Here is a 116,261-nt window from a genome sequence, read left to right as displayed (position 1 = left end):
TCCTTCCCTTCCGAGAGCCACTGGCGTCCTTTTCCAGGCCTTTCTATTCATTAAGTGACTATAGAGAGACCAGACCCCAAGCTGAGTTTTGATGAGATGGAGAAGTAAAAGATACAGTTCCGACTCCCAAGGAGCTCCCAGCCAAGCAGGGAAGATGGCTGGGATGGTAGTTTTGACACCGCAGGCTGTAGACGTAGGTCTCTAATTCGAAGCGGAATCGTGGGAAGATGTGGCAGAGCAGGGTTTTTTAAAAACTGTGGTTTAAAAATATTTTATTTTATCCAAGTCAGGCCCCCTTACCGTGATCTGAAGAATACTTGACCTCACAATCTCTGGGGAAAATCTGGGCGGTCTGACTAGGATCCGGATTTTCTCTGCTAATACCAGGGCGTGGGTACTGCTGACAGAAGCTCTTGCGCACGATGGCTTGGGGCTGGAAGCAAAAGCGTCTCAAACACTGGTTGTGAAGTTTCCAGGGGAGACTGTCCTCTGCAGGAGGAGCAAGAGCCACCCTGTAGCCTTCCCTGTTCCAGAAAGATCCGCAGTGAATACATAATTAGGCCCTCTGTAATTACCAGTTTGAATCTGCCTAGGACACTAGGGCTCCCACCCCCTAATTTACCTTATAAATTTATTCTGCTAAAAAAGTCGAAAATGTCAGTCTTCTGTGAAAGCTGCATAAATGAATTATCTCCCCGGATGACAGAAGGTGGGAAGGAGGGGGAAGCTTCGAGAGGACATTCTTTATTGTGTGTGTCTAAGAGTACCCCCCAACTTAGCACCAACCCGCGCAGAGCCCAGCCAGGCAGCGGACGCCGATGGGAAGGGGACAACCCCAGCTTCTCAGCATCCCTGGCAGGTGGGGAGAAGCGCTTTTAACACCTGCCCCTTTGGACTTCAGAGAATCCGGCATGCAGCACCAGGCAACAGAGGCCCCCAAACAGAAGGGAAAGAAGCGGGGAAAGGCAGCTTTTTAAAAAGGGTCCCACCAAACCTCTTCCCTCAGTGGCCCCTGCCCCTCGGATGGTACCCTGCCAGGACAGTGTTCACTGCATCTCAAAGCCAGGTGCATCCCTGCCCCCCACACCACAGAGCTCTTCAGAGTCCAGTCACTGCTCCCCTGATTCTTTTAAGAAAAATGTAAGGTAGATCTTCTATGCCATTTTAGAAGGTTTGAAATAATAAGTTCTTATAAAAGCGTTGCTGGTCACTCAGTAGTGTCCAAATCTTTGTGACCCCCATGGACTGTAGCCCACCAGGCTCCTCTGTCCATGGAATTCTCCAGGTAAGAATACTGGAGTGGGTTGCCATTCTTTTCTCCAGGGGATCTTCCCAACCCAGGGAATGAACCCAGCGTCCTGCATTGTAGGCTGATTCCTTACCTTCTGAGCTACTGGAAGTGAAGTGAAGTGAAGTGAAGTCGCTCAGTCATGTCCGACTCTTTGTGACCCCACGGACTGTAGCCTATCAGGCTCCTCTGTCTGTGGGATTTTCTAGACAAGATTACTGGAGTGGGTTGCCATTTCCTTCTCCATCTGAGCTACTAGGGAGCCCTTTTTAAAGCCCTGCTAACCCCATCATCCTAACACAATAGTTGTTGTCATTTCTGTCTCTCTTTCCAGTCTTTTCTTCATAGGTGGTCAGTTTTTCTCCCCTCCTGCTCCCTAACACAAAGTATATAGGAGCCTCAACTTTAAGTTTTTAATTTCTTGTGGCTGATTATAAAAACGTAAATGTCGGCTATGGGGAATTTGGAGATTAACAGAAGAAAATGAACGGTGAGCCCCCATCTCCAAGATGATGCCTGCACATTTCTCAGTCGTAGTTTTGTGCGCTTGGCTTTTTCAAGGCCCCCATGCAGGTGTTTTTAGGTCTTATGCTGAGGTCTTGCTGCCTCGTTCATTCAAACCTACTGTGTCCATCACTGTCCAAGGAGAGAAGGTAGACCCTGCTGTCCGCTTTGAGGAGCTCAGAGCCCAGTGATTTGCTATAGCCTGCGTGCTGATAAAGACAAGGTCTCCAGAACATAGCAGGTGCTTCACCACACATAAATATGTTCAAGAATGAAGTCTAGGGAAAATTACTCTTTTCACTCCTGAAACAAAATACTCAAGTGTATACCACAGGTTGGGTTGAATGTGAATTTCCTCTTGACATCAGCATAAGGCTCCATGATAATAATATCTCTGATGTGCTACATTTCTACTATGGGCCTGGTCCCATGCTCCAGGCTTTCAGACAGATTATCTGATGTAATCCTTGCTGAGAGTCTTGGAGGACTGGGATAGGAGGACCTGGGACGCTGGGAAGGGAAGCAGCTTGCTTGAGGTCTCCCAGCAAACAGCAGGGGCGGTGGGGACCTGACCGCTGTGCCTCTTGGAGGTGTGGATCAAGAAGCTTGTGCATCTCGCAAAGTTGCTAGAAGAATAAACACAGGTCAGGGAAGGGACCAGGCTCTGCACTCTGTAACAATCTGCGCCAGGATTAGTGATTTGTCTGATCTAAACTTTAACCAGCAGACCCCCCGTCCACCCCTGTTCTCTTGTCTTGCGCGTCAAGCCCCTTTCCTCTGCTGAGTCCTTTATGATACTTGGCATCTCCAGACCTTCTTTATTTTTGCTCCTTCATCCCATTTCTAGATGATTTGGTTTCAGAGCCATGGTCATGTTTTCTGAATTTTGCTGTTTCCCCAGGGTGTGTGTGTGTGGGATTCCTCTATTAACCTCATCTTTGGTTCTTTTTATATCTCCTCTTTTTCCCTGGGTCTCGGTCCTGCCTGCACTCACTTTCCTTCGCTGACTTAATTCCATGCCCAGCGGGGCCTCCAGGGGCCGCCTTGCAGGGTGGCTGGGAATCCAATCTGGCCGGAGGCTGGGGGCATGTTTGTACCAGACACCAACTCGGCAGTGATTCTTGCTTTGCCTCTTCGAGACTGGCCTTGACTTCCTGGGGATGAAGGGCCCTCTCTTCCCAGGATCAGATAAGATAAACTTCTTGAGTTTCTGACCTAGCAGGCCTTGAGGGTCTGGGAAGAACTCTGTACTCGGTGTTTAGGATCCCCGCCCCCTTCCCTGGATTACTCCCATGGCACTGGGGAGGCACGGCCATGAGAACCTTCGGTGGTCTGTGACGCGGCCCCTGTGGTCCTATCCTCTGTCTGCTTCACCACACAGTCCTTGGAGCAGGGGTGGAGGGCAAATTCAGGTCTGTCTGGACGAGGAACCATACGGCCGTCTTGGTGCCCCGTACGTGCTTGGCGCGTGGCAAACCCCCCATCCACCCTATCCATGTGTGATGTTGATGTGTGAGTCACAGCGATGCTGTGGGCTGACTGCTGGGTGCTAGCGACCGGGCCTGTGCTCACCTCTGCTCAGGCAGTCAGCCCACAGGTGCCCTGGAGCCCCATCGGACCAGGGAAGTCACTGAGCTGAGAAGGAAGGTCCTCTCCTCTCTCTCTGGACCAACTGGCCAGTGGGTGCCTGGTACACAACCCGAGACCCCAGGTCTGCGCCCCCAGCTGCACGCAGCGGCAGGATCATGCAGGACGGAGGGAGAAACTCGAGTTGGAGGTGGCAAACAGCTCTCCTGGGCACCGACAAGAGTCTGGCCTTCTCTCCTGGCAGGCTGCGTTTAGGGGGCCGGTGACTCATCCAGAACCAGCCTCCATTTTTTGTGTGGAGGAAAGCCTTGATGGGCGCTGGAGGCTAATTGCACTGCGCTGGGAGTAATGCAGCTGCTGTAATCCCTGTCACCTCTAACGACGCAGTGGGAGCTTCCGGGGCATCACGCTGGGCGTTTGGGGGCTGTCTGCATTTTTGGTGAGTGTCACCGTCAGAGGTCGGGCAGGGCACCAGGGACAACCAGGGAAGCGGCCACGTCTTTAATTAAAGGAGGCCCTCTTGTGACCACTGCTCAGCCTAATAAGTTGTCTTCAGTCACAGAGAAAGTTGCTATTAGACCTGATAGGAAGCAGCAACTCAGAACAGCTTAGCTCTCAGGACGAGACCGTGTTTCCTAACAGTTTCCAGGAATGACATCGCCACCTGGCCTGGATATTCCGGCTTTCGGGGGCGGGGGGAGTCTTCCTGTGGCCCTCTCCTGGGAACCTGGGGACTGGCCTGCATTCACCCCTTACTTGGGAAGTGTAACCCTTAGAGATCGGAAGAAACCTGGGAATAAGACAATTCAATAAAGTCACAATAAAACATCCAAAGCCTTTCATACTTTTTCACTTTCTTTAACTCAATTTATTTTTCATTTTGTGGACAGAGATTTAGTCTGGGTATTAGTTTATGATTCTTTTTTTGCTGAAGGAATTACTCAACACACACACATATAAAAAGGAAATATTATTTTTATCATTTATTTTGTGCCATGTATACCATAGGAGAAAAAAAATGGAGCGAAATCACTTCAGTACCGCTGTGTTTTTCATTACAAAGTTATTACATATAGAAATTACTCCAAATTATCTGAAATGAATGGAAATTATGAGGTTTAAATTCCCCAGGTTACTGCAGGCACAGCTCTGGAAATTTATTTTGTCATCTTGCTGAACATAATTGCTACAACAAAATTTCTTCCATTTTACAACTGCAGCATAACTTATTTATACCGGTGTAGCTGTAATTTTACATCAATAAGTTGCATGGGAAGGAATACACAGGTGGTAATTGAAAACAATAATTTGTGCTGAAGTCCAGGTGGGACGGTTGGCTGAGGAAAAGACTTCAGTTACCGTCGGCAACGGCGTGTGTCACTGTGGCCTCCTCCCACCATGGTGTCGGACACCCGTCAAACCGTCCAAACGCCCTCCGGCTTGGCCCCTGTGGCCGTGGCGGGGAGAGCCAGGGCTGGTCTGCCTTTGCACCATGGCCCGTGCATCCTAGTCCTAAAACTGAGGCCACGGGACCCCGGGGGAAGTCAGGGAGGCCCCGGTACCCCCCCACCCCCCCAGCTCCTGCCTTTGTCTCCTCCTGCTGTCTGACGCTTCTGGGTTGGGGGCCTTTAGGTGTGTGCGTGCTAGGTTGCTTCAGGCATGTCCGACTCTTTTTGACCCTATGGACCATAGCCCGCCAGCTTCCTCTGTCCATGGGATTCTGGAATTCCATGGCAAGAGTACTGGAGTGGGTTGCCATTTCCTCCTCAGGGGGATCTTCCCCACCCAGGGATCGAACCCTCATCTCTTCCATCTCCTGCATTAGCAGGCAGGTTCTTTACCACTAGCGCCACTGGAGCTAATTAAGGTGTTTGATAGATATCAGTTGGAGTATGAGTTCTTGCCAGAAACAACGACAATTCGATTCCCCGAACACGACGCAGAGCGTTAAATCCACTAATGCTTTCTACATTACTGTGTTCCTACCCAGCTGGAATGTGTGGCCTGGGTACAATACCGAAACGGTCCCCAAACAGGCGTCCTCACTCCTCAGTTCTCTAATTGTTCCTGTTAAGCAGATACAAATAATGAAACTGCAGATGCCTGTGCTAAATCCTAGCAGCTGATGAATCTATGCGTTGGAATCTGGAGGTTCAAATTCAGATGTGGCAAAAAATCGACCATAAATCTGCCGTGTGTAGATGGTAGACCATCGGAGACAGGTCAGAGATCGGTGTCTTTGCTCCTGTGCAGGGTTCCATTTCAGGACACGTGGGAGGGAGAGAGAGAAAGATGGGCAGAGGGAGAAGCAGAGTGGCTTTGTCGCAAGTTCAAATGGGAAACGTTACTGCCACATCCATATTTTAAAAGCCATTCTTGTTTCAATGATTCCAAAGGCTTAGAATCACACTAAAATCATTTTTTTAAAAAAGGACCCAGTTTAAACTAATACCAGAATGCACAGTAATCCGGAATCTCAGTTTTCCCTGGGCAGCATTAATTACCTTTTGTTGTTGCGAATTGTCTGCCTTGTAAATCGAGCTTTGTAAATTGTGTGTCTTCAAGCAGAGGCAGTGTTTTAGAATGCACACAATTGAAGAACTTTGACAACTTCCACCTTCTGTAGACATATTATTCTATCTCCACTAATGCGCCTGCGGTTCAAACTTTGAGTTGCAGAGGCTTGTTTATTTGTCAGCTTGCAACCTGCACCCTCCTCTAGTGGGTGGAGGGAATGGCCCTTAAATGTTTTCTAGGATACAAGCTACCTTAGTTGAATTCACTCGAAAGTGTACATGGCTGTTTCTAAAACTACGAAACCGCAGATGAGGTCTCCCAGATCCTCCTGTCTTTTTCAGCTCTGGAAGGCAGAGCCGAAGAGAGGTGTTGGCCGGTTTTTAGTTTTATTTTTTGGTAAGCGCCCCCTTGCAGCATCCTCATTAGCGGTGCCTTTGCCTGACTCATGCCTCTCTCCTCTGTTCCTGCCTAAGCGAGTGCTTCCCCCTCACTTCCCTTTTTCACCACTTCCTTTGTAGAGCATCACAGCGCAGACAGGAGTGTTCAGAGCCTGCGTTCAGATTGGGGCGGGGTGGGGGGGGAGCTCACAACTGACTCAGACGCGTCTACAACTCCAGCTTAGCATTTACTGAAACTTCCTCTTTCTCAAACTGCTTAAGGATACAAACTAATTAATCCTCACGGCCTCATAAAACCCTTGTTAAGAAGGTGATCATTATTGCCTCCTTCGCCGCCCCTCCCCATTTCCTATCAGCAGACACCTCACTGTAGCTCCAGTTCCGACGACAGCCTCTGACAGCCAGAGCTGGGTCTGAAAATACTCTTCTGAATCCCAGTTCTTTTCCCAAATGAACCATTTTAATTCTCTTTCTCTTCCTTGTCTGTGCTCTTAAAGAGGGGGGACTGATGGTCACTAAACCACTGACTTCAAGCTGGTGTCTGGGGGGGCGGGTGTGTTTTGCATTTTCAGATATGCAATTTGGAGAGTTGATGACAAGACAGAAAGCAGAGGAGAGATCCTTTCTGTGCAACACACACACACACACACACACACACACACACACTCGCCACAGCCACGCTGATCTCTGGACGTGGTGGGTGGGATCTGGTGAAGTCTGACCATCCTTGTGAACAGTATTCCCACCAAAACGACCAACTGGGTGATGCCAATCCCGACCAAATTTGAATTGATGACTCAACTAAAGAATTAAAATTAGCAAGGCAAGAAAATTCCAAATGAGGTGAGAAAGCTGTAGAAATAGTTCCAGATCCCCTAGTACTGAGCCATTCAATATCATTTCTGATGACAGGGACAGAGCTAGGAACATTCGATGTGGGTGTAAGTCTTTTTCATATACGGAGAGCTGGGTAAGTATTTTTTTTTAAGGAAAATAATACATGAATCAGGAACAGCGACTTTGGTTTAACCCCTCATAGGCTGCAGCTATGAAAACAGCAGGCAGGGAAGCCTCACAGATTTCCAAGAGCTTCCATCCTTTCGGAGTCAGAAATCTACCACTGAATCAAGCCCAGGTATTACTGCAGACATGAAGAAGGTGTGAATGATGTCATGCTTTAAGAAAAGCAATGCTGCTACATTCAGTGCATGGAAAGAATCAAACCAACACTTGTTGGAAGGCAAGTTTTGTGGTTCAGCCTCTGCTATAAGGTGACAATGCAAAAAAACCAAGACAAAACAAAACTCCAAATCTAGCAAAGCTTTCATTGAGAGCTATTGGGTCCTAGAAATTTGCTGTAATATTCAGAAATGACATAAAGTAATTCTAGAAGATATGCCAGGAAGCTTAAGATGCCTTTTTTGTCTTTTGGAATTGAAAGCTCCTAGAGATTCAGAAACAGTGAGGAAGGAGATAAGGACCATCTTGGGAGCCTGATTAATATGTACGTAAATATGATTTGCTTAGGACTTCCATTGCGGTTTCATAAAAAGTTTAAAACAAGTCAATCCACCGATCAGATGGATGCATTTTATTTATCCTCACCATCACAATCAATAGCATTTACAGATGCTGAGGAATAGAAATCACTAGACACAGTTTGCTTCTGAGTTTGCCCAACTGTGAATACGAAACAATTTGCCTTCTCTTTGCCGGGATTTTTTTTTGTTTGTTTGTTTTTAAGCACCAGAAATAAAGCCCAGGATAATTTGATAAGACAGGTTTTTGAGTTTTTATGTTGCTGCAAGTTATCTGACTACATTTTAGAGAGTGGAGCCTTGTGTAAAAAAAACAAATGAAACATCCATTTTCTTTCCGCAGAAATTTTGAGAATTCCCACTTTTACTGACACTACACATCTTGATTGGTTCCAGTTTTTTGGTAAAGACGTAATACAAAATATAACAGCTCAGAAGGCAAAGACAGCATTGCAGAATCTCGAATAGTGCTAAGAGTTAAGTACTGAGAACTGTTCAAAGAATTTTAAAAAAGCCTGGCTTGGGGGGAGGGTGTCCTGTGACAGTTTAATCTGCCCCCACTGCATGGCACACTGGGAACCAGAGCCCCACACAAGGTTAATAAAAATGCACTTTAATTTGACAAAAGGATTTATCAATCTCGAACTATTCCTCAATAAAGAAATTTAAAGAGACTGAAAAATATGAAGGATTATCTGCTGGAATGCACTGCGAAGCTAGAAATATTTGTGAGTTCAAAAAGCTTTCTGACACCTTCTTCTTTTTTTAAAAGATAGTGCAGAAAATGTGGCATTTCTTTCCATCTGATCCCTGTCTGCACAAAGACCCAGCTCTGGGCCCAGCACACAGTAGGTCTGCAGTAGGTTTTGGAGAACACAGCTGGAAGTATTGTGGTATTTAGCGCCATATTTGTACTCGCACTTTCCCCTTTTATATTTTCATATGTTAAGCACCTGCACCCCCCTCCCCTCCATTTTGGGGAAGGGAGTGATTTTTATTCTAAACAAAGCCTTGGTAGATCAGAGTATGGTGTGTGTGTGTATGTGTGTGTATGTGTGTGATCAGAGTATGGGGTGTGTGTGTGTGTGTGCGCGCGCGCGCGCAGTAACCTCAGAAGGGTCTTGATCATCGGCCTGCCAGGGGTCCTGGGGAGAGTAACAGGGCCGGGGCTGGGGCCCGAGCTCCGCCACTCGCTCCGCCTGCCTGTTGTCTGGGCATCAAGCGAGTGGGGAAACATTAGCGCGGGCCAGCTGCCGAAGCCGGGCGGGGTCGAGGGAGAGGTCAAGGTCGGCGGAGAGGCGGCTATTGATCCGGCTTGGAACGCGAGACAGGGAGCCCAGCAAGACTAAAGGGGGAGCTGTGAGACCAGACATTAACAGCTTTCAGCGCTAATGATGCCCGTGCCAGACGGGCAGAGGGAAAAAAAGGAGACTGGAGCGGCAGCTGGGATCGCTCGCTGCTTGCGCCCGGCCGCCTCTCCCGAGAAGAGGAGGAGGAAGGCGAAGGGGCCAGCGCGGGGCCGGGCAGGGGCAGGGCAGCCTCTCCCCGGCCGCCGCGAGGTGGAGCGCGCCGGCGGGCGGCGGCGTGTCCAGCCCTGCGCCGGCCCGCCCGCGCGTCCTTCTTCCCGCCGTCGGGGCAGCGCGGGGCCAATGAGGAAGTGCTCCCCGGGTCAGTCGCGGCCCGCGCCGCCCCTCGCCCGCTACTTCCTGCTGGGGGTGGGGCGGGGTGCCCCCTCCCCAGACGCCGCCGCCCGAGCGCGCGCGACTTGGCAGCTGCCGCTGCGCGCCCCCCTCCCCAACCTCCGACCCCGGATGCCTCGCTTAATCCACAGGGGGCGGGGGGCGCTTTCTTGAAGGGGGGCTACCCAGTTCCACCCCCACTGCCCGCAGACCCGAGTCCCCATCCTTGTAATCAATCCCGGGAGAGCGAGGGTCAGCGTGCTGGGATTTCGGGCGCCGGGGAGCAGGCGGCGTGGAACCGCCGGCGATTTGAGTCCAGACCTGCCTGCGTGCGCTCTGTGACCTTGGGCCACGCGCTCACCCTCTCTGGACTTCACACCGCCCAGTTCTCAGCAACAAAAAAAGCTCTCCCAAGTTTAAGAATGTGGGCGAGTTGGGATGGCCGGTGTATGGTATTCTTGAGAAGTTTATTAAAGGTGCGTGTCGGCATTTTTTTTTTTTTTTTCTTTTTACTTAGGCCACTTTCCTGGAAAGATTTTCGTGGTGGGGCTGGAGGAGAGGGAGGTGCTTCCAGAGTTTGGACCACGTGGAGGTGGGGTGTCGGTGGTGGGTGGTGGGCATGCAGTCCCGGGTGGGGAGGTCGTGCGGACTGGCTCTTCGCCCGCCCCCCTTCACCCCCCTCCGCCCAGTCTCTACCAGCTCTTCCCCCGACCCTGCAGCCCGGTCCACAAAACTGCCTGCTAGAACATATTTTATTATTATTTTTTAGGGGGGGTGGGTGGCTTGGGCAGGGAGCTCTTTCTGTCCTCGCTAATGGACGCTGCGCTCTGGTAAGTTGTTGGTGCCGTCGCCCCACCCAAGACCTTGGGGGTGAACAACGCCCCCACCTCCGCCCCCGCCCCGTACCCCTCCAGGGAAAAGGCCCCGAGGGAGGCGGCGCGCTCGGAGGCGTCACGGCCCAGCCTTGCGCTCCCAGGAGGCCGCCAGAGCCCGGCCTGGGGGCGGGGTGAGGTGGGTGCAGCTGGGCTCGCCCGCGAAGCCCAGCCCCGAGCCAGGCCCGACCCGCCCTGGCTGCCTCCCGGCCCAGACCCGAGAAACCCTGGGAAGGGCGAGGGGGCCGGCCGCGTGGCGCGTCCAGCCGGGAGGTCAAGTCGCGAAACGGATGAAGTTGGCCGCGGCCGGAGGAGGGACGGGGAGGTTGCGGGGGGCGGGGTGTGGATGTCCACGCGAACCGCTCCTGGCCTTGTCCCCGGGCCACGGACAAGCTCCCACACCTCCTCTCAGCCTCGCCGGCTGGAGATCAAACGGCTGACAAGGCAGCTGTGTCCTTCCTTTCCAGACTGACGGGCGATTTCAAGTCCTGCCCTAGGCGGAGGAGCCCTGGGGGTGGGGGGCGTTACTTCCAGGCTGCAGTAATTGTCAAGGAGTGGGAGGGGACTGGGGGACCCGAGGGGGTCACCCACGCGAGTGTGTCCAAAGATCCGGCCACACCTACTTCTGGGTCGGCAAGTATGAGACGCTCTCCCACGTGGAGCACCCCTTCCCCTCACCCCCATGCTTCCGAGAAACCTCGGCATTAGGGGTGGGCTCCGTGTTTGACCCCCAGACTGAATGGGTCACCGCTAGTGACCCCCAGGGAGCGCAAAGATTTCGGGTGGACATGCCTTCGGGAATGGGACTCCAACAAGGTCTCACGTTTCCCCGCCCCCCAGTGTGCCCCGAATTCTCTCCTCTTAGTATCTTTTATTTTGTCCCCGTGGCTCTCCCACAGTTTGAAATATCAGGATTTATATGGAGACACTTTTTGGAAGTTTAACCCCGACCCCTCAATAAAATCAAAGTGAAAACAACCAAGCTACTTTCCAAGGAAGACCGAGCAATTGACCATGTGCCCCCAGTTCCCGTGTCGACCCCAACACTCTTTCATAGCCGCCGCCCCCCCCCCCCCCCCACAAGAGCTTTCGAATGAGTGGGTGGGGACTTGTGTTGCTTCAACTTACTTCCACGCACACCGCACTCCGCCCCCCTTCTCTGGGGGTCCAGCTCCCTAGAGGGGAGGAGGGATGGAGAGGATTTTCTTTTATTTAAAAATATCTTGCCCACGGCCCTCCCTCCCTCCCCCCATTTCGCGCTGCCAGTGCACGGGGAGGAGAGGAGCGCACACACACAAAAAAACGCTGCACGTGTGGCCGGCCTGAACTGCGGGTGTGCGCACGGGCGAGTGTGTGTGTGTGTGCGCGAGCGCGCGCGAGTGTGCCTCTGTGTGTGTGCTTTCTTGTTCTCTTACAGGGTACAATGTTAAAAAGCCACCGCTAGTCGCCCCCAGTGCTCCGACTCTCTGGGTCTTTTTGTCTCTAGTGCAGATTAAACGTCACGTCCGCACTTGAACTTGAATTTTATCCCATTGTACAGAGGCAGCCCCAGCCATAGAGAGACCGAGAGCTCCCAGAGAACCCGGACTCCGCCATCTTCACGTTGCAATCTATAGCTCCCAGTCCGCGCCCGCACCGACCCAGGCGCACTGGGCGAGCCGCCCCGCAGCCCAGCTCCCCCCGGGCCAGCGGCTCCAGGGGAGCGCTGGGGAGCGCTCGCGGGGACCCGGCAGCCTCTCCGGCCGGCGCCAGCCTGCCAGGTGGACTGGGAAGGAGCCGCTCCTGGAGTCCCCCCAGAGCCTCGGAAGGGTCAGTCTCCGAGAAAAAAAACAGGCAGCCCGCAGAAAACCCAGAAACCACCGAACCGGGGCAGTTTTTACATTGCTTTGGGTTTTTTGAGGGGGCGGGGTGAGGGGGTACGAGACAAGTCCTCAAGTTTTCTTGGCTGGTTTTTTTTTTCTTTTCTTTTTCTTCTTTTATTTTTTATTTGTTTGCATTTTCCCCCCTTCCCCCTCCCCCCCTCCTGGTAGAAGTGCGCTTTCCACCTACCAGACCCTGAAAGAAAGTGTCAGGAGCCGGTGCAAAATCCGATTTAAGTTCAAGGAGACATTTGGAAGTCCAGGAGGCCAAGCAGTTTGAAGAAGTGTATGCAATTTTTTTTTCCTTGAAAAGAATATATTTTTGAAGAAGCCAGCCAGTCCGCGGCAAGCAGCAGCAGATTTTTTTTTTTTTTTTTTTTGCCTTTCTCCTATTTTAGATCGAGAGGTTTTGCTTTTTCTTTTTCCTTCTCTTTTTCTTTTTGCAAACAAAAGAAAAAACAGCATAGAAGAAAGCGCAAAATAAAGAAGAAGAAGAGGAGGAAGAGAGGGCAAGAGAGGAAGGAAAAAAAAAAAAAACAACCAAAACACCAACCCGGGCAGAGGAGGAGGCGCGGCGGCGGCAGCGGCGCGGCGGCAGCGGCGGCGGCTCGGACCCCCTCCCCCGGCTCCCCCCATCGGTCCAGCTCTCCGGGCGATGTCAGAATAGATGCCGGGGCAATGTCCCGCCGCAAACAGGGCAACCCGCAGCACTTGTCCCAGAGGGAGATCATCACCCGTAAGTGTCTGCGGCGTGCGCGCGAGGGGCCGGAGCGTGGGGCTCCGGGCGCCCAGGGCTGGGGACACCGAGCCGGGTGCAGCCGGGCCGGGTGCCCGGGCGGCCCGCGGGCTCGCACCGGGGCAACGGCGTCGGCCCAGAGCCTGGTTGCGGGGGGCGGCGGGAGGGCCTTAGGAAAGTTTCTTTGCAGCCCGGGGAGTCCGGGCGCTGCGCAGTCCGATGCGCCCGGGGCTCGGGGGCCTGCGGAGCGGGCTCCGGGGCCGGGGAGGGGGCGCGCAGGCTGGAGGAGGTGTGTGTGTGTGCGCGCGGAGCCCGGCTGGACGCTCGCCCCTCCGAGCGGCGTGTGTGGCGGCGGCGGCGCTGGTGGCGGGGTTTGGAGAGGCGGGGGGAGGGGGCTGGGGGAGCGGAGGGGGAGGGGGGAGCCGGGAAGTGGGGAAAAGTTGGCGAGCGCGTGGGTCCGCGCTGACGGCGCGGGCGGAGGGGAGCGGGGTGCGCTCGGGCCTGGGGGAGACGCGGGGCGAGGGGCGGCCGCCGGCTCCGAGTCCCCCCAGTCGCGGCACCCGGCCGGGCCGGGCGCCGGCCACGCCGGTCCTCAGATTCCGCTGCCGCCTTTCTCTCCCCTCCTCGTGCTATTTGCAAAAGAATCCAGCTGCGCGGCTGTTTGCCGGGCTCCTGCACCCCCACCCCCATTTCCCCACCTCCGTCTGTCTCCTGGGATGTTCTTGTCTTCTTTCCCCCCACTCCAAAAAAAAAAAAAAAGGTGGGGGACATCGGAGGCTGGTGAAAAATCCTCGCCACGCTGGGGGGGGTGGTGGGGGGAAAGGGTTGTCAGCTCGGAGTGGGAAGAGAGGAACGTGCTTGTAAAATAGTGGGGAAAAAAAGAAAGAAAAGAGGAAAAAAAGGGAAAGAGACCTATCCATCTCTTACCCATCTGCCTATCTCAGATCTTTCATCTTCCCCTATCTAAATAAACGAGGCAGGGTCGCAGTGGAAATCCACCGGCTGAAATCGTGTGGATTTCAAGCAAGTGGCGGGGAAGGCAAAGTCAGGCAACGGGGCAGAGACGCAGCCGCTTCCAGCGCCCGGGTCGGGTTTATTTAGCGAAGGGAAGAAGCCTGCGGGAGCGGGCCAGGTACCGGGTTGGCAGGGGAGCTCGCCCGGGTGCCTCCACACTTGCACCGGGAAGGTCGGCTCGCCGCGCTCCCTGCCAGCCGCAGCCCGCGGGGCTGCTGCTCCGCCGTGCGCAAATCTTTCCCCGCGGTCCTTTCTCTTGCGGTGCCGGAGTCGCCGTTGCTTTTTTTTTTTTTTTTAATTTTTCTTTTAAATTGCAATAGAAATAAAACATCCTCTGGGTGCCATCGAAACCGCGGGCAGGTTGTGTTCCTTGCCATCCTCCGATCACCTTGTCAGGCTGGGGCCCGGCTGCCGGCGCGGAGCTGGAGAGGGCTGTGCGCCCATCCGCCGCCGAGGACTGGCTGCGCGGCGGCCGAGAGCCGAATATTTATGTTATATTTTAACAAATTTAAATAAATAAATAAATATATAAAGGGGTTCTCCCCTCCCCTGAAAACCCAGCATAGGAGCCATCTGCTCGGAGCCTTCGCTGCTGCCATCTCTTCTTTGTTACAGCTGATACATTAGTAAGAATTTGTGGATTTATGATTATTTTTGGGGAGGGGAATAGATATGAAAGTGGGCTTGCCTTGAGAGAGGGACGCCTTTCTGGAGGGAGGGAAGAGGGCTTCTCTGATATTTTTCATTATTGTAACACCAAAGAAGACTTGCTGGTTGCATTTAAAACAAAATGTTTTGCAACCAGATTTGAGCCTGGTTTGATCAAGGTCCTTTTCGCCCTTGACATTTAGCCCTTTATCGAGCCTTTAGCAATCTCTTATTCTACACCCCCACTCCCCACTTTAGATGGTGGAGCGGCTGTTAGAATGTCTGTAGTTGCAGACACCTAATTTCTCCAGGAGGCAATTTGCCCCACAGAGGCTCTGTATAATTGCAAGGGTTGCTTTTGAGGAGGGGGAAGTTGGGGGGGGTGCTCCGGGAGGGGGGAGTTATGAGGGGGGCATTGCCAAGCTGGCAGCAGCGAAGGAGCCAGGAGTGTTTGCATTTGTGTGTAAAGGGGGAAAGAAGCAGGTAGGTTCGCTTTGCTTTTGCCCTCTCCCCGTCTGGCATTCCTGGGACCTCGGGAAGAAGCCCTGGCCGCGAGCACGGGTGGCGGCTGGGCGGCGTGGGGGGCCAGGGGTGCCTGGTGCGACATCCTTCCCTCCTTCGTGGCTGTCTCAGCCTTGCTCAGAGCAGAGCTGGGGATAGCCTGGCTGACACTGGGACAGGGGCTGGGAAGGAGAGATGGGGAGAAGGAGACCAGGGGATGGGGGGGCCAAGGATATCCTGCCTGCTCTTCAGGGGCCCATGGAGCCCAGGGCATGTGCAGAGGTTTAAGAAGGGAGAGTGGTCCAACCAGTTCTCAGACAAGGCTATTTATTATCCCCAAAGCAGCTGGCTTTTCTGTCTGTCCTGTGTCACCCTGGAGGTGGGACTGCAGGCAGGGGGAAAGGCAAGAATGGGATGCAGTTTAGGCTTAGGGCCTGTACAAATGTGTCTCTCCTCAACGATGCAGGAGTCGTGGGTCTCAGGTGCTCTGGAGCCCTGGCCAGCCAAGTGGGTGCTGTCACAGCCCTGATCGGGGACCCATGTTTTAGCTTTTAAATGTGAAAGAAACTACCTAAAGCATGGTACGTCTTCAGTTGGGTGGCAGCCCGCTGGCTTCAGGTTCTTTTGAGATGATGCAACTTGGGATAACTGATGGTCTGAGACATAGAAGAGCACACAAACCGCATCGATAATCTTGGGGGTGGGGGTGGGGGGCTGGCAAGGCGGAGAAGGACTCCATAATGAGCTGGTTAAATTTACAGACAGGGCCAGGGAGAAGAGGAGTGCGGGAGGAGAGTGTGGGAGACAGCTGGGGATGAAGACCTAGGCTTCTGGTTTGTTTCAGAATGTTTGACCCAGATGGATGTGGCTTTCAAAGCCGGAGGACAGACACAGCTATTAATAAAAACAAATGCAAAACAGCCCAGTGACAATAGTGAAGAGGGGAGGATGAGGGACAGTGGACTGACCAGGCAGAGAGGGAAGGGCTGTGAGCCGGCTGTGCCAGGCAGGGTGAATGGACAGGCAAAGGAACCCCAGCCTGAGACTTCCCGGAGGAAATAGCAAGCCCGGGGTAGATAACTCAACTCCAGTGCAGGTGATTTTATTTTTCAACAACCCCCCCAACAGGTTTCCTTGGAAGATTAGTAATTTTCCGTACGAATTCACGATTTTGCAAAACAACTAGAGAGACCCAAGATTTGATGCAGAAGTTAGGCTCACCGTGTTAATTCCATGGTTGCCTTTTAAATTAGGTTTTGTTGTAGCTGTATGTTTTGAAGGCCGCTGTGCTTACAATTATCTTAACTCCCCAGGGTAGAGTGTATCTCCAGGTGTCCACGTATCTTTCAAAATTGGGCCTCTGATAAATTTCATCAGATCTGGGCCCCTCTGTTTTTTTGATAATTCTGGGAGGGGGGAGTGAAGTTTGTCCCCCTTCTGCACAGAAGGGAACCCCATATCATTAGAAGTGTGACATAAGTCAGCTGCTCTGATTCTAAGGGAGAGTAAAACTGTGTTCATCCAAGGTGTTATGCCAGGCTGATTTTATTCATTTGTAATTCACACCTGAGAGAAGACAGCCATGAGCATATTTTAACAACCCCTAGTATTTTTAAAGGGTAGTCTTTCTCCCCCTGAAAATTGTGTACAGTGGCATATTTCTTTCTTTCTTTTTTTTTTGAGGGTGGGAGGTGGGGGGGGGGGAGTGCCCTCTGTCTGTTCTTTGGCCTTGGCGATTTTTGTCTGGCCTTCAAAATATGTCGTAACAGAAAAGCGAGTCATTTCTGAAACGCCGGAGTGAAGACAGTTGCTTTGGGGAAGCCGGCCTTAGGAACGTGGAGGGAGGCTGAGGTCAGATTGGGTGGGATGCTTTGATGGGCACTGTGCAGGGCTAACTGGGTCTTAGGGTTCCAAAGGGCAGGCCAGCTGTGGGTGCACTGGGCAGTAATCAGCCTTCTGTCTCAGGGGAACTGGAAGCAGGCAGAGCAGTTGGGTTCCCACATACAGTTCCCCGCTGCAGAACACACCAGTTTCTAGCTCCTTATCAGAATCGAGCTCTTGGCACTTGCCTTTGTGCTCAGAACACGGCTTGCCCTCACCTTCCCTTTTTCCTTTTCATCTCCTTTCTCCGATCGCTTTGCATTCTCTGTTGCTTGTTGTGATAAAAGACTTTCCAAAATAAACTTTCAGTTGAATTGGCTTTTGGTGGATGGCAGGGCTGCAACGCCCAGCGGTGCCTGGCACCACTTGGCAGCTAGGGGGAGCTCGGTGCCCGTGTCATGCGTGGAGCTGGCGCCGCGAGGGGCCGGGACCGGGCTTCCATCAGCCGCGAGAGCCGTTTACGTTGCTGCAAAATGTCTTAAGTGTGAAGTTGTAATATTGATTTTCCTGCAGAGAGTCGAGCAGGACAAAATGAGAATATAAGTTTGAGAAATCTATTTTCAAGCTATCGGCATTGATTTACAAGCCTTCGCTAGGCAGATGGGGGGACAGTTTTTCTTTTTAATTTTTTTTTTTTTAAAACAATTGCAATGCTTAGTTTTGCACGAGTGTGTTTTCCTCTGGTTCGTCTGTGGTCTTGACTTTCTGAATTCCATTGGATCGCTGAGGCACACGGGATGGAGTGTGTGTGGGGGGGTCTGGGAAACGTGAACCTCGTTTTGTCCGTTTCTGTGTTGTATGTCACAGACCCTGGGATCTGCCGCTGCCGTGGGGAGTCATGTGTCTAAAACAGCTTGATGAATGGAAATCCTTTCAGCTCAGATTTTATAACACTCGGATTCTCAATTCCATTTATTAGGTAATGTTCCCACTGTACTAAGGGGAAAAGCATCAGTCCCCAAAGAGATAAAATGCCAATTCAAATAACATGTAAAACTTTGTTTGAGAGGAGTATGTGCTTGCGAGACCCAGCTTTGCTAATGCCTTTCACCCCGAACGGTGCCCTTAATGGACGGCCTTTAATGAGACGATTTCTCCCCTAACCGTGTAATTTTGTGCTGGGGAATATGTGTGCTTTTGATCACAGGATTTCTGGGTCTATAATGTCTTCTTCTCCAAGTTCAAGAAATCTGCAGACAGCAGTTAACCCTGAGTCTCCTGTGTTGAGTTCAGTCCATGGGCAGAAGAGGTTACGTGAAGACAGGAGAGGAGTGCTTTATTCTAACCTGAAAGAGAAATAAATTAGGTCAGACAAAAGCCTAGCGCTGTCATCAGCCGGGGAAAGAGCCTTCACTCTGCAGTACAGAGGGCCAGCAATTTATCTGATGATTTCTCTACTTCATTTAATGTTTGAGTCAAGCCTGTTGTAAGCACAGTGCGGCAGTGAGCTCATTTGACAACTCAGAGATAAAACGCCACTGTTGTCTTGAACCCTTGGGCTGGGGCCGTGGCCTCTGGCCTGTAGAAAACCGTTTAAAAAAAAAGTCATTTCAGAAATCCCCAATCCTTTGCCTTGGAACTTGGGGGAGTTTCACAAGCTGTAACTAAATACAGACTACAGGTTCGACAGCGTGTGAAGAAAATAATTATACGAGCGAGGGTCAGGATGGAGTTCCTGACCTTTGGGGACCATTTCCTGCGTCTCCTGTGGCTTAAGGAAGGACCCTCTGGCTGTCTGGTTAGGTCCTACCTTTAGCTAAAACTCTCCAAGGACTTTGGACTGGGTTTGATGCTGTTGTCACATTTGGGAGAATGAGGGAAAATAAATGCTCTTTGGGGACTGTGGCCACCGTCAAGTTGTTGATGCTGCCCGAGCATCCTTCTCTGAAGGTAGTGTTAGCTTTGGGCCTACTGGCATTTTTTTTTTTTTTAAAGGGAGAGGGCACGGCAGAACACCAGGGATGGATGTCTGTGTCACCCGGGTGCTCTGAGTGTGGCTTTGTCACTTTCCAGCTCTCCGTTTAATCCCACGATGGGGCCTGGGGGCCCATGTGTTCTGTCCCCCACCCCCTGTTCCTCATCCCACAACCCTTCCTTCCCAGACAGCCAAACGTCAGTGAGATCTACCCGCGCTGTCGTCCCCTCCCCAAGAAAAGCTGTTTGCTGACCGGCTCCCTTGAGCAGTGGTTTTCCCCAGGCATGTATAAAAAGTGCCGAGAGCAGGCTATTTGGAGAGACATGAAAGCAGAGGGACACACTTTGAGCGTCTTCCGCACGAGCCGGTGAGGGGAGCGAGGGGAGAAGCATCGTTTTTTTACTGGCAGAAGTGACACCAGATCGCGGTTTGATTAATGGTGCTACATTCAGGGGGACTCTCGTCCGGCATTTTGACATATGCAAGTCTTTTGTGTAGTTGCTGAAATTCAAGAAATTCATTCTTTATTTCTTTTTTTCCGAGGCAGCTGATAATCTGCTTGGGTGTTGAATTAGCCAGCCCGAGCTCTGCTACGATAATGAAATCCCAGACCACACCGAATTAGGTAACTTCAAAGTAAAAAAAAAAAAAAAAAAAAAATCCTGTTTTACACAACTTTTTTATGACCCCCTTCGACTGAACTGCTGAAATGCAAATACACTTGAGAATGTTCTAACGAGTTCTATACTAAAACAGCAAGCAAAAATGACTCAGGGAAGTTGAGTGCCAGCATTATTGTGATGAACGTGAGCCTCAGAAATGGATGCACCGCTGAGAATTAAAAAGCGGGGGGGGGGGGGGTCAAGTTTAAATTTCTACCTTGGAAACGAGATGCTGGAAGCAGTTTCCACTCTTGCTGTTTTGCTGTGAGCCTCAGAGCCTCGCCTCCAGTTAAAGGCTCTCAGTTCAGCATCCTGTGTGGACTGTCCCTTTCTTCTGTTTAGCACCTTTGAAAAGGCGCAGCATTAAATAAAACAAATCTCTTCATTGGGCCTCGAAGAATGCTTTTATATGTTTTATTACGAGCTCTGTCGTGTCTGAAAGTTGAAGGTGTTTGCAGGTTTGTTGAATCTTCTGAATGTGTTTAGAAGGATTTCTATAGCAAAGCATTTTTCTTTAAAGATCTATCTGATTTCTCAAAACGTAGGTCACTGCATGCTTTGGTATCATGGGCTTGACTTTCTTCCCAGTCACCTGTTAGTAGTGGAGGGCTCTGTGAATACACCTGAGTGGTGTTTCCTTGTTCGTGGGGTCTTTTTCCTGCTTTTGGATGTGTGAGACCCGGCCTCTGGAGCTCAGTTTTGGGGGATCTGGAGAGGCAGGTACACTGGGGGAGGTGGGAAGTTTGGACTAAGTCTGTCGAGCAAGTTAGGGGAGTTTTCAGGGAGCCGATTTTAACATGCTTAAGTACCCTGAAACCAGGCTGGGGGCATAGAGGACAGTGTGTGTATGTGGGAGGGGGGTGCTCCTCTTACCCTCAGAACCTCCCCCTTCCTGAAGAGTGCTGGCTGGGTTCTTCCTGCACCCCAAACATCTCGGATCAGGAGTCCCCACTTCTCTGAAATGCAGGTCAAGCCTGGGCCTTCTGGCGATAGGCCCGGTCAGCCAGACCCCGGGTCGTTTTCACGGACAGGGACATCCACATTACAGATAAGGTTGTGCCCCAGCCTCCTTCTTTCTGTCCAGATGTCAGAAATACGGAAGATTTCACTTTGAGGCAGGTGCTGCGTTTGGCACGGAGCAGGCAGGGCCTGGTGGGGTTGGTGGCGGGCCCCGCCCGGCCTGTACCCTTCCCTCCAGTGTGAATGTGGCGCGGGGCCTGGGCCCCCAGTGATGTGACACCTGGAGTGGGCTGGAGTCTTCCTCCTGCGCTCCTCCCGGGAGGACGGGTGGTCCAGGAAGAGAGAGCCCGGACCTGTGGGATCTGCCTGGGACCAGCTCGGCTGCCCCCTCCCCGGGTCCAGCAGCAGCCCCAAGCCTTTCTTGGAGGCCAGACGGGGCTGGGTCCTAACCCTTCCTGGCCCTTTGAGGACGTTCGAAACACGTGCCTGGCTGGGATGAGGCTCATCTCCGACTCCTCTGCCGGCCCCGCGTGATTCCCTCCGAGCGGAGAACTTCATAAACCTCTTGTCGAGCCTTTAGGCGTCCTCTAGTCATAGATTATTTTCTCTGCCAGGAATTGATTCCTTCTCTCTCCTGTCTCCACTGCCCACGCCTCCCCCGCTTCCCCAGCCCCCTTTCCGCAACGGTTGTCATTTTCTCTTGGATCCAATAAATTAAACATTGATGGCAGCTCAGAAAGTGTGCTCCGTCGAGGGGTGCATTTTGGTGGCGCTTAGGGGTCTCGGCCCCTCTCTGGATGTTCACGGGGAGGAGAGTGACAAATCCTTTCGCAGACTGTTGGTTTGGAGTTGGCTGGCGGAGGCTGTCTTCGTAGGAAGCAGGTGTAACGTGTCTTCCCGTCGGATGCGGCGCTCCGGCGCGTGGATGCTCAGCGTCTCTTGTAAACACGCGTACAAATAGGATGGCGGCGGTGACGTTGGTGGCACAGGATTTTGAGAGCCTGGCATCCCTCCCCCACCGCCTTCCCCTACCCACCCCACCCCCATCACCGAAACAGTACTTCTCCGTGGGTTTCTCCTGGTCTGTGGCTTAGCCATTAAGGACAGAGATTTGGATTTGAATCGACGCAGGGTTAAGGGGACGCCGGCCTGTGTGCTGTGTGTGCTCTGGGGACAGCAGGAGGCCGGCCCCTTGGTTGGAATTCCCCGAAGGGCAGGTGCCGGGGCGATTAGAGGAGACCCCAGGGCGGGCAGGGCCCTTGGAGCCCTGGCTCCAAGGAGCGTGTGAGGGGGGTGGGGGTCCCTGGCCAGGTAAGGCCCGCTAAGCCTCTGCAGCTGCTGGAGGGGGGGGCCTGTGGGCCGCTTGGCCCGGTCGGTGTTAATGATGTCTTTCCATTTCTGTCTTCTGCCCAAATTCCTTCCCTGCCAGCCCCGAGGCATGGGGGAACTGGTCTGAGGATCAAGTGTTTCCCCGTCCACTTAACAGGAATGTCCATTAGTATCTGTGAACCCTGATTTCATTGCTTCTAAGTGCATTTATGAGCCGGGAGGAGGCCTCGCCTTGTAAATGGAATGTGGTTTTGTTGTAAAAGAAAATGACAACAAACGTGTAGCTGTGTGTGTGTAAATATATATTTGTCCATGTGCTTTAGGATGTCACGTTTCAGAACCCACCCCAGCCAGTACCTGCTGTTGGAACAAGTCATCAGCTGCCCTCAGTCATCTTTCCTCCTGTTGAGTCAAACGTCTCAGCCATGCGTCGACTTTATTCGGCTCATGACAGTGAGGGCAGCAGGGTTTTCCAGAGCTGCTGACTCTTGGGGGAGCTTTGCATGAAAGCGGAAATCCTCTCACCTGGTAGATGAGGAAAGGACCTCATCTTTGCCTTCTTTATTTTTTTAAAGGCTGGAGTTTGCAGGACAAGGCAGCCAGAGGGGCTGGTTTGTAGGGTCTGGGAGTTTGAAAGGCTGTTTTGTGTATATGTGACTTCTCTTTCCTGGTGCTTTCTCATCCCTGGGTGGCAGTTTGGGCGACTCTGCCTGTCACAGTGGGGGCCCGGTCCTCTGAGCCTGTGTGGGCAGTGGATCTCCATTCCGCCCCCACAGGACTGAGGAAGGAAGGTTTTGGGGGGGGGGTAGGCCCATCTCACTGTGCCCTTCTCTGAGCCCGGGCAAGTGGTTCTTTCTCCTTTTATTTCTTCTGTGAGCGATCGGCTTCTAAGAAGGGACACAGGCGCACACGCACACACATGCACCCCCACGCCCAGCTCGGTATCCGCCTGCCAGAGGAAATGAAACCACAGCCCGCCTTTGGGGGGTGTCTCCGAAGGCCTCAAGCATGAGATTCAGCAAGCTGTCTTGGTCCACCCGCTCTGACCTAAAAGTTTGACAGTTTGGGGGTTCGGGGTGACGTTGCTACCTTCCTGGGAAGTGCCTCCCGCAGCAGCCAGAGCCCAGGGCTCCATGCCCCGGGGGGGTGGGATGGGGTGGGCAGAGGAAACCCCAATCCTTGAAGTTGGGCGAACACCCCCTGTCATCTTCAGGAGTTTTACTTTCAGCACCACACGTGGGAGGGGAAGGAGATGTTTTTGTTTCTTTTCCTCCTGGGTGCCTTTGGAGGAGGCACAGGGCTGGATCCTGGGTCTGGGGACCCGAGTTCAGAGCTGTCTTCGGGCTGGGACTCCAGCGGGGCCTGGCTGACCAGACTGGCTGGCTGCAAGAGGGCTGGAGGTAGAACTCAGACCTGCAGCCCAGTCAACGGCCTCGGATACTTTCAAACTCAATTACTGGGGCTCACGAGGGCTTGCAGCAGGAAGAAAGTGAAAAGGCAAAGACTGCCAAATAAAGGAAGGAATACCAGATGTTACCAAAACAAAACAAAACAAAAAAAAAAAGAGGAAAAGGAAAAAGTGCTGGTACAGAGTCCCTTAGCAAAAGATGGAGAGGAGAAGCGTGAATACCTGTGAACAGGCCTGCGTGACCTTTGCTCAATTTTAAATCAGCCTGTTTCTTTTGCAAGAGAAGAGAAGTTTGAGATTATGTAGCTTAAAATCCCCAGCAGAGAGGAACTATTCAGGCTTCTCAAAATTCCCACCGGGGAGAATGGACTGACGGACTCGGCTGAAAAAGTTTAATGAAAAGCAAAACCAAGACAAGGGAAGTCAAGATGAAATTAGATGACAGAAAACATCTCCCCATCCACAGAAAGGATGATCAGGTTGGGGTTCGGATGGATGAACTATTGTCTTTGTTTGTTTTTTATCAAATGCCCTTATGGATGCTGCCAAGTGCCGGGTCTGCTCAGGAGGGCCCAGTACCTCCACTCTCCCTACCAGAGAATTCACCCCTGTTTGATTTGAATTCTCGATTTCATTTTGTCCTTTTTTTTTGCTTTTTCAGCTCATTTCCTTTGTGCCTCTCTTTCTTTCTCTCTCTCTCTTTTTTTTTTAACAAAACAATATTTTGACATCCTCCTCCCATTTATTAAGAGTTCCTTCTCTAGAAATGGTGCACAATACATCCTTATATTTCTAAAGAACTGTTTTCACAGCCCTCTCCTTTGGCTCTGAAATTATGTATATGTAATTGGTAATTAAAGGTGCGAGCTTTTCAATATAAACAGTATTGCTCAATGTTAGATCATTAAAGGGAAAAGAGGCACCGAATAATTACCTTTAACATTCTGACAAACCGTGAGCCGGGAACCCGGTCCCCCCTAGAAACACTGTTCGGCGTGAGGGTTGTGATTACATTTTAACCATAGCAAAGCATCTTTTCATAAAATAAATTGGTAAATTAATTATGTAGCATTGTCTTCCAACTCCTTTTTAAGTAAACTCTGATTTCTTTTTAAAGTGTAATTAATGGTTTCTGGGGCCGCCTTTGTGCACACTGTTTTCTCTTACCTTCTAGGTTCTTTCCTTTTTCTTTTTTGTTAGAGGTATGCACACAAGAGATTTCGGATTTCTTCGTCTGCGGGGTGTTTTGGGGCGGCCACACTTCCAGTGCATTTCTACATGTAATTCATCGAGGGCTCTGCTTTTCTAGCAACACGGGCGGGATCTCAGATCGTCACTTCCCTTCTCCGCAACACCTGGGCGCCCACCCGCGCGTGCATAGGTCACGCGTGTCCCACGTCCTGTGCTGCCTGCTTGGTCTCACGCACGGACTCTCACAGGCTCTGGAAAAGCGTGTGCTCAGAACACACAGAGCAGTGATTTATAATGTAGGATGGAAGATGCCACAGAATTTTTTCCTTAAATTATCTGTTCTTTGGCTCTGGCCCGTCAATAACTTCACTGCCACGGAATGTGTTTTCCTCCATTCCGTTTCTTCCCTCTCTTCTTCTGTGGTTTTCATTATCCTTTCTTAGATGCCATACAACTTAAAACGTACCTGCCTCCTCGGGTTTCAGACCTCTGGCTGCCCCCTGGCTTCTCGGAAGACCCCACCACTGGTGCTGTCTACACAGCCATTGACATTTGCTCTTGACCAATTCCACCTCGAGTTTGCTCAGACCCTGAGCGTGGATGCAACGTCGCTGTCCAGTTGCCTTATTTATGACCTGTTGGTTGGCTGCGTCTCCCAGGTTTCCCGAGGGGGTTGCTGCTTTTTGAGGCGTTTACTAGCTTCAAAATATTTGGGTCCCTTGCCCCCTACAAAACAAAAATGAAAGGAGGTAGGTAGATCGGCTGCTAAAGAAATATGAAAACATACAGCCCATTGCAAGTGTGGTTTGTCCTCTGCCAAGAAATGCTTTTGGAGTCTGAAGAGTTATTTTTTTTTTTCTTTTCTTTTTACTGGGAATGAAATAAAAACCGACCAACAAAAAAGGACAGTAGGGAGTTGGTGAGAGTCGGCAAAATCTACAAAGCGATGGGAGTCTGACCAGGAGCAGAGTGTTTGGCAGGGAAGCCGGCTGCCTCGTTCAGCTGACTAGCCGCGTCTCTTCCCTGCATTTTTTTTTGTTTGTTTGTTTTTTTCCCTTCTATATTTCTTTCTGAACCAATGCTCACATGTTGCTTTCTGAGCCCGGGTCCTTTCTTTCTCTTGGAAGGACCAGCCCCGGGACGCCTGTCTGGGTTCCTGTTTTCCTCTGTGGTGTGCAGCCAAGTCTCAGGTAGAAGAATGCAGGCAGGGGCGCTCATGAATGGGGAGGACCTGAATGAAGGTGGGAGGGAAGAGGGGTGTGTGACTCCCGCCCGAGCGGGGAGAAGCAGCTCTGGCTCGCTGTTCTAAGCCTTGGCTGCCCGTCGGAATCACCTGAGAGCCTTTAAAAAAAAAAAAAGAAGACAGCCTGAAGTTTGACTCCCAGTGTCATTGGTCTAGGGTACTGCCTGGGAGCCCGGGGTTTTCAAAGCTCCCAGGTGGTTCTGAGATGTTGCAAAGTTTTCGAGATGCCTCTCCATCACACTGCCACCAGATTGGGGATGGTCCAGCCCCCAGTGGAACCAGGATGTGTGTGGATGTGCAGGTGGTCATGTGCGTGTCCGTATGCTGAACTGAGGGGAAACTGGCAGGAAATAAACTAGAAAGCAGTAAGATCTGCACCGCTTAAGGGGCAACCTCTGGGAGCTGCAAGGGCTGCTCCTGGAGCCTCACTTTGCCCATCTGTGGCATGCAGGATGGCGAACCCCTTATCTCCAGGAGTCTTGGTGGGGGGGGAGCGTGGTGAACCCCTCGCATCCCGCAGTAGAGGGGCCTGCTTCTTGGTGGGGAAGGGTTGGAACGAACGATGGGTCTTGTGACTCCTTAAGCCCATCTTGTCTTCTCTGCCCCTCCCCTTGTGCTTTCTCTCTCCAGCAGAGCCTGAGCATGTGGAGGCCGCCATCCTCGAGGAAGACGAGGGTCTGGAGATAGAGGAGCCTGGCAGCCTGGGGCTGATGGTGGGTGGCCCCGACCCTGACCTGCTCACCTGTGGACAGTGTCAGATGAACTTCCCCCTGGGAGACATCCTGGTTTTTATAGAGCACAAGAAGAAGCAGTGTGGCGGCAGCCTGGGGGCCTGCTATGACAAGGGCCTAGACAAGGGCAGCCCTCCACCCTCCTCGCGCTCTGAGCTCAGGAAAGTGTCCGAGCCGGTGGAGATCGGGATCCAGGTGACCCCCGACGAGGATGACCACCTGCTGTCACCCACGAAAGGCGTCTGCCCCAAGCAGGAGAACCTCGCAGGTATGGAACATTGCCCTTGCCCGGCCGCTGCAGAAGCCCACTCACCCGTCGGGTCCCAGGCCCGCCCTCGCCCCTCGCTGTGCCGGGGAGGGGTGGGGCTCGCCCTCTGTCTGAGGGTGTCAGTGCTGGGAGGGCCCGCGGGGCTACCAGGATGGGCTTGCCCTTGCTGAGGGGCCAGCATCCGGGTGACCCTCGGGAGGAGACAGGCCTGGGGCTCAGAGAGGCCCAGCGGGCTGAGGCTTGCTTTGCTTTTGGCAACGGACTCCCGTGGTGGGGGCCTCATCCACAGCTGGCCGGGAGAGCAGGACGGACCTTGGGAAGGCTAGCTGGCTCTGACTTTGCTGGTGTCCTTGGCTTAGTCTCTGGCTTTGGAGCCTGAACGTCTCGGGTTGGAATCTCTTCTGCACAACTTGGATAAAGTCAGTTTCCCCATCTGTGAAATGGAGCGAATGAGACCTATCTGTTGGAGGTCGTTGTGAGGCTTGATGAGATGTTGCGTGTGGGCAGGGCCTGCTGGGGGCCCTCGTTTTTCTCGTCCACTCTCTGGCTTCAGTTTCCCATCTGTCCAGAGGCCCCTTCTGATGTTGCCTGGTCCTCAGAGTGGGCCCGGGGAGCGGCTCGTGGGAACCTGGCTGGAGCCGGTGCTTCTTGGGGGAGGTTGGCCATTGCCTCTGGCATGCCCACCTGGTGGGCCACCTGGACAGCTGGCTTTGATCACCTGAAGGACACGTGCAGGGGCTGGCATCCTTGGGCAGGCCCAGGGAGTTGGCCTCAAGTTCTGTTCGGGTCAAGGCCATGGCACGCCAGGGCCTCTTTTAGGGAGCTCGTGATCCATGCAGCCCAGAGCGGTGGCTTCCGGTTTGTCCTCCTGAGCTCAGGGCCCAGGTTGGCCCGTGTTTCCTAGAAGCAGTGGGACGCTCTCGGAGCACGTGCAGGGCTCGGATCCTGCCAGGAGACTTTGGACGAGCTCCTTCGGGGTCCGAGCCTCAGTTTCTCCCGGTGTCACCAAGAAGGACAGTCCTGGCGGGCCGGGTGGGTAGGTTCAAAGAGCAGGAGCGCCATCAATGCTTTGCCGGTGGAGCTTTTCTCTTGGGGGTACCTTCTGGCACCGCAGCACGCAAGCAAGTGGCTGGCCAGATGACTGTATCCATCTCCACAGCGTCTGGGTCATGGAAGCCAGTGGAGATGCTGGGTGCTACCTGGCCGGGGCGGGGGGTGGTGAACCAGGTGGAACCAGGGCACTCTGCTCCCATGGGTGGGACAGATGAGCATGGCCAGGAGACCCCACCCCCCATCCCACCATCACCCAGGAGGCAGTTAGTCAGGGTGATGCAGCAAGTCCAGCTGCCCTGGGGCAGCCACCGGGCAGCTCTGTGACCCTGAGCCTCCCTTTGCCCGTCTGTACAATGGGGTTAATGAGCTCTGTCTCTGGCCTGCAGTGGAGTGCCGAGTCCTGCAGGCATGGGCTGGGCCCTGGGGAGACCCCGTCCAACCAGACTGGCCTGTGGGGCTGGCCTTCTGGCGGGTGTCCTGGCGTGAAATCTCCCACACTCTTAACTTGCCCAGGGCGTTGAGGAAAGTGTCCGCCGTGTTCAGGCCCAAGTCCCAGCAGCCCTGGTTTCTCAGAGCGCCGAGTGGGTCTGAGCGATCCTGCTTTCCTCAGGGCCGGAGCCCTGGCGCGGAGGAAGGCGTTGGGCCCCTTCTCTCTGTCTGACGCCGAGAGCTGGTTTTTGCCAGCGGCGCAGACACGGGGCGTCAGTGCGCACAGACCTTTCAGGAGTGGCTGCTGCCCACGAGAGGGGCCCCATTCATGGTTCAATGGAAAGGCTTCCTGCTTTCGCCAGGGCCCATCCAAATCCTCATTTCACAGAGAAGGTATTTTCCAATGAGAGGCTGCAGATCGTTGTGGGTAGGTTTGTTTAAGAAAGCGACTAAATATGATTTCATAAAAGGCAAAGTTAATCTCCACGGCGGCTTTGTCCTCACCCCCCACGCCCCCCGCCGCCCTCTGTCCCCACTCCCTTTCTCGGGGTTGTCATACTGCAGCGGCCTACAGTATTTTTATTCTGTGTGTGACGAAAGATATTCTTGGCCTTTTCTGTTCAGCAACAGGACGAATGGATTTCTTCATTCTCGAAAAAATATGTAAAATAATCCCTTAGAAGTCTAAGGAGATATGTTTGTTCAAAGCATTTAAAATGTTATTTTAATCAAAGGCACGAGACAGTCTCCATGCTGTGTCAGCTAGAGACGACCATTCCGTTTTAACAGCCCATCATGATTTTTCTTTCCCAGACTCCTTTTTTGCCTTTTCCCCTCCCTACTTTGACACCAACTTTTCCCTTCTTCTTCTTTTTTTTTTTAATTTAATAAAAAGGAAAGATTAAAGAATAAAAACTTCCGTAGCTCAAATGTATAAAGTCATTTAATATGGTGGGAGCATTAATTATTTTAGCTTAATTGAATTCTGAGGACTGCAGTAGTTGCATTTTTGTAGACAAGCCCTGTTTATTATTTCTCTGTGTAGATTAACAGTAAAGGAAACACAGATAACTTTAGTTATTTATTGTAAAATAAATGTGTCAATTCATGTGTAAAGCAAGCTGCTGAAAGATAATTGAGTCTTTATATTTTAAGAGGGGGACTAGGAATTCCAGGCGCTTCTCCGCCCGGGCTTCCGGAAATCTACACAGCTGTTGCCCCAGCCCTGGGCAGCGCTGGCCTTGCCCAGGCCTTTTCTGTCCCTCCTTCCTGGCTGTGGCTGGGAGGGGATGCTCCAGCCTGTCCATGCTCCCCTGTCATCCGTGGAGCTGGCCTTGGTCGGTAGCTGGTGTGGGTGGTGGGTGGCGCTGATTGCGAGGACTTGGCCTCTGACTTGGTGGTCTGAGGCAGGGCGCCCATGTGGCCGTGAGGGTCCTGCTTTTCCTGGAGCCCACAATCTAAGCATGGTCCAGACAGGCGGGTCCCAACTCTCTTCCTACCAGGTGCTTCTAGAGGCTGGTCTCCAGAGATGGGCTAGGCAGGGTTGGTCTGTAAATATGTGGGGGGGGGGGTCCCTTCTACTGTCAGGGGCTTCCCCAGAGGTTCAGTAGTTAAAAATCCACCTGCCAATACAGGAGATGCAGGAGACATGGGTTCGATCCTTGGGTTGGAAAGATCCCTTGTAGGAGGGGGCATGGCAACCCACTCCAGTATTCTTGCCTGGAGAATCCTGTGGACAGAGGAGCTTGGCGGTCCGCGGTCCGTAGGGTCGCAAAGAGTTGGACACAAAGTGACTGAGCATGCACTTCCATGTTAAGGACAGCCCCAGGCTGAGAACCCAGCTGGAATTCTGTGAGTCGTTACCCCAGAGTGGCACTTGTTTCTTGGGATGCCATTCTGGAGATGGGTATAAAAAGATCAGTTAACTACTTTTTTTTTTTTTTTTTAATGACAGAGGAGTAGGAGAGTGGAAAGAGGATGTTTCTGAAGCTTTGTCTCCTAGGGCAGCGGTCCCCAACCTTTCTGGCCTCAGGGACTGATTTCGTGGAAGACAGAGTTTTTCCACTGACTGGGGCAGGGTGGGGGGTGGTTTGGGGGTGATTCAAGCACATTACATTTCTTGTGCACTTTACTGCTATTATTGTTACATCAGCTCCACCTCAGATCATCAGGCATTAGAGCCTGGAGGCTGGGGACCCCTGTCCTATTGCATTCATTCATTCGTTCAACTAGTACCTACTGCCCTTTCCCCACCCTGGACATCCCCACTGGAAAGAGCCCCCATGGGGCAGCAGCATGGTGGGAGGGTGGCCACGTGGGCACAGGGCCAGGGTGTGAGCTGCCCTGCCCTTGATGCATATAGTCGAGTTCTGGGGTGCTGCTTTTTGAAGATGTGCTGGGCCTGGAGGAGGTCCCTCGAGCTTCTGTCCAAGGCAACCCCCCAAGCAGACGGAGGGCTGGTGCTGGCCAGAGGTAGGGGCTTTGGCTCGAGCTCTGACCCAGGGGCAGGCCTCTGATACACGTCTGTCTGTATTGGAGTTCTTCCTGTTTCTTAAGATCCCTTCCCGCCGCATCCTCCCTGCCTCTGAGGAGGGTTCTGATGGAGCTCAGGGACCCATTCATCGAGGGTAGCAGGAGTAGTGAGCCCTGGGAGGGGAGGTGAGCGGGGTCCAGGCTTTGCCAAGAGCATGAGTCTCTGAGCTCTTCTCTGGGACGGGCGTCCCGAGGAGGGGTGAGGCAAGGCGGGGTTAGGGGATTTGGGTTTGCCATCCACACTGGTGAGCCCAAGTCTGCGCCCCACCCTGCTTTCTGCTGGCCACTTGCAGTGTGACGTGCCCTTCTGAGCTGCAGGGTCCTCATCTACCTAATGATAATTGTGACATTTAGAAAGGATGTGTGCGTGGCGTGCATGCTGCGAATACGAGTGGGCCCCTCTTCCTTCAGGGATGCTCTGCTGTCTCTCTCTGGCTCCATCATCTCCCGGTGTTAGAATAGTGACCATTGGTCTCCCTGGGATCTGGGAGAAATTTCCACTGGGTTCTGAGGCTGCCCGTCAGAAGCAACTTCAGGACGACAGTCACGTGTGCCGTCTGGTGTGCGGCCCCTCCTTTCCCATCTTCGGTCACATTACCATCATCTGGTGACAACGTGAGGGCAGGTTGCCCGGGAGGAGGCGTCTGGAGGGTTGAAGGAGCGAGTTGCTCTGGTGCCCGTCGGCCAGGGTGGGATTTCCAAGCCCCCCCAGGCAAGTCGCTTCATTTTTCTGGATCCCGGCTTCCTCGTCTGCACCTACTTTTTTGACTTCATGCTCAGAATTCAATGAGATGAGAGTGTTAAGCGCCCACCTGGTACAAGGTCTGGTCTCAGGTAGACCCCTGAGCAATGGAAGCATCTGGAAAGCTTTGAAAAGAGCGTGGACCTTGCCTGGCGGTGTGAGATGCTTGCCTTTCAGAGTCAGAGTCCTGAAAACTTATCTTGGATGTCTCTCAGCCATTCCCTACAGCTTGCGCCTTAGAATTCCCATTGTATAGCCCCTGATCACAGGTATTTCATTTTTGCGCGTTATCACCCCTACCACAACCAAATGAAGCTATCAGGGGAGGAATGAGCCATCAGCTGTCAGCCATAGGTTTGCCTTTTCTTTGCTCCTTACCCCAAACGCCAAGTGTCAGATTTCTGGAGAAATGCAGGAGACAGGCAGCAGGTGACAGGAGGTGGCAGGCCCCCCTCGAGTGGAGGCGGCCGGCAGGTCCGTGCTGTGATGGCTCCGCCTGGTTCCTTTGTCAGGAACCAGGAAGGACTGGAGATGCACCTGGGGGTGGAGGGCAGGGTTCACGTGGCAGGCAGGGCACACACCCCCAGCTTTGGTTTGGGGTCCCAGTGACAAAATGCATTGCAGAAAAGGGCTTCTGCTCAGCCAGGGGATTTACACTGCTGCTCAGAGAATGCTCGTTTCAGACTGTAAAAAATAAATAAAATAAGTGTGAGAAAAGAATATTAGCTTGGCCAGTGGGAGAAACTAAATAACTTGCTCGTGCTGGAAACTGGAGATAAACCCCACTTGCAGGTTGTCTTAAAAAAAAACTTGCATTTGATATATTTAGAGTTGTTATTTTCCCTTCAAATTAAGATTAGTTAAATCCATGTGTGTTGTGGCATGGATTATATTTTTTTTATTACTAAATCATGACAGCTAATTATTAGTTCTGTCTGCACCAAGGGGTTGTGGACTGTTCTGTCTGAGGGACATGGCCCTAGGTTCTGGCTGGGGTGCTGGGCATTGCAGGACTGACCTCAGAGCTTGGGCAGGGCTGGTGGGTGGTGGGTAAGAGGGGGCCAACCTGGTCACCTGCTGACATAGGTGCTTTTCTTGGGTTGAAATCTCACCTTGAAAGATGTCAGTCTTGAAACAGATACTGTTAACCCCACTCTGAAATAGATATTTCTAATCCCACTTTGAGTTGGGGCTCAGAGAGGTTAAAGACTTGCCTGAGGTCACACAGCAAAGTGGAATCAGACTTGGGTCTGCCTGGCTTCTTCATATAGCACAGGGTATGGAGGCTTTTAGGGAGAGGGATCCTAATTTGTCTGGCTGGTGGAGCCATTGATGGCAGGCACTATCTCCAGACCCCATTCAAGGTGGTCTTTGAAGCCTGTCCCAGGTGTGACTCTTGGAAACACTGCCAGGAATCCTCAGGCCCCCAGAAACCTTGGTGCAGTCCCAGGCATGCTCATACGGTTGCCCACACTTCCTGGTGAAGGTTTGGAGAGACAGGTGGCAGAAGAGCAATAAAATAAAAGCAGTAATACATGAATTCAGATAGACCAAGGCTAGAACTGGTATTTTGCCAGTGACTTGTCCTAGGACCTTCAGCAAAGTGTCCACCTTTCCAAATCTCAATTTCCTATAAAATGGAGTTAATCTTTCTTATCGGTCAGGCTTGTTCTAAGGTGTGGTTTAGACAATGTATGCGTATACTGGCTTCCAGGGGGCTCAGTGGTTATGAATCTGCCTGCAATGCAGGAGACGCAGGTTTGATCCCTGGGTCAGGAAGTTCCTCTGGAGAAGGAAATGGCAACCCACTCCAGTATTCCTGCTTGGAGAATCCCATGGACAGAGGAGCCTGGCAGGCTAGAGTCTGTGGGTTCGCAAAGAGTCGGACACGACTGAGAACACACCCATACACACACACGCACACACACATGCCTGTTACTAGGTCCCTGTGCATTTGTAACTGTTAAATAGTAGTCTCCAGTGGAGTGCGTGGGGTTCCAGCCTGAGCCGGAAGGATCTCTGCCTTTGCCCATCCTTGCCTGTTAAGAGACTTGTCTGAGCTTGTGTACTTGGTTGTTGGCAGGGCTCTGACCACACCAGGCTGCCCAGCCCTGCAGCTCAAGGCAAGCCGTTTCCTCTCTCGGAGCCCTGGTTTCCTCTCCTGTAAACGGGGATGGGCGGCCTCAGGGAGGCGGGAGACGGCAGGTAACCTTTGTAATCTGTTCACACCATGGCAAAGAGTGTCAGTAAGCTCCACAACACGACTGTAGCACTAAGTCGTCGCTGGAGGTTGTATTGAACTAAGAAGGAGATGCAAAATACCGGTCAGTGAAAGGGTCAGTTCCTCCCCTCTTTCAGGTTAGGGACCTTACTATCTGATTTATATAAGCGGATCCATACTTCCAGCAGGAGTGCAGAAAAGGGGAGGGAAAGTAAAGGAAGAGAGAGAGAAAGGTTCTCAAGCGGAGAACTTAACCAACATTCAGCCTCAATTATTATTATTATTATTAGGGTTTTTATTTGACAGTAAATAGTTAGCAGTTGACTTAAGTTTTTTATTAGCCTTTTGACTGCTGCCCCCCCCCCATCCCCTAATTTTCATGGCTGACTAATGCATAACCAGCAGCTCCAGAATCTCTCAGGAGTGGGCTAAGACAGCTCCATAAATAAGGCAGCCTGGATGTCACCCTGTGCCCTTGGATTCCTCTTTCACCGAGGAGACAAAAAGATTTGAGTTTTTCGTATTTGGGTTTTTAATTTAACACATCCTTATTAGAGCTCACAACGTGCCAGTCACTGTTTGAAGGGCTTTACACGTATTAACTGATGTAATCCTCCCAGCAGCCTCACTGTGCAGAAGAGGAGGCTGGAGCACAGAGACGTGAAGTCACTGGCCCAGGGTCACACAGCCAGTGAGCAGGGGCTCCGGGTGTGAACTCCGGCAGTCATGTTCCTTCCTGTGGTGAAGCGTGTGCTGCCCGTGGTCACATTTCATCCCGAGTTCCCATCCACCGTCTCTGCCCCACTAGGGCGGTAAATCAAATACTACTTTCATTTTGTAGATGAGGAAACCGAGTCACAGCGAGGGAAGGCGCCTCGCTCACCCACCCTGCTCTGTGCTGAGTCGGAGGGCGAGGGACGGTGCCTGCCTAACCCGCCCGGTCCTGTGAGTCAGCGGCATAGTCGTGTCTAGAAACCAGGCTCCTGACTTCCAGCCAGGAAGTGACCTTCACAGGGCGGTGTGAGGGGTCCTCACCCGGTCATCTCCAGGGAGCCCAGGCACCCGGGGTTCCTGTGGGTCTTTGTGGCTGGCAGGGCCCCTTCTGCTCCCAATTTCCTAAGGGTGAAGCTCTGTGACGGAACCTGGGGTGTAGTGTGGGGTGCACCCCACTGCCGTCCTACACATGTCTCTGGAATTTTTGTGCCTTCTATCGTCTGTACAAAAGTCATCTTATTAGGAGCTGACCCCCAGGGTCAGGACTGGGTTAGCAACAGGCCTGTGGGCTTATTGCATGAAGCCTGGGGAGAGGCAGGCCCTAAACCTGCGGCCTGCATGTTGTGTGACCTTGAGCAGACCCTCCCCCTCTCTGGGCCCGAGCTTCCTCAGTGGAAAAGGAGTGACCAGCGCTTTCTAACAGATGCAGGAGCCTGGCGGCAGGGTGAGGGGTGGACTCCAACTTCCCACCTAAATTCCCTCCCCCCCCTTTTTTTAAAGAAGCCTAAAAGTTTAATTTTATTGAATAAAGAAAGTTTATCCCAGGACTTTCCTACATAGTGGGCTTAGGAAATAAGTTTTCTTTGAAGATATTGGTCACTGAAAATGAAAGTATCACCTTAAAGGATATACGGGGTCTCTTTCTGCTCCAAGCTGTGACGATTCTTCCAGGAGGATTTGGTGCTGCCCTGTGACAGGCATCCAGTTTAGACTCCGGGTCCCTCGAGTGACCAGGCCCCCTCTGGGCACTGTCCCTCATCCTGTAGATGTGGGCTGCTGGTGTGGTTGTTAAGAGGACCTCTCCTTCCCCAACTGTATAGACCTCAGGCCCCACAAAATCTGGACCCACCTGGCCCAGGCACTGCTAGGCGGCAACCAGTGACCTAAGTGGGCAGGAGTGTCAGCTTTGCTGGAAGTGAGCCCAGGGAGGCGCTCCAGATGGCACAGGGGATCAGGTCTCGGGGGTGGGGAAGGCCTTTTTGGAGAATGTAAGGCTTTATCTTGTTTGTGTGCGGAAGTGTGCAAGATCCTGGTTCTGGACCAGGGGTCCAACCTGCACCCCCTGCGTTGGAAGCACAGAGTCTTAACCGGCAGGGATGTCTCAAGGCTTTGCTTTATTTTGTTTTTAAGTGGGTTTCCTTAGGGTCCTCTTCCTCATCCACTGGTTTTGATCTGGAGGGGGAGGGGCGGCCCCCAGGAAGGAGGAGTCTGTGGGGAGGCCCGGTCACGTGGGAGGGGGGAGGCCTGGAGCAGAGAGGTGGGACCCTGTGAATGAGAGACCCCTCTGGGAGAGGGGTTGCCCATTGCTGCTCAGACAGCATGGAAACTGGGACCCCAGGCTCCTTGGGGTGGAAAAATAGCAACGAAAGTGTCTTTGGTTGGAGGTGAGAAGTCAGAATCCTCCCTTCCTTGTGGAGAGGAGAAGGCAGTTCCTTGGATGTGCCTTCAAAAGCAGGTGGATCCCCCCAGCCTGTGACAGCCAGCTGGTTCTAAGTCAAGGCACTGTTTGATCAGGGCAGCTTCCATGGCCTTCACGTTGCCAGTGTGGACACAGCCTTAGGTGTAGGCAGGTGAGTCCAGACTCAAAGGTGTGAACAGGTCCTTGCCCACCCATGATGAACCTGCGTGTGCAGAGACCCGCAGCCTGTCAGCCCCAGTGCCTGGGCTGCAATGGTGTGTGGGGGAGTACATCTGTCTAACCCAGCCGTGTCCAAAAAACATGCTTGTCACCCCCCCACCCCCCCGCCCCGACACCAGGTACCAAAGGGATCCAGGAAAGTAGCAGAGAAAGCACTGGCTTTATTTCAAACAGTGAAGGGACCAGGGATCTGACCCTCATCCCTTGCATTGGAAGCAGGTAGCCCGCCTGCTTTTTTGGTACCTGGTCCTCTGGCTTTTTTGGGCCAGAGCTTGCTTGGCATCTGGAGAGTTTAGCGCCCCCCCCCCCCCAGCAGGGTTTTAGGGGTCCTCCCCTGGGGCTGGGGGTCAGGGACTGCCTTTCCTGGGTTTAGTATGACCACAGTCGTCTAGGGTCCTTCCTTTCCCTAAAGGAGAAGCAGGACAATCCTTTGATGGCCCCCTCCCACCCCAGCGACTGGCTGAAAAGGTTGAGGCTGGTAGACCCCACAAAACCAAGTTCTCCAAGGGAGCCAGTGGAGTCTTTCCCCCTCCCACCCCGAGTTCAAAGCCAGCCAATTAAGAAATCTAAACAGTGTGGTCTTCTCCCCGCTTCGTTGACATCACTGGCTTGTAAAACTTTCCCTGCAGAAGGAGGCGAGGCGTCTTGATTCCCCGGGGAAAAAGAAGTATGTAATTTTCCTGACCTGGCCTTTGCTTGGGATCGGGAAGCGGGGAAAGAGACACAAACGGGGCCTAAGACACAAACAAGGTCCACGCTCTGGCGTCGGGGTCGTGCCACCCGCGGCCCCGCGGTCCCAGACGTGTGCGGGCAATGCCTGGCTCCCCCGGTCCGGCGAGGCTGCCCCCGCAGTTTAGGGCCGGGGTCGCTTGTGAGGCCTGGGTCATCGGCGCTTTAGCGGGGAGGGTGGGAAGATGGATATCTTAACTCCGCCCAGTTCTTGAGACTGAACCCCTTTCCCGCTCTCCTGAAACCGGGCGCCACCTGCCCCACCACTAATGCAATTGTCGGTGAGTCGGGACGGTTGCCACGTGTAAGACACCTCTGGCCGCCCCCCTCCCCCGTCCCGCCAGGATCTCCAGTGACTCCTCCACCCCAGGCCTGGTTCTCTCCCCTACCCCCGAAGGCGCCCACCACCTGCAAATCATCCCCTCCGCCGTGGGAGGGGGGCGGGGACAGCACTTGAGGCCCCGCCCCCTGGGGGGCCCCTCCAAGGTGGGGGTCCCTTAGTCCCTCTTCCCAGCCGAGACCAGGCACACAATAGCCTTTTCCGTGGCGGGTAACGCCGAGCTCAGGCGGGGGCGCAGGGCTCCACCCCGACCCCTTACGGGAAATGGGCGGACACTCTGGCAACTTCTTGATGGCTCTGGGGCCTCCCCTGTGGCCGGTGCCCCTCTCCAGATCGGGCATGCCAAGGCTCCGCTCGAGGGTCGTTGGGCGCGTCTGGGTCCCGCTGGGGGCAGCCGGGCTGGCCGACTCTCTCGCGGCCACTCCGGCCTGCGCCCCTGGCGCGCGGGCTGTGCGACCATCAGCCCTTCTTTCCTGCCCTCCAGGTCCCGGGCCGCCGCGGCGCACGTACGCTGTGTCTTCCAGGGGCGGGAGGGCCGAGGGGGGCTCAGGCCCATGCATAATTCGGGGGCTTAATGGACCAGCTGCCCGAGCTGGGCGGCAAGGGGCGGGCGGAGGAGGAGCAGCTGACCCTGCCCACGTCTGGCCTCACCGGGAAGGCGCGCTCCTTTCTTCCTCCCGTGACAGCTCCCCTCCCCCCTCGGGGCCCGGGGTCCGAGGAGGGCGGAGGGCTGGGGGCGGCCGACTCCTCGGGTCGGCCTAGGGGAAGGGGGCTTCCTTCGCTCTTCCAGGCCACTTTTCCCTGGGGGCGGAGGCGTGCAGTGAATCCGAGACCCACCAGGACCCGGCGCCCGTTGGAACCGGGGGGAGTTGGAATGCAGGTTTCTTGGGAGCACTTGGCTGCCCCGGAGTCTTTCTTTCCGAGACCCTCCCCACCCCGCCTCCCAGTCCCCAGGCAGCCCCCTGCTCCGAAGCCGCCCAACGAGCTCGCCCCTGGCCCTGGGCCAGCCCCCTTCCCTGGCAGCGCTGGAGATGGATGGAGGCGGAGACCCAAGGTCAAGGGCGGGGAGGCCGCCGGCCGGGGGGCCCTTTGTGCTCTCTGGGCCGCCCCCTCCTCCCACCGCTGCCGCTGCCCCCTCCCCGGACCCCCGGCGGGCGCCCGCGCTGGTGACCTTCCTGGGGGCGTGGGGAACTGCATTTCAGGACCCAAGAAAAGTCCTGCGAGCGGCTCCCCCTCCTCGAACCGCAGTGCACAGGGGGCGGGCCTCCTGGGCTGGGGTGGCGTTCCTTCGCGGGCTTTGGTCCCGGATCTTGGGGAGGGGCTGGTGGGGGGGTGTCCCCTCTCCTCCTGCTGCCTAAGCTCTGGAGGGTCGTGCCGCCCTCATCCTCCCGCCTTGGCCCGACAGAGCCCGGCGGTTCCCTCGATCCAGGTGAGGCTCGGTTGGAAGGCGCCTTCTTCAAAGAGTCCCCTTGTGCATAATTTGTGTCCATTCGGAGCCAAAAAGCCCAGTCCAAAAGTGGTGTTCTTCGGAGCTTTTTTTTTTTTTTTTTTTGCGGGGGAGGAGAGGGAGCCTGTTTTTCTAGAGGGAAATCCTGGGGCTGGGATTTAAAACACTCAAGAACAAAAGTGTTTTCCCAATTGTGTGGGAATGCAACCCTCCACCAGAATGGGGCACAAAGCCTCCTGGAATTACAGGGAATTAATGTCAGTCCTTCCTCCAGGCCGACCTCTTACAATAACTCCCCCAAAGAGAATTTGAATGCAAATGGTCACCTTGCTAGGAGTCTCTCTTTATTTTTGCTTCCTAAAAATTGGCCTCCAATTGTTTAAAGCACTCCAACAGGCCCTTAAAGACCCAGAAAAGCATTGGTTGGACGCCCAATGTATTTACCACAAAGCTCTTAAGAGAATGTTCAAACATTTTCCCAAAGCTGTTGCTCTGGAAATAAAAATGTATGCTGTTTGCCTATAGAAGATTAAAAGTTTACCTTCACCATGACAGCTTTTCTAGCTAGAATTGGAACCATGTCTCTATTTTCCATTATTTCAGAAATAGGTCTATATCAAGCGGAATATATTTGCTGTAACGAGAGTCAAGATAATTTGAAAAAATATGTATATACATATATATTTATGATTTGGGCTGACCCAAATCATAACAGAATATTAATATGGCACTCTCTCTGCTCTCAGAGGCTAATGTTTTTTGTAAACAGTGCCTTCGTGGCATTTTGAGTAAGAGTTGATCTTAAAAAAAAATCTCAGATTTAGCTTACCCGAACTTTTGAGCAGCTTGCTTTTTTTCTGCTGGAGGAATCTGACGGCATTTGTCAATTTTTTTTTGAAAGGCCTACGGAAAAGGTAACAAATTCAACACTTGGGAACTCAAAGCCGCTGCCAGTCCTGGACAGGAAGGTTTTCTTATGTGCCTGGACTTGCTCGTTGATTTCTCAGACGTCCATTTATAACAGTTCTAACAAGATAGAATCTGCCTTTGAATATCTGTAAATACGGGTAAAGATCACAATCCCGCACGCATAATGGTCCAAGACTGAAGAGGCAGATTCTCGTGTTTGATTAATATTTATGTTACCGGATTCCTTTACAGAAAGAAAGAAGAAACACTAATTATGGGTGTGTGTTCCAGGGGCCCCGTGCTGGGTCTGTGCAGTTCCTTTAGAGAGATGTCCATTTCAGGATTTTTGGAGACAAGGTGTGTGTGTGGGGGTGGGGGATGGGGGTGACTTCAGGTTTTGCTTGCAAGACAGGTAAATGTGCAAATGGTGATTTAATGACTGTCACAGGGAGGAGGAGGCCACCTTATTTCTGTTTTCTTTGACGACTCAACAGTGATGAAAATTATGAGTGATTTCTCCCTCTTGATTTCGGTTAAGGTTTGGGGCAGAGTGGTGGAAGGCTCTCGTTCAGAATCCTCAGAGAGAGCCCGCAGGCCCCCGAATCCTCGTCCTCCTCTAGCGGACACACACCTCTCTGTGTCCGAGTGGCCGGTGGGCTGCCTTTGAGGCGTGTTGTTCTGAGCCATGGGACAGGTCTGCAGGGCCCAAGTGGCTAGCCTTGTCACGTGTGGAAGCTTTGCTTGAGAATGAGGGATTTTGTGGGTTGGATCGTGTTGAAATACCCGTGGAATTGGTAGCCGGAGGGATCCCAGGGAGGCCTCCTCCAGAGGTACATTAAGCATCTTCAACATTATTACTTTGAGCAATCTAGGTTTTCTTAGAGGGTTTTCTAGGAGCGTGGCCTCCAAGGCAGCATCTGACTCTGGGTTAAATTTGTCTCTGCCCTTGCTGATTATGTAGGAGCACCCCTGATGTAGAGACAAAAACACCTACAGGGCTGAAATGGGTCTGTTCTTAAACAACCCAGGGCAGACCAGGTCATCTCTTCATATCTTCATCTGTGAAATGGGGCTATCCCATTGTTTACGCTCCTGCCACCATCCAGATATGAAAACACACCATTCTGGAGGAGTGAAGTACGGTAATTGCTGATTGCAAAGACATCATGAAAGTGTCGACTGTTTTTGTTTAGTCCACGGGGGCAGGGTGACTAATTTGCAAAAGGGAAGGGAACCAAACAGCTACTTGTGCAGCCTGTCATTCTATACAAGGGGAAGGAACTAGGGGGTTGAGGAGGGGTGTGAGATGCAGGACCTGAATTTCCGATTGAGGGACCTGATACCAATAGGAGACCCCTTTCCTCATCCTGTTTCATTTTAGGGAGCTGCCCCCTCTCCCTCAGCTCCTGGTTATTGTTTGGGACTGCCGTATGATTCAGAATCCGAGTACAGAGCTGTTGTCCTTGACCTGAACACCCCAGAAAAGGTGTCTTTCCTGATATGTGTTGTCTGGCCCCAGGAGAGGAGCATAAAGGGAGTGTAGATTTGGGAGGGGGAGGAATGCATACAGCAGGCAGCCTGTAAGTGCATAGTCTTGCTTGGTGCAGGTGAGGAAAGTCTCGGTTTGCGATACCACCGCATTGCAAAGCTAACAGAAATTGGCATTTATGCCCACTGAGCACACAGCTGGCTGCCCTGAAATGGTACCTTCACAGGGGAAATGGGAGGCCCACGTGTCCTGTTGGGGCTTCGTCTTACATTTTTGTTGTTGTTTTTCTTTCGATGAGGCTTTGAGTCTTTTTTTCCAGCAAATCCTGAATGACCTGAATTCGATTTTTAATAGGAATCACCTCTGGCAAGGCCCCAAACCTCTGGCTTAAGTTTGCTCGTTGGAAAATACCAATGCTTTCTTTGTATATCTGGTTGGTTCCCTCTAGGAGGGCCAAGACCCCAGGCTTGAGGGTGGGAGTGGGGGAGTGTGGCACTCTGCCTTTTCCACGGGGGATGCGGTGGAGCCCTGGTTCCCTGGCATCGGCGTGGGAGCTGCAGTCGGGTGGCGGGGGCACGGCAGATCCGCGTAGCCTGTGTTGGTGCAGGCTTGGAGCCAGAAGCTGGCTGGTGCTCCTTAATTGAATACAGATCTCAGTCTATTCCACGTGGGCATGCAAGGGTGGGCAGTGAAGGCAGTGATATTTTCCTTTGGACTTGGAAGTCCAGAACCCCCCAACCTGGAGAGCTTCCTCCCTGGTCCCTGCACCCAGCTCACCTGGTTTTGCAAAAAGAGGAAGGCAAATGGGTGGCTGGGGGCGGGGGGCGCGGTGTACAGGATCTTGCTGCACCCGTGTAAATATTGTTTGTGTGAACTGTGTCTTCTATCTTTGTTCGTGGCAGCTCGTTAATTAACCAGCCGATTACTGCTGCCTTCTTTTGACACATGCATGTATTTTGGGGCAAAAAGATTCTTGTTCTCCTAAAACTCTGAACGGAACCATTCACAAAGTCCTCATCTATCCTGGGTTCCGGGCTGCTCCCCGTCTTCTCTCTGTCCCCCACGGTCCCCCTGCCTTTCCCCCACCCCCAACACCGTCCCCTCCTCCCCACCCTTCCTTCAACCCAAGTGGGCTTGTAGTTGCGTGGAGGACAGACGCTAAACACAGCTAAATAAATCATGTTTACGCTTGGCGTTCTTGGTAGTGAAAAATCTGTTGGCTGTTTTTACTTCCTTATTTCTCAGCATTTGCTTCCTACCTGTTTTTGAGCACATGCCCAGAAATAGTAGTTTTGTCAAACGAGGGGATAATGCCAGCCAGCCTCTCTCTCTGCCAAGGAAGCTGCTGCATTTTGCAAAACAGAGTGACGTTTTTTAAGTGACACTAATGTTTTTTTTTCCTTTCCCCAAAGAAATTAGGATGTAGACTGAGGGTATTAAAATGCACTTAGGGAAGGGGGTGGGGGAAAACCCACCCAGTCACTCCCACCCCACAGCATGGGGACCTGCGGCTGGCAGGTTTAGAAAGGGTCTCACTTTTGTGTGCACTTGGCCGCTCCAGGGGCCAGAGGCAGCCGACGGATGAGAAGGGGCTGTCTCGACCCCGAGAGCTGAGTCAGGTTCATTTCAGCCCCAAGACTTAATTTTCTCTGCCATTTTGGATGATGTGGTACATGATTTTTTTTTTTTTTTCCCCGTGTTTTCCTGTTGGTTCTGTGTCTGTTTAGCTTCAGAGGCCTCCTGAGCAGTGCTGGCTGTGATTACCCTCAGGTTGTAAGCTCAAGTCTGGTCCAGGTTCAGAGAGGGGAGCTTGTTGGGATTCTAGCTAGACTATCATTGTTTATATAGAAGAGCAGCCAGGGAGGCGTCCCTTCCTCTGGGTTTTTATCCACGATGCTGTTTGGGCGGTCTCTGAAAAGTCATTTTCACCATGTGAGGCTGTTTGCTGGGCAGAGAGTTACAGCCGAATATATTAACTACAGATTTAAAAAAATACATTTTTTTTTAAACCGTTTCAAAATCAAAACAGTGGTACAGAAATGTTGGGTGTTCCTGCCAGGAGGCGAGGCTGGTCTTATCAAGGAGTCTTTGCAGTGAATTCAGTTTGAGTGCAGGACATCGGCTCTGCTTCAAAGAGAGCCGAGGGGAAAAAAAAATGACAACAAAATCAAAGTCAGCGTGCTCTGATTCCCCCCCCCCCCCCCCAGTTTCTAATGGGAATACTCTGCAACAGAAATGATATTTCCATTGAGGACCCCACTACCCGTTTCTTTAATTACATTAAATAGCGGTATAAACCTCAGCTGAACATAAACCCCTGTTACAGTGGTGCTGGGAGTGAGGCTAGATTGAATCGCAAGGAGCAGTGTTACTGGTGTTAATGTGCTAACAATCTTTATTAAATTAATCCTGCGAAGTGTTAATTTTTACAAATTTTGTTGTGCACACACTGTACGTCACCGTTGGTGTGTTGGGAGAGGAAAATGATTTCGTGTCGAAAAGGAAGTAAGAAGGTGGCTGTCAGACGGCTCCCTTAGAAGGGAAATTTGTGATTTTCGCCGTCAAATGCTACCTGCGCTGAAAGGAAGGCTCACAATATGTATGTGAAATGCCATCTACATACAGAAAACTCAGTTAAAGGGAACTACTTTGTTGAAAGTAATTACAGGCCTGTTCATGTTTTAGTCAGTGACATTTCAGACTTGGCTTAGAAACATAAAGAGGCCATAGAAAGATTTTGTTCTTACGTGATGCAAAGCATTGAACCTCATATTCTATATGTCCATTAGCAAAAGGTAAAAAAGAAGTGAAAGGAAAAAAAAATAGATTTAGTCAACAACAAATGCAGGAGGGAGCTGGGGTTTTTATTATAGCAGTAGAGATCAATTGCATGTAACTCTAATAAATAGAACTAAAACCAGAAAAAGCATTTTTGCTATAGCAGGTTTTTTTTTAAATACAATTAGATTTTTCTGTTTTTTTTTTCCTTTCCCTTACTTCCTCTCTTCCTCCCTTCCTTTACTATTTATTGTTTTTTAAGCATTCCACTAATCGAGTTAAATTTCTAGTCCTTATAAAACAAGGAACTCTGCTGGCCCTTGTGGTTGCATATTCCCTTACTGCCCAGGTAGAGAATTTTATGGTTTGCTCATAAAAAAAAAAAAGGTCGATGATGCCTGTGTGTGCAAGCATGTGCTCAGTTGTGTCTGACTCTGCGACCCCATGGACTATAGCCCGCCAGGCTCCTCCGTCCATGGGATTCTCCAGGCAAGAATACTGGAGTGGGTTGGCCATTCCCTTCTTCAGGGGATCCTCTCGACCCAGGGATGGAAGCTGCATCTCCTGCATTGGCAGGCGGATTCTTTGCTATTGAGCCAGCTGGGAGGTTCCCGACGCCCACCTTCTTCAAATCCACCACTCCGCCTGTACCTGCTGGCCCCTCCTGCCCACTCCTCTCGGGCTGAGTGATTGTGGGAACTTCCTTGCTGGGCTCGGCGTTGACTTGAGGGTCTTCTCATTGGATGTGCTGCCTTGTTTTCGTTCTTAATTCTCTGGGACTCTCACAGTTCAGACTCGGTCTTTGTGATTCCATCGTGCACTCTTCGCATGGCAGAGCCAGTGTTGGAGTTGGTGGGATCTGCAAACCACGACCACCTGTGAGCTCAGCAGTTTGTGAACGAGTGTCAGGATTCAGTACTCCCAGGGTTCACTCACGTGCCAGGCCCAGTGGATGCTGACGCAAAAGATAAACATGCCCTTAGTTTAAAACCCACTGTAGGCACCAAATCTGAAGAATCACTTCCTGGCTTACTTCCCTTCATGTGACACGTGACTTCTGTCTTGGCTGTGGATTCCTCCCCACCCGTCCCCTCTGCCTGAAATGAATGGGGACGTGTCTAAGGCCTGCCTGGCCAAGCTGGTCATTGGACCCTGGCCATCAGGGAAAGAGTCACAGCGTCCTGACCCCAAGTCCCAGATTCTTCCTGCTTGAGATCCGAATGATCTAACCGGTTTCTGATTTCCACATGTAGACTGAGCTTTTCGGCCAGGGGTGCTTCGTGAAGATACATGTATTCGACTGTGGCTCCTGATGCTGCCCAAGAGAAAATTACCGGAGGCTCTTGGGTGTGTCGTGTTTCAGGGCAGAAACGCTAAAGATGGAAGCCACTGCCCAGCTTCTGATCAGAAGGCCCAGATCAGGGGGAAGGGGACATTCCTCTGCTAGGTACTGGTTGGCTGTTTTTGCTGGCGAGACTCATAGAGTCTGTCAACTCGGGTTTGTCCTTGGCCTCTGTAGTTTGCATGGAATGCATGCAGACATTTTACCATGTCCATGTTGCTGGTGTATGCATGCGTGCGTGTATGCATATGTGTATAATCTCTCTATAATAGATGTGCATGCGTACATTTTTCTAGCTAGTGAGACACGTGGCTTCACCTTCTGTTGTCCCCAGGCCTGCCCATTCCAGGATTGTGGGTCCTCCTTTGGCTGACCCTCCCTGCTGAGGTCGCCCCAGAGGATTCATACCTGTTTATCTGTGTGTGGCCGGAAGCCATGGCACACAGGCCTCCCCTCCCGGCTGGAGGTCGAGTGAGTGTGTTTACTGGTGTGCCGGCAGTTCAGAGAGCTCCAGAGATTTCCGCAAAAGACAGCAAAAGGGGAGTCTGAGCCGTGTGCTTTCTCCTGCTGGTGCCCGCTAGGGGCTGGCATGGTCAGCCTCGAGTACTTGGTCAGCTGCCTCTGTCTTATCCCGAATGGTCCTTAGGGTGTGGTTCAGCCTGCCTCCCCAGCAGCGCCTGAAGTCTCCGCTGCTCCCTCTCTGGGCCCTTTGGAAGGGCCATCGAAGGTTCTGGAATTTGTGATCTAAGCTCACCAATCCTTGACGCAGGGCGTGGGAAGGGTTTTGCTGCCTGGTAGTATTTTAGCTGTTGGCATCTTGTGGAGATTGGGATTGGAGGCATTGGAACAGTTGCTTTTGGACCTGGCGGGGGCGGGGGGAGCCATGTGCCCGCTTCTAATTGCAAGACGCAGCTGCTTGGGGGGGGGGGTGTTCCATTTTTGAGCCCGGGTGGAGGGAAGATAGTGAGTTTGGTGGCGGGGTTGGGGGGCACGGTTGTTCCCGTCCTTGCCTCTCCCTTTTCTGGGGTGTGGGGAGCAAAAATAGTTGAACTGGGTGATTCAGCGTGTCGGATCTCAGGAGCGCACGGGGCGGGGATGGGGCCACGCACAGCGGAAGGCTGCCTGGCTTTCGGGTGTCAGGAGGGCTGTGCTTCTGACATCCTCTCAGAGGCTGGGTCTTCTTGAGAATGTGTGGGCAGGAAGATGCCTCGAGGTCACTGTGGGCTCCAAATGGTCTCTGGATGGTCCTTGGGGGTATGGCAGTGGATGGGGCCTTAAGCCCAGAGATGTTCTTGCAGGCTCCTCCCTCTCTGCTGCCTGGCATCAGGTACCCACGGTTGTTCCTCTCTAAACCCAGCCCGGCCCAGGCTGCGATGAGGGATGCCAAGCAGCCCCTTCCACCTGTGTTGGGATTCCCACCTCCCAGCCAGGTAGAGGACGGCTGTTTGCAGCATGTGGCCCCAGTAAAGGCCAAAATGGATGGGAGCTATGTTTTTATGGCCCCCTTGGAATGACCCTGAAGGAAGGCTTGAAACACAGCTGTGCAAACCCCTTGAGACTTCATTTCTCCTTTTCCTTGCTTCTTTTCAAAAGGATACTTACCCATGTATCCCCAAGCCCAAACCCACGGTAGTCAGGCCTTCCTGATGGGTGTTCAGACTCGTGTGACTAAATTTGATTCCAGTAGTGGGAACTGGGACTTGGGGAGTCCCAGCTCCCATAGAGGGTTTCACCTCTCTGTGCACCGAACACTCTGGTGCAGTGACCCAGCCGTGCCTCACACCCACTCATCCAGGGCTGGGGACCTGACCTTGGGCTTGAAGGTTCTCATGGTGACTTGCCGTGTCCACTTCCCTTTCTGCTTTGACTTACTGTTACATATTTTATAATGAAATGCAGAACAAGTTCTAGTCTTTTCTGGTTCCCAGAACTTGGTTATTAAAAACTAAGAAAAAGACATGAAATAATACCTGTAGAGTGAAGGAATTTATCCCCCACCCCACTACCCCTCCCCGGGGACCCATATAGCTCTGAAACTGAGTAACAAAGAAGACTGCTTAGAATCTGTCTTGTCTCTTCCCCCTGTCTCAGCCACTCCCCCACTCCCTACCTCCTCCCTTGTTCCTCCCCAAAAAGGAAGAGAGAGAAAGAACACAGAGGATGGGAAAGCTAGGGCTTGTCGGGTGAGTACCGGCTGCCTGTCTCATTTAAGGTAGCACTCTGCTTCTTTCAAATAGGAAATTGCCAAAATGGATGTCATCGGCTGCTAATTAGATGTATTTTAACTGCAGGATCGTTTTACCAGCTAATACCCTTATTATGTGCTTCACTGTGAACCCGTGGTGGAGCTGTTAAAATAGGAGCCTGTGGCCCTGGCAGAAGGCTCAGGGAGGCTGCGGGATCCATGGAGCCCTTTCCCTCTGTGGCCCCACAGGGGCCACACCGGACTCCGTGCTGGAGGCTGAGTTCACTCGCCTCCCGGAGAGGTCCCCATCTTCCCCAGTGACTACCTGTCTTAGGTGATTTGACCAGGGCCTCAGTAGAGGAGGCCGTGAGTTCTCTGGGTTGAAGACCCCGAGAATCACACCCTCTCTTGTTCTAGACATCATGGTCCCCTGCCTTTGGCCTCGAAGCAACAAATGACCATGTACTGTAGATAGACCTGGCAACTCAAGGCCGTATCCTCGTCATGAGGTGCCCCAGATAGGCAGGCCAGAACCTCCAGCGCTGGGTTTTCAAGTCTAAGCTGGCCTCCCTCCGTCTTCCCTCTACCAAACCAGACCGGTGGCTTGCTCAGTCGGGTCCAACTCCTTGCGACCCCATGGACTGTAGCCCACCAGGCTCCTCTATCCATGGGATTTTCCAGGCAAGACTACTGGAGTGGGTTGCCATTTCCTTCTCCACTACCGAACCGGAAGGAGTCCCGATTCCCCATCAGGGTTGAAGGGGGGCTGGGCTAGGACCAGAATCAGGATTCTTCAGTGAGAGCACAGCATTTGACTTCTGTGATTTCTCTCTTTCTCTCTCCTCTCGACCCCCTCTGCCCTGCTTAATACATAGCTTTTTTTTTTTAAATCATCCTTAAGACAAAGTAGCTGGCAAAATATTGAAGCGATCAGAAAGAAATGTTTTTATTTGCCTGGGTGCGAATTGGGTTATCTGCCTATCTTGTTTATGAAATTCGGGGCTGCCTTTCCTGCAGTCTGTTCGCCTCTCAAATCTTTCCCGGCTCCCATTTCCATATTTCTGCGTGCATGTTCTTTGTTAATCACTTGGCAAGTGCTTATTTGAATATTAAAAATTTCTTTAATCATCAAAGGCAGGAGCACAGTCTCATGAATATTCATATTTTCCCCCTCCTCAGACTGGTGTCTCGTTCATTACCCTGCAGTAAAAGCCAAACAGCCATCAATCGCCCTCATTATAGGCTCTGGCCGTTGTGATTGGCTGCTGCTGCCCAGAGCTTTTTTTTTTTTTTTTTAATTTTTTTCCTCTTCTCCTATGAGCTGTCTTGTACCTGCCAGCAGCAGCCCCCCCACCTCTAAAAAAAAACCAAAATCAACAATGCAAGAATAAATTTCTCTGGTTGAAAAACAACTCTGCAAACTTGTCAAACAGTCCTCGTGGTTTGCTGCCACTGAAGTGGCCACCAGCGCTACCTGCCCCCACCTGCAAAACAAAACAAAACAAAACAAGAAAACCAAACCAAACAACCAGGAAAAAAAAAGTGTGTGTTGTGGTGGGGGGGGGGGGGGGGGGAGAAATTAAATAAATAAATAAAAAGGAAGAAACTTGAGCCTCAGAGATGAATATTTGTCAAGAGAGTTGACGTAAGTCTCATTTGCATAATGACTTTGTACTTCTGCATTAATAAAATTTGCATATGAAGCCATGTTAATTACTCCTGATCATGCTTTTTGCATTCATGCATAGTAATTTTCTCCGACTTGTGAGAATTAATGTCTTGGCATGGGGGGAGGGGGCGCGGGGACCGTCAGGTTTGCTTGCCAGTGGTCCGCACTCACACACACTCGCTCCCTGTCTGTCTCCCCTCCTTGATCTATGACTCATTTTTGCACTATCGGTAGGAGTTCTTGGCTTAAAAAATGTATCAATTGAAAGGCAGCAGTAGGGAGAAAAATATACATCTCCTGTACCCGTGTATTCTAGAGCTCCTCTTTGCTAGCTAGGGATCTGTAACCCTCCCATGTGGGAGGGGATACGAGGATGCAGCGATGGGAAAAAGGCGAGCCTTCGCCTCGAAACCAGGCTGGGGCTTTTCCAGGCGTTTTTTTTTGTGTCTGCCTCGGTCGGTGTGGGCGTGTTTGCTGGGTACTGCGCATGTGTGCGGAGTGAGGGCGGAGGACCATCTGCAGGGCCCCCCCGCCAGAAGGGACATGGTCACAGACTCCCCCACCGGAGGGAGGCATTCAGAATCACCCGGATTTGGAGCTTCGGAAACGTTTTAGGGGTCTTGTTTCTGGACATTTTGTCCCTCCTTGTTTGCATGGAGCGACAGTCCCGCCCCTCTGGGCTTGGTGGTCTCGGACATCCAGCCTCAGTTTTCCTTGTTTGTGGACAGGAGGCTCCTGATAGCCATCTGATGGGAAAGCTATTGGGCTTCAACGAGATGACGTGTGCAGCCATTGTTGGCTTCTCTTTCCTGTAAGGAAAGTGAACTTCCACGACAAGGAGTGAGCCAGCAGAGGTCTTATTTCTAAGCCACCTCGGATCCCTCGTAAAGCCGAGATGGCGTCTGGGCGTCCCTCCACCGCATACCTCGGTGCACGTGTGTCTCTAACAGGTCCAGAGGGGAGCCGGCCTGGACCTCAGAAGAAAGCGTCTTTTTAAAAGGAGTGCCTTGCAGGGCTTTGTAGGGGGCCATCGCTGCCGGGTTGTGGCGGGGGGAGGCGGAGACCCATAGGGAGTTAGGGAAAGTTCCAGAACGGAAAATAAATGCATGATAGTGACGGTTATTGGGTGTTTACTGGCAGCCTGGCTCTGGCCAGGCGTGTCCTGACCTTCCTTAAAAGGCGAGGCTCTGAGACGGTGACTCAGCCCGGGTCACGCGGCCGGGAGATGGCAGAGCCGAAGCCGGACTCTGAGGCAGCCGGGCCTCTGCGCTCCGGGCTTCCTCCGCCTGTCTGTAGGTGTATAGTCTGGTCACAGGGTCGAGTGCTCTGTCCAGGGCATTCTGGATTCCCTGGCTGCATTTTGCGAGGTAGCCACCCCCAGGGCTGGGAGGTGGTTTGGGACAGATGCTGTGGCCAGTCTTCATGTCGGGCTTAAAACAAAAAAACTGAGATAAGGTTCACATAATGTACGATGCACCGGTTTGAGGTGCGCAGTCGCTGGTTTTGAGTTTGTTCACAAGGATGGCCGTGCAGCTGTCAGCACACGGAGGCCAGAGTGGCCCTGCTCACTAGCCCTGACCTCCCGCCGCCCACCCCGTTCTGGGCCCCTGATAGCCACTCCTCTCCTTTTCCGGCGTCTCCCTGAATTTGCTCTTCTGGACACTTCCTGTCATCATACAATAGGTGGCTCCTCGTATCATCTTTGGCTTTTGCAGCTTCAGAAAGAGGCTGTTTTGGAGTTCCGCCTGTGGGCGGGGTTCTGGTTTAAGCTGCTCTGGGTGGGATAGGGGGACCTCCCCCAGGGCAGAGGGGTCTTATGAGAGCACCCTGAGAGGCCTCTGCGGGCTGCTTAGGATTGGAAGCCCCCGCGCCCTTGCTGCGCCCTCCTCTGCCTCCATGGAGCGGCTCCTCGGAGCAGGTGGACTTCGAGGAGGCCAGAAGTCTAATGACGTCACCCGGGAGCCCCTCTGGGGGCGGCCCGGCCCCCCACCCCTGTCGGAGTTGGAGGATGACTTTGACTGTACAGACTCTGGCCTCACGAAGCCCGACCTTTCCAGAAGGAGAGGGGTGTGGCTGGACCTGCCCTTTGGTCTTTCCTCCCGACCACGGACACACAGGCTCTGCTCCCTTCCAGCTTGGGACCGGGCGCTTGTTACCTGGGCGCTCCGGCTGGTTTTCTCAGCCGTGGGAAACGGTGGTGGCTGTGTGCTGTGGCCTCACCCAGAACCTGGGGGCCGGAAGTTGTTCTTTGCAACCTCCGGAGGCCCGACTCAGCCCAAGGACCCTCCGGCTTCCTCCCAACCTTCATGGCCTTGCCTCTCAGGATCCTGGGGCGCCCTGGTCCCCCGCATCCCTGCTGCAGCCCCCCCCCCCACCTCCCAGAGGAGGCAGGGCACTTCCACACTTGGGAGACACTCCGGGTTCAAGTCCAGACCTCCCCAAGCCTCAGTCCCCCTCACCCCCGCCCCCTAGATTGGAGGTGGTCTTCCCTACGGAGCGGGGTGTTCGTGGTGAAGTGAGTCCAGCTCCTTGTGACAGGTGCTCCGCACAAAGCCACTGCCTTCCGTGGTGTGAAGGCAGGTGTGGGCAAGGATGAACATACTGTCTCCAGCGCCGGGGAGTTTCGGGCAAGGGTCAGGCAGGGCAGGCTTCTGGGAGGAGTTCGGGGACACTGGTTTCAGATTAGCTGACCTTTCTTGAGGTTCCTGCATCAAATCTGGGGCATGGCCTTCCGCTCAGCATTTGTGGCTGGAACAGCACACCAGGTCTTGGCCACACCTTCCAGGGCTGTCATGGGCTCAGAAATGGCTCGGCCCAGAGACTAACCTAGCACACGGTCTTCACTGGCCTAGAAGGACCAGGTGTTGGTATGGGTGTTAAGCTTTGACCTCTTGGCAGGACACATGCAGGTGGTCTTCACATGCTCTGATACTCCTGGTCCAAGATAATACCCGTTTTGGAGACCCAGGAGGTACCGAGTTCTGGAGCCCCAGTTCTGGAGCCAGGCAGCCAGCAGGGTTTTGGTGGGTCTGGCTGCTGGCGTCTGCAGTTTTCTGCGGTCATGTCATCAGTTTCCTGGTCTGTGCAATGGGCCTGCTGAGCCCTGCCTCCAGGGCATGCTGGGAAGCTCACTCCTGATGAAGATTGGCAGGCTGCTGGCTTGCAGAGAGTTTGCAGGGCTCTGTGGCTCCCTCGTGGTGGCTGTAGAGTGGGCACATCCCCACCCCCCCAGACCTGTGCGGGGCCCTGAGCAGTCTGGGGGTGGGGGAGCGTCCCTGGCAGAGCCGCCCCGGAGCCCAGCTGCCCGTCATCTTGTTGATGTTTTCCTTTTGTCTCTCTGATGCTTCCCTGCTCAATTATTTACCCAGGGAATTTGGGCTTCTTCACTTGTGGTTTTGGCAAGGGCTTCACACAAATGTTTTGCCCTGGTGGTCTCTTAGCCATTTAAGATAAACGGCCAAATCAAACGCAGGCCTTGCTGGGGAGCCCAGGCGAGCTGTGGGGCTGGGCGGAGACCGGCAGGCCCTTGGCCGGGCGTCGCGGCTGTCAGACACGGGGAGGTGTGAAGAGGGGGTGCCGAGCGGTGCCAGGGCTCTTTGGGGCGGCGGAGGGGGGGCCAAGGTTCAAAGCCTTTGAAAAGACCTTGGGGCTTGGGTGCTGCGTGTCGGTGTCAGTTGCTCTGGGTTGTAAAGGGCACCGGCTGGCCCTCCTCCAGGCGGGAGGCTGGGCAGTGCCCAGGCGCTGGGAGGGGACCACCTGGAGGTGTCCCAGGCTTGCACAGACGGCCCATCCTGACAGAGCACACAGTGGCGGCCTGGGACTTCCCGGCTCTTCCGGGGGAGGGGGGGTGGCCCAGATGTGGGAGGGAACAGATCCCCCAGTGGAGTCTGCTCCGGGACACACCAGAAGCCCCGACCTGGGGAGACCTTCGCGGGATCAGGGGTCCTGACTGCCCCTGGGTACCCCAGCCCCGGGCGTTAGACCTCCCCGGGATGGGAGTCTGGTACCCGCATCGCAGCTGTAGCCTCAGGACCCCGTCAGGCCCCGCCCACTTCCCTGGCCCCGCCCCCAACCCTGGCTGCCCCCCACCCCCACCCCGCCCCCACGGCAGGGGCTGGCACCCTGCGCCCCCACCCCACAAGGGCGGCCTGCAGCCCTCTGCCCCGGGCCCCGTTCCTTCCACTCCCCGAAGCCCTCGCACAGTCCAGGGTCCGACTGACCAGCCTTTTCTATTGTTTTCTCTCCAGGGCCGTGCAGGCCTGCCCAGCTGCCAGCGATGGCCCCCATAGCTGCCTCCTCCTCCCACCCTCACCCATCCGCGATCACTTCGCCTCTGCGCGCCCTGGGCGCTCTGCCGCCCTGCGTCCCCCTGCCGTGCTGCAGCGCGCTCCCTGTCTCGGGTGACGGGACTCAGGGTGAGGGTCAGACGGAGGCTCCCTTTGGATGTCAGTGTCAGTTGTCAGGTAACCGACCGCCGCGGTGGAGTGGGGGGCGGGCTCCCGGGGGGTGCGGGGGTGCCCTGGGCAGGGCTGGCGGCTGCCTCTCTCGCAGGTGGGCTGGGGCAAAGGTGTGGGGGCCCACGGGAGAGGTGCCAAGGATGATGACACAACTCTACGCCGTGCCCCGGTCCCCATCGGTCAGGAGGTCCCCCCACCCCCATGCCTCCGCCCCTTCCGAGATCTCACTCCCAGCCTCCGGCTGTTTAGCTAAAGTTTAATTGGATAACGCTTAACATCTGAGGTTTTCTTTTGCCCTCGCCACTGCTCTCCCCACCCCAGCCACTACCCTCCCCACCCCGCCAAGACACGGCCAGGAGATGATTCTTTGGTTGTCTGTGTACATCGCCGGAGCCCTCCAAAATGCTGAGTTTCTCTTTGCGAGAATATGTTGCCCATTAACTTTTAGAAAAAAAGTTTCTCTGGAGGAGCCTTTTAGCTTTGGCTCTGGGAGGGGGTGAAACATTTTGAGGTGTGCGGGGTCGGGGGGGGGTGGGGCGCGCAGGGCAGGGGTTGAGTGCCCAGCTCTGGGGTTGGCGTGGCTGCCCATTATACAGATGCGCAGACAGAACAGTGCGGCGACCTGACCTGTGCTGTTACCTCCCTTCTCCCCCCTCAAACAAAACCCAAACTCCTGTTCCGGCCTGGGGTCCCTGGAGTGTGCAGGCCAGGACTCCTCATCCCAGCCTCTCCCGCTTAATATCTCGGCAGAGCCTGATGTAAGACACTGAGGCCGCAGGAGCCTTGATGCTGATACAGACATGGGTGGTGGCGGGTGCCCGGCAGGGACCAGGAAAGGACAGGGTGAGTGCCCCGCCAGGGCAGGTTCCGTGTGTCCCTGCTTTGGCACCAGGCGTGTTGCTGGCTTTCTCTGACTTGGGCAGTGAAAGGGAGACTTGTGGTTTTTTTTGGAGGGGGGGGCAGGTTTTGCTTTTAGCTGAAGCTGTCCCAAGGGGTGGCCCCTGTTAGAAACGCAGCTCTGCAGAGGGCCGTGGGCAGCCCAGCTCCACGCCTTCCTGCTGGTGGGCTGGTGGCCTGCAGCCTTCAGCGCCCCTTCCTGTGACAGATGGTGATGTCATAGGTACCAGGCTTGGGTCTTGAATGCACAGAGCAGAGACTGAATCACCCAGGAAGGCGTCTGCACAGTTTGCAAAGAGGGCGGCTCCCTGTCCCGAGCTGCCCGGGTGCCCAGGGCAATGGGGCATCCTGTCCCGGCTCCGTGGGTCTGTGCTATAACCCCTGCTTGCCGAGTGCAGGGCACCTGCTCCGTCCGGGTGGCCGCGTGGCTCTAGTGACTTCCTGTAATTCATGCTGCAGCTGTTTGGTGGGGGAGGTCGTACTGTTGACGGTCAGCCTGAGTGTTCATGACTGGACTCGGTCAAGTTGGTGCAGGAACAGGCTCTCCCTGGCCATGGAGTTGCCTGGGGCTTGGCTCAGCCTTCCACTGTGCTTAATCTCTGGCTCTGCTTAGAAGCTATGGCTGAGTGCGAGTTAATTAACCCGTTTTACTGATGGGAAAGCCAAGGCTCAGGGGTTGGGGGGGGCAGTGGCTGGGCCCGGGCTGCAAACTGGGATTTGCCATCAGGACATCTCCCAACAAGGCCACCCTGCTTCCTGCTGGGTCGTGCACCTCTGCCTACATCCTGGGGAACGTTCTTACTCTGTCCTGCTCAGCCATAGTACAGCCCGCTTTCCTTGTAGGGAACGTAAGTTGAAGGCCTACTGTGTGCTGCCTTGTGCTAGGCATGTGGTGTACCTTGCATTTAATCCTCACGGTGACCTTAGGAGGTAGCTTTCCTGTTCCCACTTTGTGGTTGAGAAGATGAGCCCCGGAGACAGGAGGTTATCAAGGCCCCCATTCATGCACTCACTCATTCGTTCATTCTTGTGCAAACCGCGGTGCAGTTCAGCACGGCCGGTCCCAGCCCTCCTGTAGCTTGCAGTGTGATGGGTCAGGTGGTGGAATGGGAATAGGGACCAGAGGGAGCAGCCGGGAAGGCAGAGGTGGGCTTTGATCCTGGGCCGCCCATCCTGCACCCGCTTCCCCTTTGGCCTTGGCTCACCTGGCTCAGTGGCCTTCCTGGACTTTAGAATTTGATGCCGTCAGGGCTGAGAGCTTCTGAGCAGCCCTTGTGGTTGTTGGCAGTGCCGGGGAGGGCGGGCAAGATGGGGCCGTGTCTGTTCCTTGGGTCCCTGGGCCTCTCCTCCTGACCTGCTCAGGGGCCAGCTCTCAGCTTCGGGTGCTCTGCCCTGATCCCTAGCCCTGATCTTTCCTCCTTGGGTCTGCGGTAATTAGCCTGTGTCAGTTTGCGCCATCATATTTTCAGATCAGTGTCAGTACCTGAAAAAAATCCCATTCCAGTGGTTTTTGTCCCTTTGTGGCTTCTGTCCCTGGCACTGGGCTGTTTGCTAAAGTGTTTTTAGTGCCTGTTTAATTAGTAGTTTGAGTGGAGTCATTAAATTCCCAGTAACCCGTTAGGAAGAAGCGGTCCTCTGTAAAGGCGGAAAGGGGCTGCCGGCCTTAACTTTGTTTTGTCCCTTTTTGGATCAGGATGCACTGAACCTCTGTCTTCAGCTTAATATGGAAAACCCCAGTGTAACCATGTTCATCAGGTTAATTGCATGCCTGTGAATGCATTCGAGGTTCTTTATAGAAGGATGTGATTTTATGGGGGAGAAAACCACACAAGTATGTGTGTTTGTGTACCTTTCCCTCTGGAAGCACCCTAAACAGCCCTGCCTCCCGGGACCCCAATCCCAGATCTTCTGCTTGTCACAGTAGGGAGAAGGGACTTGGGGTCCCCTTTGCTTTATGACTGTTGAGTTGGGGGTGTTCCTGGAAACTGAAATGTTTTCATTGGGAAATTCCACATACAAACTTCTCCAAGGTGCCTGGGGAGTCAAAGGTCTGGGGCTCTGGTCCGGGCCCTGACTCCACCTGGCTGGTGACCTTGAATAAGTCATTTCCCTTCTCTGGACCTCAGTTTCCCCTTTTGGCCTTGCCAGGTGGCGCCTGTGGTAAAGAACCCACCTGCCAACGCAGGAGACGTAAGAGACTCAGGTTGGATCCCTGGGTCGGGGAGATGCCCTGGAGGAGGGCATGGCAACCCACTCCAGTATTCTTGCCTGGAGAATCCCATGGACAAGGGAGCCTGGCAGAGTTGGACACTACTTAAGTGATTTAGCATATACACACACACACACACACACACACAGAGTACAATGTTGTCGTTCAGTGGCTAAGTTGTGTCCGACTCTTTTGCGACCCCTGGACTGTAGCCCTCCAGGCGCCTCTGTCCATGGGGGTTTCCAGATAAGAATACTGCAGTGGGTTTCCATTTCCTTCTTCAGGGCACTTTCCCAGACCAGGGATGTAACCTGCGTCTCCTGCACTGGCCGGCAGATTCTTTAGCACTGAGCTACCAGGAAAGCCCATGTGGTACATACGTAGCGTTTAAAAACAAGGCTTCTCTCTCACACTGATCTTCAGAGCAGAACATACTGATCAATTACTGAGATGCTGGGGTTACCTGTGTGGGATTTGGCTGGGGTTCCCGAGGTGGGGGTGGGGTTTTCAGAGGACCATTGGGTTTTGGACTCCCAAACCTTTTCCCTGTTCTGAGGCTTCCATGATTGGGAGGCAGTCATTAGAGACAGTGTCAGACTGTGGAGTGAAGACTGCTCTATCCTGTATTGGCTGTGTGACCTTGGACAAGTCATTTCTGCCCCTCTGCCTCAGTTTCCTCACCTGTAAAATGGGGTCACTGAAAGCGTGTTCTGAAGTTTGGATGAGGTCATGCACGCCAGGTGCTGAGAACAATGCCTCTTGCTGAGCGAGCCCTCCAGACATTCTGATTCATGCACGAGCAGGATGAGTCTCACATCATTATATCATTACCTGCCTGGCTCCATCTGGAATCTTACTTGAAGCTGGATCCCTAGTTTCCATTCTTAAAGGCATTTAGCCTCTTGGCTGGCTCAGGTGGTATACCAGCTTTGGGAGGTGGTGAAGGAACTGAGAAACTTCATTGCATATTTAAAAGCCGCAAATGGTCATCAGCCACAGTGATTAATACATGCGCTTGGTGAAGTTCAAGGTCTCCAGCAAGAACACACAGGATCCCGGCTCGGGGAAGTGAAGTGTTTGGATTTAATAGAAGGAGTCAGTTGCAGTCATTAGTATATGCTGAAATCACAGGGCAATCTTGTAAAGTTAAATTCAATTTACTTTTCTACTGAAATTGTGCTTGCTGTGTTATTTAACCAGTCTGGGGTTTCTTGGCATGGGTTAAAAGGACAATAAAGATAAAAGAATACCTGTAAGTAAATAGTAGGGTTTCACAGTAGAATCTATCGTTTTTCTCCTCCTTCAATTATATCCCAGTGTTCATTTTGTGTTGGTTTTTATAACTGGAGCCTTCCAATGGGACGCCGTGAAGGAGACCACCCTAGCTGTGGAAGCTTGATGCAATTAATACAGTCTGTCTGGAAAGTGGCCTTATTTCTGGAAGTTTTATGTTAATGATATGGTCTGCGCTTTGCACATTTCATACTAGAACGAGAAGCAAGCTGTAGTTTCATTTCGGACTGGGTTTGATTAACACCGAAGGATCAGTGGGCAGCTACAGGGCGACGTGGACCAAGATGGCAGTGCTCACCCGGCCCCCACTGGGGCACCGCCTCCAGTCTGGGGCGGGCGGCGGGGTGCAGAGGCGCCCCCTGGGGCATGGGGGCCTCCATGGAGACCTTGGAGGGAGGGGTGAGTATGGGGTGAGGAAGAGAGGTTGAGTGTGGGCGTGCGCGTGTGGACAGAAGCCCTCCGTCCAGGAAGGTTCCAGACACGCCCTTGCCTTTCTCCTGATTCTCTCTGCACAGTCGCGTGCCTTACGGGGTCTTTCTGGGCTCACCAGGTCCCAGGGGCCGTGGCGGGGGGTTGGCTCGTTGTTGGAGGAAGGGCTCTCAGGGGAATTATTAAAAATGTAAAGAGTCATCTGTCCGCCCTGACTGATGTCTACATCACTGGAGGGGCCGGCGGTCCCACTTGTCGGTGGTGACTGGTGTGTGCGCCCGTGTCTGTCTGCCGACTTTCTGGGAACACATGGCTGTAGACGGAAGGCTGCATGGCTCCCCTGGTCGGAGGGAGCCGCCCCTCCAGCCTGGCAGAGGTGGCCAAGGGTGGCAGGGCTTGAGTGGACTCCAGGGAAGTCCCCTGTCCCCCAGAGCTGCAGACCCCAGATCTTGTCCGGCACCACGAGGCATCAGAGGGGGCTTGGGGCACCTACCCCCCATGCTGCCTAGTGGGGGGCTGGGGCACCTACCCATGTGACTGTCCTTAGATTAAAGGGGGGTCCCAGCAACATCCCCGGTGGAGACCGCTGCACTGCCTCACCAGATTCCACTTGCCTCTCCGAGCCGGCCCTTCAGACGTTCTGAAGGCAGAGCTAAATCAAAGAATTCTGTTCAAAATCCGCACAAGATGTTGCTGTTTTTCTGCTCTGACAGGAGAGGCATTTGGAAGTGCAGTTTCTTTCTTTCTTTCTTTCCTTTTTTTTTTTTTTATAGCTGTCTTAAAAAGGAGTTTGGCTGTTTAGCACAGCTGGTGCTCATTACATTATGCACTGGCAATAAAATAGCATGTGTAATTAATTTTTAATGCAGCGCTGGGTGCAGCGCTTTAAAGCTGTTAGCGGATGAGAAGGACCAGCACTGGCCACCGACATCACAGATCTCAGAGCAGGGCGGCCACGTTCTGCAGCTTGAAAGGAGATCCGAACGGGGCGGCGGAGGCTGGGCGCCCTCTGCTTGGATGGAGTGGCCCAGAAATGGGTCTGCCTCCAGTGACCCGAAGACTCAATATTTTAATGATCTAGGACCAGAGGTCCTGAGAGATCGTCTTACCCAACCCCTTCATCGTCCGGAGGGGGGGACACCGAGGTACAGACTGGGGAAGAGGCCACAAGATGTGTTGTGCCTCTGCCCACTAAACGTCACTGCCCCTCTTGAGTTCATATTGGAAACTGGACAGGGAAGTTCGTCATCTAGCTGAAGCCATGTGATATGTGCAGTTAGATTTGGCCACTTCTAGAATTTTTGTTTTGGGGAGCCCTGAACCTAGCCTCTTGGACCCTCAGTTTTGCCACCTGCAGTGGGGACCTGCATCCATGTGTCCCAGCTTTGATACTTTCTGTCATTGTCCTTTGATTGCTGGCTGCTCCATCCCTTCTGTGGCCTGGATTTATGCTTGAAATTAAATGCCATTGTGGACACACATTGGTGGAAGTGCTGCAGGCATTGTGGGAGGCTCCAGAGACGGGACCGTGCTCGCTCCTTGTTCTCAAGGTGGGCTGGTGTTAATGTGTGTCTCTGGGCTAGCTGCTGTCTTTCTCTAAGCCTCAGTTTACCCATCTGAGAAATGGGACTCCTAGAAGTACCCACTCATCATCCCTGCCTTGGAGGGTCCCCTGATTGGCCTCCATCCTGGGGTGGCCACAGCTGATTGCCAGCACGTGGGGAAGCACAGGCAAAAGGAAGTTTGGAGGGCAGGAGGGAGAAGCCCGGCCTTGGGTGCTCCGTACCCTGGTGACTTGGTTGCCATCTCTTTGAACGTCTGTCCTGGGAGGTTTTCTTAGCAGGAATGAAGGAGGGGGAAGGCCCAGTGTCACCACTGCCCCTGAGACTTGCCACTGTGTCTCAGGGCCCTGACAGGACCCAGCAATGTTCTGGGCACCGTGCGTACCTCACTCAGGCACCCATCCTCATAACACCTGGAAGGAAAGGCAGCCCCATCCTTTCTGTTTTGCAGATTTTTTTTTCTTTAATGGCCACGTGATGTGACATGTGGGATTTTAGTTCCCTGACCAGGGATCGAACTTGCAGCCCCCTGTAGTGGAAGTGCAGCGTCTTAACCGCTGGGCCACAGGGAAGTCCAGCCCCATCCTTTTGCTCATGAGGATACTGGGGCTCAGAGAGGCTACGCAACACACCAGGGCTCACACAGCTCACAAAGAGCCGAATTGAGATTGGAACTCGGGCCTGGCCTGCCCTGAAGTCGTGTTCTTGGCTGTCCCTCCGGCTTCACGTCGGTGGGCCACTTGGTGGCTCAGAGGCAGGCAGCAGAAAGGCAGGTCACCCATGGGAAACCAGGCTGCGTTCGGATACGATCCTGGGAGAGTCCCCTGTGTCTTCCTTCCTCCACGGGTCATGCTGCTGCCTGATCTGGGCTGGACGTGGAGGTCCAGCGTCCTGGACCCCAGATGAGTGCCCTGGGGTCTCTGCCCTAGAGGACCTCGCAGTGGTGGTCGGGGTGGACAGACACTGGGAGGTACACGCTCCTTAAGGCCTTTATCTGCTTAAAGGAAATAAGCAGCTGGGCTCGTGGGAGCTGAGAGGGTCTCGGAGGACCACCGGGGTTCTCCTTGTGGAGGTGAGGTGGGTGGGGGGAAAGACTTCTTCCCAGGCATGGCCGGATGACAGATGTGTGCGTGGGTATCCCACTGACCCCATGAGCCCCCCTGTGGCCCCAGCTGGCCCCCAAGGGGTCCGACTTGTTAGTGACTTATGAAAGCACAGAGTATCGGACCCTCAGACCTCCCAGGGGGAAGTTTTGACATTGAAGAAGAGGCCTGGAGTATGGGGGAAGATTTTGTCATCAGATTGCCCTCGAGTTCCTTCACGTGCCGGGTTGACTTGGAGCCCCTTCTGTCTTCCCAGCGCTTGAGTCGGCCCAGCCTTCTGGAGCTGGTGGACGCTGAAGACCCCGCAAAGGCGTGTTCACGTTTGTGAGAGCAAGCAGACCAAAGCACATGGGGAGTGCGATGCACTCCTGTTTTTGCACATGGTTTCCTGGAAGCAATTTCTCCTCCAGAAGAAACCAGCTTTCCTCGTCCTTTATAGCTGGAGGTGTTCGTGGCTGCCTTTTTTTTTTTTTTTTGGTGGGGGGAACAAGATGTCCTTGACTTTTCAAACCCGAGGCCCAGGCGGAGCAGAGGAGGGACTGTGTGCTGTACATATTTCACAATCAAACCCAAATCGTCTAAACCATGAAATAAAGTTTATCCAAACATAATCAGGGCTGGCCAATTTAATCCAGAAAGCAGTGGGAAGGAACCCTTGGCGGGCAGGGGTCCCTCTGTGGTGTTCTGCCACCCAGCGTCGTACCGGCGGGGGTGGTGGGGTGGAATCTGTAGCCTGCCCGAGGCTCCCACCCCCTCCTTGGGGGCGTTATTGAATAATAATCTGAGAGCCCGGGGTGGGGGATGAGGTGTGACCATGTGTGTGGTCGGGGTGGGGGATGTGACCACGGTGAGTTCCTCTCCCATCAGGGTCCTTACATGCAGCAGGGGACCATCAGGTCACAGCCAGGTCATCATTTCTGTGTGTCCCCCTCCCCCCTACTTCCCAGCCTCAGGCTCTCTGCTGGGGGCCTTCCCGCATACTTAAGCATCTCTCTTAGGAAGGTAACCTATTCTGTAGGTCACAGGTGAGGGTGAGGCGACCTTGACCAGAGAGGTGATGTGACTTGCCCGACATAGCACAACTGCTAGAGGGCAGAGGTGGGATTTGAACCCAGGACTCCTCGGGTGTAGGGGCCACACGCTGCTCTTCTCCTCGCTTTCTGGTTCCAGACTGTCCACCCCGCTGGCCTTCCACCTGGCAGGTGTGGGGCAAGGTAATGAATCAGGGGAGCCGCTCAGGACTGACCCGAGCCTGGGCCGATTGGAGGACCTGTGTTTTTTGATTTCAGGACAAGGGGTCAGACGGCTCGGAATTTCTTCTCCAAGGAGGTCAATGCAATACTGGAGTCACTCCCTGCAGAGACGGGGGCAGTTGGAATCTTTTCATAAGTCCAGACATTTTTAATGATGGCCTTTTGTTCACGAGAGGCAAGGAAGGGCTGGTGGGACCAGGCCCTCGGTGCCCGAGTCGGCCTTGGAGCCGTGTGTAGCCGTGCTTCCTGATGCGGGTGCCCTCTTCATGAATTTCCTGCTGTTTTGTGAACCAACATCTAGTTTTTTCTTGCTTCCCTGGTGGCTCAGTGGTAAAGAATCCACCTGCCGATGCAGGAGACGCGGGTTCGATCCCTGGGTCGGGAAGGTCCCCTGGAGGAGGAAATGGCCACCCACTGCAGTATTCTTTGCCTGGAAAACTCCTGGGACAGAAGAGCCTGGCGGGCTACAGTCCATGGGGTTGCAAAAAGAGTCGGATACGACTTAGTGAGGAGCCGACATGCACAGTTCTTTCTTGCCTTAACAGCAGGGAAACCACGGCCTGAGGGCCCACTGTGTGCACGGGCTGCATACAGTCGTCTCCACCGATTCTTTCTCACAACAATGTGAGGCTGTGTGTGTTGAAAATACATGAAATTTAGCATCTTAATCATTTTTAGTCAAGTGGCATTAAGTCCATTCACCTTCTTCTGCTACCATCACTGCTAGCCATCGCAGGCAATTTGTCACCCCAGATCGAAACTCTGTACCCGTTAAACGCTCACTGCCCATCCGCCCCGCTCCCAGCCCACAACCACTGTTTTACTTCTTCCTGTCTCTGTGGGCTTGACCGCTCTGGGGGCCTCCTAGGAGTGGAATCATGCAGTATTGGTCTTGCGGGTCACTCAGCACCGTGTCCTCAAGGTTCATCCACGTTACGGCATGTGTTCGGATCACCTTCCTTTTAATTTATCCTTTTAAGTTTTACTTTATTGAAGGATAGTTGATTTACAATGTTCTCTTAGTTGTGGGTGTCCCGCTAAGTGATTCAGTTGTACGTATGCCTATACCCATTCTTCTTCAGATTCTTTTCCCGTATACGTTATACCTTCCCGTTGAAGGCTGAGTCATGTTCATTGAGTGGATGGACCACAGTTGGGCCATTCGTCCTGTGATGGACACTGGTTTATTTCCACCTTTGGCTGCTGTGAATACTGCTGCTGGGAATGTGGGTGTGTGCGTCATGGTTGGAGACCCTGCTTTCAGGGTGGTGAGTACCCAGGGTGGAATTGCTAGATCACATAGTAATTCTGTTCGTAGAGGAAACCCCCACCTCTTTCCCACGGCGTATGCATCCTTTCACTTTCCCACTGGCAGGGCTCAAGGGGCCCAGTATTTCCACCTCCTCACCCGTAGCTGACCATTGGGGTTTATAGTTGAGGACTCCAAGCCTCAGGGGTGTGGACTCCAGCTGGCCCAGGTTACCTGGTTAGTAAGCCTGAGAGTCTGGGCTGGAACTGGCCTCCAGACTCAGCCTTGGAGCCTGTGGCTGTGGTCCTGGGCCACTGTCTTCAGCCCCTTTGAGGGTCTCTAGTGTCATTTGTAAAGGCTTCCTCGCAATGGCCCCATCTCCCGGGGTACTGTTTTTCAGCTGTCAGCTAAGCATTTCGTTAGCTTGAGCCTTGGGGGGAAGTAGATTTTGCAAATGGACAGTTTTCACTGTCCTTTCTGCTGTGTCCTCAGGGCGTTGATATGGGTCCAGTTCAGCAGGAAGAGTATTTATTTAGGGTGGGGACCCTTGGGAGCCAGGGAGAGCCGGCTGGTGTCTGAGGGTCCGCACGGCCCCTCTCTGAGCCTCTCCTGTCTGCAGGGGGTCATCGTCACGCCAACCTTGCTTGTCCCGGCTGGACTGGGAGGGGTTGGAGAACAGGCATCCTGAGTTGGACTCCCTGGGTCTGCAACTCCCCGGGTCTGCTCCTCTGATCAAGAGGCCTTGGGTCCTTGTTAAAGGGGAATAGTGGAAGTGTTGGTTTCTCAGTTGTGTCCGACTCTTTGTGACCCCATCGACTGTAGCCCGCCAGGCTCCTCTGTCCATGGGGATTCTCCAGGCAAGAATACTGGAGTGGGTTGCCATGCCCTTCTCCAGGGGATCTTCCCGACCCAGGAATCTCCTGCATTGCAGGTGGATTCTTTTCCTTCTGAGCCACCAGGGAAGCCCTGGTGGGATAGAGTGGGGGTTATCACGCAGAGCTGTGATCTCTCTGTTGGCCCTAGGGTTGCTGTAGCAAATGACCACCATCTGGGTGCCTTTGAACAGCAGGAGTTTGTTATCTCACAGTTCTGAACACTGCCAGTCCACAAGCACCGTTTCAGTAGGGCCGTGCTCCCTCCAAAGGGGAGAATATTCCAGCTTCCGGGGACTCCAGGAGTCCCTTGGCTTGCCGCCGCATCCTTCCTGTCTCTGCCCCTGTGGTCACGTGGCCTCCTCCTTGGGGATCTGTCTTCTCTCTGGGAAAATTAAAACGAAAAGGGCAACTGTCATTGGGTTTAGAGCCCACCCGGATAATCTGGGATGATGTCATCTCACATCCTGAGCTTAATTACGTCTGCAGTGACCCTTTTCCCAAATAAGGTCACATTCGCAGATTCTAAGGATTTGGTTCGAAACATCTAAGAACGCTTCATTTCAGGGGTGGCCATTCAGCCCACAGCACACCCCCTTCCTGCGTTGTGAGCCCCGCCAGGGCAAGAACCCCAGTTCGGTGCTCTCCGTGAACTCCCAATGCCTGGCACGGATTCAGGCACAGGCAGGGCTCCCCCAAATGTGTGGTGGGTTGAACTTGGAGCAGACCTCCAGTGGAATGACCACGTGTTCCTTTCCCCAGGAAGGCGATTCTTTGACACGGTCCTCTCTGGACAGCACTCGGACCTGCATGGTTTATGGAAAGCTGTGCGCCCCCCACCCCCTGCTCCCCGCCATTTCTGGCCTTGTGCCAATTCAGAACGCACGTATTAACAGAGAGGGAGGTGGCTTTAAAAACTAGTCTGCAATGATTATTATGAGAAAGAAAATTAGTAGAGTTGAATAGATGCTAAAAATAGCTGGAGACATACTTGCCTATAATCTTATTTTTTTTTTTAAAGAAAATATAATTATTTTTGTCAACCGGCTCTAAGAAGCCAGGAGTATTTTTAGTGTGCATCTTCTAAGATGTCCAGCATCTTTTTAGGAAGACGCACATGTGTGATGTCACCACGTCAGGCTGCAGGGGCCTCTGGAGCAAGGCGGGTATGCGGGTGAGTGAGAGCGTCGGGAGCTCAGACCTGGCCGTGTGGCCGTGTGTGTCTTTGCTGGGAGGATAGTCCCTGCGTGGCTTGACTGTGCCCACACCTGGTCCACTGGAGGACGGATGCTGGTTCAGCTCTGGGGCCAAGATGGTCAGGGCTGTGATGATCGGGTCTGAGTGGACCTGCAGGAATAACCAAGACTAGAGGGAAGACGTTCCGTGGCTTTGTCACTTGGAGCCAAACGTTGCCTCATGTAATTTTCTCCCTGGTTTTTCCCATTGCCTCTGCCAGGGTCCTGGGGCCTGGCACAGACTCCGTAATTGAAGGCCCTGAGTGTTTGTGCCTTGGTGTGTCTCTGTGTGTATATGCGAATGTGTGTATGTGAATGTGTGTAGTTGTGTATTCATGGGGATGAGTGTATTTGTGTGTACACGTGAGTGTTGTTGTTTAGTCTCAAGTCGTGTCTGACTCTTTCTGGTCCCATGAACTGTAGCCCACCAGGCTCCTCTGTCCATGGGACTTCCCAGGCAAGAATACTGGAGAGGGTTGCCATTTCCTTCTTCAGGGGATCTTCTCGACCCAGGGATCAAACCTGTGTCTCCTGCACTGAAAGGCAGATTCTTTACCATCTGAACCATGTGGGAAGCCCTGTATGTGAGGGTAGGTAAGTGTATACGTGTGTATTTATATATGAGTCCATGTGTCTGTACCTGCATTTGGGTGGACATATGTGTGTGTGTGTGTGCATGTCTGTGCATATATGTGGATGTATGTGTATGTGGTGGCGTGGAAGCACTGTCAGCATAGAACAGGGCCCTCCCCGGAGCCCCCGCTCCACCCAGGACTGGGTGTTTATGGTGGAGACACTTCTGATTATTTTCCCTCCCTGAACTTTGCAGCTTCCTGGATTGAGGTGTGTGTGATCAAGTTTCAGCGCTGAGGCCCGCTGAAGCCTTTGAGGGCAAGTTTCTTCCTGGGGATGAAGTGCCCTTCTCTGGGCCTTCTGGAGGAGACTGCGTCCCCAGCCCCACCCCAGTCTCAGAGGGAGCCCAAAGTTCCCAATCCTGGGAAACCTGGCCAGTCTGGAGAGTGCCCCATCCCGGAGAGCGTGCCGGTGTCAGGGGGGTGCCCACCTTCGCCCTCGGACGACTGGGTTCAAAGTCCCGACTCTGTCAGGGGTGCTTTGCTAAACGCTCACTGTGGGCTCCATCCTCAGTATCCCTCAGCCCAGCCCTGTGGGGAAGGCAAGCTGTTATCCCATTTTACAGACTTGGAAACCAAGGCAAGCCTGATTTCAGAGCCCTTAACTGCGTGAATAGACTTGAGAACGATCCCTGCTTTATCAGCTCTATACTGCCTTCAGCTGCAGATGGTCTATGAAAGGGGGTGAATAGCAGCAGGTATTAGTCTACTATTTTTATTGTCGCTGTAACTATACTTATCATCCCAAGTCTTACCATTGCCGTTTCCCGGGGTGGAGGGACTCCAGTACCCACATGGCTTTCCCCTGGTGGCCGAGTCCTGCCTCCTGCTGTCTTTGTTTCTGGGAGGGGACCGTTTTCATCCTTCCAGTGCAATGGGCATCCTTCCCTTGCATCCCTCAGTCCCTCCCGTGCCTCCCCCTCCGTTTTCAGCCTGTGTGTATTTGAGGTCTGATAATCTTTCTCCTCTAATCGAGATAATGAACACAGTATTTCCAGAACCGCTGCACTAAAAGTCAAGTGCAAAGTGATGGTTTTCATTTCTTGTTCTCTCTCTTTCTCTCTCTCCTCATATGCATCTCTGAAAGGAGGGATTGGCTGAAAGCAAACAGCTAATAACCTATGGATTTATGGAGCCAGCGCGAGCCCGGCTTAATAAGCTTTTATACCTGGAACCAGCGTTCTGTCTCTTTAAGTTGAGACTCCAACTTGCTTGGTATTTTACAGTGCCTGGTTTCATTTATGCTGGAGCCAGACTTACTATGTGAGAGCCGTCCACATGCTGGAATTAGTCTTAAGCTTGCTTCTGTGGCGTTGCCAAATTCCATGTTTGTGTTTTATTTAGAATTCTTTTCACGGCCAGCCGATTCTGTTCCGGCGCACACAGGCGCTCTTGCGCCCCACGGAGAAAATAAGCAAGCTTGCGTTTTCCTTGGCAGAGGCCGTGGCCACAATAGACTGCGGTCTCCGAAACATTTTTTAAAAGCTATTTTAACCCATAACAGATGCATAAAGTCGGCACAGGCATGCCAGTTTTCTTAGTTTTAATTAAAAAATAATTACAGTCTAATGGGATGTAAGTGACACATTTGGATGAATGGTGGGTGACATTATCGGCAACTTATAAATGAGTGCCTCTCCCTTGGCCCGAGCAGAGGTGGGGAAGAGTTGGGGAGGGGATCTGGGTATCTATTCTCCATTGCAAGGTCGGGGCAGGGGTGGCGGCCCCCTGTCCTGGTCGCTGTCAGGTCCTGTGGAAACCTCGGTGAGTGGTGGGCAGCATAGAGAAGGAACCCTTGCTGCGGCTGGCCGGGTGACAGAGCTGCCAGGATGCGGCGGTGAGCATCTGAGGATCTGTGGTATCTTGCAGCATCCTGTGTCCAGTCATGCTTGATGGGAAATTCTTACCTGCGGGGCTCTTCCGCGATGTGATGGTGGTACTCAAGGCCCTTCCCTGGTGTGATGGTGGTGCTCGGGGCCCTTCTGCGGCGTGACGGTGGCCCTCGGGGCCCTTCCCTGGTGTGACGGTGGTACTCGGGGTCCTTCCGCGGTGTGATGGTGGTACTCAGGGCCCTTCCGCGGCGTGACGGTGGCTCTCGGGGCCCTTCCGCGGCGTGACGGTGGCTCTCGGGGCCCTTCCGCGGCGTGACGGTGGCTCTCGGGGCCCTTCCGCGGCGTGACGGTGGTACTCGGGGCCTTTCCTGGTGTGACGGTGGTACTCGGGGCCCTTCCGTGGCGTGACGGTGGCTCTCGGGGCCCTTCTGCGGCGTGACGGTGGCTCTCGGGGCCCTTCCGCGGCGTGACGGTGGCTCTCGGGGCCCTTCCGCGGCGTGACCGTGGTACTCGGGGCTCTTCCCTGGTGTGATGGTGGTACTCAGCCTCAAGCCAGCTCCCTTGATCGCTCCTCCCCTTCAGGAACCATCCCTCAGCTAGAAGTTGTGGGCACTGGGACCTGTTGGGGGCCATGTAAATAAGAAAATACAGCTGGGATGGTAAAGAGGCAGGAAAACAGTGGCTTGGCAGGTACTGCTGCTTGTAGAAATCTGTACCCCAGATGCTCACCGTGGGTCCTGCTTTTCCGTAAAATTCGACACTCATTGGAATCTGGAGCAGAGTTGGGCGGGTCTGGAAGGTCCCTGGGAGGGAGGGATGTCGTGGGTGTGGGCACGGGGACTGAGCAGGGAGGGAGGGGTCGGGCGTTTCTCCAGCTTCTCATCATGGAGGTGGGGAATCCCACCTCCACTAACTAGCAGCTGGTGGGTGGTGACAGGTTACTCTGACCTCTGAGCCCGGGTCCCGTCGGCCCCTGTTGGGCGTGAGGACCAGTGTCAGGCAGTGGGGGGATGGGGGTTGGGGGCTCTGTCTCCTGAGAGCCGGTGCTGCTGGGAGGATGATGCCTCGGGCTCCGGGTGCTGAGACCTTCCGTCTTCAGGAGGCGCCGGGAGCTGCATCATCTGGAGCCTTCGGGGATCAGGAGGAAGATGCCCTTGTGCCGGTGGTGCTGGTGGGCAGCCTCACATCCTGCCCACACGGTGCGCCGGGCCAGGGGCCCTCCCTTCTGCAGTGTTGCCAGGTGCTTCCGGGCGGGCCAGCCTGAGCAGTGCCTCCCAGACGGGAAGGGCTTGGTCCCCGGCCACCCCATCGAGTTAGGACCTGCCTGGTGGACCTCAGACCGCACCCTTTCCTCTGACACCCCGGCCTCTGCCCAGGCCCATGGAGGGTCCACCCGGTGGCTGACGGTGGATTCTGGGAGACGGGGAGGCGGGGGGCACCGGCTGGGGAAATCTTTATTTTTACTCTCGAGGTGGCGGTACTTGTTGTCAGCGGAGCAAAATGAGTGTTTCTTAGACAATGTTTCCCGGAGCCCAGATTCCTCAGAAGTGAAAATTAAGTTCCTCTATTAAATCATGAGTCATCCCAGCCCAGATGAGAGTCGCTTGGCGTTCCTCGAATTTTTGGAAGGGAAACCTCGCATTCACGTTAATCCTTTCAATTACACCTTATTGCTGAATAATCTGCCCGGCGTTCTGCATCGCAGCCCTCTGCCATCTGATCGCAGTCGGGGCTTTGCAGGCGGCACCTGAGTGGAGCAGACCCGGGGCCCCTTTTCCCTGGGTATTGGCACACCTAGGTTGGCACGGCCCTGCTGTTCAGTGCTCCGGGGCCTCCTGCGTTCCTGGACTTATTGCACACCCCCTGCAAGGTCTCTGGGATCTAATTGCTGCCAGTGATTAATGTCCAGTTGAAAAGACTCCCTATCTTGTCTGCTCATGTGAATTGGAAGCAGATGGGCGTGGGGTGCAGTGGGCTCCCTGCCCCGTGCCTGGCCCCGGCACAGAATCTCAGGGTCTCCTCTCCCTTTTGTGTTTCCCCGCTCAAGTGGTGGGTGCAGGAAACAGGCTAGGTGTTGTTCCCTCTAAGAAACTGGTCTCGGGAATTTCCTGGTGGTCCAGTGGTTAGGACTCTGCTCTTCATTGCTGGATCATGGGTTTGAATCCTGATTGGGGAACTAAGGTCATGCAAGCTTCAAAGTTCAGGCTTAAATAAAAAAAAAGCAAACAAGAAACTGGTCTCTGGATTTGGTATATCTTTCCCGGGAGCTTCCAGTGCCCAAGTCCTAAACCAAGGTGGAGAGGGGTCCCTGGATGGAAGGGGTGGACCCAGAGACTTCCTGCCTGCACCCCGCTTTGGGGGAACAGAACCAAGGCGGGTGGGAAGGATGGAGAATGCAGTGAGGCTGGGGTTAGCCCCCCGCGCTGTGGTCTTCTGTGCTGCCCACCTGCTCACCCTCTCACCAGGGGCCCGGGCAACAGGCAGGCTGGCCTCTAGCCCCACATGTAACTTGCAGGGGCAGGGAGGGAGGGAGGCGGGGTCCTCTGGGGAGTCTCAGTTGGGCCTGGGCTGGGGAAACGGCAGCCTTGCACATTGAAGAAACCTGAGATTTGAGCCCTGTAGGATGCAGCTGTCAGACCAACCTGGAGTTGCGTCTCTCTGGCTTGTGCACCACTTGATTTTTTGAAATTTAGTCTTTTTTTGGGAGGCAGAGAGGGTTCCATTCTGCTTCTGCTTCTCTTTATTCTGCAAGGTGCTCCAGCCTGCCCACTGCTCAGGTGAACCCCCAGGTAGGAGGATGGTGCTTTGGGACACATCTGAGAAAGGGGACAGGGAGGATGGACCTGAGTCAGTGACCAGGATAGGGGAAGATTCTTGCTTTGGAATTGGATATGGAGTGTGGTTTCTTAAGTTTGGAATCATCACATCTTTTGGGAGATGTATGTGGTGGAGTCAGAGTGGGCACAGGTTCAAGTTCATTTACCTCTGTCAAGCTGAAGTTTTCTCTTTTTATGAGTAAGAAGAAATGTAGACCATGAGAAGCACAGGCTGGAAAAGCAGGTTGTTTATCCATTAAATTTCCTAGAAAATAAACAAGGGTTTAGAACGGAGGTACCCATGGTGGAGGACGGAACAGTGGGTTAGTGTTTGAAGAGAACCTCTGGGCAGGAGATGGGCCAGCATGTCAGAGCCTTCACAGCCAAAGCAACAGGTTCACTTATGTTAGGAAGGTCACCCTGGGGAGTAAGGGTTGTGGACTTGAATATCCAGAAGGAGGCATGTGTGTGTGCACGCATGTACAACATAGGCATATGTATATGTGTATCCACGTGTGTACATGTCGGTGTGTTTGCATGCATGGATGCATGTGCATGTGTGTGCATAAATGGTGCGTCCACGCTCCACCCTGAGGACCAGGATCCGTGGTCAGCTGCTCTGATGCTTTGCGAAGGACCAGGGAGCAGTGAGACATGCACGGTACCAAGAGGGAGTAAGGTGCCCAGATGATGGCCTCGTGCATGACCGTGGGCCCTCTTGGGGACCCTGGATCTTTCTCTCCTGGTGAATGCTGGCCACCCTGCTGGTGCTTTCAGGGGCAGAGCTGGGTGAGCAGAGAGACCTACTGGGGAGTCTCCAGGCGTGGGCCTGTCCTAGCTCTGCCCCTTGCTAACTGGGTGATGGTGGCCCTTCACCTCGGTCTTGCAGCCTGGGTTTCCTCACTTACTAAACGGAGGTGAGGGAGTTACCTGGGTTCCAGTGTGTGCGTGGCGCTTAGCACAGGGCCTGGCATTGAGGCCCAGGAAGGGCACCTTCTCCCATCCTCCTAGGATGATCATTGTCATTGTTGATAGAGGGGAAGATGTCTTCTCCATGGTGACCCGGGCTGGGGGTAGCTGGGCTGAGGGCGTGCTGATGAGGGCTGGGCCGCTGCCTTGGAATCCGCCCCCATGCCGCATGTGGAGACCTCAGGCTTTGGAGTACCCGTGTCCCCTGCTGGACCAGTGTGAGCTGCTCTGTGGGGCCCGCCTAGACTTCCTCGTGCCCCTTGGGAAGCTGTGCCCTCACTTCTCTGCTTGGGAGCCCCTGCCCTCTGCCAGCTTCCCAGTTTTGCTGCCCGTGTCTCTTCCCTTGAGAGGCCTTCTGCACTTTGCTATGAACCCAGTTCTCCGGATGGCGGTTTCTTGATCTTTGGGTGCAAGCTGCTTGGGTTCCTCTGGGAGCCTGTTCCAGACCCGGAGCGAAGGGGCTGGAGCCAGGGAGGTGGCTAGCTGAGCAGAGAGATCTATTCTCAGTTATTTCTCCCTGGAGAAAACCTTCTCTGTAAACACCTCTGCAGGCAAGATGGACTAGAAAACCCGTGGCCTCGCGTTTATTGTTGGCTGGTAAAGTTCAGAATTGATGCTTTTGAACTGTGGTGTTGGAGAACACTCTTGAGAGTCCCTTGGACTGCAAGGAGATCAAACCAGTCCATCCTAAAGGAGATCAGTCCTGACTATTCATTGGAAGGACTGATGTTGAAGCTGAAGCTCCAATACTTTGGCCACCTGATGCGAAGAGACTCTGATGCTGGGAAAGATTGAAGGCTGGAGAAGAAGGGGCTGACAGAGGACGAGATGGTTGGATGGCATCACCGACTCAGTGGACATGAGTTTGAACAAGCTCTGGGAGTTGGTGATGGACAGGGAAGCCTGGCGTGCTGCAGTCCATGGGGTCGCAAAGAGTTGGACACGACTGAGTGACTTAATCACAGTCATTCAGAGATTTATGGAAATTCCAGGCAACTCTTCTTCCCTCTCTGGTCTTGGCCATTCTTGTGGACCAATTGTCCCAGCTTTCCTATTTTCTATAATCCATGTTCTGTCTATTTCTCCCTGAAGGAACGCTGTTGTCCAGAGCTGTGTTAGGATCAGGTGTGTATATAGCGTTGCCCCTTGCGGTACCCGTGGCAGACATTACTAGTCAATCATAGCTCCTCTCTTCTTTGGGCCTGGGCCTGGAAAGGCAGTCACTACTAGTCGACCACATCAGCCCAGAAGTTGAAATTTCATTTCCCTCTGGCCTGACTTTGCTGTGAGGGAATGCTAGGGGAGCAGATACACCTTGCCACATTTCCTCATTGTTTGAGGGGAACCTCTGGGTCTTGTGGGTCTTTCTGGGTTCACTGGACACCTTGGGGGAGGTAGTTGAGAGGCCTTGGCTTAAATGTAGTTGTAAAGATGATGATTGCCCCGCTGTGGGCTGGTGTATGTTGGGGCCAGTCCGACCCTCTAGGACAGTGATGTGGTCAACATGCAGAGAGGCAAAGGCCTGGCGTTTCCTCTCGCCTCCCAGAGCTGCCCCTGGGCTCCATGCCTTGCACCAGGCCGCCTGCTGTAGCTTCATTTGATAAAATACTCGAGTGTTCCGAAGTGCACCGCTGAGAGGTAGACAGGACGGTTGACCTGGCCAGTTCAATCCCAGGCCTGTCTCCTGAGCTACAGATGAGCTCGTTGGGGTCCTGGCCCCACCCCGCCCTCCCGGTTCTTGCTGTAACTTGGCTGCTCGGAGTAGTGGGCTCTGGTCCACCCGAGGCCGAGGATTCCCCCCACCCAGCACCCGGGGACCTGTGTTCGCGGGTCGCTGATGGAGATCACTGTGAGCCCTAGAGGGCGGGTGCAGGAGTGCGGCCGCCTGCTTCTCTCTGCTGCTCGTCACAGCCGCCACACGCTGGGGAGGCCTTCCCGCTGACCTGGTCCTGGTTAGGGACTCGGCTTGTTCCATCACATGGCCTCCGTGGTCTCCAGGGGTTTCCACCCCAGAGCCGTGGCCTGCTCTTCGGTCCCCTGAGAATTCCCTGCTGATGTCAATGGAGGCTGTATGTTTTGATCAACAAAAAGAGTTTTGGGGTCCAGTAGGAATGTGAGCCGAGAGAGACGGGGGCCCCGTGGGGCCCGTCTTTCCAATCCTTTACCTCCTGAATCCTCATCATAGCTCCCTGAGATGGGGTGGCCACTCCCATCTTACAGATGTGGAAACTGAGGCTCAGATGTGTCAAGGATCTCCTATGGAACCACAAGGGTATGAAGAAGCAGAAGAGGGAGGCTCATCCCAGGTTTCCAGGGCCCCAGCCCTTCTTTCCTCCCTCTAGACATAGTAAAGATCCCACCTGCCAATGCAGGAGACACAGAGATGCCAGTTCGATTCCTGGGTCGGGAAGTTCCCCTGGAGGAGGGCATGGCTACCCACTCCAGTATTCTTGCCTGGAGAATCCCATGGACAGAGGAGCCTGGTGGGCTACTGTCCATGGGGAAGCAAAGAGTCGGACATGACTGAGACACGCACACACACGCTCTCACTCAGACGTGGTTTGAAGCCGCCTCCCTCCCGTGCAGCTGTCTCTGCTCTCTGCCTGCAGGGAGCTGCTCCTTCCCTCCTCCTGGGTGTCCTGGCCTAGCTGCAGTGTAGATTCCTGCCTGTGTGTGCCATCTCCCCTCCGCCCCAAGACTGAGGCAGGGACCACTCAGTCACTTCTGCCTCTCTGACATGAGCATCCTGCCTGGCTCACTGAAGGGGCCTGCTGAGGTCTGGGGGACGAGTGGGTGGACAGGCAGAGTGGTCCTCCCAGCGAACACCCCTTCACACCACCCGTGGTGCCCTGGGCCATGAGTGCCTCAAACAAATCGGGCTGAATTTTGGGTGGAGGCTCTGCTCCCAGCCTCCCTGAATGGGATGGAGGCAGCTGGGCAGGTCACTTCCCAGGCGAGCGCTATTAACTAGAATTCCCAAGTTGAGCCAGAGGGAGCCTGAAAGCCCCTCTCGTTAAATGCAGCCCCGTGATAGGCTTTGCTTGGGTTAGTCTCCCTGTCTGCGTTGCGAAGGAATGGCTCTTTTATTACCTCTGCACTTGGGGAGACCTTGAGAAAGCTAGGTGTAGATAGGAGAGCCTGCCAGCAACCAGTGGCAGCAACCGCTTAATAGACTCTGAGTAAGCAACGTGGTGATTGGTGGATGGGGCCCCGGGAGACGCTGGCCTCTCTGGGGGGCAGGTCCCCATCCACACCTGAGATCTGGGGCTCAGTGAAGTCCCAGGGCTTGTGGCTGACACCCTCGTGGCACCTTACGGGCTTTTCTGCAGGGGGAAGGGGTGGCAGCCTTGGCTGAGCTCAGGTTCAAACTGTATTGCTTAGGAGGTCGGGGGACTGGACCCTGGGCTTTTGCTTTTAAGCGTCTGGACCCTCGGGGGTGCCCGGGGGAAGTAAACGTCTCTGGAGCCTCTCTGGAGTCCACCTCCCTGAGCTGCCGCTGGGCTCCACCGCTCTAACCAGACCGCCTGTTGTAGCTTCGTTTGATGCAATACTTGAGTGTTCCGAAGGCTGCTGCTGTGACATTGGTGTGAGGGCATTAGCTCAGGGTCACCCCGTCCACACACCTGGTTTCCAGGTGGAGCTGTGAGACGCTGGAGCTTGGCCAGAACCCCATCGTTCAACCCTGTTGGTGGTTGGGAAGTGTCTGAGCTTGGCCTCCAGAGCTCCTTTGTGGGCCCTGGGTATCTCTGCCCTTTGGCCTGGCTGCACTCTGCCCGGCAAGCTCCCGAGTCACTCTGGGCAGCCCGTTCACTCCCACAGAGACGCATCTCTGGGAGGGGACCGGCTCTGCTAGGCGGCACTCCGTAGACACCTCTGGACGGATCCCTTCACTTCGCGCCCTTGTGTGGAGGAGCGGGAGGCTCCCAGGGCGTGGACTGCGATTGTGTCTTTGTGTTTTGTGTTCCCATCTCCGGGTCTTATCCCCCAGACCCTGCCCCAGAGGGTCTGAGTGTGTGAGTGTCTTGCCCGTCAGAAGCTGGTAGGGCACTGGAAGAGGCCACAGTGAGTGCCTGGGGCTCACCCAGCTTCATGCAGGGATTCCTGATCCAGAGGACTCAGCTGGAGGGAGTTGAGATTGAAAGGGAAGGAATGGGGTTCCCTTCCCTGGGTGAATTCCGAGAATGGGGTCTCGGTGCAGAGGGACCCCTGAGCTGCAGCGTCTTCCTGTCCTCATGCTCTTTCTCTGTTTAATATTTATACCATAGCTGCTTCCATAATGAAGGAATATGGAGTCTCTTCCTTTAAGCAAACCAGTAACAGAAGCGCTAGAACAATGGTGAAACAGCAGGAGTCCTGCCTTCAGGGGATGGGGAAGGTTGTTCCAGTAACCCACGCTGCAGTGGAGCACAGACTTTAGTTCTGAGCTTCCTGGCAGCCTTGGCAAAAAAGGGAGACATGGTGAGTTCTGATTTGCTTATGAAAGGAAGCATCATGGTTTAGGATAGAGAGATTTTTGCATCATCTTCAAGTCTGGGAGACTTGATCACAGGGCTTTTTTTTCTTTTTTTTTTTTTTTCAGATAAGACAGGGCTTTATCTGAGATAAAGGTCCAGATAGTAGTTATTTTAGGCTCTGTGGGCCCCAGCCATCTCTGCTGCAGCTACTCAGCTCTGCCATCTCAGGGCAAGAGCATCCGTGGATGATGTGTACTGGATGAGGGTGGCTGTTTCAATAGAACTTTATTTGCAAAAACAGTAGCCAGTGCCTGACTTGTAGTTCGAGGATCCCCGAGATAAGGAACAGTGACTATCACAGGGACGGATCACAATGGCGTTTTAGCACACAGAAGTGGAGACAGGTTCTCAGACTGACACCGGGAGAAGGTGAGATGAAACATTATGCAAGCACTAACTGGCCCTGTCAGAGCTGTCTTGCTCTGGGAGGTCTGGTGCTTTTATTCCGCATCCCCAGACATCATTCTGCTTCTTTGTCCCTAGAGAGAGGATCCGGTCAAGGAGGCCACTGGCTCCAACTCCGGGCAGGTGAACCTCGCTAGCTCGTGTGCTCCCTTGCCAGAGCTCCAGCCTCAGATGTTAAGGCAGGCCCGGTCCTACAGGCTCCCTTCCTGTAAAGGGCTCCCCTCGCGGGGTGACCTGGACGTTCCTTCAACAACTTGTTCCGCAAAGGAAAGGTGTTTGAAGGAAGACCTTGGGGCTGGTTTTATGGCTCCACAGTGATGAAGAGGTAGTTGGGCTGGTATTTTATTATTTTTTTTGATGGTTGGAGGCAATAGATTTCTGTGAATTCTGCTCATTACCACTTATGCTCAGTTTTCTTATTAACTTATTCCTGACCTCATTCTACAAGGGCTGGGAGTGGGCAGGACTGCATAGGTATACTCTGAGCTCCTTTTCCTTCTCTGGAAAGTAGAGGTTTGTAAAGTTCCTGGGGCGGGGCCTGGCACACAGGAGGTGGGGGAATTGACTTTTCCCCTTTTCGCTAGATGTCAGTGTGGCCAACACCCTGCAGAGAGGCTGCTTTTTGCTAATTGTTGTCAGAAGTGGGTGGGTGGTGCAGGCTTTGGGAAAAATCCTTGACTTTCCCCAGACTGTGTGCAACCTGGATGGGGCACCCGGAATGGATGGGAGCTCTCTGTGGGCCCAGCTGGCTCTGGTATCCGTGTTAGAGTTGTTCCCCGATGCTCACTTTTGGGGTCTGGAGAACCACTGGCCACACCACCCTGAAGAGGAGCCCGAGAATAAAGCACAGTCACAGTTGCCAGCCCCAGAATTCACTCTCACCTTCCCAAGGCAATCCCACTGTTCCTTTAAGGACCTGTTTTAATTTCCTCTTTCCGCTGCTGTGAAAAATCACATTTCATTAAGCAACAATCATTTCATCCTCCCTTTAAAAGTAATTCGATGGAGGTGCATCTTCCGAACACCTGCCCACAGGTCTGGGGCCTGGCCCACCTGTCCTGTCTCAGGTACCCTTGATAAGAGAAGCTGTCACACCATGTGGGCTTAAGTTAGGGCCCAAACCAAGTGATTGCTGGACTTCCCTAGGGGCTCAGACAGCAAAGTGTCTGCCTGTAGTGGGGGAGACCTGGGTTCAATCCCTGGGTCTGGCAGATTCCCCTGGAGAAGGAAACGGCAACCCACTCCAGTACTCTTGCTTGGAAAATCCCATGGACGGAGGAGCCTGGTAGGCTACAGTCCACAGGGTCGCAAAGAGTCGGACACGACTAAGCGACTTCACTTCAAGTGACTGTGTTCATGTTGCCCATGTGGCCTTACTGGGGATGAGTTTGTGAGTTTACTAAGGTGTTTTGTTTGTTTGTTTTTTAGCATTTTTGGCCTCTTTGAACAAGGAGTGTACTTCATGACCACCTTCAGGGGCCCAAGGGAGTAACTAGGATGTTAACTCTCGTTTAGTCCGAAACAGTTCTTTCCCCACTTGGGCGAGATGGGAGGAGGGCAGTCACCTTTCAGTGAGAAGGGTCAAGACTCTTTGTCAGGCACGTGACCATGTCCGGCTCCCAGCTGCCCAGCCCTGGCCCCGCCACTGAGGATGTGCTGAGCGACTGTGGGGTGGGCAGCTCAGGGGTCAGGGTGGGCACTGGTGGGCGCAGTGTCTGGGGGGAAAGGGGTCTCCGTGCAGCCTCTACCTGTGTGCTGTTGGGGTGAAATGCCGGGGTGGGGGGAGCAAAGTCCTGGGTCCCCCACCTGCCTTCCTGCCCCCACGCCTCTGTGCCCACCCTGCACTGTAGGGCGAGATGCCTTCTGTCACTGCAGACAGGAGGAGCTCGGGGTGTTCAGCTCGGGCCAGCTGGGGCTTCACTGGAGCCTCAGCCTCTGTCCCTGTCTGTGCCAGGGAGCATGCAGCCTTCACCCCCAGGCCCCCGGGAATGGCCAGGTCTCCAGCGTTCCCCAGGGGCCACCCCACAGCTGAAGTTTGGATCCTGTCTGCGGCAAGCACCCAGGACTGAACTATCACCCCCTCCTTTATCTGCACACCCCACCACCTTGCCCGATGCAGCCTTTTCCATTCCCAGGTTAGCTCGGACTGATTGGGGTCCCAGAGGGCCCACGCTCTGAGGACTGGGCAGGGCCTGGAGGTCTGGGGCAGGGGCGGTGGCCTCAACCAGGGGGAAGAAGCCTTTCCATCTGCAGGGCCTTGGGAAGACAGGGCGGCCGCGTGGTACCCGGGACCTTTTGGCCATGTCCATTGGCCCAAAGATGGGGGTGAGAGGCGCTGGGGTGGGGGTGCTGCAGAAGGATTGATCAGGTCCCCAGGGGCAGAGGTGCTTCCCTCCTGCTGTGCTGTAATGGTGCCTACAGCGGCCTGTGTGTTGGGGGGGGGTCCCGTTATAATTGCACGCCCCGCCCAGCTCAGAGCCTGGGGATATCTGCACCGTTCACACACTGTTTACACCCATGATGTTGGGAAAGATTGAAGGCAGGAGGAGAAGGGGACGGCAGAGGGTGAGATGGTTGGATGGCATCACCGACTGGATGGACATGAGTTTGAGTGAACTCTGGGAGTTGGTGATGGACAGGGAGGCCTGACATGCTGCAGCCTATGGAGTCACAAAGAGTCGGACATACTGAGCAACTGAACTGACTAAGTAACTGGCTACACCCATGATGGTGGGATGTGCGGGAGTGGACCCTCTGGTGGGTCCTTGCTCATGTGGCCGTCGAGGCCTGTTCTGTCTGCTGAGGCCTCGGGGATGAGAGTGGGGCTGCTGGGCAGTGGGGCAGCCGCTGCCTCCCCCTTGGTGGCCGGGAACCTTTTCCCCATCTCTCAGCCTCAGTTTCCTCCTCTGGGAAGTGGGGAGTTAATTGAGATGATGGGTGGAAGGGCCCAGCCTGGTGCCTGGGCATGCTGGAGGCTTGGGGAAGGTAGCTGTCATCCGTTCTGTCCAAGTGACCCAGTGGTATTGGACGGCCGAGGACAGGGACCAGGGGTGCCCTCGTGATTCTCCCTGGACATAGCTTTGCAGTGGCCGCCCCTGCCCCAGAGCACTCCGGCTGTGGGGCCCTGGGTTCCCGGTGGAGGGTGGGGAGTTGTCTGCCTGGCTCCCTCCGCAGCCAGAGACCCAGGCCCAGGGAGGGGAAGGGTCTTGCTCAGGCCCCTCTGTTCTGGGCAGTGGGATGCGGAGACAAGGGATGTGGCCCCTGGAGACAGCAGGTACAGGACCCAGAAACTGTGATGGGTCCAGGGGCCGTCAAGGGAGGCCGGGAGCTCTGCAGGGGCGTCTGACCCGGGACGTGAAGGCGGCCACGCGTCCCTCCCCAGTCTGCACGGAGGATGGGAGGTCCCTGGAGGCAGATGGGATGAGTGACGGCTCATCGGGTGTGAGGGAGAAGGCTCTCCGACTCTGCGGGCAGCCGGCTTGACTCCGGGGCCTCGGCCAAGGTGCAGAGGGGGCGGAGAAAGCTGCTGGCAGCACATCAAGAGGTACCCAGGTGCCAGGCTTGGGGGGGGGGTCTGCTGTTTCTCCAGGGGGCGTCTCTCCCCTGGGAGACAGAGGAGTCCCAGCTGTGTGACCTTGGATGAGTCCCCGCCCCTCTCTGAATCTTAGGTTGTCTTTGGAAAACTGGAGGATAATGGTGATGACGGTGATGCGTCCTCAGATTGTTGCAAGGCTCGAATGAGGATCAAGGTGGGCTCCGGCCTAGTACACGGGAGGGCTGCCGTGTCTCCACTGTCCTCCCCTGCCCCCGCAAAGCCCCAGTGTTTCACGTGTTAATTATAGGTGACAACTTTTCAACTACTGATCCGCTTTAAGCAGTGAATGGTCAATTTGTTTTTTAGGCATTCTCTAAAATGAGTCTTGGTTTGGCTTCCAGGGTTAGAAATCCCTGGCTGAAGTTACGTTTTCCTCTGTAGAAATATTTGCCTGGGCCGCTGGCCACCTCTCCCGGGAAACTGGATGCTCTGTGGTGTTAATCCCGTCCTTAGGAAAGTGCTGGGGGCCTGGAAAGTTGGGACGATGCGTGTCCGTTCTCTGATCTGTCTCAGTGCCCAGGCCTCTCCTCACCACGCCGGGCCTGGCCGTGCCCACTTTCCTATGTCAGCAAAGCGTGGTGTGGGTGGAGGGCCAGCCCGAGGCAGCTGGCTGTGGGCAAGGAGGCCCGGCTCCCTCTGGCCGGCCCGTGGACAGCTGGGAGGCGGCTTCCCATTCAGTATGGGTCAGCAAATATTGACCGAGGGCCTCTCTGTGCCAGGCCTGGGTGAAGGCTCCAGAGGTGACCCGCACACAGGCCCCGTCCTCGGGGAGCTCCCTGTCTGGACTCTCTGCTTCTGACTCTTTTCTGTGTTGACCTGGAAGCGGTCATGCCAGCCTCCTGCCCCGTCCCCTGGGGCATGTGGCCCCGGTGGGCTGAGGCCCAGGCATTTGCAGGGGAGACCAGAGTCCTGGCCACTATCCTGGGTGGAGGGGTGGGCCTCATGGTGTGAACACAGATGCTGCACCCCTCCCCCTCCCCCCCCCCCCCGCCGACCCCGACGCCAGCTTCATGGGCAAGGTGTCTTCCTGGGGTCCTTGGCAGAACTTCTTCCGTCTTTGGGGGAACAAAGTGCCCAGGCCTCCGGAGGACGCCTGTCGTGGTGGGAGGGCTTCCAGATGTGGGTTCTCGAGCCAAGTGCGAGGAGCAGACCCCTGGCCCTGGTAGCTGATGTGGGTGGAGTTTCAGTCGCCACCCACGCCCCCTGGCCCTGGCAGTGCTTGGCACCCGCTCAGCTGTGGGCTTTCGGAACAGGGACAGGAAAGCTCCAAATGGGATTTCAGCTGGTCCCCCATCCCCCCCACCCCTGCCCACCTGCCCACCCAGGTGGGATTGGTCCTCCCTCAGGTCTGATCATCCCTGGGCTTGGGGGGGCGGGACCAGGGAAGTAGGTGGGCTTTCTTCTCTGTGACATGGACCCCCGCAGTGCCGCGGGTTTCTAAACACTCATGGGTGGGCCCAGCGGGCCTCCGAGCTCACCCATGCTGTGTGTTAATAAGATTGTTAAAAAAAAAAAAACCCCAAAAAACAAAAGCAAGCCCACTGAGACGAGCGTCCCTGTCCGTGGTGGAATGTGGTGCCTTCCGAAGCAGAGGGATGGAGAAGTAAGGGGGAGCTGTTTCACAAGAAATAGACACTCATATCTTGGGATTTGGGGAAACGGAACTGGTGAGGGCTTTTTTTTTTCCCTTCCCAGGCACTCCGTATTATTAAGACACTCTGTCTTATAAGGGATGTTGGATAATTAATCCTGTGGCAAGACAATAGCAACAAGCGTTCGAATATATTTAAATAATGAGGAGGCTCTTTAATGTGGACCCGTAAAATCACTGTGGGCCAGTGGATGGGGAGGAGGGTCGGGATTTATTGAAATGTACTTTTCCCCTTTAGAAGATGGGGTTTTCTTTTGTGTACACACACACACACACACAAACACACACACAAGCTCGCGCACACACAGAACATTTAGCCAGAACCCTGCTTAGGTTTTTCCCTTTTCAGTCGAAAAGAATCAATTATGCCTTGTGGTCTCTTTCCAAAAACCACTTTTGATGGTGTGATTTTGTTTCAGTCTACAGCGCTCCCATCAGCCCCCTTGGAAACAACGGGGGGGAAAAAAGAGCCCCTCTCACCAAATATCTGGGCATCTGCGCGGATTCTCAGCAATTGAGAATATTGACAGCAATCAGAATTCCGCGGCTGTTGAAACTTCGCCTCTAATTGAACTGGGAAAGGTAAACCCAGATTCAGGGCTCTGCACGCTGTAATTGCAATAATTTAATTTAGCTATTTAACCTGTAATTCAGTGGTATTTATTAAGGAGCATGGGAGAAAATGAGGCCATTAGGAGCCAGAGATGAATACATTGAAATGAAAATGAACACTTCTAACTGCCAGTTGACCTTCGGTTTGTAGCAGTTTTTATTAGGCTGGTCACGGTAATTACCAAGACGTGAATCGGGGAGGAAAGTGAATAATTCCGTAATGAACATTTTTGTTCATTATCTCGCATTTTCAAGAAGCGGACGAGTTATCTCGCAAAAATATCAGGCCGACATGCTCTTTCTGTTTGTTTTTTGAAAAGTGATTGTTTGTGGACAATGGTATCATTCTGTGGGGACGGAGGTGGCGTCCAGGGTGTCCAGAGAGGCACGCTGGTGGGTTGTCGGGGCTAGGTGTGCTTCCGGGGTGCCCTGAGCGTACTTCCGGGGTGCCCTGGGGAAGATAGCTGTCCTGCATGATGGTGGTGGTGGTGTTATTCAGTCGCCAAGTCGTGTCCAAGTCTTTGCAACCCCATGGACTGCAGCACGCCAGGCTTCCCTGTCCCTCACCGTCTCCTGGAGTTTGCTGAAACTCATGTCCATTGAATCGGTGATGCCGTCCAACCGCACCATAGATGTTGTCAGACTGGCAGGGACCAGGAGCGTGCGTGCGTGCCTGCCAGCCCCGCTGGGAAAGTTTTCCCCCCAAATTTTCCATCAAATGGAAAGCTTTCAGGGATTTCCTGGTGGCCCAGTGGTTAAGAGTTCGCCTTCCAGTGCAGGGGTTGCCAGTTCAGTCCCTGATCAGGGAACTAAGATCACACATGCCTCGCAGCCATAAAGCAAAAAGACACTAAGAAATGGAAAGCTTTCTTGACTTGAGAACATGTAGGTATTCCTGTGCCCTTTAAGGGTGAGTTGTCAAGCAGGGCAGTATTTGGAGGGTCGGAGGCATAACTGGGAATAAGAAATGAGATCCCTTAAGCCCCTGGAACCAGGGATTCTATTATTACTGCGGGGTCACCATCCTGAAGACTCACCGTGGACGTGCCCCTGCAAGGCCCTTGTTGTGTGTGTGTGTGTGTACTCAGCCGTGTCCAACTCTGAGACCCTGTGGACTGTAGCCCTCCAGGTTCCTCTGTCCATGGAATTTTCCAGACAGGAAAGACTGGAGTGCGTTGCCGGTTCCTTCTCCAGGGGATCTTCCCAACCCCAGGGATTGAACTCGCGTCCCTTGTGTCTCCTGCATTGGCAGGCGGATTCTTTACTACTTGCGCCACCTGGCCTAGTGGACAGTTTTGGAAGCAAGTTTGGATTCCAACAGGAGGAGGATAACTCCATGAGCGGCATCCCAGCTGTACACCAGGACATCACGGAGCAGTGAAAAATAACGGTATCACGGTGTTTCCAGCGATGTGGGGAGATGCGTCCAACGTGATATAAAGAGAGAAAAGCACAGACCAAAAGTGTACACAGTAAGAGCTCAATCGGTAGATGTCCGTGTGTCTGAGTCCGCTGAAAACGACCTGTAGTGAAGGCTAAGTTGTTAACGGCAGTTTACTTTGATGGTTTCTATTTTTCTTCCATATCGGTCTGTATTTGTAAAGTTTTCTGTTAATACAAGAAGAAAGTGTCCCTTTAAAAATCAGAAGATGCAGTGACAGTGACTTAAAGTTGTGCCGGCATTGGCTGATTGGAAAGAGAAGTTTTTAGCCGGGCACCCTGCCTCGGGCTCTGCCAAGCTTGTGGTTTCATTAGCTCCTCCCGCTTCCCAGAAAACCATCCAGCCCTTAGATGCAACAGGGGGATACAAGTTGAAAACACTAGTGTCAGCCCCGTGGTGATGGATGGCTCACCGACACGGAAGGCTTGGAGGCCTGTGTGTTTTGGGAGGTATCTTCTTATTGACATGATTTCCATTCCCTTCTTGTGGCCCCAAATTGGGAGTCAGAGGGCCTCCTCCTCTGGAGCTGCCTGGTCCAGAGGTGGGTGGGGGGGCATATGGCGAGGACATTTGTTGAGTTGATGGACCCAAGTCTCTGCTTCTCCTCTGCTCCAGTGTCTGCCCAGTCTTTGGCCTTGGTCATTTCCATTTCGATAGAGTTGTTAGAAAGATTCGCGTCTATTCATGCAGCTCAGAAGAGGGAGCGTGTGGGACTGTGTGTGTATCTTAGCATCGTCGCAAGAGCCTTATTAGATACTTGGATCCTATCCACCCCCCAGACAGGGTCTTCATTTCCTCCCTGAGTGCCCCTTACCCTCTGATACCCACAGGAACCTCCTGCAGGCTTGCCTCCCGGAAAAAAATTATTCTCTTTCCAATTTTCAATTTTCTGACTTCACTCCTTTTCTTTATTAAGTGCACTATGGTTATTGGAGAGAAAGAAAGAAAATGACAGCTCTGCCCTGAATTCCAAGCATCTGGACCCTGCTTTGCATACCGACTTCAACTAGCTGGCAGGAAGGGGCTGAGGGTTCTTTAGACCCCGGGGCGGAGCCTGATGGGCGCTGGGTTTTCTGTACATGTGCCCGTCTGCCTATGGTCCTCTTCTCACTCATCTGCTCGGTGCCACCAACAGTAACCCTGCACAGTGCCCTAAAATGAGATGACTGGGAGCAAAAAGCTCTGTCTTGAACCGTGGGAAGGGCACCGGTGAGGAAGACAGGAAGCCACGCAGTTGCCTCCTGGTTGTAGATCTTGGGTCTCAGCATCGTCCCAGGCTGAGAATAAAGTTCACGAGGTTACGTATGCAAATCCCTCCAACCAGGTTTCTAGCAGGTTCCTAGCTTGTGGTACATGTTCCTTCTCCCCTCTCTAGCCCAGATCCTCGCTGTTAACACCATCAGTGTGATAACCACGATACCCACCTAACCCAAGGTGATGTGAGGACCAACATCACCTTGGATGTGAAGATAGCCAGTTTATGCCCAGTGAAAGAACTCTCAAGGTGTCTAACACAGCCTCGAAAGCACTTTGACTTGTCAGAGCAGAAGGCATACATGCGTCCTGCTCACAGACCTTCCTTTTCATCGGTCTAGAACCCCGAGAGCCTTTTTCCGTCTCCTGCTCCCACAAATTCTGGTGAAGGGAATGGCAGCCCATTCCAGTGTTCTTGCCTGGAAAATCCCATGGACAGAGGAGCCTGGCGGGCTACAGTCCATGGGGTCGCAAAGAGTTGGACACGACTGAGTGACTAGGCATGCACACTCCCGTGAATACAGAGCGTTCTCTTTGTAGTCACATGTTTGCCCAGAGTGCAGCTGACCGGGTTGAACCTCTGAGGCTCCCTGGAATCCTTGGGAGCATTTGTCAAGACAGCTGCAGGTGGCAAACAGTCAAAGAGGACGGGCTTGCAGAGTAAGAGTCTCTTCTGGAAAGACTGTGGCCTGGGACCTTCTGTTGCCGGTCTGTCAGTAGCTATGCGTGTCATTGGATGGGGGACACAGAAACCTATCTCCCTGCAAAGCTGGCCTGGCTCAGGGGGCGAAGGAGGAAGTCAGAACACTTAAGTTTTCATTTTGGGGGGATAGCTCGTGCAGCCCCTCCCCCCCATTTTTTAAAGTTCGCAAGAGGGTGTCGCGGCCCTGCATCCCAGGAGTGCCCTCAGCGGAACGCAGCCGTCCGCGTCCCAGTGGAGGAACTCGGGACCCTTTCCTCCTCCTGGTTGCCTGGTTACAAGATCATCTTTCACGAGTTCCCGAGGAGGGGGCTTGGCTGGGGAGACACAGGAGGGGGAGTCGGGAGATAGTGTCTGCCGTTGGGAATGCTATGAGTACGTTCGATCATATCTAATTCCCATTTATATTACTCCGGACAGCCCCACTGCCCAGCTGCCCTCTCGAAGCCTCAGACTGCTGGGGTATTTTTGATGCATGAATGAAGACTGGGACGTGGGCCAGGACTTGGCTCCTGGGCTTCTCCATCATTTATTAGCTTCTAGTTTTAATTGTTTCCCGACTTCTTTCCAGATATTTATCTAGGAAGAATTGTCAGTTCTTGCTGCGCCGTGCAGACGTGCGGGGCAGGCGCCGGCTGCAGAATTTTAACGGCTTTTCTGGATGGCGGGCAGGATTTGGTCCAGCCGGTGTTGGAAGAGCACCTACTATGTGTCAGACGGTGCTGAGTGATGAAGGGATTCAGGAATGGATGGATCGAGGCTCCCACTCTGGAGAGACCTATTGTCCTTTAGGGGAGAGTTGGTGGGGGGGGTGCTGTTACTGGGAAACGTATTCACATTTGGTTTTGAGCGTCATCTGGGCTGTTGGCCCCTGGATGGGTTCCAGCTGTGTGACCTCAGGCAGGTTGCTTTACCTCTCTGAGCCTTGAAAGTCTGCATCTGAACCCAAGGCAATGACCCTATTGGAGTTAGTGAAGAAACATGAAGATAAATGCAGATCATAGTCTCGGGGGTCCCAGGGAAGAGTCTCAGTGTGTGTGGGGTGGGGTGGTGACAGGGTGCTGGGCTGGGAAGTGTAGGCTGTGGGCCTGCTGTGGGCCTTCTCCTCTCTTGTCTCACCTGTGAAATGGCAGTGCTGAGGGGAGCCCCACGGAAAAAGCATGGGGAGCCTTTGGTGACCTCACCTCCTTTTCTTCAGAAGGAGCCCTGGGTCAGAGTGGACCAGCCTGTTGGTGCTTGGGGTGGGTTTGCCGAGGGATCTAGAAGGCCGGGTTAGGAACCAGGGCTTGACTCGCTGAACACACGTGTGACCTGGGAAGTCTTTCTTCCACTGGACAGCCTCAGTTTCCCCACCTGGTACCATGGGGAGGGCTGAGTGACCTTGCTGTCACCTGCCTTACTTGTACACTTCGGGTGCCCCCTGGGCAGACACAGGTGAAGCCCTCAGGGGCGGGCTTCTCACCCATGGATTATAATGAGAGCACAAACCTTGTGGGATGACCTGAGGTTCTGCTGACGCGGTGCCCGTGGGTGGCCCGCGCCCCCGAGGGTCTTGTCGGCTCCAGGGGGCTGCAGTTGGCCCCGTGGTTAAGAAGACAGGCTCTTGGGCCCTATCATCCAGGCCTGGGTCTCTTACTTTCTCACTTTCTACAGGACCTCGGGTCAAACACCTAAACCCCTTGACGCTCTCTTTCCTTCTTGTAAGAGAAATTTGCTTCCTCTTGGGGTCATTTCACAGACAGGGAATGTCACTCCGGACGCTGGATCCAGAGGAGTTGAGCACCTCGCCCAGGCTCGCCCAGCTAACCGCTGCCTTGTCGGTAGCAGAAGCCCTGGTGCCTCGTGCTTGGCTCAGGATACAGGGGGTGGCACTGGAGGGTGCCCAGAGGGCAGACGGCTACCTCCGCGGTGGGATGCGTGTCCAGAAGCCCCAGCCCCTTGGCTGGCCAGGTTGGGTGTGGGCTGTCCACTGCCTGCCCGCGCTGCAGCTGGGGATGGTCTGGGGCTGGGAGCGTTTGCTCTGTGCTCAGGCTCGAAGGAGGAAGGGCAGGTGACCGGTGCGGTGGCCCTGCCACCAGCCCTGAGCTTCCCGATGTTGCTTCTTCTCCACCATTTTGGGAGAATTATGGTGAGGACCAGGTGTTTCATGTGTAGGGACATGCACGTTTCTCAGACTTCTCAAGGAAGTGGGAACTCCTTGAATTTCCAGTTTGCTGGGGCACCATTTTGGTTGGCAGAAACCATCAACATAGCGGCCCATCAGTCAGTCAGTTCGGTCACTCAGTCGTGTCCGACTCTTTGCGACCCCATGGACTGCGGCACGCCAGGCCTCCCTGTCCATCACCAACTCCTGGAGCTTGTCAACTCATGTCCATCAAGTCGGTGATGCCATCCAATCATCTCACCCTCTGTGGTCCCCTTCTCCTTCTGCCTTCAATCTTTCCCAGCATCAGGGTGTTTTCCAATAGGGCCCCATAAATTGACATAAAGAATTTATTTGGGGTGGCTGCAGGAAAAGGAGGAGAAGACGAAACCCTTCAATTTGTCAGATTGCTTCTTGAATGTGAGGTTAAAAATCCATTTTGGATTTGGGTTTGTTTTTTTTTTTTTAAAGACAGATTCTTCTGAAACTTGGCCGAAATAATTGAAATAAAATGATCCCAGACGTGATTAAAAAATGGTGATGTCAAGCTCTCTTCAGGGTCTGGACCAGAACTTCTGTTAATGGTGGAGTTTGTAAATGTGTGTGTTTGGCTATTGTTTCTTCACTTCATTTCACTTATTATGTTAGATTTGGGTTTAATCATTTATCTTATATTTTAGAAGGGAAGCGTTTTTGCAGAAAAGGGTGGTGAGAGGATTTGGGGTGGGGGAGGTCAGCCCTCTGCAGCCGGAATCTGAGTTTTCTAGCATGTTGTGCCAAGTTGATGGTTATTATTCCCCCAGAAAATAATGACCTTTTTTTTTTTTTTTTAAACTTGCTTTTAACATTCTGCCCTTGGCATCTGTTCCAGGCATTGTGGACGAATGTAGACTGTGTTCTGACAATGGGTTAAAGCAAGCACTTATTGAAAAGCATTCTCTACTTAATTACATTTCCTTCTTCTGGAAGCTATTTTAATTTTTTTTTATAATCACATGTTAATTGTGTATTAGCGGGGCCTTTCTGATTAGTTGAAAACATAATGAAACCTTTGTAAACAACACAGAGAGAAAGAAAGAGGAATGTGTGAATCAGAGACAGTGGTGATGAGCCAGTTTTAAGAGGCCAAAATAACTACATTTCTTGAAGCCAGGGCAGGGCGGAAATGGTACCTGGAAGTCCCTTTTTTGAGTGACAGCTCCCCTGATGGGGAGGGCGGGACCCTGGCTCCTGATCCATGATGGAGCAGGGTGGGCTCATGAGTGCTCCCTCTCCTCCTGGCCCCATCCTGCTGTCATTCATTCACTCACTCATTTATTCACTACCCACTCAATTCACTCACTCACCCAGCCATTTATTTATTCACTGGTTTATTCATTCACTCATTCTCTTACCCATTCAGTTCACTCACTCACCTATTCATATTCATTCACCCACTCATTCGTTTGCTCATTTGCTCATTCACTCATTCATTCAGTTACTCATCTATTCATTCATTTATTCACCCACTCATTCTTTCCCTCATAAATTCACTCATTCGTCCATTCATTCATTCCCTGACTCACTCATTCACATCCTTACTCTTGAAGAGCTTCCTCTCTTGGGCACTGACCCGATGTGAAGATTCTTGACACGCCTGCTCTAGAGCCTCAAGACAGGTATTAACCCCACTGGTGGAGAAGGAAACCAGAGCTCAGCATTGAGTTCACGCATTCAGGTTCAGCCAAGGCCACCGAACAGGAGAACCAGATCTGTCAGGCCCCAGGACCCAGCCCCAGTGTGGTTCTGCAGTGGCCGTGTCCCTTCCCATCCAAACTTCAGCAGATCCAGAGATAATCTGGTACCTGTGTGGGCAGCGTGAGGGAAGGAGAAACACTGGGTTTGGGTGTGTGTGTGTGTGTGTGTGTGTGTACGCGCGTGTGGCAGGGGGTGAGGTGAAAGGTAGCCAGAACGCGCCTGCATTGTTTTCTTTTCCGCCTTTTAGTAGATTTGTTGAGAGCACCAGCCCCAGTTTACAGTCCCTATTGTGGAGAGAGGGGCCCCGAAAGCCTTGCTCTGTTCCCGTGCAAAGGGCTGGGCTTGCAGGGGTTCTGCAGTTCCCAGGCTGTTATTAGGGAAGCGTGGCCCGGGCGCTTCAGATGAAAGTGCTACTGTGTGAGCGCCAGGTTCACCGTGCGCGCTCCAAGGAAACGCTGCCAAGGCAGCGTTGTGAACAGCCGCCAAGCAAAACACACACATTCTGTCCAGTGGAGCCAGCTCACTTCTGCAAATAGAGGAAAAATTGACTTTCTGATTTGGAGTGTTTCTACAACTAAGAAGAATCACTCTAGTGATTGTTCTAAAAATATTCTGGAGGCAGCACGTCCTCCAAGGCCTTGGGATTCTGAGTGGTCCTTAATTGTACTTCTTATTTAATCTCTCCAGATCGTACATGTGTGTGTGTGTGTATGTGTGTGTGTGTGTGTGTGTTTAAATGGACTTAAGCTTGCGTGGTCATCCTCCCCGCTCCCCCTCCCCCCTCCCCACGTGTCAGGATTGCTGCTGGCGTTAAAGAGTGGTATACGCAGCAGAAATTGTATTTTTATCTCTTTGACTTCAGGAAGTATATTTGGGTTTTCATCTCCTGCAGCCGCTGTTGCAAGGCTCACGTCTGAGCAGCTGAATCTAGGGCAACCCCTGACGTCCTGGCATTGGTGGCCAGGCCCTGTTTTGGAGGGGAGGTGTCTGTTACACGAATGGATTTTTTTTTTCTTTTTCGGTGGTGGGCCAAGGGGAGAGGGTGCTAACACATTGGCTGCTTGCTCTCCGTCTGCCTGTCCAGGGTGGCATTTCCCCTTTTCGAGGCACAGAGCTCCCTAGGAGCCCCGGATATTTGCATCTCCAGGCAGTTCTGGAATTCACATGATTTCTGTAATGATGAAATTGACTGGGATTCCACAAGTCTGCTTACTGCCAAAAGCCAGTGATGGGGGCCCCTCCTCTCTCTCCGATCTGGTCTCAGAGTTCTCTCCTCCCCTTCTCACTCTGCCCCACCCTGATTCCCACCTTCCTCTTGCAGTCAGCGTTGCTAGGTGCAGCTGTGGTACTCCTGGGAAGCCCTGTTAACTTTAGCTGGAGCATCTAGCTCAGGACTGGCCACCCCAGCACTGCTGGCCTTTGGGGCTGGACCACTCTTTGCCATAGGATGTTTAGCAGCATCCTAGGCTCTGCCCATTAGATGTTGGTAGCACCCCCAGCCTCCTAATCACGGCAGTCGAAAGTATCTCCAGACATTGCCAAAATCCCAGAGAGGGGCAGAATAGTCCTCAGTTAGAACCACTGTTCTAGCTCTTTTTTTTTTCCCCCCAAACTGGCAGTTGCTGAAGCCAGGAAGAGAACTGGGGAATATTAGTATCTATTTTTAGGTTCACGAATCACCAATAATAATAGGGTGGAATCAAAGGCCTTGGATTTCGAGAGTGAGTTCCCACTGTTGAATATCCCCCCTGAAGCGTGTTTTATAAAGAAGTCATGGGATGATCCCACTCTGAGGGGTGGTGGACGGCGGGTGGTGAGCTGCGGTCACAGCGGTACCTGCAGGCTTTGGAATAGCTGGAATCTGCACGTTCAAGTCATCGAGCAGTTTTCCTCGAAGAAAATTTTCACTGACTGCGCTTACGAGGCAAATCTGCTAGAATTGGGTATCTGATCGCCTTATTGGTAAATGGACAGTTCTGAGGACTTTGCTAGCGTTTCTGGCGTTACATGCTAGGACTGTCCCAGTTACATTGCCTCTCCTTCTTTCCTCTGTCTCCCCACCCCTTCCTCTCTGCTTGCCTCTCTGCTTCCCTGAGAAGCAGTCCCCCCCCACCCCCATGCACGTGTCAGCAGTGGAACCTCGCCTGCTCGCAGGCTGGAGTCTCATGTGGACACATCTGCTCTAACCGTCTCCAGGAATCCTGTGCCTTGCCTTTAAGTGTTGACCCGTTCGCGGGGGCACCCAGTAGGGCCAGGTGCCAGGTGCTGGGTTTCCTTTCGCCCATCAGCAGCCCATCTTTGAGAAATCTCGCGTTGGGCCGGCAGCGGGTTTCATGCTGGGCCTCTCTGCAGCGCCGTGTGGCCAAGTCTGCGTGTGACAGCGTGTGAGCGATTTCCTGGGCTCAGCCAAAGCCCAGGCTTCCGCCGGCTTCTCCCCGCCAGCTGGCCGCCCGAGCCAGCCCTTGAGGTGCCGAGCCACTTGGAATCCACGGGGCTCCACAACCCCTGGGGCCCGGGCTCCTCTGCTTCAGACTGTCCGGTGCAAAGCCCGCAGGACCTTCCCGGGGGCCTCGTGCTTGCAGGTGCACGGGCGGTTTGGGCGGCAGCCTCCTCGCCCCACTTGCCTGCCTCGCGCTCGCTCTCCCCACCTCCTTTGTCACCAGACAGCCTCCACTCACCCCTGCGTACTTCCTCTCGCCCTTGGCCTTGCCACTGTCTCCCTCTGCCCTCATGGGGCTGGTGGATGGGGGGTGCTGTGCCAGCCACGGGCAGGAGGCACGTCTTGCCAGCCTCCTTGCTAGATCCTTGGTTGGATCTAGCCACTGGACCATCCAGCCTTGATGCTGGTGTTTGGAGAGTGGCTGAGGGGTGAGCCTGGTATAATTCTCTCCCCCACCCGAGTGTGTGTGTGTGTGTGTACACCTGCATTTTTGCATGGACCTGTGTGTAGCAGGTGTGGGGGTGCTGGCCTCCTCTTTCCCCTCACCTCCGGGGGTGTCTGGCGCCTCTCTGAACCCTCTGACTTCCCGATCATGCGGGAAGGGCATCCGGAAACCCGGGCGCTGGGAGCCGTGCCTGGCGAGGATGACCATCTCCCCGCTGCCCGCGGGTTGGAGGGAGCTGGCACTGTGGCAGAGGCGAGGCGTCGCAGAAGTGCCGCAGGTTTTTCATATGGAAATGTGAAATAATGGGGTGATTAAATAGAGCTGTATATTAAAGTACATCTGACATTAGAATTACCATAATGTGCTGTAGCCTTAGGCTGAGTACTTTATTTGCCATCTGCGTCGGCCCAAAATCCCCTGGGGAAGCGCTAAAATATTCTGAATAAACTCGGCTCGAGTTCTTATTGAGAGTAAAATACCATTTGTGGCACGTCGTATTGATTCGTCTTAATTGTGGTGCAGAAAAGAACATTCACTTGCTGATGACTTTTGTGCTCGGTGACAAGCTGGCTGGAGTTACTCTAACACTGCAGTTAGTTAACCTGGTTGGGGCCAGCCGGGCACCTCGGTTCCAGCCCAGAAGCCAAGGTGCCATCCCTTAGGGCAGAACAGCTGGGGCTCCCAGCAGGGCCCCCTGCTCTCCTCCAGGGAGGGCGCTGGGGAGCAGGTGCCCACGTGGGGGTGGAGACCCCCCCACCTCTTCCTGGCCTCGGCTCCCGGCAACCCAGAGGCACTGATGCATCAGAAGTTGTCCTGGAGGGTCATGACCTCGGTCTCAGCTCTTGGTTGCCGGGGATGTACTAGGCATACTTAAGAAAACAAAACTAAAAAAAGAAAAGAACAAGAAAGGAATCTGCTCACCCAGGCAAAGCCCAGCTTGGTTGGTTACCGGTTAGTGGTGGTGAGATCTGTTAACAGTCCCTCCAGCTCTTTGGCGGGGTGGGCGGGGGGGAGGGGGGGAGGTTGGAAGTGCTTATGCATTAAATATAAATGAGTCGTTGGTTGGGAGAACACTTGGTGATCCAGATAGCGCTGCCCCATTCATAAAGTCCAGTTTTTACCCTATAATTGCCCATCATTATACACAATTTAAATATTCAAACATTCTCCACAAACCTTGGGCTAGCGTGTTTTTATTACAGATTCAGAACAAGGGAATAACCTTTAACTTCAGAGACAAATGAGGCAAATTTACAAGTGCGCGTCTGCTGTTTTCTTGTGTTTTATCAATCCCCGCGGACCCGAACACTTTTGCTGTAACGCCACTCAGAACAATATACATATATTACTGCTTGTTTGTGGTGTGTGGCTATGAGTCCCCTCTGCGTTAGCTAACCTATATAGCTCAGCGTCGAGGCTCTCCATAACGTCAATTATCTCCTCCGAGCTAAACGTACACTCCATTAAAACGAGATTTACTGCCCCTGTAATACTTCTTGGGGTGAAGTGTGGAGATTTTTGTGGATTTAAGGAAACGGAGGATGGAGGCCTGCTGCATGATGGAAGTCGTGAATTTCAGAGAGGAAAGACTTCCTGTGTCAGCCAGAATGTGTGCGTGAGATGTGCTTGGCGTGTGCACACGTATGTACACGCCAGCATTCACGCATGCAAGCAGCTCACCGCATGATTGGTTTTGCCTCTTAATTTCTTAATTCTCTCTGTATTTTTCCATTAAGTGATAAGGATGATCTGCCCTATGCTTCCTCTTCATGTTCTCTGCTAAATTCCTGTCCCTAGCATTCTAGAATCCTTTCAGAAAACCTTATATTGGGGTGGGGGGAAGAATATATTCATCTGTCAGCTCACCAGCACCCACTGGGAAAGTGGAGGTTCTTTGCAGTGAAGTCTTAGAAAGCAGATTTCAGGGGAGTCTGATGATGTATTCGTCTGTCTCAGGGAAGACATGTTATTCCCAATGCCTTTGCATGCCTCATGCAACATGGGGGGCGGGTATGGTATAAAGATGGTCTGGAGGAATGGGCCGCAGGTTTCTGAGAATGCCGTCAGTGAGCTGCCACATACAAAATGACTCCGTGTGTCCTGCCTCCGGCTCTTCCATCTGACCAGCAAACACCAGGGTTCTCACCCAGCCCCGAGATGTCCCCGCAGTGAGCAATGTCGCTTTGTTCCGGGGCCGGCCGGCTGTTTCCTAAGCCTGAATGCACACCTGGTGTGACCACAGACTCGAGCAGTTGAAATCGAGACTGTTTGGGGGGAAATCTGGGGCGCATGGCGCTTGCAGCTGTGGTTGAGTTTTCACCCTTCCCTGTTCCACTGGGAGGCTGGACCGAGCCATTCCTGAAGGTGCCCCCACAGCGCTGGATGCTCAGATAAGCGGCTGGCTGGAATAATAGAACTTACGCTGGGGAGGCTGATTTAGAAGCCTCCTCGCTTCCAAGGCTAGTGATCCTCATAGATGGGGTCTGAAGTTCTCTCTCTGTGTTTTCTACCTACCCCCCGCCCCAGCTTCATGTCTTTATGCCTTATGGCTTCATACTTTGGGCAGGTCTGGTCTGAAACCACACTCTCCCAGGGGTTCACCTCCATCCTTTCGTTGTCCTGAGATTTTGTTATACTGAACAGTTTGTGGTTTGAGTAAGGCCTCTAGTGTGGGCTTGAAAATCTTCATTTAAAAAAAAAATGGAAGTTTTCATTGTGATGGAATTCGTAGCAGTGGAATGCGGTCTCTCTGCAGCTCAGTCTTTGCCTGTTTTCAGAGCCTCCGTGGGCGGATCCCACGTCCGCTCTTCAGTTCCACATCCAGGTCCTCCCCTCTGTGAATCCAGGGTCCCACCTCCGTGCCTTTGGGCCTGCAGTTTCCTCTGCGGGGCACACCCTTTCTTTCCTTTCTCTGCAACGTGGACTCATGTTTCCTTCTGAGCTCAGCCCCAGGGTCTCCTCTAGGGAGAAGTCTTCCCCCGGTCCTCCCAGCCTGTCCCTCTCCCCTCCTCTGGGTCCTGGCACATGCTGTCTTAGTGACCTAGTGGTCTGAGCCTTAGTGGATGCTTGTGGAGTCGGTAGCCTCTTGCTCTGGACTGCAGGCTCTGGACTGCAGGCTCCACCTCTGCTCAGCGTGGGCCTCGCACACAGCACACACTGCCTGCCTGTGTGAAGGAGAGAAAGGAGGAAGGAACAAAGGGATAGACGTGTTGAGGAGAGCCTCCTGGCTTTTGCTTCATCGGTGTGCTTTCTGGGTAGAGATGGAGTGTGACCTTGGGTGTTGTCCTGAAGGGCTCCTGGCTTTTTAGGAGGAGACTAAGAATCCTGAAAGCTGGGCACCGTCCTCACACTGGCCGTTTAGCCCTGGCTTTGGATGGCGTGTGTGGGTGAGGGCGGACAGCCCAGTCTGGGAACCCTGCGCAGCCAGTGGGGGATGCCTCGGACGAAAACGCCTGCAGCAGTCTCCGCAGAGCCGGCCTTCCTCATCGCCTCTCCCTTCCTGCTCCCCCTCGCCTCCTTCTGCAGCCGCCAGAGCTGCTTTCTATTCGGTTCACCCGCAGGTGCGCGTGCAGGGCCCCCCACCCTGGATCTGGGCAGGTGCCGCTGTCCCGCTGTCTGTCTGGGACTCACCTCCACGCGGTGTTTGCTGCCTGCCTGCACCCTGGATGCTCTGAGGTCACTCAGCAGGCCCTGGTGTGCCTCAGAATCCTTTGTGTCACAGCTTAGCCCCCTCCCGCTCCCTGGTCCCCACCTGTGGTCTCCTGAGGGTGGGGAGGGGTCGTGGCTGATCCCTCCAGGTAGGTCCTGCTGTGGGTCTTAGCACCCAGCACGTGGCGATCGGATGGATGAGCGAATGAATGAATGAATGAATGGGAAAGGCCTGTTCCCTAGACCGTTTGGGACAAGACTAGATTGCCTTGGGTGTAGTAACGTCCCAAGATGCTGTTCTGGCTCCGCTGGCATTTCTGTGCACCCAGGCCGTCTCGGGGGACGGCGGGGCCTCAGCGCGAGGCTGTGGTGGAGGCTGGAGGCCCAGTCCCCCAGGCCGAGGAAACTCCGGGCACCTGAAGCGCAGAGCTGACCCCTGCCGCAGGACGCTCTCAGAGTGAGTGGACTGCGGTGGAGTGAGGTTTCTCACACGTTAGGCCCCTCTATTCTCAGCCAAGCTCCGCGTGGCATTTCCTGCACACAGCCTGCAGCTTGCGGCGCCGGCCAGCTCGCCGCGGTGCACGGAAGCCGGCGGAATGGTTTGCTGTGGCGGGTTCAGGCCTCACCTCAAGGCCGGTTATGGCAGAGTCTGCAGGCCCAGCGGAGGGGCAGCCAGGTGTGTGTCGGATACAACCCAGGCCCGGGGCTCAGACCCAGGTGTGAATCTGGGCTCCGCGACCCAGCTGTCTGACCTTAACTGTGATGAGACCGAGTTTCCTTTTTATGCGGAACCTAGATTAGAACGCACTTTTCAGAGTCTCTGTGAGTGCCCTCCGGAGAGCACAAGGCACCACTGACTGTCTCATGCAGGTTGCATGTGAGTCAAGCCCACCAAAGTCAAGGACAGATGATGACAGGAGGTGATGAGCAATCCCTCAAGGCTGTGGGGGTTTCCCAGGTGGCTCAGTGGTAAAGAGTCCGCCTGCCAATGTAGGAGACACAGGAGACCCCAGTTCGATCCCTGGGTTGGGAAGATCTTCTGGAGGAGGAAATGGCAACCCACTCCAGTATTCTTGCTTGGGAAATCTTTATGGACAGAGGAGCCTGGCAGGCTACAGTCTGTAGGGTTGCAAAGAGTTGGACATGACTGAGCAGCTAAACTGCGAGGCTGTGGGGATACAGAGGGGCTGTGCTGGGGCTGGGTCTCAGAAGATGCTTGCAGGGTGAGGAGGAAAGGCAGGTATTCCAGGCAGCAGGAACGGCAGGCTCACAGAGCTGTGACCCAGGAGGGTTGGGGGGGCCAGGGCACTGGGAGCAGTGAGTCCAGCTGGACGCTGAAGGCTGAGTGCCTGGCGCTCCCTCTGGGCAGCAGGCCATCAAGGCTGTGACTCAGGAGGGTCGCTGGCCCGCCCGCCCGCCCACTCTGCCGAGGCAGCTCAGAGGTGGATCGGGGCGGTGGAAGAGTGTCTAGATTCTTTGGAGTCACCTGGATCCCAGCGTGCTCCGGTGGGTGGAACACAGCAAGCAGGGAGGCGTGGGCGTGCTGGGTGGGGCCCTGCCCGGCAAGCCGGGGGAGCGGGGTGTTGTTGAATGCCGAGCTGAGCCCTGCTCCCCAGACGGCCTCACCCAGAGGGCCTTGCCCGGAGGGCAGGTCCACCCAGACCTGGGCAGATGCCGTTGTCCTACCTGTGATGACTCCAGGGATGCTGACTGCAGGGGAGCAAGCAGACAGAACCCAGCTAACGCAGGCATGCTTGACTCTGAAGCACGTGTGTATTCCACACGTGACTCTGAAGCACATGTGCGTTGCACACGTGACTCTGAAGCACGTGTGCGTTCGTCACCCTGTGTGTGGCCAGAGTCCTGGCAGTGGACAGGGTCAGCTTGGTCCTCAGGGAGCCTGGACTCCCATTCCGATGATGGATTTTAAATAAATAACCCAAGGCCAGTCGGGTGGCCTCGTACAACTTGCTTGCACCCCCTGAGCTGCCTCTATCGCTCCTGTAAGCAGTCATAGGCATAGAGTTAGCAGACTACATGGAGTGATGCAGGTTCTAAGCCCCCAAGTCAGCCAAGCCCTTGCATGCTTCTCTTTCCCAGCACCTTGAACTTGACCCTAGCACTCATATTTTTCATGAAATAATCAAGAGGGTTACCAGGTGCTCTCATCTCCTCTGGGATTCGAGAGCTGCATCCCTGGAGACCAGCAGAATACCTGGTGGATCAGGGGTGGCCAGTTCCTGCTCGTTCAGTGAGTGAATGAAAGGCAAGTGTAGGACACAGCCTGCTACCTGTCCATTCAGCCCTGTCTTGTCTGGTTCTCCACTTACTGGGCCTGTGTGAGCTGGGGCCCAGGGACAGTAGTAGTGGCTGTCCAGACCTCTGGGTTCAAGAGGATTCCGAGGCCTGCAGGGCAAGCGCGGGGGTGGACTGGTTGATGTCTGCCACGGCCGCTGGCGGAGGGGCCTTGGCTGTGTTGGCTGAGGCTGGCTCTGCACGTCAGCACCAGGGAGACCTCTTAGCAGCAATAGCGTTTCCCGGTGGTGCTAGTGGTAGAGAACCTGCCTGCCAGTGCAGGAGAGGCAGGAGACTCAGGTTCCCTCCCTGGGCCAGGAAGATCCCCCTGGAGAAGGGCGTGACAACCCACTCCAGTATTCTTGCCTGGAGAATCCCATGGACAGAGGAGCCTGGTGGGCTACTGTCTGTGGGGTCACAAAGAGTCGGACACGTCTGGGCGACTTGGCATACACACAGTAGCAGTGTTACTGCCGTCACCACCACCAGCACCAATTCCCAACAGAGCACACCCGCTACTTTTCCACGAGACTGTCGGCAGGGTTTCACTGAGTTTTTGCAGTTCTCGCCAAGAACAACACGTCTCCACAGTTCCTAGCACATGGCTGGGAGGAAAGGTAAGCGATCCCAAGGTGTACACGACGGCCCCGTCTCCTGCCCCGGGTCCCTTGACTTGGGAGGGGCCTGGGTCTGCACCCCTTCCTCTTTTGACCAGGCTTCTATCCAGACCACAGCTGGCTGTGTGGCTCTGGGCTGATCACCCTCTCTCTTCCAGTCCTCAGTTTCCTCATCTGTGAAATGGTGCTGATGACCGTCCTTGACCTTGGGGGTTGTTGTGAAGACAGTCCGCCTTAGCTGCGGGCGGCTCATGGAAGGGTTTAACGATGGTTGATTGTTACTGCTGCCATTATTCCCCCCAGCTCCACCCCCTCTCTTGGAGAGGCTGAGGTTTGTTTGGTAGCATGCGTTGGAAGGACTGATACTGAAGCTGCAACTCCAGTACTTTGGCCACCTGGTGCTAAAAACTGACTCATTGGAAAAGACCAGGATGCTAAGAAAGATTGAGGGCAGGAGGAGAAGGGTTCGACAGAGGATGAGAGGGTTGGATGGCATCTTTGGCTCAATGGACATGAGTTTGAGCAAGCTCGGGGGGCTGGTGATGGACAGGGAAGCCTGGCGTGCTGTGATTCATGGGGTCGCCAAGAGTCAGACACGACTGAGGAACTTGAACTGAACTGATTCAGAACAAGCAGGGGTGCTTGTAGATTTCATAGATGACTATGCTTAGAAATAATATGAACATGAAACTTACAAAGGTTCCCCCCCCCCCCACCCAAGGAAACCAATTGACATTTTCTTTCTGGGATCATGAAAGGGGAGACACTCTTTAATAAGGGGTCTACATATCTAGAGATAATGTCCTTAGTCGCTTCAGTTGTGTCTGACTCTTTGCAACCCCATGGACTGTAGCCCGCCAGGCTCCTCTGTCCACGGGATCCTCCAGGCAAGAATACTAGAGTGGGTTGCCATGCCCTCTTCCAGGGGATCTGATAATAGTGATAATAATTATTATCATTTTGGGACTGAAGAGATGGCACTGTTAGCAGGCATAGATTCTGTTGGAGGACCAGGTGGTTGGCCAGCGAATCCAGCCCTCGCTTTGGGTACTGGGCATCCTAAAATCCATAGAAGGAAAGAGGGTGTCGGGGGGACCCTGGATCTAGCAGCCTGCCCTTCAATCTGACTGCCTAGCATCTCATCACCCCTTCTGCAGGTCCTGAGTGGCCTGCTGTCCCGGGGACTCACCTGCTCTTGTGAAATGTCTCCACTCCCGGGACAAGCCCGTGGTGGACCCGACTGGGTTTCATCAAAGGGTAATCGGTGTCCTTCACTGGGAGGACACACACTGTGTCCTTTTCATTGTGAAACAGGCCCCGACAAGTGTGCAGAGAACAGTCCATCTCTCAGGTGCTGCTGGGGGGCAGCTGGGATGGAGCCGGGGGGTGGGGAAGCCTCAGCAGGGACGTGGCCCTCCCCTTGCTCTTGGGGGCGGGGGCGGCGGCTCTTGCTTCTCTCAGTTGCAGCATCCTCGCATGCCGGCAGGGATGTGGACCTGGCCTGGCCCCTCTCAGAGGTCATATGTGAGCGAAATGCCTTGATGGCTGTGAAAATGCCAAACCAACTGTCACGTGCTTTGCAAGCTGCAGCGGGACATGTGAAGCCCAGACTCAGTTCGCTCTGCAGCATCCAGGCGCCAGGACTCTCACTTCTGCCTCCACCTTCGGGTGGAGAAAGGCCCCGGCTGGCCATCACTGCAGGCCCTGCTTGAGCTGGGCGGCGGTGTCTGCTTGTGGCTCTGGAGCAGCTAAATCCCCCGCAGGCAGCAATACCCTTCTATTTGGTATCACTCGGCCTTAGGAGAGCCCTTTTAAACTATTGCTCTCAATTACGGCCTTTTTATTGAATAATAACTCAATTAAAGGTGTGCTTTTTATTGAACATCCCTGATACCTTTATTGGGATTATTAGAGTAACCAGCATAATAGGGAGGAACAATTATTTCAGTGCTCATTAAAACACACACACACACACCCCTGCTAGCAGAGGGAGAGCAGCATTTCATTGCAGGAGCCCAGTTGTGTGTTGGTTCCCAAGAGTCACAATAAAAAATGATGTTTCCTCAACGTTTGCAAGTTTCTATTTCCCTGGAACCTCTAATGCATTAGGCCGGCTGCATTAAAATTCCTTCAGGGTTTTATTACAGCCAGAGTTACACAGAAGGGCACCCCCTGAAACATCTACTGCCAGGTACAAGATGGATAATAAAACACGAAACATACAAAGCCCAACCATAACATGTGCATGTGTGGGGATGTGTGGATTTTATAGGGATCGTGTGGGATCTCATTTGCTTCCCCAGCCCTCTTCGGAAGCTGACATGTTATTCCCATTCTACTGATGAGGAAATGAAGCTCAGAGAGGTAAAGTGACTTGGTTGACATTGTTGTTGTTTAATTGTTAAGTATGTCCGACTCTTTTTTTGCGACCCCATGGACTATAGCCTGCCAGGCTCCTCTGTCCATGGGATTTCCCAGGCAAGAATACTGGAGTGGGTTGCCATTTCCTTCTCCTGACCTAGGGATTGAACCCGTGGGTCCTGCATTGTAGGCAGATTCTTTACAACTGAGCCCCCTGGGAAGCCCCTTGACTGACATCTTCCTGCGGGAATGGCAAGGCAGCGAGCTCATGCCGCTGTTCTTGTAGCAGTGATCTCAGGGAGGGTTCTGAATTAGAGGAAAACACAAGGGCCTCTCTTGAGAGCCAGTACAGCAAAGAAGATCTGGTGTTGGTTTCTGCCAGTGGATACCAAAAACGTCTGAGGAAGGAGAAGGGAAGGAAGGAAACAAGGAAACACACTGGCCTTGGGTTCTGAGCCGCCAAGCCTGATGTCGCGATCCCAACGCAGCTGACATTTCTAGGTCTGTAGGCCAGGCTTGACATTGCTGGGTAAGTTGCTTCAGGGCTTCCCTGGTGGCCCAGATGGTAAAGAATCTGCCTGCAGTGCAGGAGACGTGGGTTTGATCCGTGGGTCAGAAGGATCCCCTGGAGAAGGGAATGGCAACCCACTCCAATATTCTTGCCTGGAGAATTCTATGGACAGAGGAGCCTGGCGGGCTACACCCTTCGGGGTTGCAAAGAGTCCTACACGACTGAGCAACTAACACTTTGCAACTTCCAAGTCGCTTCAAAATAATCTAGGCGTTGACCTCTTGGTTGGAACCTCGGTGACAGCCACGGTGGCAGCGTGTTGGGGCATGGCCCCTGTCTGGGCCATCAGCAAAGCTGGCACCAGCTGGAGCTTCCAACTCACCTCTGGGCAAGTGGCCCTGAGCTCCAGGAGCAGGGACCGCCCTGCGTCCGAAGCAGCCCTCTCACCAAGGGACTTCTGCCACATTTAAAAATGAGCCGTCCGTGACTGTGTGCTGCCTTTTAAAATATTTAGCGAGTTTTTTGAATAGAAGAATGTTCTGAGTGGCTCTTCAAAGCCTTTCTGACATTGTTCAGTTTTCAAAAGTGAGCAGTCCCAGTGCTCAAGGCTACTTCTAGGCAACAGATAACCGTGAAGTGGAAGTATGGAAATGAACATTTTATTTAAAAAAGAAAAGTTACGGGGGAGAGTGGAAAGAGCATTGTCTAGGAAGGGCCTTTGAGGACTGGGAGATTTAAAAACATTGGAAGCTGTCAGATCCTGAGATAGACCGTCCCCTGCTGTGAATCTTGCTTTGGTGTGGAGGGAAGTGAGGGGACCAGATTGTTCAAAGGCAAGGAAAAGTGCTTACCCTGGCATGATCTGGAACCCTGGAATCCGATTTGGTGGGTGCACAGAGCTCTTCCCCACCTGATGAATTCCAAACAGGTTAACTTCCTCCTCCGGCTTTCCTGGTGGCTCAGTGGTAAAGAATCCGCCTGCCAATGCAGGAGACACAGGTTTGATCCCTGGGTCGCAAAGAAACCCCTGAAGGAGGAAATAGCTATCCACCCCAGTATTTTTGCCTGGGAAATCTCATGGACAGAAGAGCCTAGCTGGCAACAGTCCATGGGGGTCGAGAAAGAGTTGGACAGGACTGAAGGACGAAACTACAGCAAACAAAACTTCCTCCTTAGACTTCTCTAAGTTAGAGTCTTATAAATGTCTTTCACTCGTTTTGTTTTGTCTTTTTTTTTTTTTTAAATAAGAAATGGAAACCTCTGAGTTCTTTAGAACGTGCAGCTACATGCTTCTCAGCAGCTGCTGCTTGAGTTTAAAAAAATATATTTTAATCGGCCATTTCATTCCTGGCCTGCCTGAGAATTTTGTACTGTCTTCTGATACCCGCATTCCTCAGGGGCGGTAGAACTTTCTAGAAAGTGTGTGGCCATCCGAACAAGGAACAGGAAGTGCTCCGGAGAGACCCAAGGAAATGAAGATGATAAAGAAAGAGGTTAGGGGAAGGGAGGCGGCCCAGCTTGAAAACACAAGGAACCAGAGCGGCTGTGTGTGTGGAACTCGGTTCCTGAGAGCGGCCGGAGCCCAGGCGCAGAGTCCACAGTGCTCTTTTTTTTTTTTTTCTAAATTCATTTGTATTGAATTACAGCTGAAACCAGTGGATTTTTAGAATTGTTTATTGGCTGTGCCGGGCCCTTGTTTTCCTCGTTGCGGTGCTCCGACTTCTCATTGTAGTGGCTTCTCTCTCGCGGAGCACAGCTCTAGGGTACGTGGGCTCGGGAGGTAGTCGTGGTCCCGGAGCTCCAGAGCACAGGCTCGATAGTTGACGTGCACGGGCTGAGTCGCTCTGAGGCACGTGGGCTCTTCCCGGATCAGGGATCGAACCCACGTCTCCTGCACTGGCAGGCAGCTTCATTACCGCCGAGCCGCCAGGGAAGTCCAGTGCTCTTTAATTGGAAGATCTATGGCCTTGTGGGAGGTGGTGCTTCATTTGTGTTATTAGCTCCTGGTGTCAGGGAGGGATGTTTTCTTTATCTTCTTTTTATTACTTATTTATTCTGCCTCGTTCCAGAAAAGGATTTGAGGAGGACTAAACACTATGGCGTCTGGCCAGCTCTCCCGTGAGACTGAGGTGAACCGTTCGGTCGTTCCCCACATATATCACCTAATAAGCCAGGACAGGTGATGGCGCCTCCAAGAAGGCTGTGCATCTCTGGGCTGTAGCATCGTCATGTGCCAGCAGGGACATGGTCCTGGCCTGGCCTCCCTCAGTGGTCATGCAATGATGAAATGCACCAAAAAAAAAAAAAGGCCTTTTGTTGCGATAGCGAGGAGGCATGCAGGAAGGGAAGGCTGAGGTGTTGGTGCGGCCTTACTGCTCCCAAAGCGAGGAACACGGCTGCCCAGGGCCTTGAGAAGGCCTCCCTGCCCGTTTCTTGGGGGAAGATTCTCCTGAGGGGCTGCAGCATGGGGAACTGAATTAATGCAGATATGCTGGGAGAAGGAAGTTGCCCAGACACCCTGGGGAAAGAAAATGGCCTCAGAAGTTCTCCTGGAGCTGGGTTTAAAAACGAGGGGAAGCTGAGCTTTGGAATCCTTTTTCCCTTTCTGTCTGTTCCCCCATCACCCACCCACTGGTCTCCTCACTACCAAACCTGGAGACACATGTCCTGTTGGACACGAGCATGCGGTGATGACCAGGCTTGGAAGGCATGTCTTGGTTCCCAGCGGTGGGTGATCTGGCCCAGTTGGGTCCGTGTTGCGGAGAATCTCCATGCTGACCCCTGACTCCTGGAGGACCCCACACACTGCATAGCTCAGGGAGGTCCAGGCCCCTTTAAAGCCGTCAAGTCTAACCCGTAAGGGCATTTGTTCTCAGAGTCCACAGAGTTCATGCTGCTAAGGGTGAGGCCCCCAGGAAACATACTTCTCGGGTGGGAATCAAGGAAACAAAAACTCCGTCTCGCTATGGGATTTCAGAAGTCCCTCCTCTTTTGAGGGGCTGTACTCCCCCTGCCCTTCCTGATCCTGGGTTTGGAAACTAACATGCACCTTTGGCTCCACTGGGGAGTTTGCAGCTACTGTACTTTATCAGTGTTAAAATCTTCCAGGTACAAGGCAGTCTGAAAAAACAAAAAGGGTTTTTTTTTCAAGACCTCGGCTGTGACGCCATGTTCCCTTTCCCTTCCCCGGCCAGTGAGCAAGTCTGATGGGGGAGGGCAGGGCCTGCCCACACCTGTCCCGTTTCATGTGGGGTGTTAGGAGAGCTTCAGGCTGGAGAAGCAGCTAGTTTCACCCGCAGGTTGAGAACGTCGGCCCTGAAATAGGTGCTGGTTGGGAGGTCCAGGCTCCCATTTTGTGACCGCCCCCAATGATGGGGGCAGAGACAGGGACGTTTTGGCTCCACGCCACCAGCATCCACTGACACTGGATGCCAATGCCACAGCCAGTTTGTCACAAACTCACACTTGCTACTGTTCATCCTGATCGCCCTGTCAGATGTGACACTCTCATTCAGTCTCCTGACAAGGGACCTCATATAGGCCAGTGCCCTGCCCCGAGGGGTCCATGCTGTGGTTGGGGGGGTGTGTGTGTCTGTGTGAAGCCATTAGGTCAGTGATGGGGGGTGGGTAGCTGCCAGCCAGTAGTGATGTTCTTACGATGCTGAAGTCCTGTTCCTATGTGCATCCATGTTTAACGTGGACGGTGCTTTCTGCACAGACACTGGTGTATGAAACCCCACGATTTCCTGTAGTTCAACTCCCAAATGACGCAGAGGTTATCAGCCAGTTCTCTTAAAATGTTTGCGAGGTGACTCAGTTTGATTTGTGTTTCTTAGAACTTCCTTGGATGGAAGATTTGCCTAGTCATGACTGGGTGGGGGGGGGGGGGGGGAGTTGTTTTGTCCCCCAGAGAGGTTTGGCAATGCCTGGAGAGATTTTTGATCCTCATGACTGGGAGGGGAGGGAGTGAGACTGGCTTCTAGTGGGTAAGCCTCCAAACATCCTACAAGGCACAGGACAGTACCCACCACCCCCAAAGAATTATCAGGGGCTACATGATGGCTGAACTTTGCCCCGCTATCTTTTAGGCAGCCCAGCCTTTGTATACTTCCCATTGTTGGAATCAGGCATTCTCACAAATAACATCTCCTTTGGCTTCTGAGATGATGGGTTTAAAGACATCATGTTATAAGGGCACAGAGCGAGGTCTACCAATTGGAGTAACTTGCTAAAGGCCGCCACACAGAAGCTTCTCTAGCCTATCCGTCAGGGGGTCTGCCAGGGGGTCTGCCTGGGCGTCGCCGGCCTGGGCCTGCTCGGCAGCGGTCCGCTGCCGCCCCTGAGAGCCGCGACGCCGCGGCGCGCGCGCCCCCGCCCGCATCTCACGTCTCTCTTGCCTCTTTCTGTCCGTGTGTCTCCCCAGGTAAAGATGAGCCTTCCAGCTACATTTGCACAACATGCAAGCAGCCCTTCAACAGCGCGTGGTTCCTGCTGCAGCACGCGCAGAACACGCACGGCTTTCGCATCTACCTGGAGCCCGGGCCAGCCAGCAGCTCGCTCACGCCGCGGCTCACCATCCCGCCGCCACTGGGGCCCGAGGCCGTGGCCCAGTCCCCACTCATGAATTTCCTGGGCGACAGCAACCCCTTCAACCTGCTGCGCATGACGGGCCCCATCCTGCGGGACCACCCGGGCTTCGGCGAGGGCCGCCTGCCGGGCACGCCGCCGCTCTTCAGCCCGCCGCCGCGCCACCACCTGGACCCGCACCGCCTCAGCGCCGAGGAGATGGGGCTTGTCGCCCAGCACCCCAGTGCCTTCGACCGAGTCATGCGCCTGAACCCCATGGCCATCGACTCGCCCGCCATGGACTTCTCGCGGCGGCTCCGCGAGCTGGCGGGCAACAGCTCCACGCCGCCACCCGTGTCCCCGGGCCGCGGCAACCCTATGCACCGGCTCCTGAACCCCTTCCAGCCCAGCCCCAAGTCCCCGTTCCTGAGCACGCCGCCGCTGCCGCCCATGCCCCCCGGCGGCACGCCGCCGCCACAGCCGCCGGCCAAGAGCAAGTCGTGTGAGTTCTGCGGCAAAACCTTCAAGTTCCAGAGCAATCTCATCGTGCACCGGCGCAGCCACACGGGCGAGAAGCCCTACAAGTGCCAGTTGTGCGACCACGCGTGCTCGCAGGCGAGCAAGCTCAAGCGCCACATGAAGACGCACATGCACAAGGCCGGCTCGCTGGCCGGCCGCTCCGACGATGGGCTCTCGGCCGCCAGCTCCCCGGAGCCCGGCACCAGCGAGCTGACCGGCGAGGGCCTCAAGGCGGCCGACGGCGACTTCCGCCACCACGAGAGCGACCCGTCGCTGGGCCATGAGCCCGAGGAGGAGGACGAAGAGGAGGAGGAGGAGGAGGAGGAGCTGCTGCTGGAGAACGAGAGCCGGCCCGAGTCGAGCTTCAGCATGGACTCAGAGCTGAGCCGCAACCGGGAGAACGGCGGCGGCGGCGGCGGCGGGGTGGCTGGCGTGCCGGGCGCGGGCGGCGGCGCCGCGGCCAAGGCGCTGGCCGACGAGAAGGCGCTGGTGCTGGGCAAGGTCATGGAGAACGTGGGCCTGGGTGCGCTGCCGCCCTACGGCGACCTGCTGGCCGACAAGCAGAAGCGCGGCTCCTTCCTGAAGCGCGCGGCCGGCGGCGGCGGGGGCGGCGGGGACCCGGGCGACGACGACGACGCCGGGGGCTGCGGCGACGCGGGCCCCGGGGGCGCGGTCAACGGGCGCGGCGGCGGCTTCGCGCCGGGCACCGAGCCCTTCCCGGGCCTCTTCCCGCGCAAGCCGGCGCCGCTGCCCAGTCCCGGCCTCAACAGCGCGGCCAAGCGCATCAAGGTGGAGAAGGACCTAGAGCTGCCGCCTGCCGCGCTCATCCCGTCGGAGAACGTGTACTCGCAGTGGCTGGTGGGCTACGCGGCGTCGCGGCACTTCATGAAGGACCCCTTCCTGGGCTTCACGGACGCGCGCCAGTCGCCCTTCGCCACGTCGTCCGAGCACTCGTCCGAGAACGGCAGCCTGCGCTTCTCCACGCCGCCCGGGGACCTGCTGGACGGCGGGCTGTCGGGCCGCAGCGGCACGGCCAGCGGGGGCAGCACGCCGCACCTGGGCGGCCCGGGCCCCGGGCGGCCGAGCTCCAAGGAGGGCCGGCGCAGCGACACGTGCGAGTACTGCGGCAAGGTGTTCAAGAACTGCAGCAACCTGACGGTGCACCGACGGAGCCACACCGGCGAGCGGCCTTACAAGTGCGAGCTGTGCAACTACGCCTGCGCGCAGAGCAGCAAGCTCACGCGCCACATGAAGACGCACGGGCAGATCGGCAAGGAGGTGTACCGCTGCGACATCTGCCAAATGCCCTTCAGCGTCTATAGCACCCTGGAGAAACACATGAAAAAGTGGCACGGCGAGCACTTGCTGACTAACGACGTCAAAATCGAGCAGGCGGAGAGGAGCTAAGCGCGTGTGCGCATGTGTGTGTGCGCGCGCATGCGCGCGGGGGCCCGGGCCCCACCCCGCGCACCTGTACAGTCGCCCCGTCGCCAAGCGAGAGAATGCTGACCTGACACTTGCCTCCGCGTCACCGCCGCTCGGCGCCCCCCGCGGGTCCCCGGGGCCCAGGGGAGGCGGCCCTCCAACCTAACCTGTGTCTGCGAAGTCCTATGGAAACCCGAGGGTTGATTAAGGCAGTAAAAGCAAACAAACAAACAAAAATTGTGGAGCCTTTTAACTGTGCAATAATTTCTGTATTTATTGGGTTTTGTAATTGTTTTGGCATGTGCAGGTACTTTTTATTGTTATTCTTTCTGTTGAAATTCCTTTAAGAGATTTTGTTGGGTATCCATCCCTTCTTTAGTTGGTTTTTTTTTTCTTCTTCTTCTTTAACCCAGTAGTAGCCTGAGCGATGACTCCTGGGCTCTGTAGAGGGGAAGCTATCTTTTAAATTATAATTTGGGGGGGGGGGAGGGCGCTGCTTTTTTTGAAATCTAAGCTAAGCATGTGTAATTTCTTGTGAAGAAGCCAACACTTAAATGACTTTTAAAGTTGTTTACTTTTTTATTCCTTCTTTTTTTTGTCCTGAAATAAAAAGTGGCATGCATTTTTGGGGGGGAGGGGGGTGGATGTACAGCGGATAACAATCTTTAAAGTTGTAGCACTTTGTTTCAGAATTGGAATGGAGATGTAGCACTGATGATGTCCTGAGTAAGGGAGGCCTTTTCTGTGTTGACTTCAACCTTGCCATACATAAGGAAATCTTTGAATGGTGGGCTTTCCCTCCCCCCCACCTCCCCAAATACTCAGCACTGCCAGAGAAACAGGAGTTTTTGAGGACTTTACCCCAGGAAATGGCCCAAGAGCGTTCTAAAATTGTGCATTCCCAGCAGATCCCATCTGTTTCTTGGAATGTCGGTGTGCCCTGGAATGCCATCTCTGCTATTTGCCATAGATTAGACTAAATAAAATAGGCTGAGGGTACTTTGGGGGGTAGATAGATGGTGGTGGCCTGCAGTAACACAGAAAGAAAAGAAACCAGCCGTGTTCTTTCAGGCTTCTTCTGGCTTGACCGTTTCTCTCTCTCTTTTTATCACCCTCACCACAGACATCCTAAGTCATCCCTTGCTACCAGTGACAACAGACCGTTTCTCAAGCAGACAAGTGTCCTGATGGTGACTTGAGGGAAGTTAGTATTCTCTCATGCAATGCACACTGATGACATTATACGGATGGGGTGGGGAATCTTGCCAATTTCAGTTCCCTTTTACTGCAAAGCGGGAAGAGTTCCATCCGAAGGTGCCCAGCGCTACTTCCCAGTTTTTGTGTTTTTTTTCTATCCCGTTAGGTTGGAAGGTACTAAACATTGGACTGTTCAGATTAGACATTTGAATTCTGTTGACCCGCACTTTAAAGCTTTTGTTTGCATTTAAATTAAATGGCTTCTCAACAAGAAATTGCAGCATCTTCTTCTTTTTGGCCCAGAGGTGGGTTAAACTGTAAGGGATGGCTGAGATTGAGTGTCAGTATTGCTAAGCGTGGCATTCACAGTACTGGCACTATAAAGAACAAAATAAAATAATAATTTATTGGACAGTGTTTCTACTGCCATTCAATTTGATGTGAGTGCCTTGAAAACTGATCTTCCTATTTGAGTCTCTTGAGACAAATGCAAAACTTTTTTTTTTCTTTTGCAATGAAAAGACTTTTTTAAAAAAAGTAAAACAAGAAAAGTACATTTCTTTAGAAACAAAGCCACATTTACTTTAAATAAATTTTCAAAAATCCTGGTTGAAGACGTGAAAATGCCATAAGACCCAATCAAATGAAGAAATAAACCCAGCACAACCCTGGATATCCATTAGCTGAATTAACCTCAGCCCCTTTTGCCTGTGGGACAACGCTGCTTAGATGTGGAGTGGAGGTGACTTACTGCTGAATTAAAACTCAAGTGACACAAGGTACAAGTTGATATTGTTGAATGAAAAAACAATTCAGGAACAATGGCTAATTTTTTTCTAAAGTTAAATTTAGTGCACTCTGTCTTAAAAATACGTTTACAGTATTGGATACATACAAGGGTAAAAAAAAAATTGTGTGTATGTGTGTTGGAGCGATCGTTTTTTTCAAAGTTTGCTTAATAGGTTATTAAAAAAAATGCCACAGTGGCTGCGTGTATATTGTTTTCTTTTGGTGACGGGGTTTTAGTATATATTATATATATGAAAATTTCTTGATTACTGTAAAAGTGGACCAGTATTTGTAATAATCGAGAATGCCTGGGCATTTGACAAAACAAGAAAAAAAAAAACCCTTTTCTTTTCCTTGAAAATGTTGCAGTAAAATTTAAATGGTGGGTCTATAATAATTTGTTCTTGTCACAGTAACTGTAAAGTCGGAGTTTTAGTAAATTTTTTTCTGCCTTGGGTGTTGAATTTTTATTTCAAAAAAATGTATAGAAACTTGTATTTGGGGATTAAAAGGGGATTGCTACACCATGTAGAAAAAGTATGTAGAAAAAAAAGTGCTTAATATTGTTATTGCTTTGCAGAAAAAAACCCCCCACATTTCTGATCTGTGCTTAATTCTCTCCTCCCACCTCCCTCTGGAATGGATATATTGGTTGGTTCATATGATGTAGGCACTTGCTGTATTTTTACTGGAGCTTGTAATTTTTTAACTGTAAGCTTGTCCTTTTAAAGGGATTTAATGTACCTTTTTGTTAGTGAATTTGGAAATAAAAAGAAAAAAAAAACAAAAACAAGCAGGCTGCCATAATATATTTTTTTAATTTGGCAGGATAAAATATTGCAAAAAAAAAAATTTGTATGTTAAGTCCTATTGTACAGGAGGAAAAAAAAAAAAAAAAAGGGTTGTTTGACAACCTTCGAGGAAAAGAAACAAAAGGAAGTAGCTAAATGCTTTGGTTCACAAATCATTTTAGTTGTATATATTTTTGTCAGAATTGGCCTCTACCAAGGACTGTTTGAAATAGGGCTTCAATCTGAATGCCCTGAACCTTGCATCAAGGCTCCCTGGTGTGGCCACAGCAGACCGGATGGGAAATTCTTTATTCGCGTTGAGTGGAGAAATCAGTTTTTTTGTCGAGATGTCGGTACCATTTCACAGAGCCCTCCCTCCTGTACGAGGCATCTGTAAAGATGTCAGACTTGGGGGAGCGAGCGCACGCCTTCTCTTCACCGCCTCCACCTCTCCCACCCTTCAGAGCAGAAAGAAATGCAAACCGAGCTTTCTCTAGTCCTTGAGAGAACGTCAAGCAAGCAAGCAACACAAGACAAAAAAATGTAATAAAGGGAGCTGGCGTGTCAGCCAGGCGCAGGTGACGTGGTCTGCGGCTGGGACCAGGGCAAATTGAATTTCAGGAAGGACTCCCCATCACAGCCAGGACCTTTTAATCCGTGGAGAGTGGTGGCCTGCTGTCTTTCTTACCTGCTCCACTGCTTTCTCTCCGGAACCTACATTCCGTCAGTTTCCAAATGCCTAGGGCCTGGGACGAATTCGGTGCCTTTCCACAGTTCTTTCTCTTTCCTTCCCGTGTGTTTCCTCTCCATCTTCCCACCTCTGTCAGTCCTTGATGTGCTCATTTTTATCTGATTTATTTCTCCCTCTCTGTCCCCCCTCTTTTTTTTTTTTTTGTAAAGCCAAGTAGCTTTAAGATAATAAAGTGGTGGTTTTTTGGATGAGGGAATAATACGTTTTAAAAAAATACCTATATCAGGAAGCCATTTTTTATTTCAGGAACTCTAAGAAATCATTATATTTCAGGTTATGAAAGTATAAGCAAGCATCCTTTCGGGCAATTTCTTTACCAAATGCAGAAATATCTCTTCTGGGCGCTTTTCTGTTTAATACGCTTTTCCTCTTGCCACTTACCTTTGCAAAGTAAAAAGAACGGGGGGAGGAGGTGGAAGATCAAGCTGAGATGTTTGTTTCCTACCTGTTCGACCCGAAGACCCACGGGCTGCCCTTTTCTCCGGGTGCCCTGAGGAGGTCCTTGAGCAGCCTCCAAGGCAATCCTGTAGTTACAAAAGCTAGCCAGCTCTCACCAGCTTCCGCAAAGTCACCACGATGCCAGAATCAAGCCATCCTAAAGCACAAAGATTGTGTCTCTGTCGACTGCAGAGAAATGAGCATTTTTGCTTCTCTTTTTTTGTGTTTAAAAAGCCAACACTGAAGCAGATGACCCAGTGAGAGAGGCCCCGGGCCCCAGGGGGACGCAGCCGACCCCAGGCTGGTTTTCCACACTGCCACAACTTGGTTCAAAGTTGCCCCCAATTGGAACCTGCCACTTGCCATTTGAGGGTCTTTCATGGGGGAGGAGGAGGAGGCTGACTTCCTCTAAGCAGCAACGTGAAAAGTAGGGAAGTCAGCCATTCGTTCCGGTCCTAAGTGACAGTCAAGGATTTTTGTGGAACACAGGCAAACCCATGAATTTTGGTGCTCCTTGTATCAGCTCTGCGAAGCAAAGTTACATTGAGTTAAGTTGTTTGCATTTGTACTGGCAAGGCGAAATATTTTTATTACCTTTTCTATTACTTATTGTATGAGCTTTTGTTGTTTACTTGGAGGTTCTGTCTTTTACTACAAGTTTGGAACTATTTATTATTGCTTGGTATTTGTGCTCTGTTTAAGAAACGGGCACTTTTTTTTTTTAATTATGGATAAAATGTTGAGATGACAGGAGGTCATTTCAATATGGCTTAGTAAAATATTTATTGTTCCTTTTATTCTCTGTACAAGATTTTGGGCCTCTTTTTTTTCCCTTAATGTCACAATGTTCAGTTCAGCATGTGTCTGCCATTTCATTTGTACGCTTGTTCAAAACCAAGTTTGTTCTGGTTTCAAGTTATAAAAATAAATTGGACATTTAACTTGATCTCCAAACCTTGTCCTTTTCTGTGTCTTTCAAGGGTAGGGGATGGACAGCTTATTTCCAAGGGTGAATTAAAGGTCTTTCTCCATTTTTCTCCTGACTCAAACCCGTTACTCTTGTCTCTGAGAGGACAGGAAATAATGGCATGAGAGACCAGCAGTGCTTTTTCTTTACCCCTGTGAAGCACTGTGATGTGAAACAGTGGTTCTCACTCCTGGTTACACACTGGAATCACGTGAGAGTTTTTCAAAATCCCCGTGTCCAGGCCCCACCCCAGACCATCTTCTATCAGACTCTTTCGAGGTGAGATCTAGGCATTGGTATTTTTGAAAATGACCCTGGTGACTCGCAAACAGCCAAGTTTGAGACCAAGTGGTTTAGAAGTAAAAGCCGTTGTCTGGGAATAACAAGACTCGGGTCTAGTTTAAATCAGCTAGCATTTCCTGAATTCCCAGGGAGAGCCACTGGGTGAGGCCTTGAGGGGTCAGGAATGAGTGGGACAGAGGTCCTTGGCCTGGTACCCTTGGTTCCCCATCGTGAAGGGAGGTTGTCTGAGTAGAGAGCATCTCCACCCATCCGTGAGTTTGAATGGAATCACACAGGACCACCACCTTCTTCCCGTCCCCCGTGTGAGAGGTTGATAGATTGGAGCATGCTTTCCTTGGGGATAATATCACAGATCCGGAGGAGGAGGCATGGTCTTTAGGAAGGAAATAGCCTTTCACTGGGCTTTTTCCAGTGCTGGGCTTGGAGCAGTCAGCAAGATGGAAGGGGAAGATGACAGCTTCCCATTGGGTTTCAGCCACTGCTTTCTACAAGTGAGAGGCAGAGCCCAGCCCTGAGTGAAAAGAGATCAAAGACCCATTGAGTTCTCAACTACTTTTTTTTTTTTTTTCTGGTCACGTCCCAAGGCATGTGGGATCCTAGTTGCCCGACCAGGGATCAAACCTGTGCCCTCTGCAGTGAAAGCATGAAGTCTTAAACACTGGGCTGTCAGGGACCACTCTTGACCACTCTTCTTATGTTTCCTGGTCTTTAAAACACAAAAAAATGTTCCACTCAAGTCACTTTTCTGCAAACTCACTGGGCACCATCCAAAAACCAGGTAGGCAGCCTGGGAATCTTTGCAAGGAGACTTTGCAAAAAATGAAAACACCGAGCTATGTTTATGAAGATGCTGTGTGGGTTCTGCCCAGAGAGGTGATAGCAGGAGTGAAGGTGATGTGTTCCTCTGTGTCCTGTCTCCAGAAAGTCACCATTCTCCCAACATATCTAAGCACTGGACAGATATGGGTTTAAAGATACAGGTGCTGGATTTAAAGCCCAGCACCAAAAATGGAGTGGGTGACCATTCAGGAGAAGCCCTGCCCTGCTTTCTAGGCTGTTTTTGTTTGTTTGGTTTTTTGTCCAGTCGCTCAGTTGTGTCGGACTCTTTGTGACCCCCTGGACCGCAGCACACCAGGCTTCCCTGTCCTTCACCATCTGCTGGAGCTTGCTCAAACTCACGTTGGTGAGTTGGTGATGCCATCTAACCATCTTGTCCTCTGTCATCCCCTTCTCCTGCCTTCAGTCTTTCCCAGCATCAGGGTCTTTTCCAATGAGTCGGCTCTTCGCCTCAGGTGGCCAAAGTATTGGAGCTTCAGCCTCAGCATCAGTCCCTCCAATCAACAAAATTTCTAGGGTGTAGAGAGTAAAAACTCCCTGCGAAGAATTACGTTCTTTTCTGTAGGTCCTGGGCTGCAAGTCTATCCCTCACTGGCTTTAGGATGCCCATGTCTGAGCCATGTGATTTTTCCTGCCTAGAAAACTGAGCAAAAAGCAGAATTGAAATGCTGAGCTGCTTTCTGATTGGAGCACAAGGGAATGTGCTCATTTGGGGAAGAACCTCCATTTTAAGGTTGAGGAGCAAACACCTAAAGTGAGCACTAACCGTGCTTGGGATGATGTATCATTCACACTCAGCTGGTCCCTTCCAGCCCAGCCCTTCTAAGAAAGCCAAGTTTAGAGATCACCAGCAGGACAAAGGAAAAGCTCCCCTCAGTCCTCGTTATCTCACCAGTGGCTCTGTGACCTCAGGCCAATCCTTTCCCTGTTCTGGGCCTCAGTTTCCCTATCTGTAAAATGGAGTGTTAAGATCATCTGGAAGGACCCATTTAGCCTTCAGATCAGCGTGCCGTGTGCGCAGAGAGGAACGAAATTTGATGGGAAATTTTAAGTCAGAAACGTTCCCTATGTAGCTGGTGAAAATCAGGGTGAGAATGGGTTCTCAAGAACAGAAAATCCCACGTTTTTGGTGGCTGTACCTCGGAGTCACCAGTCTCAAGGCACAGGGTCTCGCCTTCTCTTTGTCTAAGTTGTCCCGAGCATGGCTGGGCATCAGAGCAGGCTGCTAAACACCTCACTCTTGAGCTGTAAGTTCAGCAATTAAAACTGGAAAGC

At 53.3% G+C, this 116,261-nt stretch overlaps 1 protein-coding gene across 8 annotated transcripts; it reads left to right on the top strand.

Annotated features, from left to right (window-relative positions):
* The first annotated feature begins 9,501 nt into the window (after positions 1-9,501).
* Positions 9,502-113,833, top strand: BCL11B (BAF chromatin remodeling complex subunit BCL11B). Of its 8 annotated transcripts, none has more exons than XM_043921601.1 (5): positions 10,162-10,341; positions 11,924-12,978; positions 26,361-26,729; positions 53,474-53,689; positions 106,827-113,833. In XM_043921601.1, the coding sequence occupies exons 2-5, from the start codon at positions 12,921-12,923 to the stop codon at positions 108,893-108,895; spliced, it is 2,712 nt and encodes a 903-aa protein (XP_043777536.1). In that variant the 5' UTR covers positions 10,162-10,341; positions 11,924-12,920; the 3' UTR covers positions 108,896-113,833. The 8 variants fall into 8 exon arrangements, with proteins under 8 accessions (XP_043777539.1, XP_043777536.1, XP_043777541.1 ...); XM_043921603.1 differs by lacking the exon at positions 10,162-10,341 and having other exon boundaries at positions 11,732-12,978; positions 106,827-107,648; positions 107,724-113,833; XM_043921604.1 differs by lacking the exons at positions 10,162-10,341; positions 11,924-12,978 and adding an exon at positions 9,502-9,987.
* Positions 113,834-116,261: the final 2,428 nt, after the last annotated feature.

This window comes from Cervus elaphus, chromosome 13 (assembly GCF_910594005.1).
Source record: "Cervus elaphus chromosome 13, mCerEla1.1, whole genome shotgun sequence".
Taxonomy (NCBI): Eukaryota; Metazoa; Chordata; class Mammalia; order Artiodactyla; family Cervidae; genus Cervus; species Cervus elaphus.
The sequence above is the reverse complement of the archived record's forward strand: the minus strand, read 5'-3'. Positions and strand labels throughout refer to the sequence as shown.

Excerpts from the sequence above, each read along its gene's own strand:
- BCL11B (XM_043921601.1), top strand. The coding sequence starts at position 12,921 with ATGTCCCGCCGCAAACAGGGCAACCCGCAGCACTTGTCCCAGAGGGAG. Across the intron at positions 12,979-26,360 it reads CCAGAGGGAGATCATCACCC|CAGAGCCTGAGCATGTGGAG; the intron begins GTAAGTGTCTGC and ends TTCTCTCTCCAG. Across the intron at positions 26,730-53,473 it reads CAAGCAGGAGAACCTCGCAG|GGCCGTGCAGGCCTGCCCAG; the intron begins GTATGGAACATT and ends TTTTCTCTCCAG.